This window comes from Spea bombifrons, chromosome 7 (genome assembly GCF_027358695.1).
Source record: "Spea bombifrons isolate aSpeBom1 chromosome 7, aSpeBom1.2.pri, whole genome shotgun sequence".
Taxonomy (NCBI): domain Eukaryota; kingdom Metazoa; phylum Chordata; class Amphibia; order Anura; family Pelobatidae; genus Spea; species Spea bombifrons.
In genome coordinates, this window is record NC_071093.1 from 16,451,434 (window position 1) to 16,595,612 (window position 144,179).

A 144,179-nucleotide genomic window follows, 5' to 3' on the forward strand; every position below is an offset into this window, starting at 1 on the left:
TGAGGTGTGTATTTTTTGGCCATTTAGACATCTGATCCTACTGCCCCCATGTCCCATATTTGGGACACCTTTGAACCCGGCCAATTCAATTTATCCCATCCACTCATGCATTTTTTAATACGAGACACCCTATGGGCATTTGTAATGCCAATATTTTAACTCTTTCCATGCTGGAATTTTTATAAAGATAAAGAATTTTAGGACTTGCTTATTAATTTTTTTTTTTTTTTTTGGTGACAGTGGGGATTTTTATATGTTACCATATTATTTTTATTTTTTTTAAACATTTTTTTAAAAAAAAATTTTTAAATTTTTTTAAATTTTTTTTTTTTTTTTTTTACTAATCACTCATTAGTGAGCTGGGCTCCATTGACCTTGCATGGTTGGATGCAGTACCTGCATTCAACCTGCAGGAGGAGCTCGAGAGTTCACAAGAGGGTCTGGATAGACCCTCTATGAACTCATTTCTATTGTTAATGCCATCCTGTGAATGACGGCAACGTCATTCACAGGATGGCACTTGTGGTTGCTCTTCGGAGCAATCACAAGGTGATCGGGGTAGGGGGGTAGTGTTACTGACATGCCTCGATATCGAGGCATGTCAGTAACACCATTTATGCTTAGGAAGCGATTCAGATCGCTTCCTAAGCTGTTTTAGCCGGGCGCCGCCGCGATCTTTCATGATCGGTGCGGCGGCGATGCAGCTATTTAACGGCAGCCCGTACATGTACGGGCATTGTCGTTAACCCGATGCACGGCAACCCCGTACATGTACGGGGATTGTCGTTAAGGGGTTAACAGTTGCTTCTGGGTGCCATTAAACCGTTCACAGAGCCGAATCAGAGCCTCCGCTTCTGTTTGTGCCTGGATATTTCAGCCTCTGGGTATCGGGGTACCAGGTTGCGTAGTCCATCACGTTCAGAATATATTTCATCCCAGTGGGACTGGGTTTGGCTAGGGGCCTGATGATGTCTAGGCAACCTGGCTAAATGGTTCCCCAACTACAGGTAAGGGCCTAAGCTTAGCTTTCCACCGATCCCCCTTTTTCCTACCTTCTGACAGACCTCGCAAGTCTGGCAGTAGTCTCGTGCATCCCCAGAAAGACCCAGCCAGAAGAAATTCTGGGTAAGGCGGTGCAATATCCACCGTAACCCCAGATGTCCAGCTAGGGGAATATTGTGGTCGGTTCTGAGTTACCTACAAGGAAGTTGGGCTGCCCCTTTCCATACACCCTCGGTAACCAGGTACAACCTACCCTGGTCCCTATCAGACCTTATGTTCCCCATACCCCCATATCCGTCCCCGGTTTCTGACGTATGGGGTCAAACCATATGCAAACCATATATTTGTTTGGCAGCCAGGTGCATAGAAGATTATGTTAGCATTATCTAGGTCAACCGTATAATTGTTAAAACTGATATGTCAAACTGAAAGCACTGCTACTTGTGTCTCCCGCATCCCTGTGTGAGGTGTGACCCTTTATATTGGTCCCTATCAGACCTTATGTTCCCCATACCCCCATATCCGTCCCCGGTTTCTGACGTATGGGGTCAAACCATATGCAAGCCATATATTTGTTTGGCAGCCAGGTGCATAGAAGATTATGTTAGCATTATCTAGGTCAACCGTATAATTGTTAAAACTGATATGTCAAACTGAAAGCACTGCTACTTGTGTCTCCCGCATCCCTGTGTGAGGTGTGACCCTTTATATTGGTCGAAGCCAGCATATATTCATCTGAGCAATAAACGGTTCTTGCTCATATATTCTGATTCCATAACAGCGGTATCGGGCTTACCTGGGTCCCATCTGAGTGCGGCTGAGGGGGGGCTTGTTCTGAGCCTGAGAGCGGGTAGTGACGGCCAGGGTTTCATCCTCCAGGACCCGGGTGAACGTGGGGCACCGGCTCCTCAATCCAGGTGTATCCGGACCATGGGGATTTTAAATACATGCCGGCCTGCCACTTTTATGGCCACTGATAGTCTGGTGTGTTTGGGAGGGGAAATAGTATGGCACTGGACTAAAATAAGGGTGGCCCCTGAGTCTTGCAAACCCTGGGCAGCATGCCCGTCTGTTCATATTGTCTGACAGTGATGTTGCTGCTTGAATAGGGCCCACCTTGTATAGGATGCCCCAATCTTCCTCTGTTATGTCCCAATGTGGGGGTGAGCAGGGCCGGCCTTTGGGGTGTGCGACCGCACAGGGCGCCACACTCCAGGGGGCGCCGCCGCGGGATCCGACGCCGCCAGTAGCGTACCTAGCGGGGGGGGTCAGCACTGGGTGCCGCTCATCAGGGGGGCACCCGGCACCCCTCCAGAGACGGACAGTAGTGTCCGCCGCTGGAGGAGCAGGCTCGCAAGGGAGCGGTATCGGAGGTCTTTAACAGACCTCCGGATCCCTTGAGTGATTTTAAGCCGGTTCAAGGATCTCCCTTGAACCTGGCTTAAAATCACTCAAGGGAGCCGGAGATCCGTTAAAGACCTCCGATACCGCTCCCTTGTGATCTGCGCGGCAACAGCTGCTGTGCGCCGGGGTTTGTTATCAGATCCCGGCGCACAACACTGAAACCGCCCCCACCGCTGTCCGTGCCCTCTGACCCGGAAGAAGACAGAAGAACTGAAGAAGAGGAGCGAAGAGAAGGAAAAGGAGCTGTAAGGAGAAAAGAGGAAAGGTAGGAAAGCATTCAGTGAGAGTGGATTGGTATATGTGTGGATTAGTATGTGTGGATTGGTATGTGTGTGGATTGGTATATATGTGTGGATTGGTATATATGTGTGGATTGGTATATATGTGTGGATTAGTGTATATGTGTGGATTAGTGTATATGTGTGGATTGGTATATGTGTGGATTAGTGTATGTGTGGATTAGTGTATGTGTGGATTGGTATATGTGTGGATTGGTATATGTGTGGATTGGTATATGTGTGGATTAGTGTATGTGTGGATTGGTATATGTGTGGATTAGTGTATGTGTGGATTGGTATATGTGTGGATTGGTATGTGTGTGGATTGGTATGTGTGTGGATTGGTATGTGTGTGGATTGGTATGTGTGTGTGGATTGGTATATATGTGTGGATTGGTAAATGTGGATTGGTATATACCGTGTTTCCCCGATAGTAAGACACCCCCGATAGTAAGACGTATCGGGGGTTTCAGAGGGGTCGGCTAATATAAGCCGTACCCCGAAAGTAAGACATATGTCTTACTTTCGGGGAAACACGGGGGATTTGCCGGGTCCGCCACTCTAAGGGGCCGGGAAGTCCCCACCAAGGCCGGCCTTACGTGTCTGCGGCCGCACAGGATTTAAATTAAAACATCGGGGTTTTTTTTTTAACTTTATTTAACATCCTCCATGTTAAATAAAGTTTTTTTAACTTTATTTAACATGGAGGATGTTAAATAAAGTTGAAAAAAAACCCCGATGTTTTTATTTAAACCCTGTGCGGCCGCAGACCCCTAAGGCCGGCCCCTTAGAGCAGGGCCGACCTTTGGGGTGTGCGACCGCACAGGGCGCCACACTCCAGGGGGTGCCAACCTGCGGCACCCGGCACCCCTCCAGAGACGGACAGTAATGTCCGCCGCTGGAGGAGCAGGCTCGCAAGGGAGCGGTATCGGAGGTCTTTAACAGACCTCCGGCTCCCTTGAGTGATTTTAAGCCGGGTTCAACCCGGCTTAAAATCACTCAAGGGAGCCGGAGGTCTGTTAATGACCTCCGATACCGCTCCCTTGTGATCTGCGCGGCAACAGCTGTTGTGCGCCGGGGTTTCTTGTCAGATCCCGGCGCACAACACTGAAGCCGCGCCCACCGCTGTCCGTGCCCTCTGAACCAGGAAGAAGACAGAACTGAAGAAGAGGAGCGAAGAGGAGGAAAAGAAGCTGAAAGAAGAAAGGAAAGGTAGGAAAGCATTAAGTGAGAGTGGATTGGTGTATATGTGTGTGGATTGGTGTATGTGTGTGTGGATTGGTGTATGTGTGTGTGGATTGGTGTATATGTGTGTGGATTGGTGTATATGTGTGTGGATTGGTATATGTGTGTGGATTAGTGTATATGTGTGTGGATTTGTGTATACGTGTGTGGATTTGTGTATATGTGTGTGGATTGGTATACGTGTGGATTGGTAGGTGTGTTGATTGGTAAGTGTGTGAGAGTGATGGGTGTTATGCTGTACCATTTCCAATGTCTTTTTCATGATCTAATTATGCTCTAAAAGTACATCATAACTCCCATCACTCTCAATTTTTTCCCAATATAAGACATACCCCGAAAGTAAGACATAGTGGGGCTTTTAGGGATAAAAAGAAAGTAAGACACTGTCTTACTTTCGGGGAAACACGGTATGTGTGGATTAGTGTATATGTGTGGATTGGTATGTATGCGTGTGGATTGGTATGTATGCGTGTGGATTGGTATGTATGCGTGTGGATTGGTATATGTGTGGATTGGTATATGTGTGGATTGGTATATGTGTGAGAGTGATGGGTGTTATGCTGTACCATTTCCAATGTCTTTTTCATGATCTAATTATGCTCTAAAAGTACATCATAACTCCCATCACTCTATACTGTTCCATACAGTGGCAGAGCTGGGAGGCAGAGGCCATGCACCCCCACCGCAGGACTCCTAAAAGGTAAGTGAACTTCAAAGAGGGAAACGGTAGATAGTTAGGAGGGGGTAGATAGGGAGAAGGGAGTGAGACGGGGGAAAGGGGGTAGATAGGGCAGAAGGGAGTGAGAAGGGGTAGATAGGGAAATCATACTCCTATCATGCCAAATCTGCGAGTACATCCTGGAATCTGGGTATGCCTGGGCATGATAGGAATGTGATTGCTGTTAATCATATATATATATATATATATATATATATATAATATTGTTATTTAATTGTTTTGTCCTATTTTGGTGTGTTACTTACTTTAAATAAAAGTGTTAGATTTTTTTATGGTGTGGGGGGGTCATATTCGGTTTTGGCCAGGTAAATGCTGCACTTTCGGTTTCAGTCCAGAATTCGTTTCGGTGCATCCCTACACCACATCAATGTTTGGCGTAGTATATAGTGATTGGGGTTTTGTTACAAGTTTTTATTCCTTTCTTTTTTTGGGATTGGGGGGCGCCAGAGGAGTAGTCCGCACAGGGCGCCAGAACACCTAAGGCCGGCTCTGGGGGTGAGGCTGCCCAGCAATGCTCCTCCCGGTGGAGGCAGTGTGCAATATACACTGCAAGTGTCTCTTCATTGTTTGCAAAGCATAAGTTATGGTACTGTGCCATTGGTATTTTCTTATTTGTTTTAAGAACCGATGAATAAAAGGATTGGTTTTCATGAGCTTCTGTGATCTTTACAATATGTGCATAGTGCGTAGTGCATAGAGAAACATTCCATTCACTATAATTTTTTTCACAATATTACACTATGATTATGTGTTTATGTTTTATTTTCTTGTAACTGCACCCCAATTTATGACTTGTTTCTGATTGGAGGAATACTTTAGGGAGCTGCATCTACCTGTATTAACATTTTGTGAATCAATTGGGGTTTGGTTTTACTAACATTTTTTCTCAGTAGAGAAGGGTTTACCTGGTCCTAGATCTAACCTCCTGGGCCGCCCAGCATCCATATCTGCCCAAGTACACCGACTTGTCACATCCGTTACACAGTTCCAGCATAGAGGCTGGCTGTGCAGGTTGCCTGAGTGTGCCCGTAGCCTCCACACCTTCTGCATAGCAATGGCATCCCTGGGTAATAACAATATCCTATGTTGTTACCGATGGAGAAACTCTGGGCAAGATGCATTATTCCGCCATACTCTTCCTTATGCTTTTTTAACTGCACAAGTAGCTCTCTCTTACTGTTCCAAATCCCAATTCCAAAGAAATGTGTCCACCTGCGATAGAGTGTCTACTCCAATGGATATGGTGGATATGGAAACATGGCAGCAAAATGCTTACTTAATTAAACATAAATAAGGATAATTTAAATAATTAAAGGGGTGGCTCGTGTAGATTCAAGGCAGGGTTTAACTTTGAGAAATGGTAGGGAAAGTGGTGGGGTCAGCACAGATAAAAAGGTAGTCAAATTACATTTACAAAGCAAATAACCAAAGACTAGTAGTAACCTCATATGTCTGCTAACAAATACAAGAAACGTGTCAAACAAAATGGGGGGGCTGGAGTTACTGGCCAATGATGAACAGTAGAATCTAACTGGTATTACAGAAACATGGTTGGATAGTTTTCACGACTGGACAGTGCAATTTATTGGCTATATACTGTATTTCCCCATGTATAATTTTGGGCCCCGAAATTTGGAAAAAAAAGTATTATCATAAAATTCATACTGATCCTCATCACTCCCATCCATTACCCCATCAACCATAACTGCCCCTAAATTAACCCTAAAGACCCCATCAACCATAACTGCCCCTAAATTAACCCTAAAGGCCCCATCAACATAACTGCCCCTAAATTAACCATAAAGGCCCCATCAACCATAACTGCCCCTAAATTAAAGCTAAAGGCCTCGTCAACCATAACTGCCCCTAAATTAACCCTAAACACCCCATTAACCATAACCACCACTAAATTAACCCTAAAGACCCCATCAACCATAACTGCCCCTAAATTAACCCTAAATATCCCATCAACCATAACCACCCCTAAATTAACCCTAAAGACCCCATCAACCATAACTGCCCCTAAATTAACCCTAAACACCCCATTAACCATAACTGCCCCTAAATTAACCCCCACCTCCCCTAACTTTCAGCAGCCCAAATATTAATTTTATACTTACTGTTAGAGCAGTGTGGATGCTATGAGGAAAGGGGTGGGGCCAATCGGCAGTGAGTCATAAAGGGGCGGGGCCAATCGACAGTATGACTGCAGGGAGGTACTGGGAAGTACCGTAGTAACTGCAATCTACAACCACTGTAGAAGACGCACCCAGTTTTTAGACCACAAATTTTTCAAAAAAGGTGCGTCTTATGTGAAACATGAGTTAAGCTTAGTGAAAGGGATATAGTGAATGGTGGTACTGGTGATAATGTAGAAGCCTTATGGGTAGTAATTGTAAGTGTATGTTACAAACTCCTAAATATTAGTATTGATGAGCTCCACACCAAACTTGCTTAATGAACAGGGGCACAGTCATGCTGGTACAGGAAACGGCCACAAAATTGGAAGCATACAGTGGTCTAAATGTCTCTGTATGCTATAGCATTAATATTACCCTTCGTTGGAATTTAGGAGTTTAACTCAATCCTTGAAAAACAGACCCAGACAATTATTCCTCTTCCAAAAAATTTTACAGTAGGCGCTATGTCTTCCAGTAGGTATCACTCTCCTAGCATTTGCCAAACCCAGATAAATCCATCAGACTTCCAGATAGTGAAACATGGAATCAAAGAAATTGATGACAGATACAGGGCCGTCTTTAAAGCCAGGGAAAAGGGGCAGCTACCCAGGGCACAGTCATTACTTTGAGGGCCCTCAGCAACCACAGATACAAGGGTCGCAACTGCCTCCAGGCCCGCCAGTCTAGGGGACCTGAGTGATCCCCACAATCACTTCCACACAGCTTATCTTTGTGTTGCATCTCTTGAACTTCCCAGTGGATGCAGGAACCCAGCTGAGTCACATTATGTCTGGGCGATAAAAAAAGAAGTTGCTTATTGTGTGGGCAATGTAGAGGTAAGCCGTGCAGTGTGCCGGAGCCACAGACAAATCCATCGTTGAGTTAAGGGGGTAGGGGAAGGTGCATGAATGAGTATGTGTTAAGGAATATGTGTTAGTAAGTGAATGAATGAGTATTTGTGAATGAATATGTTTGAATGAGGGAATGAATGACTATTTGTGAAATAATATGTGTGAATAAGTATTTGTGAATGAGTGAATGTGTATGATAGCAAGAATGTGTGAATAGGGGCAAAGATGGCACAGGCAGGCTGTGTCATAAATGTTAGTAGACCTGTAAAGAAAAGTCTTGTGGAACGATACATTTTAAAATTATGTGGTAAATATGTCAACAAGATGCTTCAGGTGACAAAATAAAAGCTCATACAAGGTTCTGTAGTTACTGCACAGGCACAAGAAGATGTAGGTAATATGTAGTTCACAATGAAGTTCTGCAATAATACTATTCGGTCAACAGATGGCGTGTGGGGCAGCAAACATACGGCTGCAGTGGAAGATCAGCAATCCCAAAGTGCAGGCAATAAGTAGGACCTTAAGTAATATCGTAAATAGTGTATCGAGTCAATACTGTTGGATCTATCATAGGCCGCACGATTATAGGCCGCACCCCTAAAAGTTTGGTATTATTTTAAAGAAAAATTTAATTTTAAAGAAAAAATACACGAGTGGAATAGTAAAACAGTTAGTCAGCAGATGTTATATATAAACAGAAAACCAATAGCCATTTTAAGGTCCCCCCTTAATTCATAATGCACCTTACTTATCGATATGCCAGTCTGCCCTCCTTGGCAATTACCAATTATGCCACAACAGGGGAAAAAATCCTTCCTGATTCCATATTGGCAATCACTCCCTGGATCAATTTCTAATACAACTGTCCTTTTAGCAGTTGTAGCCCTTTATGTTATGCTTAACCAGAAAAGCATCCAGATCTTCCTTAAAAATATCCACAGTTAGATAATACAACAACATCCTTAGGCAGAGAGTTACATATTCTTATTGTTCTTACTGTGAAGAACCCTTTCCTATGCTGATGGTGAAATCTCCTTTCCTCAAGTCTCAACTGATTACCGCGTGTCTTTTGTAGAGACCTCTTGGTGAATAGATCATAAGAATTGCGTATCCTTGCTCTAAACCCTGATTTTAGGCCGCACCCTCACTTTAAAGATTTATAGTGTGGGGGGGGGAGTGCAGCCTATAATCGGGCAAATACGGTAGATACAGTCTGAATAAAGGAAAAAGTAAAAATTCTTACTTCCTTCTTAGATGCAGTCCTTGTGAGGAGGAATGAAATCCTAAATAGCAGGATACCGGTTCAACAGTATTGAAGAAACAGGACCACCTGGGGTGCACTGATACTAACAAACAACCGCAATTGCTTCAGTACAGATGTGTAGGTGTCTTCATTTACCTAATAGGGGAGTGTCTAGGGAGTCAAACCTTATGTGTCAAGCAGTTTGGTGGGGCAAAGAAGGCACAGGTGGGCTGTTTGGGGACAAAGATGGGACGGGCAGCCTATTTGGGTGCAATATGGGACTGGCAGGCTGTTTGGAGGCAAGGATGGCTAAAGGAGGATGTTTAGGGGCAAAGATGGCTAAAGGAGGCTGTTCTGGGGGGAAAGATGGCTAAAGGAGGCTGTTTGGGGCAAATATACCACAATGAGGCTGGTTGAGGGCAAAGTTGGCACATGGAGGCTGTTGGGTCAGGGTGGCACAGAGATGCTGTTTGGGGACAAAGGTGGCACAGGCATGCAGTTTGGAGATAAAGATGTCAAGTACTATGCATCCACTCTGGGTGCTAGGTCTGGCCTTTGGGGTTTGTGACCTGTGATCTATGTTTGCGATTTAGGGTTTCAATGCATTTTCTTTTGATCTATACCTTCAATGCTGGGTCTGCATGTGCTTTTTCAATTAATCTATACCTTCAAGGCTGGGTTTGTGTGTTATTTAGGTGCTTTGTATACGTAATACTATGTGTTATATGTTATTTATCAATACCAGCAAATACAGGGTTTGTATGTGTTATTCAGTTGATCTGAGGTGTGGTACAGTGAAAGAGAAGACAAAGGGACTCTGGGGGTAATGACGGGGAAGGGGGCACCATGGAGGTGGCCTGCACAGGACACATAAACACCTTAGACTGGCCCTGATTGCAACCCTTTCAGATCACTTGCCAGACCTGCACGATTAATTTGCTATGGGATTGTATTGTGCTTCTCCCCTGCGCTGCACGTGTGGCATAAGGATGTGTCACGTGGACTCACATTAGGGTCAGAAGAAGGGAAGACCAAACTGACTATGACAGTCTCCTAATCTGTAAAGTTAGAGTGGTACTTATGTTTTTTGCGGGCCTTTTTTGGTGTTTGAGCGGAGGGTAAACTTGCGCATTCATTTTCGTACAAACCTTATTTTGAGCGATCTCTGGCGAAAATTAATTGCAAGAGTGCCACAAATTTGTATTTTGGATTCGTCCATTTGTCGCCACCTGTAAGCAAGCGGTTTTGGATTTAATTCAAGCAATTTTAGCAATCATTGATGAGGTAAAGTAGGAGGGACTGTGTGTAGGAGGGTACATACTAATGGGTAGAAGTAGCCAAGAAAACTGGATGGTTATGGCTGTGATTGATGGGTGCAACTACCTGTGGGAGTTATTCCTTCCTTTTTCACTCTGGTCAATCAGCATTTACAAGGGAAAGGGACAAGCATGTGCTGACGCCATTTTAAGTTGTAAGTAGAAGTCACAGGCTGATGAGAGTTGAAGTGGGAGACAGTGGCAATGGGAGTTAGGTTAGCAGAGGCTGAGATTAATGCTCCTTGCTCCTACCATACTGCAAGTTAACGAATAGTTTATCCTAGTGCAGACAATTTACTGTTGTGGGTTGGATTGGAGAAGCTGTAGTGACTACTGTCGTGTATTACAGGGGATGCAGCAGACATTTTTACCCTGTTCCCGAGTAGTTTATTTGATAAAGACAGTTACCCATTTATGCTACCAGCCAAACATGTAACGTGTGGACAGGTTATTTTTTTTATTCATATCATCTATTATTGTTCACTGATAAATATTCATGACAAAAACAGACATGTTACTGGGCTTGGGCGCAGTGTGACTTTCTTTCAGTTGTTTAAAATTTAAAACCTCTTCCTGAGTAGTTTAATACAGGTGCCCATTTACGCTAGTACCAGCCAAACCTGTAGTTTGTGGACAAGCTGATTCTTTTTTTAAATTACCTTTCTATCACATCATCTGTTAGTGTTCATTGATAAAGAAATATTGGTGAAAAAAAGAATTATACTGGGCGTGCACACAGTGACTATTTCAGTTGACAGGCGGCCGCCATCTTGCGATTGGCAAAAATCACTCGCAATGGCGGTTGTGACCGCTCTCTGGAGCGGTCACAGCGTGTTCGGTGTTGCGTAATGCCTCGTGATCAAGGCATTTAAGCAACACCATTGAAGTTTAGGAGGTGATCGTTGACCGCCTCCTAAACTTTTAAAACGGGCGTCTGCCGCCATCCAGTGTATGGAGGATGTTGACACCCACGGCGAGGGCCCAGACATGGCCCATGATGCCGGTCTCGGTGTTGCTGAATGCCTCAACATCGTACATATGACTATTCAAAATCAAGGTAGTCAGCATGTGCCATGATGTGCCAGGCACGTCAATTGTCACGAAGGGTTTAAGTTCCATGGATTTGCAGGGGTCCCCCCCACTGTTTATATGATTAGATCATGGGGCTTTACTGTTCTTTCAAGCCATTTTATATATTTATGCAGAAGGAATAAATCTTGCAAAGAACTGTTACAACAGTATATTTAGGGAGAACAAGAATTTCTTATACACAAAAAAAAAAAATATCAAACCATGATTTAAAAAATTTAAAAAAGAAAGGCTTGAAAAGAAAAGAAAAAAAGTTGTCCATTCTTTAAAGACACAAAAAAAAAATTGTATGAAGAAGTTCGCAGTTTACCTAAATAGTAAAACATGTACTAAACCCTCAGCAAAATTGTTAACCTATACTGTGGAAGGTCAAATTGCTCTTCATACATTTTGGAGTTGCCACTTCCCCAAATGTTTTTGAATCAAAGTCTTAATCCTCTGTCCACTAATAAACAAGTCCATCTGTGTCCCCTAATCCTCCTCTTCTTCCTGCTTAACTTTCTTCTTCTTCTTTTTCTTCTTTGGCGTCTGTTGAACAAGGGAAAATGACCAGATAATTTAGAGGACCATTTGTATGTAAAAATTACATTTTATTCACATGTATTTTAACGTCAAAGAAATAATGTCCTGAGTAGTATTACGGGTGACTATATCCATTTCACATGAGCCTAGGCAAAGCGTGAGATGGAATGCAGGAGCCCTCACCTCAAATTGATACCAAATATATCAAATGTAACGTAAAAAGGACTCTGCTTGTATGCTAGACACATTAATGCATATGAAAACTAAGTACCAACAATGAAGTGATATTGAATGAATACACTCCATGCATTTGTTGTTTCCCTGCCCTCCAACTGCCTTAAATCCTGATCACCAGTGCACGTTAGTATACTAGCCAACCTGTCAGACATTTCCAGCAAGACCCCCACCTGCATCTGCAGAGGGCAATGTCATTTTTTTCAATGGAAGTGCTTCCTTGCTACTTGATTAGCTGCTTAACATTGGTGCAAACATCCATGCACAGAGTAGTTATACTCAAGCATTGTCAATTGGGAAATTGAGGCTGTAGTTGGTTCCTTTAATTGTGGGCAAGGACAAAATATCACTGCCTTAAAATGACAAATGGTCTCCTGGTTGAAGGAGAAGATTTAGCAATTAACTCCTCTTTTGCAGTTCTAACCTCTGCAGCTGTGCTAGTTGACGGCTCTTCTTCTTTTAGCACCTCCTCTTCCACTCCAGCTTCACCTTCCTCAACTTTAATCTTCTTCTTTTTCTTCCTCTTGGGCGTCTCCTCTTCTACAGGTTCTTCATGGAAAAAAGTAGTCAAAATATAAGATTATGTATTTGAAAACATTGTAGTGTGGGAACTGGGTACCATGCAGTGATGTCAAAATTATTTTACATTGTTACCAATGAAAATTACTACAATAATAAAGGAAAATTGAACAAAGAAAGTCTGAGGTTGCAACAGGAGAGTTTTCCCTCTTATTCATTCAAGAACTAGTATTTGAATTACAAGTACTAAATTGGCTTTCATCAAATACTTTTTTTGAAAAAAAATTACCTCCTGCTTCTTCCATTTCTGTGATTTTTACTTTTTTAGCTTTTTTCACTTTAACCTCAGATGGCTGTTCCTCCTCTTGCTCAACCTCCTCAAACTTGCGCTTCTTTGGGACCGATGGGAGAGTTGTGTCACCAGATGGATCGTAGGTCCGGACCTCGCTGTAAAAAATTAAAGTTGTCAGGGTTTCAAACAATACCCTATTTTAAGGCCATAGTAGTGGCGCAACTACATGGGTGGCAACGCTCACAACTGCGACAGGGCCTGGCTCTCAAATTTTTTAACCAGCATGGTGAATAAGTGTGTACATGTGTGAGTTAGTATGAGTGTGTATTAAGCATGTGTAAAAATTGTGTAAGTGTGTTTACATATGTGTGCCATAGTGTATGTTTGGGGGGTGTTCAAAAGGCAACAATGGCACAGACAAGCCATTTGGGAGCACTGATAAGTTGTTTGGGAAAAAGAAGTTCCGTGGGACATGTTGCTTGGTAAAGTTGGGGGGCCCTGGGGCAACTTTTGCACCATGGCCCTGTGGTTTCTAGTGAGGCTCCTGGGCCAAAACATTTAAATGCAGAATGGCATTGTGTAAAAGGAAGAAAACTACAAACATGAAATGAAGGTAAGAGCTTACCTCTTATGTTGATATTTGTCTGCTCTGGCTAGTGCCTTCCCAGTTCCACTGATTCTTTTCAGCTAGGGAAATAAAAAATGTAAGACTTAGGGCTATTTAGTATCACTTTTGGAAGATAGATACTCAATTAGACAACATGAATAATTCCGGTCTCAGAAGAGGTAGTGACTAAAATTGCCCTCATGGATTTGTCAGGCAATTAAAATACATAATCATCACAGACCATGTGCAGTGCCCTTAAAGCTGATGGGCATACTTACTCCTTTCTCTTCAAGGTTCCGGAGCCGTATCTCTAGCTTGGCTCTTGTCTCCACGCCAAGCTGTGCATTGGTGTCTTCCCCAAGGGCATCATATCTGATGGCAAGGGCTGCCTTGGCAGCAAGCATTCGAGAGATCTGAGGGAAGCAATAATGAAATTAAAAAATGCACGCAAAAGTGCCACAACACTAGAATTACATCATATACACACAAAAATCACAAATGGGATCACGGGTCATCCTACAATAGAGAATTATCTAGTAATGTTATGATATAAACATTTTCTTCTCTCTATTCTATCACTATCTTATTTAGATCGCTAGCAGATTCGGTATCGCTTACAACAGGGACAGGGAAATTTAATGTTAACATTAAAACTTACCAATTACATTAACACGTGCAAGCTTACATTGGATGCGTGAGAGGGCATGACAGAAGGAAAGGGACTGCTTGGGCGAGTATGACTATAGTGATGGCAATTTACATAAAGGACTGTTCAGAATTCGGGCGGTTGGTATTTGGAGAAACATGCAACCTATCCTAAAAAGCTGGGGATTAATGGGCCTCTAAGTTTATTTTAAAGGGACTAAATACAGCAAGATGAAAAATCCTGTATAAGTGAGTAGGAAGAAGTGGTTACAATGAAGGACATAAGCAAGTCATAGGCAGACCTAGGAGAATGGTTATAGTGTTTGAAGAACAGAACCTAGAAAGTTCTGGCACTAACCACTTCCTGGCTTCCAGACAACTGCTATTTCTTGACCTCCCCACATTTGTTCCCTTACAGTGGTGATCCCATCAAGGAAGACCAAGTAACACTTGGTAAGATTTACATCACATGGATATGCTAATAAAAGTTTAAAATGAAATTCCTAAGGTTACATAGGATTCTACACAATTCACATAATACACACCTTGCCCTTATTTTTGGGAGTAGTCTGTCCAACCAGAGAAGCATGATAAATCAGACCATATTTAGGAGTGTCTCGCTTGGTCTTCAGAGCTCTAAACAGTGCTTTTTCTGCTCCTAAAATCTGCACAGTGGAAGCGGGGTGTTTAGCCAAATTCAGCAGGGAGCCTTGGAGGGAGAAAAAAAGATGGTTAGAACATTCTCTAGCACTGAGGGCTTTTGAGGTCAATAATTATACTGTGCACACTTTTCCTTGTTTAAGCATGCAGACCTGGTTAAGAAATGGTTAAAGCGCTACATACACAGCAACTCCAGAAATTAGTGGTGAACACACAGCTTCTTCGTACAATATCCCTGTACAGGGTGTGTTATCCAGCAATAGTTAGTTTATTTTATGAGTAAGAATAATCAGAGAATATAGTAAGATGATCTCAGATGAGGTAGTGACTGAAATTGCCCTCATGGTCTATCAGGCAATTATACATAATCATCATCATCGATCTGATTGTATAAAAGTTTGTACACATGAATCAGTGACTGTTTACACAAAAAAAAAACAATTCTGATGGGAAATACGAAGAGACTCACCAGCATGAGAAATTAATCTGGCACCAACAAGTTCTCCCACCAGCACAGTAAGATTGGGTGCGATGGCCATCATTCTGTTTTTTAGATAATCATACAGCTGGGTTCTGTACTCTGAGATTTCAATCACCTGGAAGCGTACAATACCAAGAGCAGACAGTCAAAATCCAAAACACAGACATTGTAGTATGTAAGAGAATGCTCACAAAAGCATTTTCAACAGAAATGTTATAAAAAATACTTTGGGTTTATCTCTTACCTGGTCACACAAGTGTAAGATGTTACTTATGTCTTCCTCAGACACTTCAGTACCCATAGAAATCTCTGCAGCAGCCTTAACCTCTGCCTCCACCTCTTCTGGAAGCATCTCAGACAGGTCAAAGTTGGCAAAATTGACTCTGTCACCTAATGGTAAGACATATGTTGAAGAGTTAAGGTATAGACAAATGGTAAAATGTTCCAACAGTTGTACACGTTTAAACGTCCACCCACTGTCTTTTATACACCTAGGGATTCTGTTTCATAACAAGAATTCAGATTAACCAATTTGAATATGGCAGGAATGTTTACTGCTATGGATGCATTCAGATTATCTGGTGTGTTATCCAGTAATAGTTAGTTTTTAGTAAGAATAATCAGAGAATATAGTAAGATGATCTCAGATGAGGTAGTGACTGAAATTGCCCTCATGATCTATCAGGCAATTATACATAATCATCATCATTGATCTGATTGTATAAAAGTCTGTACACATGAATCAGTGACTGTATACACACAAAAAAAATGCTGATAGGAAATATGAAGCATGGGTGTTAAAACAAAAAATCATCTAAATAAGTATGCTATAAGGTACATAGCATACAACTACCAAGTCCTTCCTCTTTGGTTTCCATGCTGATCAAGCTGACCTCAATTCTCAACATGACAAGACAAAAAAAATAAATGAAAAATGAGAGCCTTTATATTATAGTACAGTAGACAGTGAGCTGTACTTGTCAAATGCCATAAGGTTTATTACGCATTGCATTAGCAGATCTGGAATCAGATGAGGTAGTGACAAACTGCCTTCACAGAAGTATCAGTCTATTCCATTAAAATCATCACCACTGACCAGAATTAAAGCGTCATATAAACAAAAACCACATTGAGTGCCTCACCAAAATGGTAAGCAACTGTTAGGGGCATTAGATAGACCAGGGAAGAATATGTAACCTTCCTTGACAGTGCTTCTCAGTAAGAACAGGATGCTGTAGCCATTGCAACAATGAGGTTTTATTAGCCGATATAACGGATACAAGAACTTACCCACAGCTCGTACACACTTGCAGTAGGCCAAGTTATCAGTGACAATTTTTCCTAGTTCAGGAAAATGCCACCCGTACCACTCTCTGCAGCGCATGATATAATTGTTCAGTTCCTTATCCAGATCGTCCAAAAGTGCTTAGGACAGAAGATCGAGAGTCAATACAGAGTATTGCATACGCTTTGAAATACACTAAAGGATATCTAAAACATTTCCTGTCTTGCCTTAAAGATCAGTATGACAAGAAATAGATAAGACTGTGTGCCTAGATACTTGTCAGGAAAGAACAGGCAAATCATTTTCATAGCTTTGATCAATCCTATTTTACTGTGGGCAGCATATCTGGAAGTAAAGGTTGTACCTTCTAGAACACAATAAGACTATCTGAAGCAACCACCCTATTGTGATAAAGGGAGAGCTAAGAGGAGAGTTGTGTTTCAGCCAATTCACTATACATTATGAAGGCCCAACACTAAGGAGCTTTTCCTGCAATATAAGCTTGGCCTTCTCTTCCATAATCCATAATCAATTCATGTTCATTAAAACATTTCTTAGACACTGATTTATGTAATACTCATGCTGGAGAAAGTTGTTAGTGCTGGCCCTTCATAATAAATAGTGAAGCGAGAAAAAAAACCTCTCCCCCAAAATTTTTGTTTACTGGCATCAAAAACAACATTCTAAAATTATTAATTCTTTTAGAAACTTTTACTTACATATGGCTTGAACAATCATTGTATCCACCTTATCAGGGCTAAACTTCAACTTGTAGCGAGAGAGACTGAAAGAAAAAAAAAAGTGTCAAGGCTTAAACATAAGAGCCTGAACCAAATAAAACAAGATTTAATCTTGTTTTAAATAAAAACTGTTTTGGTAACTAATTTTCATCCCAAACTGGACTACTAGCAGAGATGTATACACCAAAAACAAAAAAATACAAATCAAGCCACAAGACATCACACACCTGTGTGCCAAACCTAGAGACATGGCAGCCATTTCGCGTGAAGACAGACCAGTGATCAGTCCGTCTACCTGATTACGTATGCCTCTCATCAACTCTGTGACCATGGCACTGTGAATACAGCTGAGATTGAGCTTTTCCTGTAAGAAACATAAGGAAACTGAAGTTACCCTAATCACAAACCTCAATGACATAAGTGATCTGAAAATGTTGAAACCTATGTTTACAAATAAATATATCTCTGTGCGCAATACTCCCCCCCAATAAACAGCACATTCCCTCTATGGAGAAACCAGAACCATATGCTGGTATAGAAATCCCTTTTTTCCCATTTAAGTAGCAGGTTATATTTTGTTATACCTTGATAACACCACCAAGTTTGGCATCAGCAATCGCCAGTTGCTGCTGGGCATCTTTGGCTACAAGTTTTTTGAGGACCTTCTTTAAGTTTTTGCTCAGTTTTCCCTCAACAAGGGCAGTTGATGCTGTAGGTGAAAGATGCATTTGAGATGTAAACAATCTACTTATTGGAACATATCAGTTTAGAGTAAAAAAATTGATTAATAAAGCCATTGGCTTCACTAGTTATAAAACTTCAATGCATCAACATGATTCACTAATGCCCTTAATTACACAAAACGAGATGTAGAGATAGATATATATATATATATATATATATATATCTATATACACACACACACAATAGTTTTGGGAGCCAGTAAAAAGCAGAATGTTTAAAAACGTATGAATGCAGCTAGTACTGCTTACACATTCTAGAAACTGATTCAGTAAGTTAGATAGTACATTATAATAACCATAATTGTGTAATATTGCAATAGAGATGCCGCCTCAGTGGTAGTGACGAAACTTTGAAGTTAAAATCATTTTTATTTCATCTTAACAAATATCCATCATTGGCGACAATAAATGATACTCATAGGTCTGCAATGTCACATGGTAACAGTCAGAAAAAAAGTCTGCAAACTGTATAATTTGAAGTCAAATGACACGGAAACGCAAAAATAAAAATACTGCGGAACATAAGGGTTTTTCCACAGTAAGCATGTTTTCTTATTTACCTGCTAATGCTTCCGTAGTATCATGGAACTTTTCAAAGTGTTTTAATTTCACTCTAAGAAGATAAAAGATATTTTTCAAAAATGCAAGAGGTAAAATACAGTCATAATCACTAAGAAAAGTTCTGTTTGCCTGCTAATTACTTCATACTACACAGAATCTACATTGCCAGAAGTGGGCTTTCCCCTGGAACAAGTTACCTTGCACAACTGCTTTGATCATAGAGGTAACCTTGGAGAAGTGGAAAGTACTTCAAACAGAACACTTGAGAGCAACTGATCTAATAATACTAAAATTAAGTTTGTTCAAAAATGACTAATTTTAGGGAAACTAAAGTTAATTTGAGAGGTAAAGAAATATATATATCTGGAATATTTACTTTAATTGCCTCAGTGGTAGTGACGAAATGTTGAATTCAGTCATGGATATTCAATTCAACTTCAGATCCATCATCGGCAACAAAAAATCCTAAAGCATTTGCTTACATTTGAGTTGTACAAATCAAGGAGTCGCACCCATACCTCCAGAGTCCCTCTTCAAGAGGGACGGTGCTTCTTTAGGACGTTTTCTTTTAAAGATTTGGGTAGGGAAAAGAATGTGGCCTACATTGCTGAACCCATAGTGCTGTTATACAGGTCAGTAGTGAAAGTAAAATATTATTCTTAAATAAAACTTACACTTTATTTGCTTTTTCTGGAGTTTCAAATTCTTTCCATATATTGTCTACTTCTTCTAATTTACTCTCATCCAGAACCTGAAAGAAAAAAGATTTTTATAAGGATTTATATTCAGTTACATTAAATGTAACACAGAAATACCATTTGTATCTAAGTTTTTCATAGTGCTGTAAAAATGACTGAAAAATCATAATGGATAATTGCATACACAATTACATTTTGTTTAAAAAAAAAAACCAAAGTATCTTCTGTGTTATGTCTCAGAAGAACCCACCAGTAAAGGGAGAAACACTCCATGTAAGCAGGCCCCCATTGCATGTGCTCGCACAAATACATGACTCTCCTGGCTGGACAGCCTCATCCGTTAAAAACGAACAGCGAAGCTATTAGAACTAATGTACCGACTCAAACGGAGAGCATGGCGCGTGGACCCGGCAAAGGGATTTAAGCCTTCAATAATTTGTATTTAAAAAAAAAATAAAAATAAATAAAAATTCCAAAATTAAGAACGGCAAATTGCGTTAACAGCGATCGGAGCCTTCATCGGCAGCATGCTGTAAAGGCAGACGGCGGTCTCGCCCTGTGCCCAACTTACGCATACTTTTATCAGACTGAGAAGGACGAGTTGTAAAGCCACGTGAGCCCGAGGCCGCAGTTCCTGAATCCAGGATTTACACAAATGGGCCAAATCAGCATATAAACCCCAAAGAGCCTTCCCCTTTCCAAACTATACACGGTACATTTTTAAAGCACAAGCAGCTTGACCGAAGTAACATTTCTCTTAACGTGTATAAGCGTGTAAACGGAAACATGGCGGGACCATGTGGCATCTTAACGACTTCTCCACATATACCTAACGCTCGAGGTTCTCCACACATCTAAACTAACATACACTTACCTTAAAAATGGCGTATCCCGCCGCGGTCTCAAAAAGCACCAACATGGCCGGGCCTGAAGCGGACCGGCGATGAGAACTAGAACTCGCCAACCGCTGGACGGAGACACGTGTGACTCTGGATCCTGCAAAGAATGCGCGAGCCCGACAACCGCTTCCTTTTCCGTTTCGTAATTTCCACCCCAAGGCGCGACATGTAACCCCCTCCCATTGCGTATAATGGTAGTAGCGTGCATGCGTTGACATGGTTTCAAAGCAATACGAATGCCGAGAGTCCAGTGTGTATGCGTGAAATATGCGCTCACTTCTGTTAGGGTTACTTCATGGTGCTGAGTGTAAAGCACTGGGTTTGCAGTTTATGCACTTATTGTAATAAACGCAATTTTAACCCTTCCAGCGCTGATGGTTTTAAATACCGTCTACTGTTGCCATTTTACCAATGGTGGGTGTAAGAATCCCCTTTGCCATGTTTGACGTACCCATAGAAACACAAACAATAATTCTGAGCATGTTAAATTTATTCATGTAGTATATAAAATATATATTTGCTATTTTGCTTAGGATTTCTTGTAGGCAGCTGAACATAACCCAATTTATGTTTGGCAGCATCCCCTTATTACAGGAATACCCCACATACATAGTGTTTAGAGGGCCACATCCATCTCTTACATATTATCCTATAGTGTACTGTTTTTTAACCCCTTGAGGATAATTGACGGTCCAGGCACGTCATGCACTAACATCCAGTTAGCAACAATTGACTTAGCAGCACCGTCATGGCTTTAAATGGGTGCAGTAAGTGATCTACGTTCGCTTTCTGCGCCCAAACGGTGTTGCTATAATGCCTTGATGTCAAGTTATTCAGCAACAGTGAGGTCAGCATCAGGGGCTCCCCGGGGTATCAGCGGGTGCCCGTTTTAAAAGAGTTTAGGAAATGATTAACAATCTACAGACCCTCCTGAGAACTCTACTCCTGAGGCTCTACTTGCATGTTGAATACAGGTACTGCAAGTCAGTGGAGCCTAGCTTTCTAATCAATGTATTTCTGCATAAAATTCATGCTTTCAGAAATAATAGGTGTGGCTATTATTTCTCAGTTCAGCTAGAAATTTTGTATCAAGATATATCATAGTAGTCTGCAAATTAGAAAGATTAATATATTGTCAAGATTCTATCCTGACTGCAGGATCTGTCAAGTTTAACCCTTCGTTTGTTATAATTTACCTAATTTCACTCTACCTGTCAATTGTCTGGTCTGACTTTCACCTGGGTTTACCTGATTACCAGGCCTATATCTGGAGACTCCCCTGTTTGTTAGGTGCCTTTACATTAAGACTGAGATGGCCTTACAGGCTGTGTAGTCTGGCGCCTTATATCCTGTGATTTAACCTGCATTTACCTCGCTAAAGAACCTAGTTGCATTGGCATTATGATGACCAGACTCAAGTTCCTCAACTACAGAAGCCTGTGTATCTTTATAAGAAGTCTTATTGAAACATCATCTCTGCTTCATTGATTCTGCTCGTCATAGTTATACCTGCTACAGACTCCAATACTCATTATAGCTCCAATATCTCTTGGACTTTAGCTATTAACTCTGGGGTAAGAGAACTGTAACCACCAGTGTATATCTGCCTACCTGCATTCATAAGCTGTTGTTACTACAACAGCTCCAATTGGATTTTCTCATAGACTTCATGCTATGAACTTCCATGTTCGTTATCTTATGCTTTGCTTTATGAATTGTTTGCAACAAAAGATACAATGTTATGAACAAAGACCAGCAATCTAAATTAATTTAACCCTGAGCTGAGGCTCTTTCCTGACCCGGTAAGGTTCATGGCATATATACATAGTAAATGTATATTTACCAAACAAAAAACCCATATGTCTTATTAAGGGCCCTATTAATAGCTGGTGACTTCAATCTGTATCGGACCCTGACCTAGATTAAAAAGCTTCCTAATAACAAAACACGTACACGTACGGGCTTTGTCATTAAGGGGTTAAGCAAGCTAGAACATTTAGATCTCTCTGTAGAAAAGGTGTTTGATCTTTGGAGGACCCTACATCCAGTTGATAAAGAATATTCCACTTCTCCATATTGTATCTGTTTAACCTTTACCAATCAATATAAGAAATAACTATAACAAAGGAGTTTCCAACCACTACAAACGACTTAAAAATATCACTTTATGCAGACAACGTTTTACTGACTCTTATACAGCCTTTGACCTCCCTGCCCCAATTAATGAAGGAAATGAAATAAAAGATGCAGCTTAGTTTCTCATTATAAGTTAACCCCTTTCAGTCCCAAGGGTTTTTGGTACCTCAAAGCCTGGTGAATTTTTGCGGTATGTCGGTTCAGCAATTATTCGCCTATCCTGGAAAAAGTGTACCCGTGTAAACTATATATTATTTCAAGGAGAGAGAGAGAGCTTTCTTTTGATACCATAGTTGGATAATTAGCCGAAAAGTTAGGATGAGAAATTTAGTAAAAAACTAGTGAACATTAGAAAACCAACCCTATTTTTTTTATATATTTTCCCTCTGAATCCTCACAAAATTAGGTAAACTTCAAGGGGATTTTCCATCTCTTTATCAATTCAGGTGTCCTGATTTCAGAAATACCGAATTTATTTAGAATTTCCATACTTTCCCAGCACTTATAGGGAACATACTATAAGGTATACATCAAACATAGAATTTTTACATTAGGTATGAAAGGATTGCAATGCAAATTTTTAACAAATAAACCAAAAACACCACAAAAGTATATATTTCTGTAAAGCAGACAACCCAGGCTATCGCATCAGGGGTATTTGGGCACTCTTCGTGCAGCTATTTGGCCACCAATCACTGTCAAAGTGGCTGCAGAAATGATTTAATGCGCTTTTTTTTTTCACCAACACTTCTGCGTTGCTTAGATTTCTTTGCGCCAGCTATGTGTTACGGCAGAGAAACCTGGCCAAAATTGTTTAGCTGCTTTACGGAGATACCCCACATCCTTAGTTTTTCTTTCTGGTGGGCCATATCATCCCTTACATATAGTACCCTATAGGGTAGTATTTTTTATACTTATGGCTTAACAGGTTTGAGGGTTTTACTTTTTAAATGTTGTGTTAGGGCAATGGGATGTAAGTGCTTATATATATATAATATATTTTAATGCACTGTTATCAGTGTAGTATGGCTAGATGGTCTTAGGGACCTCTTGAACATGTTATTAATGACAGTGATAACAAAAAATAGGCCTGGGCATTTAAGACTGAGCAGCCCATTTTTATGAAAAAAAACATATATGTACATACATAATACTTGGTCATTCAACATGGGAAGCCTGAAGCCACAATTTAGTGCGACTAATCCTTGAAATAAATAATATAGAGTAAATAACACATTACCTTATCTTTTCCACTAAATGATTTCAGGGCCTTGAATGTTTTGTCCCCTGAAGTCACTACAAATTCAGGAGGGCGTTTTATCTGGATAAGTAAAAATGAAATAGTTCCTACTTTAAATTAAGTGCCAGAAAACAGATAACCAAACAGGACAGGCTCTGCCACGCCAACATCCGAACACACACACACACACCAGGACAGGCTCTGCCACACCAACACCCAAACACACACACCAGGACGGGCTCTGTCACACCAACACCCATACACACACACACACACACACACACACACCAGGACAGGCTCTGTCACACCAACACCCATACACACACACACACCAGGACAGGCTCTGCCACACCATTACACACACCAGGACAGGTTCTGCTATATTGATAACCAAAAACACACAAACAGCAGGACACAATCTACGACACAGACATCTACACCAGGATGGATTTTCCACACTGCATTGTCATTGATACCTCCCTTAGTGTTTTTGTCCCTAGTGTATTGATGCCTCAGCCAGCACCTTTTTAGTATAGATTAATGTGGTGCCCCCAGGCCCTTGTATGATCGCCTCCAGCCAGCACGATTTGTATTAATGCCCCCAGCAAACCCCTCCCTTTATTATTGATTTATGTGATGGCCCGTCACATTAGACATGCATTTTTAACTACATAAAAAGTATTTATCTCTTGAAATATGATTTCAATGCTGATAATATAAACCGTATATAAAAATATTAGACCCTGCTGCTGATATGTATTAATATTAAACCCTGCTGCCCATATATATTATTATCCCCTGCCTCCTATATATATATATATATATATATATATATATAATTAGACCCTGATGCCGATAGCAGCTATAGATCAACACATTAAAACACAAACCCAGCTTTGCAGATATGGATCAACTAGATTTCACATAAGAACTCAGCATTAAAGGAACAGATAAAACCCCTAAGTTACAGGCAGAGATTCATTCACATAATTCATTCACACGATCATTTATTCTCACGCATTCACACAAATCATTTACACATATTCATTAATACATTCTGACAAATTCATTAATTCTCTACCTCATTCAGAAAATTCATCCACACATTAATTCATACTCACTCATTCACACTTATTTCAATATTCTTACTACCCTCTTTCTCACTATCTATCCCCTCTCCCTCCCTTACACATTTTCTATCCTCTGCCCCCTTTCTATCTACCCCCACTGCCTCTCTTATCACTTTCTACCCCCTCTCCCTCCCTTGTCACTTTCTACGCCCTCTTCCCTCCCCTACCCACTTTCTACCCCCTCTTCCCTCTCCTACCCACTTTCTACCCCTTCTCCCTCCTCTCCCCACTTTCTACCCCCTCTCCCTCCCCTCCCCACTATCTACCCTCTACCCTCTGCCCCTCCCCTACCCACTATCTACCCTCTCCCCCCCTCTGTAGTTCACTCATCTTTAAGCCACAGGAGCACAAGGCTCTTGCTCTTTCTATTCACATTACAGCTAGACTGGCCCGGCCCACCAGGCAAATGCCCGGTGTGTCCGATGGCCAGTCTGGGCCTGTCCAGGGTCTAGACCGATCCTGCAGGGGATATCCTGTCCTCCAAGAGAGGAGGCATTGGATATCCAATCATTAAACAATCAATATATTAACTCTAAACAAGAACCTTGGTACGTAATTGAATCTGAAGCTACAGCTAAAAAAAAGAATTTTATTTGTGGTTAAATTTTAAAACTCAAATTAAGATCCTAAATTCTAGATCAATGATACTGACCCAGATCTTGCAAGAATGGGAATAATTGCAAAAATATTTAGGGCTAAGGAACAAAATAATAAAAACTTGTTATATAAAAACTATAGAACATATCATGGAAAATATATCTTTAAAAAAATTGGTCAGATATAGAAGAAACCAAAATACCTTAAATTTGGATACAGTAGATAACAACATCCTTCCTTTCCCACAGAAGAAAAATGTAAATTACAGAGCAATGAAATATTTACTTCAGTAACATTTTTTTTTAAAGAAAATATATATAATAGTGGAACATTAGATATACATTTGAATAAGATATTTAGATATACCGTATTGGCTCGGATATAGGCCGCCCCCGTATATAGGCCGCACCCTAAAAGTTTGGTGCTTTTTTAAAGAAAAAGTTTTTTTCTTTAAAAAAGCACCAAAAAAACATGCTGCCACTCTGCACCCCCCGAGATATGCTACCACTGTCCTCCCTCCCCGTGATCCGCTGCCACTGTCCTCCCTCCCCGAGATCCGCTGCCACTGTCCTCCCTCCCCGAGATCCGCTGCCACCGTCCTCCCTCCCCGAGATCCGCTGCCACTGTCCTCCCTCCCCGAGATCCGCTGCCACCGTCCTCCCTCCCCGAGATCCGCTGCCACCGTCCTCCCTCCCCGAGATCCGCTGCCACCGTCCTCCCTCCCCGAGATCCGCTGCCACCGTCCTCCCTCCCCGAGATACGCTGCCACTGTCCTCCCTCCCCGAGATACGCTGCCACTGTCCTCCTCTGCCCCCCTCCCCAACTTACCGGAGCAGACTCCCGGGTGTCTTGCGGGGTCGGCGGGGGACATCTACGCAATACAACTTCCGGTGCCGGCTAGACCCCGAATATAGGCCGCACCCCCACTTTAAAGTCTTAAAGTGGGGGGAAAAAGTGTGGCCTATATTCGAGCCAATACGGTAATTATGTGCAGAAAATAGTAGCCAAATGTGAAAACTTCATAAAATCTTTATTAAATTCTATCCCATTCCCAGCATTGGAAACATGGGAAAAGGATCTAATAATAAGTATATCATCAGACGATTGGATTAATTATTTTAGCCAAGTTAATAAAGAAATTCATTGTTTAAATTTACTTGAAAATCAATATAAAGTTATGCATAGATGGTATCTAATTTAGCACAGATTAAACAAAAAGTATTCACAACAACTGTTGGAGATGTGGAAATATAGATGGTTTGTACTTGCATAAGCGGTGGGGACATCGAATACGGTAATTACTCCTGTATAGAAATCTGCTTGTAATTTGTTTAAAAGTATTACTAATATAGATCCTAGCTTTCTAGTTCATTTGGATAAGAGTTATATTCCCAAAATTATCAGACCACTTTCTATTCGTTGTTTAATATCAGCCAAAGTAATTATTGCTAGAAATTGGAAATCAAACCTTCCTTACAGTCAATACAATATAGAAATCAATACGTATTTCAGATTACAATAGAAAGAGGTCTGTTGACTTTCATAGTAGAAGATTTTAATTTTATAATGCCTGGTTAAACAAAATCCTGGATGTTTTGACTAAATTATCACACAAGAAATACAGAGGTTGCCTCTCATGATTCCTATCAGGTTTATCTCATCTCAGTTCTCTCATGATAAATTTTTTTATATTATGTCTTCTTTTTTTGTTTTGTTATATAAAACGGTACACAGAGAACTGTAACAAAGATAAACAACCAGATAATTATGTAACAGTTTTTTCCACTAACCTTGCCTATGGAGGCTGGGGACAGCTAAGGTACTGAGCAGAACCCTCAAACTCCCAGGCCTCTTGTAGAGGATCTGAGGTTGAGGAAGACACATACCATCCATAGGGCTGAGAAGGGATTTTTTTTATATACTATATAGACCAAAGTATTGGGACACCTGACCATTACACCAACAGGAACTTTGATGACATTGCATTCTAAATACATAGACATTAATGTAGTTGGCCCGCCCCAGCTATAACAGCTTCCACTCTTCTGGGATGGCTTTCAACAAGATTTTGGAGCGTTTCTGTGAGAATTGTTGCCCATTCATCCAGTAGAGCACTTGTGAAATTAGACACTGATGTTGGACACAAATCGCAATCTCCATTCCAGTTTATCCCAAAAGTGTTCAATGGAATTGAGGCCAGGGCTCTGTGTGGACCAGTCACGTTTTTCCACACCAAACTCATCCAACCACGTCTTTATGGACCTTTCTTTGTGCACTGGGGCAATTTTTTTGCTGGAATAGAAAATGGGCTTCCCCAAACTGTTCCCACAAAGTTATAAGCATAGTGTCACGGAGCTGGCTAGTCTGACCAACTTCCTCGGCTGACTTGTGCTCCCTTAGCCTGGGACACACACTCTTTCCCCAGTTCCCCACTCACTAGCCGAGACTCAGTGTAGGGTATAAACCAAAATGAAGACTGATTTATTTTGGACACACAGGGCTGGATTTATCCAGCAAAACACATATTAACATAAAACAAGATATTGGGACACAAACCGCCCCCTTAATCTGCCTCCTAGAGACAACAGGGGCAGTAACGGGATTAACAATACAATAGGGTCCCAACCTCCACTATCTATTACTGTCCGAAACCAGTTCCAGGCAGGCCAGGACTGGGACAAAAAATAGGCCCAGGCATTTAAGACTGAGCAGCCCATTTTTATTTTATTTATTTTTCTGTCAAATTTAATATACCATTTTTTGTTGTCTATTAGTTATATTTCAGCATGCTTTTGTCACTGTAATCAATTAGCATTACATAAATATATAATAAATGAATCATAACGTCATGCAATTTATAAAGTGCTATATCTTTAATGAAAGATTCAAAACAGTAACTAATCTTTGACCATTTAGTTGGTACTTAGAAAAAAGACTAGTGGCAGTGTGGCACTTCTTGGGCCTTGGCTGGTCAGATCACCCTCACGACGAGTAAGTCTGTCAGTCACAGACTTACAGCAGGGAAGAAACTCAGACCTCAGACCACCCCAACTGAATTGCGGCGCTCAGTCAATCCTCTAGGCGGAGCAATGTGACTAAAAAAAATCATACACGGGACCCCTGAAGCCACAATTTAGTGCCACTAATCCTTTTTAATAAGATACGCAGGTTGAAATAGAGTAAATAACACAATACCTTTACTTTTGCTCTCACTGATTTCTGGACCTAGAAAGTATTGTCCTCTGAAGTGACTACAAATTCAGGAGGGCATTTTATCTCTGGATAACTAAAAATTAAATATGTAAATGTATTCCTACAGAAAGTAAAGGGCCAGAAAACAGATGACTAAATACACACCAGGACAGGCTCTGCCACCCAGTCACACAAGGACAGACTCTGCCACACCGACACCCAAACACACACACACACACACCAGGACAGGCTCTGCCACTCAGACACACACATCAGGACAGGCTCTGCCAGACCTACACCCAAACACACACCCCAGGACAGGCTCTAGGTCAACACCGTTTATTGACAAGGCATAATACAAGAAGGCAATATCGAGGTCAGAACAATCAAGTATGACGAGCGTTACAGAGCAAGTCCCCCAGGACAGGCTCTGCCACCCAGACATACACATCAGGACAGGCTCTGCCACACCCTCACCCAAACACACACACCAGGACAGGCTCTGCCACACACACACAACAGGACAGGCTCTGCCACGCCGACACCCAAACACACACACCAGGACAGGCTTTGCCACACCGACATTTCCTTGGACCCTGCTCCACGCTCCCTAGCATGCAATCACTCCCTCCGCTACCACACCAAGACTGTGAAGACTGTGAGAGTCAGTGCAGTCTTCCCCCACCTTCTCACCCTGACCATGACTTTGAGGGGTCCTCTTCCCTGAAATCATTCCCAGTCCCTTTGTTCCCCATTCACTAAGCCATACCTCTCCTTTCCTTCCTCCCTGTGAACTATAGTGTCAGGGTCCTACCTCAATCCCCCGGCGGCAGCAGAGGTCTCCACCCGATGGGGGAGTTGCGGGCTCCGTTGTACGTGACTGCGAGCCAGGCGGACGCGGCCCACTGCGGCCTACGTTAGGCCGCATCCCCGGACTCCAGTGCGGCGAATGCCGCACAGGAGAAACGCCACACGTGGAGTGATGGCGAGGAGGCGTGGCCTGCGCCTCCAATAATGAGACAGTCCTGGCTAGGGGCGGGACAAGTAGTGATTGACAATCACTACTCCATTGGACATATTGAGGAGGGATGGGTCTCTGTTATTGGTGGGGAGGAGCTGATTTCTAGAGGGCTATTTAAACCCACAGCACCTATGCCTCATTACTTGATTGTTCAGATCCCTGCATACCTGTTTGCTGATACCTGTTTGAACCTGTTTGCTGTTACCTGTTTGCTGATTCCCCTTTTTGGATTTACTGGACTTTTGACCTTGGCTTGTTTATAGACTTTGATATACTTCTCCTACTGTTACCTCCTCCTCCGTCGGGCTGCCGGCAGGGACGCCGAGACGTAGCCTGCGCAGCCGGCTCCCTGCTCGTGCCGTCGCGGTGAGCAGCCGCCGGGTCCGTTCGCCTGCGAGACGCGCGTCCCCGGCGAGTTCGCGGGATAATTCCGGGGCGCGCGCCTCCACGTCGTGAGAGCCGTTCGCGCATGCGCGAACGGCTCATCTCATGAATATTCATGTCGCTCTTAAAGCGACATTTATTCTTTTTTCTCCTCCCCCTAATTAGGAGGGTAGGAGGATCCATATGGTTGGAGGGATATTTAAACCCTCATTTGGCACTACACCATTGCCTGTGTTAGTGCCTTTTTGCCTTCCACTAGCGTTATTCCTGATTCAGCTTTCTGGTTTTGACTCCTGCTTATTCCTGACCTCCGTTGTATCGCTGCCTGCCCTGACCTTTGCTTGTGACCCCGACTACTCTTTTGCCTGACCCCTCGGAAACCGTTGTTATTTATTATTTATTTTTTGTTCCTGAGTTCCACCTTATCATTATTTTTGGTGATATACTATCTGTCTCCTGTGCCTGGTGGCAGTACGTCCTCTCTCCTCCAGAGGGCGCTGATTCTGCAGCGCGGATCCAGAACCTGTACCCTGGTCGTGACAGTTAACACAGGCCGCTAATATGGATCCCGCAGAATTGGCAAGGATGTCCAACCATCAAGAGAGACAAGATCAAGTCTTAGCCGCTCATGCGTCGCAGCTCCAATCCTTGGACAGAAAGTTGGACGACGTGACTGACATGCTCCGATCATTGGCCACGAATCTTGCACCTTCAGTCTCCCAAAGTGCATCGTCGGATGCCCCACCTCCTGCGCCTGGAATGAGTCCTTCTGTTAAAGCACCAAAGATGCCCTTGCCTGAAAAATTCTCTGGAAACCCACATGAGTGTAGAGGGTTTCTGAATCAATGCACCCTACACTTTCGTGCACATCCTCACACCTTCGCTTCCCACAACAACAGAGTGACTTTTATTATCAATTTATTAAAAGGAGAAGCGTTAGCGTGGGCCTCGCCGTTACTGGAACAGGACTCTTCCATTTTGGACGACGCCGACGTCTTTATTTCTTCGTTCAGGGCTGTATTTGATGCTCCTGGGAGACGTGAATCAGCCGAATCCAACTTAATGGAGATACAGCAAGGAAGAAGAACAGTGGCGCAGTATGCTGTAGAATTCCGCACACTCGCTTATGAAACTGACTGGAATGTCAGCGCGTTAACTGCTGCCTTCCGTAGGGGGCTGAATGAGTCCTTGAAAGACGCTCTCACCTATCGAGATTTACCTCGTGATCTGGAGAACTTAATTACTTTATGTCTACGATTAGAAGCCAGAGGTCTGGAGAGAAGATTTGAACGAGAGAGAGAGCGAGACAGAAGGCCACGTCAATTTCGGCCTCCAGTTCGTCCTATTGTTCACCCTTCTCCTGAACCAGTTCCTGCGGCCGCGGAACCTATGGAAATAGGCCCGGTACTCCATCTTTCAGCCGATGAGAAACAGCGTCGTAGATCCTTGGGCCTATGCTTATACTGTGGGCAGAAGGGACATTTGATTTTTGCATGCCCCAAGAAGTCGGGAAACGCCAGAACTTAGTGAAGGTCGGAGGTGCTTCACTAAGTGCTACTGTAGCCACACCTCTTCAACCCCAAAGACTGTTTGTTCCCATCAAGCTGCAGTGGCAAGGCCACCAAGTGGCCACCCAAGCTTTCATTGATTCAGGAGCAGCAGAAAATTTTATAGACAAGACCTGGGCTATGGATAATAACATACCCCTAAAGCCAAAGACTCCGAAAACAGCTATTTCTGCATTAGACGGGACTCCCCTGGGAACAGGAATGGTGTCCTCTCAGACGGATGTTATCGGTGCAGTAGTCGGCGTACTACATTTCGAGGAGATACAATTCGATGTCCTGTCCAGTCCTCATATACCCATTATCCTGGGAATGTCATGGCTCCAATCTCACAACCCCAGCATCGATTGGAGAGAAGGACAGATCTTGGCCTGGAGTAAGGAGTGTTTAAAGAAATGCTGTAACCCTCCCACTAAGTTAAATTTGATACTGGACACTCCAGCTGAAGACCCCCGTCATCTAATACCATCTCAGTACTGGGACTTTCTGGATGTCTTTTCTAAACAAAAGGCGAACACCTTACCTCCTCACCGTGCGTATGACTGCACCATAAAGCTGTTACCCGGTACCAGTCCACCTAAGGGGCACACGTACCCATTATCTCAACCCGAAAACCAAGCTTTGGCTCAATACATTGAAGAGAGTTTGGAAAAAGGATTCATCAGACCCTCAGCGTCTCCAGCCGGTGCAGGGTTCTTTTTCGTTGCCAAGAAGGACGGCTCTTTACGCCCCTGCATCGATTACCGGGGGTTAAATAAGATAACAGTAAAGAATAAATACCCTCTTCCTCTCATAACCGAATTATATGACCAGTTAAAGGACGCCACCATCTTCACCAAACTTGACCTCCGTGGGGCATATAATCTGATTCGTATTCAGGAGGGTGATGAATGGATGACCGCCTTCAATACTCGATACGGGCATTATGAATATCTAGTTATGCCTTTCGGACTGTGTAACGCCCCGGCAGTTTTTCAGAATTTTGTGAATGACATCTTTCGAGACATGTTGCTATCCCATGTTATGGTGTACCTAGATGACATCTTGATTTATTCCCAAAATCTGACTGAGCATCGGCGACATGTTTCTCAAGTACTGCAGCGTTTAAGAGAACATTCACTATACGCCAAGGCCGAGAAATGCGAGTTCGAATGCGACAAAGTCAAGTTCTTGGGTTATATCCTGTCTCCTGGACAGTTAGAGATGGATCCAGACAAGCTAGCAGCTATTAAAGACTGGGAAGAACCTTCTGACGTCAAGGGCGTGCAACGATTTGTGGGATTTGCTAATTATTATCGTCGCTTCATCCGGAACTTCTCTCAAACCATTGCCCCCATCATTGCTCTCACCCGAAAAGGGGCGAATCCCAAATCCTGGACCCCTGTGGCAAAGGAGGCTTTTGCGAAACTAAAGTTGGCCTTCACGACAGCTCCTATTCTACAACGTCCTAATCCAGACTTACCTTTTATCCTGGAAGTTGACGCATCGGAAAGTGGAGCCGGGGCCATCCTGTCCCAGCGAAATCAGGAATCTAATCGTCTCCATCCATGTTCATATTTCTCTAAGACCTTTACCCCAGCTGAACGAAATTATGACATCGGAAATCGGGAACTGTTAGCTATCAAATTAGCCTTAGAAGAATGGCGTCATCTTCTTGAAGGAACTACCATCCCCGTTACAATCCTGACCGATCACAAGAATTTGGTCTATATTGAAAAAGCCAAAAGACTTAATCCCCGTCAGGCTCGATGGGCGCTGTTTTTTACCCGCTTCAATTTTTCGATTTCATTTCGCCCGGGTTCAAAGAATCGCAAAGCAGATGCTTTATCCAGGAAACACGAAACACCTAATTTTGACACCCCTGTTGAACCCATCATACCTCCTACCAAAATCATTGCCACCATTCACAACACCCTCATGTGGCACATCTCCAAATCACAGACACCTCGTCCTAAGGGACTGATGCCACCTCCTGGGAGATTATTTGTTCAGCCGCGGTTTCGTAAAGCCGTCCTATCCTGGGGTCATGCTTCTCCAGTAGCGGGCCATCGGGGAGTTCGGAATGTGAAATTTCTGCTCCAGAGACATTTTTGGTGGCCTTCCATGACTCGGGACATTGTAGACTTTGTACAAGCGTGTAACGTTTGTGGTCATAATAAAATACCTCGCATCAGACCGGCAGGATTGTTATGTCCACTACCCGTTCCGGAACAACCATGGCAACACATAGCCATGGATTTTGTTACAGACCTACCTCCCTCCAAAGGCCACACGACAATTCTGGTGGTAGTTGATCTGTTCAGCAAGCAAGCTCATTTTATCCCTCTCTCCAAACTGCCGTCTGCCAGTACCTTAGCCGAGACCTTCATGAAAGAAATCGTTCGTTTACACGGTGTACCTCAAAGAATAATTTCTGATAGAGGATCACAATTCATTTCCAGGTTTTGGAGGGCCATGTGCAAGCTCATGGGAATAGAACTGCATTTTTCATCTTCTCATCACCCGCAATCCAATGGACAGGCTGAGAGAGCTAACCAGGTACTGAAACAGTATCTTAGGATGTATGTCTCAGAAGACCAGTCAGATTGGTCTACACTATTACATCTTGCTGAATGGTCTTACAATAGTTCATTTCATGAATCTTTAAAGATGTCTCCTTTCAAAGCAGTTCATGGATACGAACCCCAGTTATGGCCTCAGGAGGCCAGTTCCACAGGGGTTCCTGCGGCAGAAGCCCAATTTCAAGTTCTGCGAGACCATTGGGCAAGACTGGCCGAACATTTAAAACATACTAAAGAACTGCAAAAGAAGACAGCTGACAAATATCGGTCCAGAGGACCTATACTTAATCCCGGTGACTCTGTGTGGCTCTCAACTAAATATCTGCATCTTCAGCAAGCCGCCAGAACTTTGGGACCCAAATACATTGGGCCTTACAAGGTTAAAGCAAGAATTAACGAAGTTACTTATTCCCTGGTTTTACCTAAGACTATGCGCATCAATAACGCATTTCATGTCTCGTTACTTAAACCTGTGGTGACTAATCAATTCTCTTCCTCGGTCCGTGTTCCTGCACCAGTAATGATACAAGATGAAGAAGAATATGAAGTTCAGACTATCTTAGATTCCAGAAAGAAACGGGGGCAATTACAGTATTTTATTAGGTGGAAGGGATACGGTCCTGAGGAGAGTTCTTGGATCCCAGCCTCTGATGTTCATGCTCCTGCCAAGATTCGTGCTTTTCATTCCAGATTTCCACAGAAACCTGCTCCTGATCGCCAGGATGGCTCTCGTAGAGGGGGGGGTACTGTTACCTCCTCCTCCGTCGGGCTGCCGGCAGGGACGCCGAGACGTAGCCTGCGCAGCCGGCTCCCTGCTCGTGCCGTCGCGGTGAGCAGCCGCCGGGTCCGTTCGCCTGCGAGACGCGCGTCCCCGGCGAGTTCGCGGGATAATTCCGGGGCGCGCGCCTCCACGTCGTGAGAGCCGTTCGCGCATGCGCGAACGGCTCATCTCATGAATATTCATGTCGCTCTTAAAGCGACATTTATTCTTTTTTCTCCTCCCCCTAATTAGGAGGGTAGGAGGATCCATATGGTTGGAGGGATATTTAAACCCTCATTTGGCACTACACCATTGCCTGTGTTAGTGCCTTTTTGCCTTCCACTAGCGTTATTCCTGATTCAGCTTTCTGGTTTTGACTCCTGCTTATTCCTGACCTCCGTTGTATCGCTGCCTGCCCTGACCTTTGCTTGTGACCCCGACTACTCTTTTGCCTGACCCCTCGGAAACCGTTGTTATTTATTATTTATTTTTTGTTCCTGAGTTCCACCTTATCATTATTTTTGGTGATATACTATCTGTCTCCTGTGCCTGGTGGCAGTACGTCCTCTCTCCTCCAGAGGGCGCTGATTCTGCAGCGCGGATCCAGAACCTGTACCCTGGTCGTGACACCTACCCTTGACCTCGGCTTGTTTATGGACTTTGATATACTTCTTCTACCCTTGCTGATATTCCTTATATTGCCTGTTTGCCTCTATTGCATATCTGGTGTCTCACTGCGCTACGCTCCAAACCCTGCATACCTCGCAAAACAATCAAGTCAATATGGAGCCTGCAGGAGTCACTGACGCCATACTAACCCTCGCACAACAGATAGCCGCCTTGGCTCATACTGTGCAAGGGATGCAAGAGAACCAACAGACGTTAAGGGCTGAAGTACGAGCCTTACAAGCAGGACCACCAGCAGGCGTACCTGCACCCCTACCCGCTGTCGCCCCTCCTGTGGTAGAAGCCATGGCCGTCCAAGCACCTGAACCCCAAGTACCTTTACCTGAACGCTTCTCAGGAGACCGCTCTAAGTATAGAACCTTCATTACGTCATGTGAGTTACTGTTTGGTCTCAAACCAAGAACATATGCTACTATAAAGTGAGGACTGTTATCTCCCTACTCACGGGAGCCCCTATGACCTCACCATCTCCTACAGGTGAATCACCCGTCTCTTCATGATTGGAATGATTTTTGCCAGGCTTTGAATATGCTATATGATGATCCCCACAGAACCTCCACAGCAGAAACCACATTAAGGTCCTTAAGACAAGGAAGGAGACCAGTTGAGGACTATATATCTGATTTTCGAGGAGTAGCTTTAGAGACCCAGTGGAATGAACCCGCTCTTGTTAATCAGTTTTGCCTGGGTCTGTCAGAACACCTGAAGGACGAATTAGCGAGAGTAGGCGTACCAGAGACCATGGAAGACTTGAGTCACCTGGTTACTCAGGTGGACCGGCAATTCCGTGAACGAGGCCTAGAACGCTCTAATACTACAGGTCCTTCACCTCGTTACACTCCATCTGTGACCTCCACCAATGCTCCGGTTTCTGATACCACTGTGGAACCAATGCAGATCGGACTTGCTCGTGGCCCCTTATCATCCGCTGAAAAAGAGAAGGAGGAGCGCTAACCTATGGCTCTATTGTGGTGGTCCAGGTCATACTGCTTACACCTGTCCAGTGCTAGCCTCCAGAGGTAAGCCAACTCTGCCTCCATCTCCTTGTCTATCTTCTGTGTTCCTAGGAAACCTGACCACTCACCTGTCTCTCCCTGTTTCATTACAGTGGGGAGGAAAAAGGATTCACCGTAATGCCTCCGGAGCAAGTGAAAGCTTCACGGACCTCTCCCTGGCTCAAGCCTTGAACATCCCTACGCAAACCAAGAAGCAACCTTTAACCATTCGCCACGTGGATGGAAGTCCCATCCAATCAGGACTGGTCACCAAAGAAACTAAACCCATCTCCATCACGGTCGGGACCGGACAACACCTTTGTTTCAATCTGGTACAATCACCCATGTTCCCTATCATATTGGGATTACCCTGGCTTTGCACCCATAACCCCCACATCGATTGGGCCACAGGTGCGGTGTCCTTTTCATCAGACTTTTGTATGAACTATTGCCGTCCTTCCTTACGCTTGAGATCTGTACACACCATTTTTTCAGCAGTTTCCAACCCAGCACCTGATAACCCAGAAATAGCCGCTCCATATCAGTCCTTCACAAAAGTCTTTGATAAAAAAGAAGCTGAACAACTGCCACCCCACAGGTCATATGACTGCCCAATAGACTTGTTACCTGGTGCTGCAATCCCTTTTGGCAGGATATTTCCATTATCCGAACCAGAACTGAAGGTGTTAAAAGACTATGTGGAGGATAATCTACGCAAGGGGTTTATTAGACACTCTACATCACTAATGGACAGACCTCGTGGGGCAAAAATTTTATAGTAAAATCGATTTATTGGGAGCCTATAACCTTGTGCGGATGAGAAAAGGCGATGAGTGGAAGACAGCTTTTCGCACAAGTTATGGTCACTTCGAGTACAGAGTCATGCCATTTGGACTCTGTAATGCCCCAGCCACGTTCCAACACTTCCTACATGACATATTCAGAGACTTATTGGATACATGTCATCATTTACCTCGACGACATACTCGTATATTCATCATCCCTTCTAGAACACAGGAAACATGTGGCTCAGGTTCTCACACGTTTACAAGAAAACCATCTCTACGCAAAACTTGAGAAATGCACGTTTGAGACGACCAAGATCGAATACCTTGGATTCATCATCACCCCTGGTCAGATTGAGATGGATCCCAAAAAGGTCGAAGCCATTCTACAATGGCCAACACCTACCTCCGTTAAAGCTGTCCAAAGGTTTGTGGGGTTTGCCAACTTTTACAGACGATTCTTCAACGGTTTTTCACGGATAATACAACCCATAACCCAACTGACCAAAAAACAAACACCGTTCCACTGGACTCAACATGCTTTCGAACTCTTAAAACAAAGATTCACTAATGCACTCGTCCTTGTCTTACCTGATCCAGAGAGAGCTTATTTTGTGGAGGTAGATGCCTCCGGGACTGCTGTAGGTGCTGTACTATCCCAAAGATACGGGGAAAAGGAAACACTACACCCCGTCTCCTTCTACTCTAAACGACTCAGTCCCGCAGAGAGCAACTATTCGGTCGGGGATCGTGAATTACTTGCCATTAAGATGGCCCTGGAGGAGTGGCGTCACTTGCTGGAAGGAGCCCGACACCCTATAACGGTCTTTACAGATCACCGTAATTTAGAGTACCTTCGTACTGCGCGAAGACTGTGTCCCAGACGGGCTCGTTGGGCACTCTTCTTCACCCGAAAGCAGATGCCTTGTCATGCCTATACGAGGATTGCGAAATGACCAAAGGAGAAGGAGACACCATTCTTTTGTCAGGCCATTTTCTTTCCCTACAGACATCTCTTTTCCAAGATCTCCCAACACATAGCAACTCTCTTCTTCCTGTGGTAAACAATATCCCTCTGCATGCCGAAAAGGGACTCCTGTATAAGGACAACCTGATCTATGTCCCTCCGCCAGTCAGAGCCCACGTCTTACATACAGCTCATGATCATCCCTTGGCCGGTCATGGAGGAGTACTAAAGACCTTTTCTTTGCTTAACAGAACCTTCTGGTGGCCCAAGATGAAGCAAGATGTCCTCACTTATGTTTGTTCCTGTGACACCTGTGCCAAGGCAAAAAATCAAATGACAAGACCCGCTGGCCTGCTACAACCTGCAAGTACCTACAAGGCCATGGGAAGACATCACAGTGGACTTTATAGTTAACCTTCCCTTGTCACACCAACACAATACCATCATGGTTGTAGTTGATCGTCTCACGAAGATGGCCCATTTTGTTCCTATACGCCACTTACCCACAGCTGCTGAGACAGCTGACCTGTTTATAGCTCACATTTTTCGTCTGCATGGAGTTCCTCGTTCCATTCTATCCGATAGAGGGGTCCAATTTACTTCCAGATTTTGGTCCGCCTTTTGCCACGGTCTCCAACTCCAACGATTGTTATCCTCAGCCTACCACCCACAAACCAATGGACAGACTGAAAGGGTTAATCAAGTTCTAGAACAATACCTCTGTTGTGATATATCCCATCACCAAGACAATTGGTATCATATGCTACCTTTGGCAGAATTTGCCTATAACAATCAAATACACAGTTTCATCAAGATGTCACCCTTCAAAGCCAACTATGGCTACGATCCGTTGTTTCATGTGAACTTACCCCGTTCCTCTACCGTTCCACCAGTTACTGATTGCCTCCAACTTCTTCAGCAGGGATTCCTTACCTTACGTCAGGGGCGTAACTAGAAACCTCAGAGCCCCAGTGCAAGAATCTGTTAAGGGCCCCCCCACCCCATCTATCCCTTTCTCACGATCTACCCTCTCCCTCCCCCCCTTTCTCACGATCTACCCACTCCCTCCCTACCCCCCCTTTCTCACGATCTACCCACTCCCTCCCTACCCCCCCTTTGTAGGTCACTTAAAGTCAACTCCTGTGTTGGGAGCGTGAGGCGTTTGTCTCGGGTGCCGGCGCTTCACTGCTGAGCCTGAAGCGCCTCACGCTCCCAACACTGCACTCTGGGCAGCACTGAGGCAGGCGGCGGCGACGACGGCTGCGGCGGCATCCTGGCTTTCTGTCAGTCAGGGGGGCCCAAGAGTGGCCGAGCGGTCGTTTTCAGCAACCGCTCGGCACCCCTTGGGCCCCCCTGACTGGCAGAACTCCAGGGCCCGGTCGCAGTCGCGACCCCGGTAGTTCCGCCACTGCCTTACGTCATCTTCGGAAGGCGCAACAGGACTACAAAACGACACGCAGATAAAAAGAGAAAACCTGCACCGACATGCCAAGTGGGTGATAAGGTGTGGCTTTCATCCTCGCACATTAAACTCCCAGGGCCCGCAAAGAAACTCAACCCTAAGTTTTTAGGTCCTTTTGCCATTACAGCAGTGTATGGTTCGACAGCAGTCCGTCTGGAACTCCCTGCTACATGGCGCATACACCCTACTTTTCATGTGTCGTATCATCATAGAAGTCCACAGACTCCTCCGCCTCCGATCACTGTGCAGGGTTCTGAGGAATGCGAGGTAGACAGCATCCTGGACTCTCGCATAAGGTACGGAAGGCTGGAATACTTAGTGAGCTGGAAAGGATACAATCCTGAAGAACGTACCTGGGAACCTGCTACACATGTGCACGCCCCCTCCAAGGTGCGTGCGTTTCATATGACACACCCTAGCAAACCATCACCGGAACGCCCCCGGAGGTCGCGTATACGGGGGGGTCCTGGCGGGGTACTACCTCAAATCACCCGGCGGCAGCAGAGGTCTCCACCCGATGGTGGAGCCGTGGGACGTCTGGGACTTCGTCCGCGTACCACATGGCTCCATTGTACGTGGTCGCGGCCCGCGGTAGGCCGCATCCCGGGACTCCAATGCGGCGAATGCCGCACAGAAGAAACGCCACACGTAGAGTGATGGCGGGGAGGCGTGGCCTGCACCTCCAATAATGAGAAAGTCCTGGCTAGGGGCGGGACGAGTAGTGATTGACAATCACTACTCCATTGGACATATTGAGAAGGGATGGGTCTCTGTTATTGGTGGAGAGGAGCTGATTTCTAGAGGGCTATTTAAACCCACAGCACCTATGCCTCATTACTTGATTGTTCAAGTCCCTGCATACCTGTTTGCTGATACCTGTTTGAACCTGTTTGCTGATACCTGTTTGAACCTGTTTGCTGATTCCTCTGGATTTACTGGACTTTTCACCTCGGCTTGTTTATGAACTTTGATATACTTCTCCTACCCTTGACCTCGGCTTGTTTATGGACTTTGATATACTTCTCCTACCCTTGACCTCAGGATTGCTACACGGTACCGTTTATGCCTTTTACTATTCAGTGGAATAAACTTGCTGATATTCCTTATATTGCCTGTTTGCCTCTATTGCATATCTGGTGTCTCACTGCTCCAAACCCTGCATACCTCACATATAGATCAAACACATATAAACAGCACTTGCATGTATAGATCACATACAAACCCTATATTTGCAGGTATGCATAAATGATGTATGGAAACATAGCATAGCAGGTATAGATCAACAGAATCTACACAAAAACAAAGCTTTGCAGGTATAGATCAATTGAAAATCACGTTAATTCAGCGTTGAAGGTATAGATCAAATAAACAGAATCAGACATACAAACCCTCTATTTGTAAGTATACAATAATAATGTATGGAAACAGCGCGTACCCGATACAGATCAACACACACCCAGCTCTGCAGGTATAAATCAATTGGAATTCACATATAAACTCAGCATTAAAGGTATAGATCACAGGTTGCACACCCCAAAGCCAGCCCTGGTGTCCACATTGCCCACATATAACCTGATCAGCACCCAGATTACACACACATATTAAAGCCCAGCCTGAGCCAACTTTGTCCCCTAACAGCCCAGTGTAAGACATCTTTGTCGGCAAACAGCCCACCCTTCATGTATCATCTTTGCATTTCCCCAAATCACTTAAACATCCATGATAGACACAAACACTTACACAGTTACTCACTCATTAACACAAATCATTTACACATATTCGTTAATGCAGTCTCACAAATCATTCAAGCAATTCATCCACACATTAATTAATTCATTCTCGTATGCATTCACACAATTCATCCACACATTTATTCATTCATTTATGTACGCATTCACACTACCCCCTCTCCCCCTCCCCTTCTTAACATGGAGGATGTTAAATAAAGTTAAAAAAAAACAAATAACCCCCTCCACCCCCGATGTTTTAATTTACGTCCCGGGCAGGCGCCCCTGCTGCAGCGGCGCCCTGTGTGGCCGCACACCCCTAAGGCCGGCCCTGGTGGAGACTGCCCGGTCCCCTAGATTGGCGGGCCCGGTCGCAGTTGCTGCGGGCTTAAGGGGTAGGTGCCCATTTTGCCCTGCGTTAATGTGGCCGCATAGGCCCAGTCAATCCGGTCCTGACTGGGCCTATTTTAAGGTAGGGGCCTGGAGCTGCAGCTCCATCAGCCACTACATCACTCCGGCCCTGAGGAACTGGGGAGAGGGGGGAGGACTGATTTATACAACACAATGTGCCACGGGGGGGGGGGGGGCGGCTGATATTAAACTGAAACAATGTTGGTCACTCTCTGCTCGCAGATTCTGGCTGTCTGCCAGAGATAATCCCCTCAGCAAGTGATGAGATGTTACTGCTGGGGGTAGCCACAGAAGTCTTTACAAAGTCAGGGCCCATAGTCAATAGGGAGGAGGCTGGCTGTCAGGCCTCTCCAGTGGCCCCAGTGATGGCGGTTTCCGTCACACATAGCATAGTCCAAAATGTCTAAAATCATTGAAATAACTAACCTAACAGCTTGGTGCATATACCCAGAAGTTAGATTAGGGCATAGCATATGGTTGTCCTGTTAGCGGATCATGCAAATGTTAGGTACAGTTAGATGGTTGTAAGGCGTGCTCACGCACACTTACACATACATGCTCATACACTTACACATATATAATCATAGACAAACATACATGCATGTATGCTCACAAACACGTACACACTTTCCCTCCTTCCCCCTTTAACCCACCCAGCTCAACAGTAGACTTTCTTCAAGCAGGCTATAGCCATTGGATCACGTGACTTCGAATTATCTGACCATGTGTCATTACAATCTTTTCCTGCCTCCCTGGGCAGGTCCAAAGTGGTTCAGAAAGGGCTAGTGCAATCTGGTGGATAAGCAAAAGATTGTGATGACGTGGTGAGTAGCACCCATTATGTAGAATATTTATTTCTACATATTCTTATGTAAAATGTCTCCGATCGGTCACAGTGTGTCCTGGGGTGAGCGTCTGGTGTGGCTGAATGCCTCGCTATCGACACCAACTTTTAAAATGGGCATCCGCCACCATACAGTGTATTGTGGATGTCGACGCCACACACGGTGCCCATCTCGGAGTTGCTGAATGCCTCGACATCAAGGCATTACAGCTTTCTAAGCTTGTTTGATGCCGTGACGTGCCGTGCCAGGCGCAAACCTTGTTTTCTGCTTCCCATGGCTCAGTATCTGGCCTGCTCAGTGCATCCACGTGAGAGCTAATGGACTCATTGTGTATTTATACACAGACGCTTATTGCAATTTAAAAAGCCACACGTGTGGGAAATCAACCTTTTAATTTTCATTTTAGCCTGTCAGACAGGCAGGAGGAAACTGGGATCTAGAGAGCTATGGCTCTCTCTTGCTGTTGCCACCCTGTACCCCTAATCAGGTACAGGGTGACTTATACATAAATCCAAGCAATGGAACCAAATATTGCACTGTAATTAGCATCCACCGTCACCTGCTGGAAGTATGTAAAGCAATCCAGGGGTCCACCGTCTATAATGGGAAATACAGCATCCAGGTGCCCCCAAGTCACTTGAGCCCTAGTCTCAACTCTATTTCTGTCACAATGCATTGTCCCAGGTTAAGGTTTCCCAGGACGTGGGACATATGTTCCCATTTAACAATGCAAAAGGAGACAGAGATGCAGAACTAATTGAAGAAGATACCCACAACTGCTAATTTGCCAGGACTGTCCTGGAAAAACGGCATAGTTGGTAACTATGCAAAACGACCAATTGTAAGTCTTATAGTTGATCTCATTAGTGTAAAATAGGAAGGATCCAGACTATGTGACCCTGAGAGCTCCCAAATATGTTTATATAACTGTCACCCCTTTATTCCTTATGTTAACCTACAGACTAAGCAGTTTCCGGTAAGTCGCCCCATTTACGTCACCCAAGCGCAAATATTTCTGAAGACGAGATACTATAAACATTGTTTCCTTCCCTTTAGGTATATAACGAGACCCTAGGATTGCATCGTTGACTTTTGAACTTATCCAAATGAGCGCCACTGAGTTGCACACAGTAACTTATTAAATATTTTTAAGAACATTCTTATAGCGTTCTCTCTACTATTTAGATCTCTATGGAAGGCGGAGCCTGCGCGACCGGATGTGAGCTCAGGACCTAGCTCCGGAACCCCCGCCTTGTGTGTTTCTTCTGTTATTGTGCTTGTTGTAAGAGAAGCTTAGAACGGCCTCTAGCACTCAGTGGATACCGGAGTACATCAGTCAGTATGTCTGATCAGGTGAGCCCTACTTGTATGAGCCATCTAGCAGGATGGTGGGCCTTAAACGGAAGGCCATGTGTTTGTGTCTAGTGATGGAGAGCTGGTGGATTCTCGCACATAATGAGTTATGTAAACATACGTTTCTTACCTATTATTTCCGTCTCACGAGACTGCGGACGATGAAAGCCAGGTTTGCGTGTGTAGGTGTAGAGGTGTGTGTTCTGTTAATGTGTGTTTATTATATCTGCGGTTTGTACTGATGGGAAACCTCTATCCTATTAAATATAATGGTGTATGCAGATAGGCACACAATACACGTGGGTGGACATATCTGTGTAATAGGGTCAGCCGTCTATTTGTGCTTCGGCTGAATATAATTACTTGTGTTATGTGTGTTTTACCTTGTTTATATGCTGTGTGTGTGTGTGTGTGTGTGTGTGTGTTTGTACACACTTGTGCACACAGGGAAAGGATGGAGTCTTTACTCAATGGTCACTTTTATTGGGCCAGCATTGAGTAGAGTCACCGAAGCTTTTCTTCAGATGCACTAGAGACCTCTAAGGCCCAGAAAACGTATGTGACTTTATATCTTTTTCTAATAAAAGGTATTTTATCAATGTATTTATCTGATTTTCTAAGGAGAGGAACTCATTTTGCAGGAGTAGTTAGCAGTACTCTGGGTGCTGTAGGTACATGTTTCGATCAATTATTAAATGCATAATAAACGTTAATTGTTCAGCCAAATTGCAATGTTTGTTAATTTAACACACAAAAAACAGACATGTTACCACCTTTGTTCAACCTCAACCCCTAATAGAAGCTTCCTTTCAATTTTTTTATATATTTTTTTCAATGAAATTTTGGAATTGCTTATTTTTATTGAAAATATAATGGGATGTCATCATGGTTCCCCAAATGTACTCTTTTATGTATGTTTGAGTTATCAAAACATTTCAATCATTAGGGGTTATGCCCTGAGCAGCTCTGGTGTGATTCACAAGAATAGGTGTATGGTTACCATGGTGAATGCACCACCTTCTATTCCCTCCCCACCTTTTGTCCAAATGGGCCATTATGTGTAACTTTAGAGGCATTCGTGTTTGTCTTGCTTTGGCTGTTAAAGGGACACTCCAGCTATCATATGGGTTTATGTAAATGAAAGATGCGTGGTCCCTTTAAGTAATCATGTGGTATACGTCCAGTCCGTACATTGATTATAGCTGTCTGTTTAGACCCCAGTGTGAATGTGTGTAAAGCCATTGATTTCAGTAGCAACGCTTACCTGCCACTAATTGGATGCTTGAAGCTGTCAATCAGTGACAAAAAGTTCTTACATTGATTTCACGTCCGATGAAAATTCTGTGTGCTTTACTTTTTGATTAGGAAGAATGCATAATCTAATTCTATGAGTACTTAAATATACGTTCTTTTATAGTAAAGGTGTTGGGGAAATGAGACTGTACTTGTAACTCTCAGACTGTGTAGTAGAAAATGGCCTGAGCAGTTATTAGTTGTGTCCAGCATGTTACAGGTGTATTTGACAATTGGTGGTTGCCTATTTCCTCCCTCTGTTGTATAGTGTGTGATAACTTGCATGCTACTGATGCAGACTGTGGAGACCTAATATTTTTTTAATTGTTTCACTGGCTTTAGATTTGTAATTATAAATTAAGAAAAAAAACTGATGCCATTAAAAATTTAGATTGCCAAACCTGAAACCAAAGTATGATGTGATTTATTGCTATTTATCGTTTAACATGTCTGAAATTCAAGTTGATGCTACAGAACAAGTTCACTTGGTAGTCAATTATGGGATACTTGATTTGGTGTAATAGCAGGGGACTGTATAAAAGCTACGACATATGACAGAGCGAAGACTTTCATTACTATCCTATCTTCTTTCTGCTCCCAGTTGCCACAAAAGAGGGAATGGTAGCTCAACAGGGATAACAAAGGGGAGGACAAATCTTAAAGATGATGACATCAACCTGCTGTCAAAACTCCATCAAATCTTCATTTGAGATATCCAAAATAAAACTGCTCAATAACATCACAGTGGCAAAAATAGACATTAGGTATTTATTAAGTAGACCAAACTGTGCTTAAAAAAAAATAAAATAAAAAAAAAAAAATCAGACACTTTATTTTTTTGATCTTCAGTTGTCATAAAATACCCTGTTAAAACATTTTGTTTAAGCAAATAGAAGCTTTATTAAAATCTAATTTACGTCTCATGCAATGGAAAATGCTTTTAACTATCCAAGTGAAAGTACCCCCCCAACAAAAAGGTTTTCTGTTATGCCATTGTTAGATGTTCACATTTAATGCAGATTTGTAATTCCTTCTATTTTTAGTAGATATTATAATAAATTAGTAATAAGGCAAGCTAAATGTACACATTGCCAATAAGATGCAGGCTGTATGGGTTAAGCACTCCCTTTTTTTTTTTTTTTCTTCTTCTTCTTCACCTTTTTGTGTGCAAGCTTATGCCCCATCCTTTCAGATCTGCTTTAGGTTCTCGTTCTTTCACAGAATATTATTCCTAGGTTTTTCTGCATGATGTTACCTGCTGATTCCACACTCTGGAAGCCATCACTCCGTGTGGGGCTGAATCAGCAATACTTTGGTTATGAAAGGATGTTAAGAAATATGAACAGACTACGTAAATACATCAGGCATTTCAGTGCTGGTAGGGAAAATATAAGGCTTTTATCTCACAACCATCCCTTCTGCATCAAATGACACATAACAAAGTGTATCGGCATGAAGGCCACCTTTGTTTTATTTGTTTTGAAGATACAAATGGAGGCAGAACCAGAGAATTTTGTTCAGAGTGCTTAATGTGTAGCAGTAACTGTAGAGAACTGTGGAACATTTTGCATTAGACTTTCTCCAGAGCTCTCTTCATAATCATGTCGTAATATATCCTGCTGAGGAACACAGGAATTCTTGGCTGAAATATTTTATTTACTGCATTTTCTTTAGTTGTTTAGCTGATGTTGATTAATGTTGGTTTATTTAAGGCCTGTAAATAACAATGCATGTGTTTGTATTAACTCTGTTGACGTGTGTTGTCGATTTTTATTGCATAAAATATCAGGTGATCTTTGTGTTAAATATTGTCTTGTTTTCTCTCTCAGGAAGCCAAACCATCCAGTGAGGATTTAGGGGACAAGAAAGATGGAGGTGATTATATTAAACTCAAAGTAATTGGACAGGTAATATTTCTCACTGTCTTTTTATTTCTGTACTATGGTTGTTTATGGCATTTAATGCAAAACAGAAATAAGTCACACTTCATCTAGTATGTCTATCTGCCATCAAAATCATGAAGACCTTGGTAAAGAAACAAATGTATAGGTACTATTTTGTCTCACTCTACTTCAGCTCATTAAAAAAGAAAAAATGGTTCAGCACGCAACTCCCAGGAAGCTGGGTGTTAGCAGGAAAAAAGGGACAGCATAAACCCTCCTGAAGTATACAAACACAGAAAAGAATCCCAGCACTCCAAACAGCTTCCAATCCTTGGGTTACTTTATTCAGAGAAAGCAAAACAAAAAAAAAAGCTACGTTTCGGCCAAACAGGGCCTTTGTCAAGCTTGTTTGGAGTGCTGGGATTCTTTTCTGTGTTTGTCTACTTCAGCTCATGTCTAACTGTAGACATATATTTAAATGTGTGGATACTTATACTTAGTAGCATGAAATATCTTTTCATTTATCAATTTGGTAGTGCTTTTTTGTACCAAATAGTACTTTATAAAGTTGTATTCCCTTTGAAAAATAAAACCATAGTTTTAACATACAATGTTGTGCTCCCCCTGCAAGTTATGCTGAAAGGCCTTTCTCTCCCTCATATCTATCTTATTGCAGTTCTGAATGCTTGTATCAATGGTTGTCATTCCATATGTGTAAAATCAGACCTTATGCGCAGTTAGGTTTCACTTAGGGACCTGCAAAACGCTTCTCAGTGGGAACCCATCATACAAATGTTAAAGGTCCACATGATCTCTATTTCCCCCAGTGGAGCAAGCAATTCCCATAACATATCTCCCAAGAAACAGTTGACCTCCATATAAGCAAACACTATTCCAGTATTGGTGCAAAATTGGACGATGGCCTTCGGTTCTTAGGCATCGAATGATTGCACAGTTATTAGTGAATAATAGTGAATTAGTTCTCCTTTATTGGAACACAGACCAAACTGTATCCTTGCTGTACTTTGCTGAGGTACTTCAGCATTTTTCTCTTGAAAGTACAAGACTGTATTATGTTGTGTTTCCTGACATCTTCAGGTGGATATTTGCACAAACCCCATACTAACACGACAAGAGTAGGTTGTTACTTAATTCTAAAATCATCAATATCTTGTATTTAAAGGTGATTGCAGGGCAGATTTGGTGCATTAATGGCATTGAGAAGATATACTTGAAATGATAAACAAGGGCAACCAGAGTTGTTTCTTTTTATGAACTACACAATAACTTTTATGACTTTGTACAACGTGATAGCAGTATATTGAAAAATCAATCGATTTCCAATAAAGTTAATGGGGTTATACATGTGCAATAGTACCTTTTTAGAACTGTCATTTGGCATTTGAGTGACTCTTGTATACATGTTTTCAGGACAGCAGTGAAATTCATTTCAAAGTAAAGATGACAACACATTTGAAAAAGCTGAAAGAGTCATATTGTCAGAGACAGGTGAGTGTGCAGCACAAAATCAAATACTAGAGACGTGGGTACTGTTCCATAGCTAAGTATGACTGTAATTGCGTAAATGGCTTAACGGGTTTTACACAAACTATAGCCTCTAATCAGAACTTTACCAAACTTATTAAAAGTGCGTTTTTATGAAATACATATACTTGGAATAGCACAATATGTTGTTTTCTTAAACTGCATTATCTTCCTGTGTCATTGTTATGAAAAGATAACCTAACTGTATGAGTAATAGTAACTTAAAGGGAAGTCCCATGGAGGGAGAAACAATGACCTGTGTGTGCATAAAACTGTATTTTTTTTTCTCACGTGTTTACATTTGCCCCTTTATGTCTTAGTCACACACTTTGCACATCTATCAGATTATTGCTGAAGCAATCCTCACAGCATGGATAGTGAGAGAAGATTGCAGTATGGGCATCTGGTCTTGTGTGACACAATCAGCCTGTGTCTGCAGCCCATTGGACAGCATTAGAAATCTGTTCTTACTATACCAGTAAAATGTGCTTGTGAATGGCCTTGTCCATACTTGCAGAATACTGAAACCATACACAGGCTTGGTCCTCTGTTTTTCTATCACTTTGTTTCATGCCTACACATGTAGGGACTTTTAATCATGTCTCTGTCTTGCTGTTCTTGACTGCTTTACCTATCGGATACCATCACCTTTAGTTACAAAATGAGACTGCCTCTGCTGAATCTTTGAAGCATTATAGTGTCTTGCACATGCTCAGTAGCATGTCCACTGAAGCAGCAGCCAAACATGTTTTCAGATAATATGCATGTGACTGGCTGCAGTTACTCACATTGTTTTTAATGTAGCTCAGTTCCCATTGATTAGATGGAAGCAGCATATTGCAGTATACTTTTAGTAAAGGCAGCTGTGAAAGGAGTTACAAAATGACTACTGTCTTATTTAATTCCAATAACCAAAGAATGTCTGCGTCAATTTGCATGCAGTAAAATGTGCTTGTGCCAAATTGACTCAGATATGTATTTAACATGAATATAGTGCTGCATGTAATTAAGATTCATTTTCATTCTAACCATCTCTTATTTTTAGGGTGTTCCTATGAATTCACTCAGGTTCCTGTTTGAAGGGCAGAGGATCTCAGACCATCAGACTCCTAAAGAGGTGTGTTACACGCGTGTGTTCATGGTGGTGTGTTTATGTATTTTGAATACTTCTGTCGGATATTGCCTTATTTTTGTTCCTGTGATTGTATTGAATCTATCACCTTCCTAAATTCTATATTTCAGTTTGTTATACTTAAAACAAATATTTGTAATGGGCTCTACCTATTAGCAAAAGCAATATGCAAACCTAGCCTTACGTGAGCAGTTGTCTTTACGTTTTGCTTCTTGGGTGCACAAAGAACAGGAAGTTGAGTTATACTTGCATTTTTGGTGGCAGTGTTTAACCACACTTTTTTACATTTTAACTTTCTTTTAAATCTTTTTCAGTTGGGAATGGAAGAAGAAGATGTTATTGAAGTTTATCAGGAACAGACTGGGGGCCAGTTATCCATTTAAATCTTCATTTGAATCTGTACTTTTTTAGTTATTTTATTTTTTTATGTTTACCTCCCAGTTTTTGTTTTTTTATAATCCATCAGCCATATATAGAATCGCCTCTTTCAAGACGCGTATCGCATAATAAGAAGAGCATTCTTGGCTGGTCTGAACCTCCTTTTTTTCCCCTCCTTCCCACTTATGATAAGTGGAGATATAGATTGCAATTTACATTGAAATATCACTATTATGACAGAAAATGATAACTTTGACATGGAAGTAAGAAGAAAACAGTTCTTTGGAGTCACTTCAGGGTTGCTAACCATAAACCTATTGTTCTTGTCTTCGTTCCAGCGCCTGCCTAGGAGAAGTAGGAATTGTGTTTTTAGATACATGTGATCATGCAAAAAAGCCCCCATGAAAAGTTGTTTGGTGTACCTTTTTATTTTTGTGGGGTGTGGGTTTTAAAAAAAGAAAAAAAAAAGTATATAAAAATGCGTTTGTCTGTATTGGCTTAATTGAAGTAATATTAAAAAATGAACAAAAACATTTGTACAACTGTAGACTGGGTTTTTTTCAGTTCATTTTAAATTACCTTTTTATATTTAACATTTTTGTAATAGCCTTCATCCTGCAAAATGGGGACTATCAAGAATGTGAATTTTTCCTATTAAATTATATGTAGTAACCTCTTAAATAAATTTTCACAATTCACATTTTATTGGGTACTTGTAAATTCTGTGCTCCTAATTGGTATAATGGAATGCTCCTTGTTGATCTCACACTGTGCCATTGGCTTAAAAAAATACAATAAGAGTTTTGATTAAAGGGCACTAATTATACTCTAAAGTTCGCCATCTGCCTGGAGTATGAAAAGATGTAACTGCCTTGACATGCTGTGACACCTAAAAAGCAAGTTATGGAACCCTTAGAGTACTGGACACCCATGGCTCCCATATACTTCAGCGGGGGCAAGGAGGCTTTTCTCTTATTCTTGGGGCTCAGCAGCTATAGATCTCCTATGAGTGGGTTTCTAAAAACAGCAAGTAACCAGGTCTTTGACATAATGCAAGGGCTATAGCTATATGAGAAAAGCAACCTCATCTAACTGTTAACTCCAAGATTGCACCCATACTTTATATATAACTGTTCTTTTTGATTCTGTCTCGAATTGCCTGGTGCATTTGTTCTTGTTAATAAAAAAACTCTTACCTTTTTAAACAATAATAAATACACCCTTACTATGAATGCTCTTGTTTCACCTTTCATGGATTGTGCTGCCCAAAGCATACAATAAAACATCAAAAAGTTGCTTGGTGTATAATATTTAATAACAATGTTGTTGGAAATTGTTTTTAATATATTAAAACAATGAGACAATTTTTGTTCTATTTAATTCTATGTTGTCTATGAAAAGGTTTAGGTGTCAGTGCTACTTTTTCACATGGTGCATAAAAGTATACTTTCTCTGGAGTAGGTTCTGTGGTTGTTTAAGATACCGGGGATTAACATATTGGTGGTAGTTTATGGTAGGGAAGGTCTTGTGTGACAGTACAAATAACAAGCACATACTCTGTTAACCTATAGCCTGTAAGGCTAGTTTCTACTTTGCCATGTGGTATTTACCCAAACCAATGCGTTTAATGCATGCTAGAGGTTGGATTTCAGTGTCTGCTTCTGTGCTGCTAAGGAGTTAACATACATTCTATTACTGCACATTAAGAGCCAACATTTTGGTTGAAACATAGAACTGTGCTGTAATAAGTAACATGAAAGATTTTTTTCTTTATTCCGCTTCCACAGGGAGTGGCAGCCCCAGGAGCTGCAGGAACTCATAGTAAGAGAATACCCAAGGTCTAGAAATTGACTGTGTTTGGTCCATGCCAACTGACTCCTGCCACAGCCCTTGGTTAAACAGCAGCTGTTGCTCCAGTTCTGCTGTCTGCCTGTGAGGAAAAAACATAAAAAGCAATGGTTGAGCACATGAGGCACACCATTTAAGGGCTCTTTGAATTAATGTTTCACAAGCGCTGCTAAAACTAATCTGAAAATAGCAGTGAATTAGAGTTTTTGATTTTTTTTTATTCTTTTACTTTAATTTATTTTAAAAGATGGATAGGTGGGATGATTTGCCATTTTTTAGAGATCTGGTTGTGCTAAAGTACCTGTAATACTAGGAAATTGTGGCATTTGGAAACTAAAAATGCTTTCTTAATGTTCCACCCAAAGAACATGAGTATACACATTTCTGAGCATCAGTATTTGGAGTGGGTTACCTCTTGCTGTGGTCAAAAATATTATGAAATAAGTTCTTTCAGACAGCCTTAGTGGATGTTGCACTTGATTTGAAACTTTTTTTGTCCGTGCTCTTAAGCGACAGGCTACATCACAGAAATTGAGCAAACCTTTGAGGGCATTGCTGTAAGTTTATCATGGCACTAGAGAACTAAGTTTGACTCTGGGTCAGTTGAAAATAATATCTGTTCCTGGCTGTTCTGGAGTGAATTAAACATACACCCCAGCCCTCATAATGCACTTTAATGCAGTGTAGCTTCATTAGGTGCCCTAATAGATATGCTGATGCAATGCCACCAGCCGAATAATAGTAGCTGCACTGTGCAGACAAATGTAAGCGAGGAAGCAGGCACTCGGTAAGCGTGTGGCAAAAGAAAAGCCACAAGGTAAAGAGTTTCTTGTGAGTTTGTGTGCATGCCTAGCTGCCCTGGAGGGTTTTAATCATGCATGGCTTTAATTCATAGGATAGGATAGGATAGTTGTGTGTTACCTTTGCATGTTTTTTTCCTATCTTGGGAGTCCCTTGCAAGAAATGTATTTTGGCCAAGCTCAGGACTATGCAAGTGCAAAGTACCCACCAATAGCCAGTATTTGGCTGTTTCAAACTGCCAAAACGGATGGGAATTAAGATGTATGTTCGAGGTTCTAGGCTGTACTTATTAATTATCTTAATGTGCCTTCATGTTTGGGATGGGGGACTGCGCCACTATGAATCAACAAGCTGTTGATTTTTTGTCCATGTTACCCATTTACATACTTGGCCAACAACTGAGCCTGTCTCCGAGCTTCTTCCATAACAGCCTTAGCTTCTTCTTCTGCCCTCTGCCTTCTCTCCTCTGCTTCTCGCTGTGCTTGCTCTTCTTTTTCCTGCTTCTTCCTCTTGTACTCCTCTCGTTCTTCTGCTGCCATTTCCAGCAATCGTAGGCGCTCCTCTGCTTCCATTTGCTCCTTTTCTCTTTGCCTTTGTCGTTCTAGTTCTAAGGGTAAAGTGTGCCAAATATGAAAATATATACACTAATATAAAAGCTTTTTAGCACCAGTCACAGAACCTGTGCTATAAAATAAGAAGGCTCTATAATTATTAATTAAACAACTTTCTTCCAACTATAGTCTCAGGTGTCCTTAAAGTGAACAAAAGCAACTGTAACTGGCAAACCACCGTGTGTACAGAATAATGCAATGTGTTAAAAAGCACCCGCAGAAAGCCTTTGTATATCTTGAGGTTGTCTGCTTTTGTGAGCTGCTCATTTATAATCTATTTTGTATATTTCAATATATGTCAGTTATAATGTGTATTTTGTACTTGTCAAAGCTTGTGTTGTTCACACCTTCTATAACCTGTGATGTTACATGTGAGATATGTTGACAAATACCTATTCTCTCAAGCTCCTCCTGCTGTTTCCGTCTTTGCATTTCCTGCAGCTTCCTGCGATGTTCTTCTTGCTGCTGACGTGCTCTCTCCAATGCCTGCTGTTCCAGCTGCTTCTTCCTAACCATCTCCTGCTCCATACGTTGTTTCTCCTGCTCTTGTTGCTGCTTTTTCAGGCTGTTGTGTGAAATGTGAATTTATGCAATTTCTTGATTTCCTGGATTTACTATTTTCTAATGCCGGAAAGACCCTTGAGTAGTATAAATGTAGTGATGCCAGCTAACAGCAGCCATACTTTAATGTAACATTAAAACAAATGTCCAGCTGTAAATGGCTCAATGGATTTTTAGAGAACACAAGTGTAGCTTTATGTATGGCTGCAATAAAAGTACAAGGGTAACCTGAGACTTATAAATTGTTTTAGTTTAGTTTTGTTAACATTCCATAAGCAACTCTGTGCCATACCAGTCAATCTTTAATGCATATAAGCTTCCAACTGGTTAAGAGTCTTGGTTAGAGTTCATCAACAGCTGGCTTGCCAATAATGGACTAGTCACTAGTAACATTGGAAATGCAATAGCTACATTTCTAAATATATGAAAATATTTTGTTGTCGTTTCCATAATATAGTAACCACCGTGGCCTACTCAAAATGTATGTATCTAGTAATAAATATAGAGAATATTTAACCCCTTCAATCCCAGGGGTTTTTGGTACCTCAAAGCCCAGAGTAATTTTGCCATTTTTGGGGTATGTCGGTTTAGCGATGATTCTCCTTTCCTGTGAATAGTGTACCCATATAAACTATATATCGTTTTTTCAAGGAGAGATAGAGCTTTCATTTGATACCATAGTTGGATGATTAGCTGGAAATTTAGGATGAGAAATTTAGTAAAAACTAGCGAAGATTAGAAAATTAAACTAATTTTTTTTACATTTTCCCTCTGAATCCTCACAAAATTAGGTAAAGTGATGGAAAATCCCCTCCAAGTTTATTAATTCAGGTGTCCTGATTTCAGAAATACCTAATTTATATAGATTTTCCAGACTTTCCCAGCACCAGGGAGCGTTCTATTAGGTGTACAATTTTGAATAATTTTTATGCCTATGGCTTAACGGGTTTGGGGGTTGTGAACGGGGGCAGGAGGGTTATACTGGGTAGATTTTATGCTAGGGCAATGGGAAGTAAGGTTTTTTAATAATTTTTTTATTATCTTTTTTATATATTTTTTTAACATTTTTTTTTAATTTTAATTTTTTTACATTTTTTTTATTTTTTATATATTATTTTTACACAGTAATGGTTAGAGGTCCTCCTAGGGACCTCCTGAACATGCCAGTGATGTCACAATGACATCACAGCCCACATTATAATTTTTTTTTGTATTATTTATATTAATATTTTAATGATTTTTTTAATATTATTTTTAAATGACTAACCGTTTTTTTTTTTTCTTCTCTTCTGTTACAGGACGGGAGGGGGAGTGAGAGAGATGGTTTCTCACTCCCCTCCCCGCGATCCCCCTGCACCGATCACACTGTGATCTCTATGCAGGTCCTCACAGACCTGCATAGAGATCGCAGCGTCTCTGTGCCTCATCGGAGGGCAGGATATCCCCGCAGGGGATATCCTGTCCTCCGATGACCTTCCGGGTTACGTCAGCAGTGACGTAACCCGGAAGGGAATGCCCGATTGCGCGTTTGCAACTGCGGAACTAAGGGGTTAAACGCTTGTTATCAACAGAAAAGTTTATAACTACATTCTAGTGTACAAACATTTTTGTAAAGTGACAGCAAGGCATTTTATGAATGTTTCTCCTGTTTCTAAAACACTCATCTTTTCCCCACAAATCCAAAGGCATGAACTCACCGAGCCTCCTCTTCCCTTCTCCTCTGCTCTTGTTCAAGCTCTTCTCTCATTTTCTCCATTCTGTCTTGTTGCTCCTTTTCTAGCTTTAACTGCTCCTCCCTCTCCTTCCTCTTCTTTTCAACCTCTATCCTCCGTCTCTCTGCTTTTTCAGACAGCTCTCGGGCTCTTGATGACTTCTGCTTTTGTAAGGGCCCACTGGTAGCCTATAACCCAAACAAATATCGAATTCCTAAATGTTCTGGCTTTAGCATGTAATAAATTTGTGGTTAACTTTCAAGTGTCCAGAATGGTTTGTTGAGTGTTTGTTGTCTTTCCAATTTGCTAAACAATTCAAATTTGGAAATTAACCACAAATTCAATCTTCGATTCTTTACTGAGAGGTTGGTGGATAAGTGGATTAACCGCCCATCACAGGTGGTAGAGGCTAAAACAGAGAGATAATTGAAACATGGATGGGATAGGCATAAAGCTGTCCTGAATTTTAGATGAGACCAATTTAAGATCAGAGTTTTTACATAAGGAAAATTGGGCAGACGAGTTGGTCCAAATGGTTAGATAGTTAATTAGGTTGGAAAAAAGGCATATAGTCCATCACCTTCAACCATTCTACAAACCCATATTAGTTGATCCAGAAGAACGTAAATCTGTTTCGATCTTTCTGAATAGCCTTAAATTTGAAGTAATTCCCAAGCCAACCTGACACTTCACACACTCCACAGCGGTATCAGATTATTGCCAATAACATTTTGTAGGGCAGCAGTTTATGGAGTTTTGAGCTACTACTTGATATACTTATCCTGACTGCAAAAGTGTTATTAGCCTTATGATGGACTATTTCATGTTGGCCACATGAGCTATACATGAAAGTAACAAAAAATATTATCCAACATAACATGTGGAGCCCCATCACAAAGAATTCACTCCAGTTATTTACATAATGACCTCTAGAATCCAAACTATAAGTAATATAACCAATATGCCAGCAAACTAAAACTAGTAATATAAAAAAAGAAAAATGCACTTTGACTGCGCCCCTACCTCTTCCTTCCACCCATCCCAAAGACTCACAACACAGTGAACCCGCTCTTCACCACAGATGACTGCAAAAAAGTATATTGAGAAAAAAAACTACCTCCCTATAATAAAAATAGAGTAATTAGTTTTTATATTGTTGGGAAGTATAATTCTGGGACATATATTAACAAAACTCTTACGTCTGAGATCTCACTGTTGGCGGTGTCATCGTCACTGGTTTGGGACACCGCCAATGGTACTTCAAGGGTTCTTGCCATGGGTTTATCAACTGGTACATCGGCTTCACGGCTGGAAAGTGTAGGTACCACCTCATCTTCTGAGACAGAATGGATTGTATCGCTGGATTGTGCAAGTGTGGTGTTTCTCTCTTCGTTTTCCATTGAACTAGAACCTATACTCATACACTCCTCCTCTTCTTCCTTATCTCCACGCTCTATGTCTTGAAATACATTACTGGTGTCCTGTCTGTGTACCTGTCTTAAGGTTTTCTTTGGAGGGGATATTGTTCCTTCTGCTTTCTTATCTTTTGGTTGTCCTGTATGAACATAGTGAGCAAAGAATGGAATACTTTCAGACAAGAGTGTTTTGTACCAATATGTCTTACGGACAGCAACCTGTCATGTCTAGCATCAAATTCCTTTTAAATGAATGCTAAACCTATAAAGATTTGAATTCCAGAAATGAACAGCAACACCTTTCTGCAATCTTGGTGCATTCCAGGACAAGTAATGAGCATAATTACATCTTTTGAAATCTGACATATTTTAGGTATTTTTTAAATAATTTGATATCTCTTTTGCAGTGATTAAATGTTAACTCAATAATAAACAAAATATTAAAATGTGATTGTTTTATTTTCTCCACTTGCTAATAGAATAAGATTTTCAGCTTACCTAAAATTACATAAATTTGCAAATTACTTGTTGAAGGGTCTCTCCTTACCTGTTTAACATATGTTACAGTCAGGGGCGTAGCTAGAAACAACAGGGCCTTGGTGCAAAAATTGTCCCAGGGACCCCAACTTCACCAGCATGTCCCACAGTGCCACCTTTGCCCTAAACAGCTTGTCAGTGCCATCCTAAACTCCAAAAAGCCTGCATATGCCATCTTTGCCCCCAGCTTGCAAGTGCCCCCAAACATCTTATCTGTGCCATCATTGCTCTCAAACAGTTGCTCTGTGCCATCATTGCCTCTTGCCCGCCCCCATCCATCACACACTCTGGCACACATATGTAAACACACACAAATTACACATGCTAACATTCACATTCATTAGAACACACACACTCCCTCTCACAACTGATGTTAACACACACTCCATCATACACCACTTATACATCCATGCTCGCAAACACTTATACAAAGACATCGATGATCACATACACTTATACACGTAGACATTCATACTCACGTGCATACATATCCTATCCTTCCTGCACTAGCTTACGTCTCACCTCTCCTGCAGCTTTAGTTCTGCTCCTCGCACGTTATGGGAGCAGCCTCGGTTTCATTGCTGGGTCACGCTGGGTCACAATACACTCCTGTCTCCCCGTGCCGGTTCAAAATAGTTTAGAAAGGGCATTTCTGAACAATTTTGAACCGGTATGAGGACATAGGAACAGGTGGTTGCAGGGGTCATCCTGGGCATCCTAGAGGCACGGCCCCCGTTGCAGTTGTAACCAGTGTGACCCCTGTAGTTACACCACTGGTTGCAGCTTCATTTCATTATCTTCTTCTTTCACTGTCTTATCTCGTATTAGTCATTGATACTGTTATAATTTAGCTTGGTCTTGGTATAATACTGGACCTGACAAGTTGTTGAATAGAAAGGGGACAAGTGTACTAGGAGTCTGTAGACGTACATCACCTACCTATCTTTTTCAACAATACTAAAAACTAAAAAAAATTATCCAGTGATAGTGACAGTTAACAGTAATTGCAATTTACTTATTATTCTAATTATCTCAATAAATGTTGGGTATCGCATATGTCATTAAACACACAGAAGACACATAAAAACAACAAATTCTCACCTACAACAAATGCAGCCTTTCCCTGTTGGGTTACACCTGCCGGCTTTGCTGTCTTTGATACAGCGGTTGGATTTTTATTTGCCTTTTGGGTCTTTTCACTTTTGGTTCTCTTCTTCCCCTTTGCCCATGATGTCTCTTTCTTCTAAAAGTGACAGGATTATGAAAACTACAAAGCCACATTTTGTAGACACATATTTAATATGCAACTTAGACATAAACAGGCAGCCTACTATAGTTGACCTATGTTTAGAGTGTCAGGATAGAATGGGCAGAAGAACCTATGCAACTTTACCAGGTCGACTGATTGGGCTCTCTGGTGGGATGCAGCTCAAATTGACTGGTTGGTGAGATTGCAGACTTTACTTCCTGAATCATTTACACTACAGAAGTCTGTACATAGCCATCACAGCCTCTGTAGCATCTTGACTATACACCTTCTGAGGCAGAATGCTAGGATATGATGTCATGTTAGCTGAACTTGCAGGTCAATTTAAACTCAGCAAAAATCTGTGGATGTCTCAAGTTTTACTTTACATGATCATGTGGGTTTTTGGTACTCCCACAGCCGTGTTAAAGTACACCCTCTTTGAATTCTATGGTTTCACATATCAGCGCATAATAATAAGCATCTGTTCCTTAGCAGGTCTAAAAATGAGGTAAATACAACCTCAGATGAACAACACATGACATATTATACCATGTCATGATTTATTCAACAAAGCCAAAATGGAGAAGCCATGTGTGAAAACTAAGTACACCCTTACTGCTTCCATAGGAATTAAGATGTTAAGCAGATAGGTGCTGCTAATCAAATGCCCTTGGTTAACTGATCATCAGCAAGTGTGACCACCTCTATAAATGACTAAGTTTTAGCAGTTTGTTGGTCTGGGACATTCAGGTGTGTGTTAACACAATGCCAAAGAGGAAAGACAACAGTAATTATCTTAGAGAAGCAATTGTTGCTGCCCACCAATCTGGCTAAAGCTTGGCCAAAATTGGGTCATGCAACAGAATAATAATCCCAAGCACACCAGCAAATTTACAACGGAATATCTGAAAAAGAAAAGAGTCAAGTTGTCCAGACCTCAACTAGTTTGAAATGCCTTGACGGGACCTTATGATAGCTTTGCATAAACAATTGCCCGCAAACTTCAAAGAACTGAAGCAATGTTGTAAAGAAGAGTGGACCAAAATTCCTCCACAATGATGTAAGAGACTGATAACGTCATACAGAGAGCAATTACTTCAAGTTCAAGTTCTACAGGCTATTGAATCATGACAAGTGTAATATGCAATTTTTAGACCTGCTAAGGAACAGATGATTATTATGTCCTGGTACGTAAAAATTTTTTTTCACACAACTGTATTTTATACAGGGGATCAATCTTTAACACAAGTAGTAAAAAGAAGACCATATAAGATTTGAAGAAAAATATATTACAGGGGCATAACTTTATGAGGCATCTGCTAATATCCCATTCTTTTTCTTGTGCGATTTGAAAGAAAACATGTAATTTCATATTTTTTCTGCTTTACAAATGGATATGTTGAAACAAAAAATATTTTAGGAAAAATGGCACATAACACAGAATGTAATTTCATAAAATACCACATTCTTATGAGCCTAGCCTGTATGACACTGACCATACTGCTGGCTATGTCTTGTAATAGGACCATATCCTCTTCCTCGATCACTGGCTGGTTCTCATTGTGGATGTTCCTTTTGACTTCTTGTGCTGTAATGACAGATGTCTTCTCCTCCTTGTCAATGGAAACTTTATCCATTCTAATAATATTAATTAATTTTCTTTAGTAGAAGGTAAATAAACATATTTTTAAAAGGTTTCCAATATTCTTTTCTCATCTTTCTTTCCAGACATTATTGTCCATACCGTACTAAACATTGTAACAAGCTTTAATGTAAATTTTACATTATGTAAATAGACAAACTAACCTTTTACCATTCTCCATTATTTGCTTAGTTATTAAATGTCAACATATTACCTATCCCATTTTTTTGGATGGTTTTTATAAAATGTGTGTATTGATATGTTGAATATTATGTACAATGTATTTGGAACATGAAATTCCATGGCATAGTTATCCAAGAAATTTGTACACTATATCACCAAAGGTATGCGGACACCACTCCAAATTATTGAGTTTAGGGTTTTCAGCAACACTCATTGGTAACAGGTGTATAAAAAGCACAGACAGCCATCTCCATAGATAAACAATGGCAGTAGAATGGTCTTACTGAAAATCTTGGTGACATTAAATGTGAAATTGCCATTGGATACAACCTTTGCTGCAAGTCAGTTTGTGAAATTTCTGTCCTGCTTGAATTGCCCGGTCCACTGAAAGTGCTATTATTGTGAAGTGGAAGCATCTTGCAGTAACAACACCTTGGCCAGCAAGAAGTAGACCATGCACATTCATAGAGTGGGGCTGCCGAGTGCTGAAGCACATAAAAATCACCTGTAATTTGCAGTATCGCTCACTACAGAGTTCCAAACTGCCCCTGGAAGAAACATTGGCACAAGCACCATGGGTCAAGCGCTTCAAAATTTGGGTATCCATGGCAGAGCAGCTGCACACAAGCTGAGGATTAATATGTGCTTTGCCAAGTGTCAGCTGGAGTAGCTCACTGCCCCTGGATTCTGGAGCAGTGGAAATGTGTTGGAGCGATGACTCACACTTCTCTACATGGAAGTCTGATAGACGAATCTGGGTTTGCCAGATGCCAGGAGAATGCTATCTACTATGATGCATAGTGCCTACTGTAAAGTTTGTTGTTGGAGGGATAATAGTCTGCTTTTCAGGTTTTGGGCTAGGCCTCTTAGTTCCAGTGTTAATGCTATAGCACACAAACACATTTAGACAATTGTATGCTTCCAACTTTGTGGCACAGTTTGGGGATGGCTCTTTCCTGTTCCAGCATGACTCAGCACATGAATAGTTTGGTTTGGATGAACTTGTGTGGCTCGCACAGAGCCTTGGCCTTATCCCCATTGAACACCTTTGCGATGAATTGGAATGCAAATGTGTGGAAAGCTTTCCCAGAAGAGTGGACAAAGGGTGGGAGCCAGTTTCATAGTAATGCCCTTCTTTATGGAATGGGATGTCCAACAAGCTCATACAGGTGTGATGGCCATGAGACCATATACATTAGGTGTATGTAATAAGCATTAACTATTTTGTATTTGGTGTAAATAAATAATGATTCTCTGGATAAACCTGGTATTACAGGCTCAGCTTGCTACACATACACTGTAGTTGCTTAGTTCCTTCTTGTTGAAAGATATTCCCTTTGCACCTAGTTCCTTCTTGTCGAAAGATATTCTCTTAGAAATTAGTTTAAAATGCCCTTGACCTTGGCAATCTGAGAATTTACATCAAAAGGGCTAACATCATTAGAATGCTCCAATTAATTGACAGCCTGGTTTAACAAACCCCATAAGACAATCTAAGGAAAGGGGTCAGGGGATACATTGCATTAAAAACTACAGAAAATCAAGCAATTAGACAAATGATGTCTAGTAACTCACATTTCTGAGCTTTTGCTGATCGGTTGCAGAGGCAGCTTCCTTGGGCTCCCTGAAGTCTTCTCTTTGGAGATGTTTTGCTTATTTGGACCTAGAGAATTAATACAAATATATAATTTACACACATACACATAATACTTACTTGTAATGGCCTCCCCTGTAGTGGACTGTAGGGTCCAACATCCTGGGGACCCTGGGGTTTATTCACTAAACATTGAGTTGTGGGTAATTTAAGATTACTTCTGATTTTATAGTATTGATTTTGGATTACAAATGGCCAGCCGGTGTAATTTCTCCTAAAGGAAGTCAGTGCTGGTAAAATCTGAGTTTACATCTCCCCAAAACCCAACCACATCCTGTAAAGAAATTAAACTTCCATTAACCTCACTTCTAGATTAAGCACCAGGCTATGTACTGTTATTACCCTATTACGATTATTGAGAATGATAGGAGTTGCAGCCTACAAAATCTGGTGCCAGTGGTTCCTCCCATATTACAGACTTACTGACATTATTCAAGTATACCTTTAATGTTCAACTCAACTTGATTGCTGTGTTGTTCAGCCTGGACAGAAGAGGGAGCTTTTGTTTCATTATCTTGGATTTCTTCTGCTCCTATCCCATTTTTCTCTAACTTTTGCTCCTTAAATTCACTTTTGTTCTGTGATGTCACTTTAGAAGTGTCTGTTCTGGTGCTCAGTTTATCTAAGAAAGTACACATAATTTTAGACGGTTATGTTACATAAGACACTTAGTCAGTTGTACAAAAAAGTTGGTAGCCAGGTTTACTTGGTAATCAAGTGGGTTTTTTCTGCACACAAATTTAACAGCACTTTAGAATTCAGGAGGTTGCTGGGCAGATAACAAAGAAGCAGCATTTCCCACTGAAAAACTTCTCAGTTCTTATTACTGAATTTCAATATGTAATATTACCCAGTTTGGTCTCATGCTTCTGCTCAATTCTCTCTTTTCGTCTGCTTGGCAATGTCGCAATCTATGCAAAATATTAAAAAACATTATTATTAATTATAAAAAAAAATAGAACTCACAATAAACCTAGCCAAGACAGGAAGTCTCAGAATAAGAGGTTGCGATTACATAACAGTCTCGTTTTAGTGAAAGTATAGAACAAATATTGTATGATTCACATGGTGTAAATATCCAATCAGCATTCAAACATTTATTATCAGGGAGAGTTAGAAGGTTAAGGATTGGCAGAGAGACAGAGGTGAGGGTAAAGAAAAACAAGATGCACAACTTTTCTTACTATACAAGGGAGGGACATGTCCCATACAGTTCACTCAGGCTGAGAGAGAAGAAAGAGAGAGAGAAGAAAGAAAAAGAGAGAGAGAGAGAGAGAGAGAGAGAGAAGAAAGAGAGAGGAGAAAGAGAGAAAGAGAAAGAGAAGAGAGAACGAATATGTAGGTCTCATCTTACCCATGCTGCTACCTATCTTTAGACCAACCATGATACAGGTTGGGTTAACGCAAGTAAACAAGCTTTCACTGTCCCCCTCCTATGATTATTCCCATGCCCCTAAATGTTGCTACTAAATTTAACCAATCTAACTTACTTTGATAATGGCATAGGAAATGCCGGAACTGGTTGCGATTATTGAAGTGCCATGACCATTCCTGTTTGTGGACGTTTTTCATGGACTTTTAAATAGATACAATAAATCTTTATAACTTTACCCATCTTGTGGAGACCTGCTGTTGTATATAAAACTTTTTTGAAGGTTACATATTGTTTTGGAAAAGGATTTCCAGAAATTTTCTGATATTACCTACAAATGGATCCGGGGACACAGGTGAATATGCTCCGTTTGTGAATCTTCATAACACGAAGCTAAGTAACACTTGTTACAAGCTTGCTGTTTATAAAGTTGATACACTGTTTCTCCCATTGTTTCAAATAAATATTTAAATACTCCCAACAATTTACACTTGGATAGGTGGTGTTATTCTGTATACAGTTTACTGTATCTGTTGGTATTTTTGTGATTTTTGTATTAAAATAGAATGGACAGGTACTAGACCACAAGCTTTTGGGGCATTATTTGATGGGAAACTGGGTGGGGTTAAAGTTTATGTATTGATCAATACTGTATTGTTATGCAAGTCAAATTGAGTAAAACAGGACTGATTGTAGTTTAGCGCAGAAAATTGGTTGGGAAATATGGAAAAAAATTAACTATGTATTGTAACTGGGAACATACCCAGAACGTTCCCACAGTTGCAGCAAGAAAGGTGGGCCCTGAGGCAATCATACAGGGTTTCCTCAATCTCAGTTCTTATTCATTAATGTTAAGTCTCCCCTGTGACCCTGTCTGGAATGGTTACTTGTTTTGTACTTTGGGAGACTGTTCTTCCACCCAGTGACTCTTTGGTGTCTTTTTGTACATACCAATGCAGGCTCTGTTGGCTGATTCTCACTTGCTGAGACTGTCCCAAAAGAATCTTTAGGTATGTGCTGAAATAATAGTCGACATGTCAAGAGGAACTTAAGACATTTACACATTTACATTTCAAGTGCACACATTTCAGGAAAGTAAATACCATGCAGTGGTAAAAGTCACTAAAATATATTAATTACTATATTACAACGTATGGCTGCCAAATGAATCCTCTATCCCATGGCAACAAAAGGACATATGTATTTTTGAGAAAGTGGACAAATTCTGAACTACCCTGAAAAGGTTAATCATGTACCTTTGTGTTAAAGATTATAAATATACCCTAAGCTAAATCTATTTATTACACATTTCACAGAACTTGTTTTTAAAAAGTAGATTTTCACCGTCCTGTACAATGGCTCAATATTTGGGCTTTTTGAACCATTTCTGCATTTCATACACGATCATGTATTGTTACTTACGGGCCCTTTAACTACGGGAGCCTGATCCTGTGCTTTGCTTTCAAAGTTCATGTCTGGGGAAGGTGTAGATCTCTGTAAATGCAATTCAAGATCAATGAAACAATGCAGATTCTCACCATGTTTTCATGATTTATTTGCCAGTACTGGTACCTTATTCCCTCTGCATCTTTCATAGGCATTGGACACTATTCAGCTTGTGAAGGAGTTAAAAATGAAATTCTTTTCTTAACTTCAAAGACTTCACAGAGCTTTCAAATCCTCAACACTTACTTGTACATCAGACAACCTTTGTCTGTACTGACATCTCAGTATCTCAGTTTTTTGTTCTGTCCAATTGTCAAGTGCCACAAAAAAATATTAAAATTAACCAAATAGATACATCCAAAAAAGAGAAAGGAAAAAGCTAAAAATCTAATTAAGTTAGTTAAATTACATATATTACAATATTTTACCTTTTTTTAAACTCACCTTTGGATGCACCTAGATAATTCCTTTTAATAGAAATTAAATACATTTTTTATTATTTTTAACAATTAGTTTTCATTTCCCCCATTAGGTATCTCAAGCTTATCTTTTGGTTTGTTGTACGTCTAACTCTGTTAATTTAGTTTAGGAGCTGAAGAATGATTAAAGAAAATAAACGTTACTGATGTCAACCCAGAAATATTCTTGTGAAAATATACAACAACATCAGGGTGGTTGGTTTAAATACTATCCTCCAGAATAGCCATCAAAGGTTACAGTGGCAAGAACAAGTTATTGAATCTATCATCTACCCCCAGGTCTGCTGAGGAGGTAGGCCTCCAACCAGTGCATTGAGGTCTGTGGTCCCAATCTGCCATTAGGAACGTCCACCATCTGATGTCCCTCGAGGGATCCTCCCCTAGCTGCTTCCACCGACAGGCCCAATTCTCTCTTGGTACTCCTCCTTGGTACTTCCTGCTACAGTAGCTGGCTGCGGCCTTGTATGCAGCCATTCCACACACAAGATGGCCACTCAAAACAACTACACATTGCCCTGCATTAATTGTCCGTATGACAGAACACTGTTGCTCTTTGGTGCAAGTTTCACAGCCATCTTCACCCCAGGGTGAAAACTCTTACACTAAACTGCAAGGGCAGCCGGCTTGCCAGACAGAACTAGTCACATGACACACTTAGACACAACCAATTACCACTCTTCCCGCATTCACCGTTTACAACGAAAATATAAAATGCCGGATACGTTTTCAATGTCCCTCATAATGTCAATAGCTTTATGGTCCCTCGTATTCACAACCCAATTCTCTATTTTTTTTTTACTATTTTTGACTCACTTTTGTTGCCAAGGTTTAGAAATTAATGGCTGTGTGTTGAGTTATTTTGAGGGGACAGTACATTTACACTATTATACAGACTGTACACACTACATTGTAGCAGAGTGTAAAGGGCTTGGGGTGGCGAAGTGCCGCCCCTTCAAAAGTGCCGCCTGGAGCGGTTGCCCCACTCAGCTCAATTGTCGGGCCGGCCCTGGCCGCACCCTAAAAGTTAGGTGCTTTTTTAAAGAAAAGTTTATATTTTTGGAAAAAATACACATCAGTGGAATAGCAAAACAGTATTCTACCAAGCATACTGTATTTTAACATTTTTGGTATCTATTATGCAGTTAGCCAACATATATTACATACAAACAGAAAACCAATAGCCATTTTAATGCACCTTACTTATAGATATGCCACTCTGCCCCCCCCAGATATGCTGCCATATCTCTCTCTCTTTTTTTTTTTTTTTTTTTTTTTTTAACTCGAGCAGGGAATGTTCTCCAAAAATTGTCACACTGCAAATTCTATGAAATATAACATATATGGTGGATTTTCAATAAATTCTCCAAGTGTTACAAAGGTCTCAAAAAGTATGCACTTTTTTAATTAAATGTTTATAAGTTGCTTTACTGTCCTTTAATGCTCATTCAGCAATCCGATGACAAATATTCACCCTCTTTTTTTTTTTTTTTGCAACATACCAGCATGGTTTTTGGAGGGGTACTTTCTTCTTCCTCCTCGTCGTCCTCTTCTTCTTCATCTATGCTTTGGAAAGCCTCTATGTCTTGAAAGTCATTCTCTGAGAGTCTTTGTCCAGACGGAATTATGACAACATCCTTCATGGGTTCCTGGTGTAGTCAATAAAACAGTATAAATTAAAGTAATATTAACAATTTTTTGCTTTTGATGATTTAATATTGATACTTATGTGCAACATGCAAATTAAAAAGAAAAATACAAACCATGAACAGTTTTTAATTGAACAAGTGTTTTTCATAACAAATAAGTGTTTTTATTTATAAATAAAAATTATCATGAATATTTCAGGTGAGAAGTATTTGAAGGAGCAGTTGTAGGAGTTTTTTTTTAGTTTCAAGGGAACAGCGCTGCTGTGTTGTGCTACTTAGCAGTTCTGAAGAGTAGAGTACTCCCGTGGTAGCTAGGGGACTAATTAAATTCTTTTTACATTAAGTAAATTAGTGTACAAATGACATGGCTTTCCAACTTTTACATTTTGCGGCGATGTTTTGAAATGGTTTTCCAAGCAAAATGTTTTATAACAGACATGGCTATCTGTAATTTTTCAATGATATAATATTGGTAATAAATATTTCTAAGATAATACGATTATCATATTTTCCCTTAAAGAGATACTTGTGGAAAAGTAAATTATAGTGTTTGGGTTCTATGTTTAAATGCTTTTTATTATGTCTTATGATCAGCTAATTCACACAGCTAATTCACACATTTTTGTGCAGGTTATATGCGAGTGCAAAAAAAATTTATATATTAACCCCTTAAGGACAATAGGGGTTTTTACTCTTAGTATATTGCGGGACAATGGCTCTTTTAACGTTTTTCAGTGTTACTGTTTAGCTGTGATTTTCTTCTTTCTCATTTCGTGCTTCCACACATATTATATATTGTTTTTTCCAGGACAAACAGGGCTTTCTTTAGATACCATTCATTTTATCATATCATCTAATTTACTATAAAAAAAATGATAAAATATGGGGATTTTTTGTTAAAAAATTACTTTTTCTCACTTTTTAAACAGAAAACTTTTACTTATCTGCAAAAACGAATGAAAAAACCTGCTAAATAGATTCTACTATTTGTCCTGAGTTTACAAATACCCAATGTTTTTATGTTTTTTTTGCTTTTTTCTGCACGTTATGGGGCAATAAGTACAGGTAGCGTTTTGCCATTTCAAAACCATTTTTTCCAAATCTGGTAATTCTTCCCCCATGTGCCATTTCGGGTATCTTTGAAGCCGGATAATGCAATTTACCCCATCAAGTCTTATTTTTAAAAACTAGACACCCCAAGGCATCTGAAATGCTGGTATTTTAACCCTTTCTATGCACTAATTTTACCACCACCCTTAGTGAAACTTTATGGTAGTAAATTTTTTTTGTATTTTTTTCACACGTGTTGTACTTCAGGTATAAATCTATCGCTCCTGGTATATGTCCGTGTCAAACAACACCCCAATATGTGTTCAGTAACATCTCCTGAGTGCAGCGATACCCCCCATGCATGGGTTTGTAGGGTTATTTGGGAAGTAAAATGCCGCCTTTGTGAGGTGTGTATTTTTTGCCATTTAGACATCTGCCCCATGTCCCATATTTGGGACATCTTTGAACCCGGCCAATTCAATTTACCCCATCAAATCATATATTTTTTAATACTAGACACCGTATGGGCATTTGTAATGCCAATATTTTAACTCTTTCCATGCTGGAATTTTTGTAAAGATAAAGAATTTTAGGACTTGCTTATTAAAAACTTTTTTTTTTTTTTTTTTGGTGACAGTGGGGATTTTTACATGTTACCATATTTTTTTATTTTTTTTAAACATTTTTGACCAAATTTTTTTTTTATTTATTTTTTTATTACTAGTCACTTTTATTAGTGAGCTGGGCTCCATTGACCTTGCATGGTTGGATGCAGTACCTGCATTCAACCTGCAGGAGGAGCTCGAGAGTTCTCAAGAGGGTCTGGATAGACCCTCTGTGAACTCAGATCTATTGTTAATGCCATCCAGTGAATGACGGCAACGTCATTCACAGGATGGCACTTGTGGTTGCTCCTCGGAGCAATCACAAGGCGATCGGGGGTTGGGGGGTTGTGTTGCTACATGCCTCGATACTGAGGCATGTCAGCAACACAGTTTATGCTTAGGAAGCGATTCCGATCGCTTCCTAAGCAGTTTTAGCCAGGCGCCGCGATCTTTGATGATCGGTGCGGCGGCGGCCATTTTTCTTCCGGGGAGGGCTGCCAAGGGCTGCCCTCCCCGGATCCACGGTCAGCCTCACTTGTGAGGCTTCCGTGGATGCTGCAAAGCCGCCGATCTCGGCGATGCAGCTATTTAACGGCAGCCCGTACATGTACGGGCATTGTCGTTAACACGTTGCACGGCAACCCCGTACATGTACGGGGATTGTCGTTAAGGGGTTAAGCTGCATCTCCAGGTAATGAAAATACCTACACATATAGGTTATTGTATAGTTTTTGGAAGCTAAAGTTTACGTTTTCTGTGTATCCGTGTGTGCACAATCCTGCGCCTGTCTCTGTAGATTCCACTGCTTCTTGCCTGTGTCTTTGACTTTCTTGCACACTTAGTTCCTTGATAAAAGTTTTAGTCAGAAAATACATAATGGCTATTCTATACATAGTGGGAACGTAGCAATTCAAGGAAATGAACAGGCGTCCTAAGACAAAATGCATGTAAGCTCTATGTGGCATTATGTAGTAATAAATATTTATCCTTTTATTTATTTTTCATTTTACAAAAATCAGTAGTAGCACCCAGACATCTCAATGTGGTTCATATTGATCAGCTAATTGTCACTCATATTTGCCCAGCAAGTTGTGCAGGTTTGTGAACCATACCCCTCGTGTACCTAAATAGTGTGATCATTTTTACATACCTGGCCAAGGTCTCTGTTTCCAGTCTCACATTCTCCACCCTTATAAACAATCTTCTCCTCACTCTTGACATTGTTCCTTCCCGCACTCGTTCTTTCTTTCTTTACATCCTCTCCATTCTTCTGATTAATCTCCATGCTTATTCCATTGTTTTTCTCCCCAGCCCTTCTTCTAATCTTCCCAATAGGTGGCTGATGTCTAGATATCTTCAAAGACAAATTATAGATTACGTTGATAGCAATAAATATTAGACATGCTACAGCTAGAGCCTAACCATGGAAGTGACTTGAGTGGCCACCAAGGCAAGTGTGCCCATATACATTTTCTCAAGGGCTTGCTATATAAGTGATATGCTCTTTCCATTCTCTACTTTCCCTCCCTACTACCATTATACTATCAAGCCCTCTAAACAGTTGTCGCAATGGCCGGGGACGTAATAGTACATCCTACAGAAAATGCAGTAGTAAGCTCCTGTGTGTGCTGCTACCCGCAGGTTCACCATTGCAGTCCCTGATGAGGCAATCTGTGCCTTCCAGAGACATGTGATCATTGTCTGCAAAGCCAATTTATTAAACATTGGTCTTGTCTCAGTGTTTGCCTCACTCTCCATTTTCTGCTGAAGCGAGAGACAGAATATTGTGTTATATTGTATTTGCAACCATTTCACACATTTAAACCCTGCATTTACCCTTTGGTTTCCCTTCAATTCACCCCTTGAACGCTCTAGATCCTCTATCCTTTTGTCTATTCCTATTTTAGTTTTACTCTTTTTTAGTGAAATAAAATCTTTAAAAAAAAAAATCTAAAAAAATAGCTCTTAAGTTTTAGGTAGAGTGAATATGAGGATAGTGTAGCAGGTTTAGTGTAAGTCTTAGTTTGGTGTGTAGCGAGAATTTGGGGATAGTGTAGCAGGTAATAGTGTGGTGTGTAATAGGTATTTGGGTACAGTGTACTGGGGTTTTAGCGTTAGGGAGAAGATCTTTAAAAATTGTAGTTTTAAAATCATTTGTAGTGTGTAGTTTTACCATACTCACCAACATTTCCTTCCTGGATCTTGATTCCCTGCTCTGTAAAGCCCTCCATTGGCTCTCTATTACCTTAAGAATTACATTTCAAATCTTTGTACTGACATATAAGGGGTTCATAGTACTGCTCCTGTAAATATTTCTGCCCTAATAACAAAACACTCCCCTGCTTGATCTTTACATTCTTCCCATGGGCCAAGGCTTTCCTCCTCCTTTTTCCGTCAAAAAACTGCACTTGGGCTACCCCATACCTCTCGAACTTCACCACACCTCCAGCTTTCATTATTATTATTATTTATTGTTTTATATAGCGCCATCAAATTCCATAGCGCTGTACAATGGGTAGACAGGACTTAACAAGTAGTATGTAACATAACAAATTGACTAACAGAGACAACAGGTGAGGAGGGCCCCGCTCAAGAGCTTTCCTCTTTCTCCACACCTTGAGGTTTCCTCACCCCATTCCCTCTAGATTGTAATTTCTGAGCAGGTCCCTCTCTACCTAATGTATCATTTTTTCTTAGTCTGTCAATTCTAGTCTTGTCATATGCTTTGAATATATGTATTTTAAGAAGTGCTGGGTAAATTGTTGGTGCTAAATAAATAATCAGTAGGGTGATACCATCCAAAGGGGAAGACTGAACATTTATGGTGAACGTGTTTGCAGTTGCACTTAACCTGCATAAGAAATCCTAAGTAATGCGAAAGTGTTTATGAAAAAAGTGCAGAAAATCAATATTATGGTGCATATATTTGTGGCAAAATGGCTGCATGGTAAGTGTCCAACTGCTTCTAATGGAACACCCTGTGTTGTTTGGTTTCAAGAAATATATACTTTTGTGGGGTTAATTTGAACTAAAAAGCAGCTTAACCTTTCCAATTGCGACAGGCACAACAAATAAAACCTGTGAAAATGTCACATTTGGAACCTGTAATGAGTGTGCTGTGATTTGAAGCCTGTATAGTCCAAATAACACATTATAAGAAATGTAGAATTACTGCAAATTGTGGGAGGAATTTGTAACAAAATGGTTGCAAGCCAAGTGTCCAAATGCCCACTATTAATGTTACAAACCAAGCATAATAAAGGTAAACAACTTAGAAACAAAAATATTCTCTTTAATGCAACTTTTTTCTCCTGTACTTCCTTCCCTCTAGATTGTAAACTTATGAACAAAAACTAGATAACTAATGTGTAAGTTATACCTCATGCATTGTGCAGTGCTGCAGATATTGTTTGCTCTATGTAAGTAAATAATAATAATTGAACTTATAATAGGAATACTAATGGTATTACTAATAACAATGTACAGCACACTTTTAGAAGACATTTAGAAAAAAGCGTTGTGTTTGGAAGATAACATAATATAATATAACATGATATAAAACATAATATATTATTAGTATAGCTATATAAGTGTGTGGTGCACCTTTAATGTATATTAATCTGATTAATTACAAGATGTGGAAACAATGCAAAAAAATATTCCCTCTCTTAGCAGTCTTCTGGAGCGTGAAGACCCTTACTATTTCTCTGCTAAACCAAACAACATGAAACCTGAGGACTTCAAGGCTGAAATACTCTGCAAGGTAGTAAATATTCAGAAAGTGCTTTCATAAATAGTGCATGGTCTCGCAGCAGGGTGCCGGATCATACAGGAGATAAGAGAGCATTGCACAGCTCAGAGGTGCCTGCCTGGCTTTTTCCATATGCTCTTTCATCCGCAGCTTTTTCATACTTATTCCACTGCCATGGCCAATAGTACCAGGATGCTATGAAAACCAGTGGTAGTGAGATTTTAATTAAAAGAAAATCAAGGATATTTTAAATAACTTTTTTGTGTTTAAATAAATGGCATATAAGGCAAGGAATCGCAAATTCACAATTTGTAGAATTAAATTTCTTATCTGTGCTCCCTATTTAACTGGTCTTGTTTTCAAATTTGTGGTGAATGACAAAGCATATCAGTTTATTGGATGTATTTCATTATGCATCTTGTAATGCTCCCCTAGGTCATAAGGTAATACATGTAAATAAAAAGAGGAACCATTCTCTACTGAGGTGGAAGTGGGTTGTTAAAAATTCAACTGAAAACCTGAGTTCTGTTGGAAATGAATGGGTATGGTACATGAGTTTCCATGTGTCCTGAAATTATGTATATTTATAGAGTGTCAGAAGATTCTGTAACATTATTACAATAAGGGGTGAGTGGAAATTATATGATAACACCCTTGATAGAAGGACCCTACTCTCCCTGAGGTTTAGCTACCTTACCTTGTAGCTACATTGTGCAGCATATGAACAATCCTCTTAATGGCATTGTGTTCTGAGGAATCACGTGCATTAGTGGTATAACTTTATAGTGCTGGGAAATAATGTATTACTTTAACATTTAGCTAAGTCCTGTGATACTTTCAGACAAATCCAACTGGGTGATAATGCAGGTTGTGCAGCCAAGGTAGGTCTTTGTGAGTGACGCAGACTAAGAGGGCAAATGATTACTACACATATAGGAAACTTGCAAATAGGTAACACTATCAATTCACATGTTTTATAATGTTAGTTACTAAACTATATTTATAACAAATTAATATAGCATTTTTACAGTACAACATTCTAATTTCTCAGTTACTGATATTGTTGCAAAACGTGCTGCTTAAAACACATTAACAGATAAAGTAACTATTATACATAAAGCTATGAACAGAAACAATTCTCAAAGTTTACTCCTTATTCTGAACTCATAGCTTGGCAATGTATCATTTGTGTTACACACTTATGAAAAATCCCCAACTCACTGCATTGTCTTCTTGTAGATTTAGCCTGTTGACATGTGGATGATGTTTCTGTAACAAAATAATATTAGAAGAGGTTCCACTTTAACACAACGTTGAGTTGTCCAGCATGTTAAACAAATACACATTAGTAGATCTGTTATTGAATTATTTCATATGAAGGGTTAATCACATAAAAACGAGCATTGAAACTTTTTATTGTTCTTTTGAACTTTCATGGCCATGTCTCTCTTCTCCACTTATGGGTCTTTCCATGTATCAAGTCCCAGGTTTATTAACCCTTTAATGACAAGACTGTGTTTACTTGTAGTAGACTTTGGGCTGTTTTATTTTTTTTTGCTGTGTTGCTGTAATTTCTTCTTTCTCATTTAGTGCCCACACACACTATATTTAGTTTTTTTTCCAGGACAAGAAAAGCTTTGTCCTGTACTATAAATGATAAAATATGATAAAATATGGTGAAAATTGAAAAAAATTCGGACTTTAATTTGAAAAATCTTTCACTCATCTACAAAAACTAATAAACAAATCTGCTTAAATAGATTTAGAATGTTTGAGTTTAGAAGACCCAATGTTTTTTTTTTTTTTAAAGCTATGGCTATGTAAAATTTGCATATTAATATTTCAATATTTCAAAAACATTTTTTTTTCAAATCTGGTCATCCTGGGCCCATGTCATCTTTTGGACATCTTTGAGGGGGGGCGGCATTTTAAACTTCGCCGACGCCATAATCTACCCCCCGCCCCCGGTACTTACCTTTAAACAGTCCTGCGGTGAGTCTCCCTGCTCTGCCACGGTGCCGGCTTGTAATGCTGAGCGCCGGAAATTGACGTCACTTCCGGCGCTCTGCATTACAAGCCGGCACCGAGACCGAACAGGGAGACTCACCGCAGAGGAGAGAGAGGGGCGCCGAGCGGGTAAGCAAAAACCACTCGGTGCCCCTCTCTCTCTCCTCCGCTTCAAAAAAAAAAAAAAAAAAAAAAAGCGCTTGGGGCGGCAAAGTGCCGCCCCTTCTAAAGTGCCGCCTGGGGCAATTGTAGGGCCGGCCCTGGTGTGGGGGCTCACACATTGCACTTTAGGTGTGACTCTACAGCTTCTTGTATATGTCACCTCCCGATATTTGTTCAGCAACATCTCCTGAGTACAGAGATACTACCAATGCATAGAAATGCACATTTAAGTCTGGTCCTATTTAGGACATCTTTGAAGCTGGCCCATTCAAATCACATATTTTTGAAAACTAGACACTCCATCATATTTCAAATGCTAGTATTTAAAGTCTTTTCATGCACTTAGCTTCAGTGTTCCCAAAGATGATGGTGGTAATTGTTTCGTGTTTTTATATGCACATTTTAATTTAGGAGTGAATTTACTCTACATGTAGACATGAAGGGTGGTTTCAGAAACAGGGCAAATTAACAAATATATGTTTGCTGTTTCCCCATTTGCACTAGCTGTGTATAATTTATATACATGTAAAACTATGAACAAATGTGTTTTTTACATTTTTTTCCCCATTTTAACATTTTTCCCAAACAAAAAGCCTTACATATACAGATATGGTTTCACTAGCCTTACTTGTCCTGAAAAACTGTATAATTGTATAATTTCTGTATTGAAATGTATAATTTCTGTGTACACCAACTGAGACAGGAAAATTATAGTTGAAGATGGTAAAAACACAAAAAATGCTCTGGTCCTGTGGTGTGAAATAGTACTGGTCCTGAAGGTGTTACTACAAACAGGCAAATACATTTACTGCTACTATTATAACAAAAACTATTTTCTACAAAACTGCACAAAATAATGTGTGTTCGTAGCTGGTACCTTTGCTCTGTAGACCTGAGTTGTGCTTTCTTCCTCCAAAGGTTGGTCGAAAGATGTGTTTGAACCGACATTAGCTGAAACATAAGGTAAAAAGTATAGATTACCCATAGCTTGGCATGAACTAGTATAAACATGACCAGTAAGTGTACATTGATACCTCATACCGTACTGTGTCCAGTTCTATGAGTTTGATACCTTACTAAGGAAATACATGTGCCTGCTCCATGCCAACATCTTGGTTTCTGTTTTTAGCCATACACAGCACATTATAATATTCCTGCTGTGCTTTCCTATAAATACCACTAGAGGGAACTGTGACACAGAAGTGCAACAAGTGATCAAAGGCAGATTTTGTGAAAGCCATAAAGCCAATTACTGCATGATGAAAAGAAAAGCATGTGCCTAATCAAACTCCTAACTCAAGAGAGGAAGCTGCCATGTTTCTTATAATTCTGAAATCAGAACAATTATCATAATTTAGAATTATTAGTCCTCAGTCACACTATATGAACAGAGAACTTAGACGACTATTAGCTTGGGTAGTTGAGGTGGTATGGTAGATGCTTTGCACACATTTAAGTAATTAGGGCAAGTGGGAACAGGGGAGACAATCAATTAATCTACAGAAATTGCCAATATCTATTGATTTAGAGTTCCATTGATAGAGGCAAGAAACATTAGCACACTGTTCTTATTACTTTAGCTTAAAGAGTACACTGATCTCTAAAAGGAGCTGAATTAATGATGGGGGAAATGGTTGACTGCCACAGGAATTTAAAGCGTTGGAGCCTCTAAACAGGCACCCAGCAGATATAACAAGGAGCTGGTAGTGATTCTCTTTTCTTGTCAGGAAGTCAGTTCATACAGACCGCCTGAGGTCTCAGCATTATAAGTAAGAATGAAACTGTGACATATAGTTAACAACCTCTGCTTGCTGTTTGTGTACATTGAAAAGTCAATAAATGTATTGGAGGGGCCACATGTAATGCTGTTGCCCAGCTTTTCCCCTTCCCTCTTTGTTAATAATAATAATAATTATAATTATTATTATGTAAAGAACTACATTTTTTTAGCGGTGCTGTATATGTATGGACACATTACTATATAATAAATGTATTTCAAAATAACACTTTTGGGATTAAAAACAGCTTGCATTTTAAATTGCAATTTCACATATATATTTTTGATTTAACGTGTAAAATATTCAAGAAGAGTTTGTACTGATGGCTGAATATTCCAGTCCAACACAACCCATTAATTTACAGTATATAGAGTGACTTCTCAGAGTTGTTATGTGATAAGAGACAGCTGTCCGACCTCTCTCTCTCTCTCTCACTGAGAAGCAGCACAGACAGAGAGGCACCAAAACCAGAAAAGCATGTAACACTGACACCAGGGTCGCATAGCAAAGCCAGACAATACCATTTCGTTGGGAGTGCCTCTACCAAAAATCAGTGCTAACATACCAATGTAGTTCACTTTCTGGGTTAAAAACAGAGAACATAGGGGAGTTCAGCTACATTTCTGCCACTTTCGCATGTGCATTGTGCTGTATGGAATCCTGGCTTGCTATGTGGGGTTGAATGAACAGGAACTTGTCTGTAGTTGGTCACAAAAGCAGAATCATTTAAACTATTGGATTACGCTCCCACACATTGGATCCTATCTCAAACTTGTTCCCAAGTGGTGATTTTATGCAGGGTATTGCCAGATTAACAACCCATTTCCTTTTAGGGACAGAGTAGAAGTAGTTTAAAGACATTTTTATTTATTGATTTATACAGCACCATCATATTCCACAGTCCTGTACAATGAATAAACAGGACATAACAATTTTGACGGAAACAAAAGGTAAGGATGGCCCAGCTCATTGGATACCCAGACACGGATTACAGTACGTGGATGACAAGAGTAGCAGCCTAAATTAATGTAACCTGGTTATCCTTTACCTGAACCCCTAACTTCTAGGTCTGGGTCTAGAAGTCATCAAATGACTTGAGTGTCATGTCACATGAGGAAATACTTCGCAACCAGTACTTTTGTGCCACTGTTAGTTCAACAGTTGTTAGGTTTCTATTAAATTAATAAAAACCTTATGGTTCATAGAGTAGTACAAAGAGATAATTTGAACAGCCAGAAGAGTGGGCACATTTCATGGAACTGGGTTTTCCCAACAATAATCTGGGATGGAAAAAAGTCAAACTAAATGAAGAGGTTTACCATCGAGGAATGTGACCTATATTAGCTCTGTTTCTTGTTCCCTTAAAAACTAATGGTTTTGGACAAGGTGTGTGGGAAACATCAAAATTACATAGTTGTGTGGCTTTATAAAACTCATGGAAATAAGAATGGAGAACAAGCTGAACAAAAAAGAGAGAGGGTGAACAAGGAATAAACGAAAATAGAGACTGATAAGAAAATAACAATATCCCTTTTATCCAAAACACCAACCTAGATCACAAGAAATAATAAGATGCAACACTAGAAACAGAGTAACGTTGACATGGGTGAAGGGTAGAAAACATCTAAAACATCTAAAATCAGAGGAAAAGAGTTGCAAAACATTACCGTTCTAACTATAACAATTTGAGAATCTGAAGCAGGTGAGTGGCTAAGGCTTTTTGAAAATATAACAGGATATTGTTAAAAAAGATGAAAAAAGGTTTAAGTAAGAAATAAGATGAGAGAAATATAGAATATAACTACATAATGTATCATCCTCTATCAGAGGGTCTTGCATTCACCTTCTTTTAAATAAGTGTGATTACACTAGTGGGATTGCTAGGAGTGCATCATAGTCGTGTTAGAACCAAATGAACGCTTTAAACTGATGCCAGCTTGCCCTTAACTCACAGAATGCCTGCGCAATGGCTACAAACAATACTGGCGCTCAATGGGTTACGCAAAAGAAGCCTTGTTTAAACAAATGCTGGAGGGTCAATTACTTGTTGCTAGAAAGCCAGACATAATCACTTCAACATGGCGGGAAAAACTGTCCTAAAATCACAGGGATGAAAACATTAATCCGTGATGTCAGGGTGACCATCTGCCTTATTGTTTCCAGACATAGAGTGGAATTTAAAGTTTTGTCGTTTTTTTAATGTAGTTCCACCCTGTTACAACCACATAACACCATAACAAACCTCTTGATTTAGGCCTGACAAGGCACGCACTCAGTTTGCCAGCAGCCCTTCCCTAAAGAGCTCACATTTTCCTGCTCTTGCTAGGGTTCTTATTATTATCTTTTATTTATTTAGCGCCAACAATTAACACATAGTCTTCAATAATGGTTGAATTTACTGAGAATGAAAAATGGTTTCTGTATTCTCTCTCCTGCTCATTTGTGGGTTATTTACCATAATCATACATTTTCATAATGGTAATAGCGGGTCACAGTTTACAGTCTGGTGTTCAATGGGCACAGCGCTAAGTGACAACGAGATGTGATAACACCCTCATACATCCTAGGTAAATATAGTGTGTAACCATGTTGCAGACATGGGTACTTAGGCCATAGCTAGTTGCATTTATCTCTTAGTTGCCAAGGGAGGGTGGTTTAAAGAAATAACAAACCTGTGAAGGCATCCTATGCCTCTCCTCCCTCCCACCCTCCTGTCCTGTGGGATAGAGGGAGTAAAAGTGGCATAAAAAACATACTGTTAAAACAGAAAAGGCCCTAACAACCCCCTACCTCCAAGTCGTTCGGGTGGTGGTGGGGTGAGGTCCATCAAAGCACCATGCGAGTGCCAGGAAGGTGGGCAATGAAAATCACTGTCCACCCCCCTTGGCACTCAAAGGGTGCAACCTGTGGGAAAGACTAATTTGACCTATTAACACATGATTTTAATTTTGTGGCAATAGCACACATTTACCACATATATCTTTTGGCATGGTTGTTGAATTCCAGAATATTTTGTTTAAAACCCTTTTATACATTGACATATTATTTGCCTTTGTTTACATGCCTGTGAGATATATATAAATTCCTCTCAATGTGTTTCCTTGCCCTAGTCCTAGCTGTTATCACTGACTGAAACCCATTCCTGATAACCAGTTATCAGCCCCCAGTGGAGCTTCTTACCTTCCTCAGATGTCTTCTGATTACCGGGACATTGTTCATCCTGACCTGTGGATTCCAGCGCAAGGCAATCTAAAAGTAACACAGATAAGGTGTTAATGGCTAAGAATGGTCTTATTTATCCCTATATGGCAGTGACATCACCCACAGAATACGGATTATATGGTTTCAGCTTTCATACTTATCCCTTCCACAAAAGTATACAGTTTGGGTCTGGATTATACACAGGATGTATATTCCACACGCCTATATGTATCTTTGTTTTTATGGAAATAAACATTTAGATTGCTGTACTAACAACAGAGTTCCTAAACTGGATCATATTGTTCTGTAGAAAAGATTTCTCCATTGATCTAAAGATTACATGGTAATTAGCAGAATATTACCACATACATCGATTTTATTATTTTAATGAGATCTGCATGTGAATCAAGCTGTGGAATGCACTGGGATTATACACATATTGGACACACATGCAATTATTGCTCTGTGATACAGTTGGAGTTTTTCATCAAATTAAAAAGAGAAGAAATGGGTTGTTTTAAGAGCGTTAAATATGCATTTAAAAATACATCATGCCTAAAATATAACAAAAGTATATTTTTATGCTTTTAAAGACAGTAAATTCTAGAACATCATGGGTCGTATTTATTTTTTATTACTCCTTATTAGGCTGTCAAGATAGCGAGGAATTTAGTGAAATTATATTTTATCTGGTTCCAGAATAAAGGAGATTTTTCTACTTTTGTGTTATCACTGGATAGGTTTTGAAACCCAAGGTTTTACTTGGTAAATACCTGCTTTGATCTTTATGGTAGACTAGGGGCTCCTTCCCCGACTATGCACAAGGATTGAGGACTACCATGCAACTACAATCCAACCTTCATTCAATCAAAACTAATACAGAGGCTTAGGAACCCATCAATACTTGGCACAGTAGTCTGTAATTGTGTGATTCTGTATGATGCCATTGATACTTTCAACTCAAATCGCCTTCAACCATTTTATAGTTCACAAAAGAAACATAGGCAATCATAACAACACCCACTTCTACCAAATTACATAGACTGTCTGGCTCTCCCAACAATGACAGCCACTGAAAGCTTACTGTAGTCATTTAGAGCTAAGGGCAAATGTGATCATTTTCTCACATTTCAGACTGCTTGAGATACAAGGTTAATACAATGTACCCACTGTATGTTTTCATTTTTTTTTTAAATCTTAAATGGGTTCCTTGGCTGTTTCTGGCAATCATTCATCTGTTGGGGTATCTTAATGAATATTCTTATACAAAATCTATTTTACAGTTTAGTATATTTATTGAATCTTTACAGTGGTGTTTACAAATAAGCAGTATACATGTGTTCAAAACAAAGACTGTGTATATTACACTGGTAACAGCAATCGTGACATCATCTTCAAAGGATGTTACAAAATCTTAGTACTGAACATTTTAAACGATGTAAAAAATAAAAGTTGAGTGCAAAAACGGTTCTAATTATTTTCAGACTTTCTCTCCCAAAATAAATTTCCAGCTGGTTTTCCAATACAACCGGCCAATATAACTAACTGGGTTGGCCATCTGTCTTCCTTCCCACCTTGTGCTGTGCTCTTTGTTCTCCATTGGGAACTGTGTTAGTAAAGTTTGTTTTTCCTCCTGACAATCACAGTATGTTAGAGCCTGGCCTGTGAGCATGAACTATTGATTTAGTCTGGAGCCAGCAAGTAGAGGGGGTGAAAATTGTGTGGTAGACAAACAGAGTCTGTTTAATATTTACCCATCACAGATATTTAGATATTTCGAGTATTGCCCCCAATAGTTGCAAAGCGGTTAAGCCAATCTACTAGTTATTTTCATTTTAAAGGAATGCACACATTTCTTTTTTAGTTTGTTTGCTGGAAAAAAAATCTATGTATTTGGTGATGTGTGTGTGTGTGTGTGGGGGGGGGGATAGTGATATTCACTGCCTTCTCAGTACCCAAAGGTAGCTTGATGGAACGTATCACCTAGAGTTTAAGCTACCCCACTTAGTAAGGATGGAAGGAGGGATAGAAGCACATGATGGGGTCTGTGTGTCCTTAAAAGGTTTTTGGCAACTTTAACCCCCTTTACCCCAATGGATAGAGACATAGATGTTCAGGAAGAGTTTTCATTTTACTTAAGGGGGATGTATGGGGTAAGATCTGTGTCCTTATGACCTCCATATTTTTTTTAAAAAAATGCTCTTTTGGCTAATAGTTGTGAGTTTGCAACTGCATTTTTAACCGACTAGTATAAACTCACAGTTTAGTGAATAGAACCAAGTCAAAACAACAACCCCCTGTAAACTCTCCTGTCAACTCTCTCTTTAGTGAATAGACCTATACAGTCTCTGAAACTGCAGAAATACAACTTTTGTATTCTGTTTTAAAAGAATTGTAATCTGATTGGCTACACCTCAGAGCAGAATGCAGAATATAATAATTTGGCTAGACCTGAGAGCTGAAAGTAGACAGAGACTACAGAACTACAGCCTCATACCAGATCTCCAGAATATGTAATAATTCATTTGATTGGCTTGTAGCCAGATGCTGACACAACAATAATAATTTTATTAAAAGACAAAATGATTAATACATTTAGATGAGCATTGAATGCAGAGAGGAAGGGTTAAGCTTGCTGAAATTTCATCATTGTAGGAAACACTGCTAATGGCCACCCAATGAGCGGTAGTTCTATAAATGGAACACATATGCTTTTAGATCTGTAGTTGTCAGCAGCCAAAGCAGCCTTCCCTTCTAACTCTTACCCCCATTCCCGTTAAAGGGGCCAGCATGTTCTGCTGCAGGTTCCATCCTAGAGAAATTCACTTTTTTCTAAATGATAATGTAGCGGGGAAAATTACAATGTTTTACATTTCTAAGAGGACATTTTTATTAAGTTGTAATCACAAATTGTTATTACAAATATCTTTTCAACAGACATCTACAGTAAAATTAATAATAAGCATTCCTCCCATATGCCCTCTGCCATATAGGCATACTCCAGTAAGCAGAAAACATCTAAGGTGACTGAAGGCTGTGTGCAGGAGGAACAGCGGATTCATGTGTGCAGTGAACACGTGTGCATACAGTTTAAATGCTGGATAAAAAAGATTTGATTGGTGTTTACCTGGGGATTAAGTGTCAGAAAGTAACATGGTGACATCAGATGATGATGGTGATATTGAGCTAAACTTAAGTGGCTCTGACTCTTTTTTTTCACTGTAGTTCTATACACAACATACACCTTTGCAATGATGTTTGTAGGTTAAAAACCCATTTTAAATGCATACCACAGGGAAAACATCTTAATGTTCGTTTCTCACGCTCCACGTGACTATTCCTCTCATTATTATTTCTCTGCCCAGTTTTTAATTGCTGGTTGTTTTTGTTTCTTCCATGGGCTGTCATCAAAGCCTAGCTTCCATATGTTAAACTTTTTAAACTAAGTATCTCCAAAACAATTAAACTGATTTACAAACATAGGACAACATATAGGTAGTTATATTAAATAAGCTAAAATCAACAATAGTGTGAGTTTATTTTTACATCTCATTATACATATACATGGCAAGCACTGGTGTGGAAAAGGCCATTACATTGAAGAGTAGAATCCCGTAATTACATTATTGGGACAGTTATTTTCATTTCATTAATTGCTGTATAAAATGTTGCCACTGTGAATGTAAAATTGAATATTTTGTATGCGTAGTAAGCCAGTGGGGGAATATACTGTGACAAGATACCATGCAGGTTTTTACCTTCTTCCTCTTGCTCTGGAATGAAGTCGAAGCGAACAGGAATATCAGTATCACGTGCTGCACCCACAAGTGACAGGCATACAATCTCTCCATTAGGACTCATTATCAGACTGCCCACAGAACTGCCCTTACAGCACTCTGAAGAGAGAACACAGACATAAAACTCAAGTAGGTCATGTAGGAAACAGCAGAAGTTGGTACTTTGCAGGTACTTCCTTTCTAAAATAGTAATCGATGAAAATTGGGTTATAAGGGTAATTAAAATGTTCCACATCATATCACACTATACCTGTTCTACTGTATATTTTTATTGAAGCTTTAGGTACTGGTGGGTTTAAAAAGTGCCTGATGAGTGCTTCAGTGGACCCTGAGCCAGCACTCTCTGAAAGGATATGCCACTGTTATGAGGGGGACCACTGAAGTCTTCGAAGAGAAGAGGGGACCAAAAAGTACAAACACCTCTCCCACCAAAAAAAGCTGAATCTTCTGGGATCCAGCCCCATTGTGGCATTCTCAGTGACCATTCCAAAATACAAAAAAAAAGTGTCTATGTGTCTATGCGGTATTTAAAAAAAACAAACAAAAAAAACATAAAAACCACACAAAACCTCAAACTATATACAAAATTTAATTGGTACATTTGCACAAAAACAAGCAGTGCATTTTGTGAGGGAAGAGCGCAAAGAATTCAAATAAATGTGTCCATAGTAGGCCCCATCCTTTAGTCAGCCATTCTAAAAGTCCTCTTTCATCACCAAACAGTCAAGAAAAGCTGGGGAAGGTGAGAAATAAATAAATATATATATATATATATATATATATATATATATATATATATATATATATATATATATATATATATATATATATATATATATATATATATATATATATATATATATATATATATATATAAGTAGTGCTCATTTCAGTGCCCTCATGCACTGAACCACAGCTGTCCCAGGGACTTGTTGGAATGTTCCCCCCTACCCAGTAAATAACTGTAGGGCATTACCAGGGGCTTGAGAAGCACGTTGACCTGCTTAATATTTTATACTCAAAGCCAGAGGACTAAGCTTTCCCTGCCTCACAGCTACTTGCTTGATAATAGCCAAAGATCTGTTCTTCTGTAACCTTTTATCATTGTGCTGCTTCCATTGGACTACCAGGAGGAACAGATGTTATCAACCACTGGGTAGCTGAAGCCTAGCGTTAAGGAGATCAGGAATATGGGAGCATACATTAGGTCCATATGCAAGCATACAATGTGTGCTCATGGGATTTTTGTGTATAGTTAACATACTGGGGTTTGTAGGGTTGTATATTAGGTTTGTGTGATATGAATAATCACTGTTGAAGATCACTGTGGGACTTACGCTTCTGACCCTGTGTGACTCTTGTAACGCACTGACAGTTGGAGAGGGAGCAATGCCACAAGGGGCACGATCGTTCTTATTGGTAATGTGCAGGTACATCATAAACTGTAGGATTGCCTTCTTCATACTCTACATGTGTTTTAAGAAATGTAGTTTTACATACATGGGAATATCTTATTGCTAGTAGGATATATGTCCATGCAAAGAATACTTGTGTCCTCATCTCAAGGTATTTATTATTTATTATTCAACCTTTAGATCTTTTCTTCATATAATACACAAAAATCCTCTGCTCTCATGGATATCAAACAATTGCAAACACAACACAGGTTTAGGGAAAAAAAAGTTAAATAAATAAATGTGTGGTACAATTACTGGCACCCCTTTGAATCCATACATGAAAAATACATTTGAGATATATTCCCATTGATATTTTAAATTTTTTTGTACACCTGGGTGACTATGAACACAACATTGTTCAACATGACTTCAACAGAAGTTAGTTGTGCCTTGGGGTCAGAAAGTCTCCAAAACTACAATCTGACCTCACCTACATCAACACAAGTTGTTTGGAAGGGTTTCAAGAAAAAAGCCTTTACTTTCATAAAAAACAAAACTTAATTGTCTTCAGTTTGCCAGACACTACTGGAACTTTAAATGGGATCAGGTTCTTTGGTCAGATACAACCAAAATAGAGCTTTCTGGCAATAAACACCAGAGGTGGGTTTGGCACACACACAGAGAGGTAGCCATATGAAAAAGTACCTCTTGCCCATAGTTAAATATGGTGGTGACTCTTTAATGTTTTGGGGCTGGTTTTCTACCAGAGGGCCTGGACATTTTGTTAGGATGAATGGCATTATGGACTCTATCACATACCAACAGATATTCAATGAACACCTGACTGCCTCTGCCAGAAAGCTTAAACTGGGCTGTGGTTGGATCTTCCAGCAGGACGATTATCCAAAACATACATCAAAATCAACACACAAATGGTTTACGGGCCATAAAATTAAGGCCCTTCTATGACAGGGGCGTCCAACATGCGGCCAGGGCAACCGATCTTACGCGGGCCGCACCTCGAGCCCTGCTACAACAAGAGCCCTGCTACTTACCTGTGGGAAGGTCTTTTGTACTGCACAGAGGAAGCGGAACCCAGCAGAGTTCACGTGACATCACATGACTCTGCTCCAGTCCTGCTTCCTCTGTGCAGTACAAGAGAACACAGAGGGAGGGCGCGCCCCCTGCTGAAGTCTGTGATCGGCATCGAGGAGCTGCAGTGCAGTTAAGGGGGTGGGGAGGTTGTTTGAATCAGTATGCGTGATTGAGGGAATGAATCTGTGAATGAACAGCAATCACAGTCCCATCATGCCTAGGTTCCAGCATTTACTGTTTGGATGTGTAAGTGCTGGATCCTAGGCATGATGGGACTGTGATTGCTGTTAGCAATCACACTCCTATCATGCCAACTCATATTTTTTGTCCAACTGTGGTGTGTTACTTTTATAAAAAATTTGAGTTTTTATTATTATTTTTAAAGGTGGGGGTCATTTTCGGTTTTGGCTAAGTGAACCGTGAATGTTTTGGTCCAGAATTTTCATTTTGGTGCATCCCTAGAATAAATAGAACTATTTTGTTTTTAATTATCCTGAATTTGTGGTCACAAAACTTTCTAGGCCCAGAAATCAGTGAGAGGAAAAGTAAAGGTTTTGTGTTATTTACTTTATTTTAATCTGCATATTTTATTAAAGGCCATATTTTCTCACAGTGAAAAATGAGTGCAGCCCGCGCACGTATACAATTCTGATGAAGTGGCCCACTGCAGAAAAATCTTGGACGCCCCTGTTCTATGATCATCCCAGTCCCCTGACTTGAACTACATAGAAGACCTGTGGGGTGAACTGAGGAGGAGAGTCCACCAGCAACAACCTCTAAAGTTGAAGGCTCTGGAGAGATTCTGCATGGAGGAATGGTGTCAGATCCCTAGCCATGTATCACCCAACCTCATCAAGCATTATAGGAGAACACTCAGAGCTGTTATCTTGGTAGAAAGAATTTTATTGACTAAAAGAGTGCCAATAATTGTGCCACACATATTTTTTTTATAAACCTGTGTTGCGTTTGCAATTGTTTGATATCCATGAGAGCATAGAATTTTTGTGTATTTTTCTTTTTAAACAAAATAATGAAAAGTTGACTTTTTTTTCACAGGTTTCTTTGCTGATATTTTCCAAGGGTGACAATTTTAGTGGCGTGTACTGTATATGTTGTCATTCAGTACGATGGCTATCCCCCCCCATCTGTTTTCTTCAGTTGATCAATACATAAATAATGGAGAGAACATAGAAGAAAATATTTCATGCTGCAAGGCAATGCATGTGACACACGAGGGCAAGGTCTAAATGAGCAGTGGCTGTTCCATGGTCATCCAGACAAATATGTGGCATTTACTTTTTATATTAAGCGAATAATATATTTGGGAATGAATTACACATCATCCTTTGAGGTTCAATCAAATATCAGGTTCCAGGACCGTCAATCATTTTAATATATGAAATGTTATATATTTTTGTATGTGTTACAACAACTCTGCATGATTCATATGCTCTCTGGGCACTTGGAAGACGACAAATGCTTAATGCTGCTGGCAGGAAACTGATAAAGTAACCATTGACTTTACATTAACTGTACTGATAATCCCACAAAGCTTAATATTTTCCTTTTCACCTCTGTTCCTTGTCAGAAACTGCCCTAGTATCCGCAACAGGTCTAAGGCAGATAATCATTCATCCTGTAAATAACTCTCTGATCATCCTATATATATCAGTCATGCAAAGGTCAGAGGAATCTCCTCTTTTATCTACCAGGAAAGATAAACATGACCCATCCTTTAGTGGAAGTTTAGAAGTGCATTGTGTTGGCTGAACTCCCTAATCAAGTGTCTCGCTGGAGATTTTTTTTGGCTGCATTTGATATGTTCCCAGCTGTAACAGCAGAACAATTTTTACCTTTCATTTAAAAGCACATTATTAGCACATAATGCATTTCTGTGCACACGGGTGCATCAAGACAATCCTGGGCTCCTGGACACAATTATTAAATTGGAGGGTAGTTAAGTGAAACAGATTCACAGCAGAGTTGGTAGAGGTTTACACAGCAAGACAATTTAAGCATACACAAGCTACTTTCAGGATAGTTTTATGTTTAAGACAAGACTTGGGACTGATAACAGTTTGAGTCTTTATGTATCTATATCTATGTTTCTATGTATACAACCCAACTAGACCTCGACCCAAATGTTCATTGCACACTGTGTCTCTAAGGAAACTGTGATTTGACATTGTGAAGCTAGATGCACGTTGAAAAGATGTTGCACTGTAGTGTAGGTGTCTGTTGAGGGCCTGGCTCCCCTCCAGAGCCAGTATGCGAACTGAGCGATCGAATGTCCATATGTATATGTCTCTACCTAGCAACCTAAAGGTTCATTCAAATGTACTCTTTTATACTTGCTATAAAATATTCAGTAAAACATGGGTTTAAATCTAAATTGTGGTTCTCACCTTTGAGTTCTTCTGGAATAGAACCCCGGATTATACCAGTGGGCAAAATCTTGGAACCTTGGGTTGAGCTTCCATTACCGACAGTAGGCATCTTTAAATTTGCCATGCTGCTCTGGTTTCCAGGTCCCTTTTTTCCATTTATTGGGGGCAGAGATCCCACCAGTTGGGCTTCAGGAATGGGATTTATATCACCATCTTAAAGAATAATTAACAAAACAGCTTATTATCAGATTGGTATTGAAACTGGTGCAACAGATAACATTGTGAGTTAAATTTATGATATTGCATGGTATTTGCTGTGGTACATGATAAAAAAAACCCAACAAAATCTACTTCCACAGCCGAGTGCAAAGTTATTCAATCATAGCAAAAGACTAAACACACTGTAAATAGATTAATAATTAAGCCAGTGTTAATGAGACTATTTATTTTACTTTTCTGAATGGGTTTTAACACCAAAGAATGGGATGTTAATTAGATTACAATACAGAAGCATGCACTAAATATAGTCTAGAATTTTATGGAAGAGAAATATATATTATATATATATATATATATAAAAATAAAACTAAATTATGTACCGTTAAAAAAAATAATAATAATAATAAAAAATGGCCCCATACTAATAGATAAAATCTATTTAAAAAAAAACAAAGCAAGTTAACCTTTGAACAAATGTTTGCCTCTAAGTTCACAAAAGATGTGGCAGGGTCACTGCTTGCACATGACATCAACTGTACTTAAGGACCACTTTCAGTGAATAAAAGGGCAGACTTTGTGGTGGGGCAGAGAGGTTTCTATTGATAACAGATCAATATAATGCATTGGAAAGAACACATGTGAAGGTGTTATCTCTTACATGAATTACATACACCTAGTCTAGAACATAATACACGCATGCAAAACTAACGGCTATAAACTGGTTAGTAATCATAGAAGGAGGCACCAATTCCTCCCATGATTAATCTGCAATTCCAAACATTAAGTGCATTAGTCCATTTTCTCTGAACTATTATGTCCTGATCCTAATAAATCTATTATGTCCTGATTCTAATAAATCTAAATATTATGTATTTATTATGATTTTTTTTTCAAAATACAAATAGGTTTTTCATTCTTTTGTCTTTGTTTTATCATTCATTTTAACTTTACCAAAGGAAATAAAATTGTCATAAAATATATTATTTCTGCTTTTCTGCTATTTGAATATCATTATCATTTCCTCAACCTGTGTTAATTTTGTTAATTGACACATCCTTTCCTAAATACTAATTCATTTTGTGAAAGGTTGAGGAACCGATGCAGCATTGTTCTATTCATTCTTGAATCACCACCTCTTTTAAATCTAGAAAATCTGTACATTTCTCCTTGTATCCTCAAGCACTATATACTTTACATGTAAATAAGTCTATACTGTGTTAGGTATCAACTCAGTATGTTTGCAAAAAAAAGCAACTATTTGGGCATTAGTAGCTTTTACCACCCTTTGTCCTGCACTCCTCCAATCTACAGCAGGTATGTTTTTGTCTACGGGATGTAGAAAAGAGCTACCTTGTTGTTTGTCTACATTCCAGTCAATATCCATCTGCAGAGTTTTCATTTTTCTCTCTAAAGAGGGAACCTGGACCTCGTCAGTCAGTTGTGGCTGCACATACTGATCCATGGCCACTCCTTGACCGTGTTGCTCTTTCATAGCAGCTTCTGAAATAGAAAAAAACAAACCAAGAAAAACACATGGCACACTTAATATAAAAGCAGTAAATGTGCCCTTGGGTTAAATACCTATAGAAAAAAAAAGATTATACTGAAATAGGTCAGAAATTAGTGACTACAAATGTGTATATTATTATCCAAAATGACACTGGAAGGGGGAACCCCTGGAAAGTGTTGTCTGCCCAAAATTATGCCCAACTCATGCAGAAGATACAGCCCCGGTCCAGGTATCAGTTTTTGGCAGTGTCTCAGAAAGGGTTATAGACTTTGGGTCTCTCTTCTGTAGAATATGGCACCCATTTCTTTGGGATTGGGGAGGTAATGAAGGCAGCCCATTTGGGACTTAGAGAAGAGGTTATCCAGGAGATTGGGGATTGGGAGTTGTCAATGTTTGCTGGGAATAGGGTATTGTGTATTGAGTGGCATTTCAGTACGCATAGGAAGCAGAGACTTTGATCTGTTTTATCACAGCAGTTAGACACACTTGGGGGTGAATGTAATGCCAGTTATATACTGAAGGCCACATGATATTGAAATAATATTTTTGAACCACGCTTTTCTGTTTATATCTGAATGATGTTGGTCTAAAATGAGACACTAAAGCATAGCATATTACCTCTTGGTTTGGAGTTTTCATCAGCATTTGATTTTTGATTCTCAAAACGAACAAGCAATGGGATAACTAGCAGCTCTTTTGGTGGCTCTGAGGCTCGGAGCCTCCTATTAGGTTGTGCCACTCTAGGAGTTTCTTCGAGAATTGGAGGTAACCTTAAAGGTTCCTGTGTCTGGATATAAAGAAAATAAAATATTTTATTAGTGTTAAACGTTCCACCACAATTCACACCAATTTTGATTGGAAAAGGTTCTTGTTATTTACAGTCTTTTTGTAGATTACATCATTGAATTAATAACATTGTAACTAAAATACTAGTGGATAGCCTGAAGTAGCTTTCCAACTATTGTCGAGGCATAATTTACCAAATCATGAAACCAACTGTGAATAGCATAGCAAATAAGCCTTGCTAGTGGAGGTCTTCAATAAAAGCAATGTAAATAGTAGGGCTTTTTTCTAATTTCACTTCAGTTCATTTAACATAAGTCTCAGTGATTCACCTTGACATTCTGGTTCCTTACGGCATTTGATTCTGATCCATGCGCCTGAAGGATAGGAGGTAAAAATCCACCCTCTTGAATGGAAACATCTTTGTCATTTTTATGCTTCATTATATCTTGTTTGCCTGAATTAATGTACACAATTGCATTAAGGATATGTTGACATTTTATGAATAAAAGTTGACAAAATAAACAAAAAGATACAAAGAGCCACAAAACAGACACAAAAAGTGTCATCAGATCAGATAACTGTATCCCTGCCTGACCACAGGTGCACAGCTTGTTTACTTATACTGGATATACCTCTAACACTGTTGTCATATTTAAGGGCTCTGTTATTTTATTATTATTTTTTTTAGTCCACTTATTCAAATTTACGGAAGATTCACACAGCTAGCCAGTTGAATACCATTTACTCCTAAAAATTAGTCTAAAAACTTCAAATAAACTTCAAATAAAAACCTGATCTACACTGCCTACTATTATTTGTATTAAACATGTAAATGCAGTAGGGAGAGCAGGGAATAAACAAATGGGCTGCAAATAATATATAAACATGGAAGGTGGTCACTTACCAGGCTGGTACAGCCTTCTCCCAGAAAAAGAGCCACCATAGAAGGTTGCATGAGGCTTTGATTGAGTTGGTGGAATGCTGTCCTTCCAAAAAGGGTCCGTGATGTGAGAAAATTCACTTCTGTCACTTGTGATAATCTCTTCACATTGTTGACTCTCTAGAAGTTCTCCCTGCATATACAAAGAATTGTATTAAACTCTCATCATCATTTTTCGTTTGATTTTTGGCACGTTAATTTCAGACAACAAGTTTGGTTTCCTATCCTTTTAATTCGGATGAAATTTTATGTTTTTTTGTTTTAAAATGAAATTTGGTTTAAGATTTACAATGGCGGGGTTCCCTGCCACCCTTTGGACTCACAACAAGACTTACTTCAAGCAGCTGCATCTTAGGGCTTAGGAAGACCCAGAATAGATCTTGCATTTATGGACCACATCCAGCAGTATGCTATGAAACTAAATTTCAACCATAATTACACAAATTATTGAAATTGATCAATCAGAATAAGGACAGTGATAGAGCAGCACCAACAGCAGCATTAGGGCAATAGGCAGGCACTGTCCGAAAGCCACATTCAGGCACATGTTATGGGACTAAATTTCTCCCAAAATTGGACCATATTTTGAATTGATCCCTTCAGAATAAGGGATATGATAGAGCGGCAGCGTTAGAGCACAATGTAGAAAGTGATGTGCGATTCTTGTACCTAGTTTGAATATTATGTGCTGGGTAACCTAATTTGGGCAAACTTACTTTCAGGAAAGCCATCTGCTCCATCAGGTATAGGGAGAGCTGTGTCTGCTGAAGGGGTTGTAGATGTTGCCTGTCAGAGAAAACCCTCTCACTTTGGATGCTGTTTGGAGAGCATGAAAGCAATTGCCTGGCAACTAAGTAGAGGCCTTAGCAGAACAGTTTTCTGGTCCCAATAACATAGGAGGTGAGCAATAGAAGGCAGTGCCAGATTTTCAAGTTAGGCTTTGAGTATTTCAGAAATGCTAGTATGACTTTGGGGAGCTCGGTTGATACCCACCAAAGAATCAATGACCTCTGCCAAAAGGATTAATTGCCAATCAGTGACCAATAAATGGCTAAACTTGTGCTTCAACCCGCATGGGAAAACTTATGAAAGATAGAGAATTGTCTGGAATAGCCTGGGCAGGCATTTTAGGTAAAGTTGTCTCAATACAGATTTATTTTGTAAACTAGGGTTTCCTTTCACACAGCCTATCACCGTTATAATTGGTTAATTAATTTCTCTTATTGTAAGCAGAATATCAATAAAAATGGTTTTTTTTTTATAGGCTATTCTGAACCTTTGTCCAAATGGCTGCAGCTCCGTGGATCTAGCGTTTGGCATTGATGCGAGGGATTGAGAATTGGACATCTTGGTGGTGCTTCTCTTGCTGCTGAAGGTTTTCAATTCCAACTTCTGCATCTCTCCTTCACCGAACATGACCCTTTTGTGCTGCATCTCACCCACCTTTGTCCATGATGGAGTGCATGTGACCTGTGAGCTCCTCTAGCAGCCTCCTGTTCAGTGTTTCAACCTCCTGGTGTAACCTGTTTCCCGGTAAAACCTCATTGTGTTCCAGGAAGTGATTCATTTTCTGTATTAGGTAGGTAATTAAGAGGATGATCTGCCCCAAATTGGTAGTGGTTTGGCTTGAATTATAGGTCATCTCCCTGAACAGCTTCAGGACTGTCTCTACCTCCACCGTTAATGCCCATTCCTTCCCTTCTTCATACATCATCCTACCATTCTGCTATAAACTGATTTTAGTTTAATCTATCCAAAGATTATTATTCCAAACTGGGCAGGTATTTTATATGTTTTCTGACTAATCTGGCCTTCCTATTCTTGATGCTTACCACTGTTTTGCCCTTTGTGGTAAACCCTGTATTTACTTTCATGTAGTCTTCTCTTGATTGTAGACAATGGTAAACCTGCCTCCTGGCTAGATTTTGTGAATGGGTTTTTCTTCTGCAAGGAAATAATTCTATGTTACGTGGACTTTTAGGCCTTTTGGTGTGAATGAGCTCATCACGTGTTCCTTCTGTTTCAGAATTTACCAAATGTTTTGATTTAGCCGCTCCTTTCTGCTATCATTATGATGAGTTAGTTTTTTCAGCTTAGCGATGGCCTGCTTTGCTTCCGTTGACAGCTCTTTGGAACTCATATTGAGAGTTCACAGCAACAGCTTCCAAATGCAAATTCCACATTTGGGATCAGCTCCAGACCTTTAAACTGCTTAATTGTTAATGCAATAATGAGGAAAAGGCCACACCTAGCCATGAAACAGCTGCTGTCAATTGTACAATAACATTTGGTCTCTTGAAAAAGAGGTGAATACATATAACCAGTGCTGTAATTCTTAAACTATTATATAAATACCCTCAAATTAAAGTTATGATTTGCAGTTACCGAAAGAAAGGCATTCTGCACACTAGTGGCGTTTCATATGTCGCAGGTGACGTGGACAGTTTGTCCAACAGCTTTGGACAGTGCATCCTTCATAGCCATAACCAAGGATATTGTCCCTCCGCTTAATGCTAGGATTGTATTGCTTATTTCTATCAATCACTTCCTCTATACCCTCCTACATGCAGTCCCTTCCCACTTTCTCTTCTGAAAGAGCGCCAAAATGCATTGTAGTGATGCCGAAATTAACAAATGAATGAACAAATGGATAACAAGTATTCAAAGGTTTCTCATTTGCTTTTGTTTGTTATGCTGAGGGTCCCTTTTTTCCCCAGAGATTTGTAGATTAGGCAAAATGTGTTAAAAATGAACTTTGTATGGCTCTAAACATAGAAGTCTAGAATTTATTACCTGTCTTTTCCAAGATCTCACACTTTCTTTTGGTTCTGCGCTGACTTTTCTTACGGTCCCATTGCATGGTACTGATAGGTCCAAGTTCTTGCTAGGTCCTCCAGTTTTCTCCTCGTCTCCCAGTTCTTCCTCGTTTCCACTCTCTTCTTGAACAGGTGTACAACGCCCTGCAGAAAACAATCATTAGTATGTGCACCATTAGCCTATTTGCTGAGATACATGCATAATGATGCAAAGAATATGGAATATGATTAAATTACAGCAATAACTTCCAAGCTGCCCCAAGATGAGTAAACTAATTTTTCATTGGTTCTCATATTTTTAGCAGAACTAAGATGGTAGTCCATACAGTAAAAAAGTTTTTTTTTTAATATATCTACATGTGAAAACACTAATTAGCAGAGCTCCAAATAAAATATGTAGTACTTTAGCAGACAGTTGTGTATAGTTCAAAAGGACTGTGTCTGTCTTTTGTTGTTCTAAATGAAACAGTCATTAGATGGAGCTTCATCTCTCAATTGCAGCCCGTGAAGACAGCCACCCTACTGAAGCATCAACTTCTACTACTTCTCTAAGATCCTTCCTTAGTTTGTAATAACAGTTTCTGTGATTCTGTTTTATGGCGTAAGTAGGTATTCAAATCCCTAAATTATTTAACTACATATTGATACACTTAAGGGGAATTGTTGAAATTACTTAAAAAAGATGATGTCCACCAGCTTGTCAAAGCTGCCAGGTGTTCTAAATAAAAATAAATGAAGAAGGCTCCCAAACTTAAAAATGAGGCATACTGTTTAAGAGAAAAACAAGAATGCCCTGGATACCTGGATTGGTGAAAGCATCGCTGAGAGTCCACTGGGGAAGAGGAAGAGAGGAAAAGACAGGCAGGCAATGATATTTTAAGGGAACAGACGACAGGTCTTGATGTCTCCTGCTGGTTTCTGTCATGTTGGTAGTAAGCTGTTGAAATTGCACTGAATCCCTGAGGCTTCCTAAAAATACAAGAAGAAATACCATCATGAAGATCCCAATGAAATTACATAAATAAAAGTCAAACAATAACTTTCTCTTTGCTCTGTCTTGGGGGTCACATCCTAAAACCATCCAAGGGATTTCTCAAATGTTGCTCTAATTTTGAAAGGGACCACCAGTCTTGTGGCATAAATATGTTCATTGTCTTGAATAAGAAAGTATATAAACTCATGCACAATAACGCATACACTTTCAACTGGATATGTCATATGTTACTAATTTAAGCTTTCGAGATGTGTTCACAGATGTTTCCTAGTCATGATGCAATAAAAGCTTTTGAAATGTTTGATACATTATTGCTGACAATTTTTACTGACGGGGGAGCTCTTTGCTTATGAAGGGACTTGATTTGGACTTCAGTGATGGTAGAAAAGTACCGTATGTACATACAGTATATGCAATATATAGCATTACATACATATTTCTATAGTTTTAGCAAGAAAAAGTAAGAATGAAGACAATAGAAACACACTGGTTTATTTTGTCAAAAAAGTACAGAAAAGAGGAGTTGGCCCACACCAAGAAGATACATACTGCAAATCTCAAGTATACATATAGGAATACAATCACCTATCATATCATCATATGGATATAAATGTCCTAGCCTAACACTTCATTAAACTACCCCAATTTTGTTAAGTCCTAGTTAATACAAACATTACAGCATTGCTTACCAATTGGGTGAATTGGTGGTACCGCATACCATGCTATATTCTAATTAGGTCTGTGAAATACCTCAATTACAAGATTATAAACCATAGGAGAGTCGGTGGCTTAAAAAGCAATTCAGTACCACTTCGCAGTAAGCAATGCAGCTGCATTAGGTTTAGTTAAAAACTTGGGCACTCTGGCATAGTTGAGGGCTAAATACTTAATGGCTATATAATATAACTCAATCCCCAATATTTGTACCTGAGAAAAGTGTTCATAGTATTTACAACATTTGCAGTACGTGTACTTTTTGTATAGATTAGTTATAAAGATTATTTATATTTAACACATTTATTTTCATGGGAGGCATAATTCCTCATATTTCGGGTCAGCTTGCCTTTAGACACATATTTGATTAAAAAACAAAAAACAGATTTAATAAACTGCTCTCAACCTGTGCATGTCTTAAAACTACAGCAACAATAATATGCTGGTCTTTAAAATAATTTTTTGTTTTATCATAATGTCATGCTTGTCGCATTGCTTGTTCATCTTATGATAAAAAAAAACGATCACTGCTTTTTTAGAGCTTGCCATTTCATGGATTTACCTAGAAAAGTAAATTGACATTAAACCATGTATTGTAGATAAAAGCTATACATAGTCCAGAAATCATTGCATAAACTGACAGTGGATTGGTTGACAAATAATGAAATCATCACGTTTAGGTCTTACCAACAAAATTAGACCTTCCAATCAAACCCCTTATGTTAATCCTTAGTAATACGACACATCTAGTGAAGTGTTTGGCTTCTGCTGACATTAGTATGTTTCTGATTTTAATCTTAGAAAGATGACATTACAACTGCATCCTTCAGTAGGACCAACAGTAGTAGACATGAGGTAGTTATGTCTAGTCTATATTTGTAACCATGAGAAAGTTAAAGTTAAACCCCAGTTTAACTTTTTTAAGCAAATTGAAAAGTAATATTAGCTTCCAAAGTGTGTGGTAATGCCCCGTGAAATACACCGTATTTGCTCGATTATAAGACGACCCCCCAAAATTTGAGTATTAATTTAGGAATTAAAGAAAAAGCCTGAATATAAGACTACCCTATAAGAAAAAGGTTTTACTAGTAAATATTACTGCACATGTAAACTAATTTTTCATATTTAATAAAACCTATGATTGAGAAAAATGCATTTTTTGTTTTTATTTCCTTTTGTTTGCCAACCTGCCCCCAGTTATGCACATCTGCCCCCCAGATATGCCTTATACCCCCTATATGCCACTCTGCCTCCCTTATATTCCTTTTAACCCCCTATATGCCAATCCAGAAAGCTCTTATACCCCCCATATGGCACTCTTTCCCTCCCTCGACTTACCAGTGCTTCCCTAGTGCTTCAGATTCCTTGATGTGTAGCGGTGACAGCCGGTGAAGGTCTGCGTGATCGCACAGACCTTCACCGGCTGCCTGAGAGGAGGATCCAGGTCCCCTGCAGCGCTGCGGGGGATCTGGGTCTTAGTCTTGTAGTCAGACTTCTATTTGAGGTCTGATTAGAAGACGACCTCGAATATAAGACGATGGTTATTTTTCAGAGCATTTGCTTATAATCGAGCAAATACGGTATTTTCAAATTCATATTTGCACTTTTATGTACAGTATATATACACTATATGGACAAAAGTATTGGGGCACCTGACCATTACACCAACAGAGACTTTTATGACATCGCATTCCTAATACATAGAAATGAATATGTAGTTGACAGCATTGATTATAAGTCTTTTTTCATATGATTTAAGTTAATAACAATAAATATATGGAATTCACTACTTACAAGGCAAATGCTATCAAATTCAATTGATGCATTTAAATACGGTTGGATGATTTTTTAGAAAAGAACAATATGCAGAGATATCATTGGTTGTAAGGACAGGATTAGTTAAAGCTTATTGATCCAGTAAGAAATCAGCTTGTCAAGAAGGATTTTTCCCTTTTTTTGAGCAAGGTTGCACTTGATGGATAATTTACATCCATACAACAGAAACACACAGATTTTGCCCTGTTGGTTGATGACCACATAACAAGGGTATTACCCAGTGGCGACTCTAGAAACAATATATAGGGGGGGCACACAAGATACCACAGTCAAACTGGGGGGGGGGGCATTCATAATTTCCAAAAGTAATGTGCTATGGAATTATACTTTTGTTATCGGGCTAAAATAATACTTGATAATTCAACATGGGAAGCCTGAAGCCACAATTGAGTGCGACTAACCCTTGAAATAAATATTATAACACAATAAATAACTTTTCCACTAAATGATTTCAGGGCCTTGAACGTTTTGTCCCCTGAAGTCACTACAACTTCAGGAGGGCATTTTATCTCTGGATAAATATAAATTAAATAATTCCTACTGTAAGTTAAGTGCCGGGAAACAGATGACCAAACACACACACCAACACAGGCTCTGTCACACCAACACCCAGACACACACATCAGGACAGGCTCTGCCACACCGACAACCAAACACACACACACACACACACCAGGACAGGCTCTGCCACACAGACACCCACACACATCAGGACAGGCTCTGCCACACCCACATCCAAACACACACACACCAGGACAGGCTCTGACACACCGACAACCAAACACACACACACACCAGGACAGGCTCTGCCACACAGACACCCACACACATCAGGACAGGCTCTGCCACACCCACATCCAAACACACACACACCAGGACAGGCTCTGACACACTGACACCCAAACACACACTCTAGGACAGGCTCTGCCACACTGACAACTGAACACACACACCAGGACAGGCTCTGCCACACCAACACCCAAACACACACCAGGACAGGCTCTGCCACACCAACACCTATACACACACCCGAGGACAGGCTCTGCTACACTGATAACCAAAAACACACAAACAGAAGGACACAATCTACGTCACAGACGTCTACATCAGGATGGATTTTTCACACTGCATTGTTGTTTATACCCCCCTTAGTGTTTTTGCCCCTTGTGTATTGATGCCCCTGCTGCCCATATATATTAATATTAGCCCCAGTTGCCGATAGCAGGTATAGATCAACACATTAACACACAAACCAAGCTTTACATGTATAGATCAACTAATACCGTATTTGCTCGATTATAAGACGAGGTTTTTTTCCAGAGCAAATGCTCTGAAAAATACCCCTCGTCTTATAATCGGGGTCGTCTTCTAATCAGACCCCAAAAAAATGCTGGCGCCATGCTGCTTACCGGTCGCGAGCAGCGTCTCTTCTGTTAGAAGCAGGGCAGGAAGCTTGCAGCGTCCTCACAGAACTCTATCTCCCCCCTCCCTCCTCTGAGGGCGGGGCCAGAGAAGTTGCTACAGCCGGTCCCCTGCAGAAGTCTGCGAGTGGGAGATCTGCAGTTCAGGTGAGGGGGTGGGGGAGGGTTTTTGAGTATGTGTGAAGTGTGTGTGATTAAGGGAATGAATGAGTATTTAAATGTTTGTGAATGAGTGTGAGTGTGTGTGTGATAGCATGGATGTGTAAGGGGGGTGGGGGTTGTAGCATGGCATATGGAGGCTGTAATCCCACTGCTATCATCCCCAGGTTCCAGCATGTACTGGCTGCCTTGGCTTGATAGGAGTGTGATTGCTGTTAGCAGTTTGATATATATATATCAAACTGCTAACAGCAATCACACTCCTATCAAGCCAAGGCAGCCAGTACATGCTGGGTTAAAAGGCATATCATGGGGCTGAGTGGCATATAGGGGGTTAAAATGCATTTCTGGACCTCCAGAAATGCATTTTAACCCCCTATATGCCACTCAGCCCCATGATATGCCTATATACCTCCAGAAATGCTTTATACCCCCCTATATGCCACTCAGCCCCATGATATGCCTTTTAACCCCCTATATGCCAGAGTGGCATACAGGGGTATAAGGCATATCATGGGGCAGAGTGGCAAATAGGGGGGTATAAAGCATTTCTGGGGGCAGAGTGGCATAACTGGGGGGGCAGGTTGGCAAATAAAAGGAAATTTAAAAAATATATTTTTCTCAATCATAGCTTTTATTAAACATGAAAATAATTTACATTAATTAATATTTACTGGTAAAACTTTTTCCCTATAGGGTAGTCTTATATTCAGGCTTTTTGTTTTTTTCCTAAATTAATATTTTGATTTTGGGGGGTCGTCTTATAATCGGGGTCGTCTTATAATCGAGCAAATACGGTATTCACTTGTGATCTCAGCACTGAAGGTATATATCAAATAAACAGAATCAGACATACAAATCCTGTATTTGTAGTTATACAATAGTATATGAAACGTAGCATTGCGGGTATAGATCAAATAAATACATGGAAACAGCATTGCAGGTATTAATCAACTGAATAAGACATACAAACACTGTATTTGCAGGTATACATAAATAATGTATGGAAATATATAGATATGGCTCTACAGAATAACGCAAAAACCCAGCTTTGCAGGTATAGATCAATTGGAATTCACATAAAAACACGTCATTAAAATGTATATTTAAAACCCCCTAAATTACAGGCATAGATCACAGGTTCAATCACACTCCTACCAGACAACCAGTAAATGCTGGTACCTAGGCATGATGGGACTGTGCTTGCTGTGATTGCTGTTAGCAATCACACTCCTATCATGCCAGGTCAGCCAGTACATGATGGTAGAGGGTGGCTGTAAGTGATGTGTAGACCCCATACTGCTGGCAGCATCAATACACAAGGGGCAGCTAGCTAGGTTTCAGCATGTACTGGCTGACTTGGCATGATAGGAGTGTGATTGCTAACAGCAATCAAAGTCCCATCATGCCTAGGTTCCAGCACTTACACATCCAACCAATAAATGCTGGAACCTAGGCATGATGGGACTGTGATTGCTGTTAGCAATCACACTCCTATCATGCCAAGTCAGACAGTACATGCTGGTAGAGGGTGGCTGTAAGTGATGTGCAGACCCCATACTGCTGGCAGCATCAATACACAAGGGGGGCAGCTAGCTAGGTTTCAGCATGTACTGGCTGACTTGGAATGATAGGAGTGTGATTGCTAGCAGCAATCACAGTCCCATCATGCCTAGGTTCCAGCACTTACACATCCATGCTATCACACACACACTCATTCATTCATATACTCATTCATTCACAGATTAATTCCCTCAATCACGCATACTCATTCAAACACCCTCCCCACCCCTTACCTGCACTGCAGCTCCTCGATGCCGCTCACAGACTTCAGCAGGGGGCGCGGCCTCCCTCTGCGTTCTCTGCTGGGTTCCGCTTCCTCTATACAGTACAGAAGACCCTCCCACAGGTAAGTAGCAGGGCTCGAGGTGCGGCCCGCGTAAGATCGGTTGCCCTGGCTGCCGATCTTACGCGGGCCGCACCCTCTCTCTCCTCCGCATTAAAAAAATAAATAAATAAAAAAAAGACAGGATTTAAAGTCGCATCGCGACTTTATTCCAAATTCGGCAGGGGAGCAACAGGGGGGGCAGGGATTGACCTGGGGGGGGCAATTGCCCCCCCTTTCCCCCCTGTAGCGACGCCACTGGTATTACCAATGCCATTAAAGTATCTATATTCATGGGGTAATTTACATTGTTGTGCTACACAGAATTATTTCTCCTTACCGAAAATTCTCATTTTACAAATAACTTATATATTTTTATGGTTAATCCGAGATATTTGTGTCTAGGGCATTATGATTAGAAATCCAACCCAGCTGATATTTAGAACATGAATATTGACCTGCTTGTTGTAATTTGTATAAAGTGTTTGGGTCCCATGTTTTGAAGAGATGAGCAAGATATCTCTTTGGTGAATATCCAGGTCTGATCTGTTTGTCTGCCGGTGCTGTCTCTTCATTTATGAAATGTAAGTATGGCTTCCAATGGGTATCAGAATTATCTGTCTTGAGAGAAACAAAAAGGAAAGAAATTAGAATTATCCTACAAAAAAAGTAACTTTTTTGTTCTGGAAGGTCTGCTGTAATTGGCTCAGTTAGCACACTTTTATGGGGAAAGGTTTGGTTAAATATTTTATTTTTAAGAATTTATATTAATTATACAGTTGTAATTGGATTATGTCCCTGCAAAATTGTTATTTTTTAAATTAAACTACCATGTGCATGATTTTTCTTCAAACTACACTGAGGTCACCTAGTATATTCATTACTATACTAATATTCCCTTGCCCCCCTCTTCCATCACCTCGTGTTTGTGGGTGGGTATAAAATACATTTTATGGGGTATGCCCCCCGTGATTTAATGGAAAAGGATACAGTGAGATGTATACTTAGTTTTTTCTTCACAATGTGTAGTTTTGGAATAGATGTACAGCGAAAAATAATACCAAAGTTACTAGAGGGCGGACACAATTGTTAAAACTTTGATTGTTTGATTTTGATTTCTACAATTTCTCACAATTCTGCCAGGAATGTATAGATTTACTCCAGTCTCAGATTATTTTAACCACTGAAAAGGTGGCGGGTTCCCTTTAATGGGCTGCAACAGGAACATAAAGTGTTGTTTTCATTGATTAGTGTCGCTTTCTTAGAGTGAAATTAAAAATGAATATGTATGTTTCCCACAAATTTCCAGGAGATTGGTCAGGTCGAAATGTGTAGCAGGAATATATCGCATCAAAAATCAGCGCAGAGAGAAGTACACAACTACCGGTAATTTGTCCGCAAACTCTGCTGGCTGTGCCCTGGTAGACATAGCAAACAATATGTGTGTGCAAACAATGTGAGACATACTGTTTACATTCGTTAGTAGACTTTGCTTAGCGATAGTAATTGGAGAACCGTGGCAACAAAGGTGTACATGGGAAATGTATGTGAGCATTTTTTTTAAAAACTGCTCGTGTTGACGAAGAGTTAACATAAGCAGTCCTTTTTGCGTCCAGATAGGCTCTTGGGAAACGCACCGCTAGGGTAAGTTTTAGCAATCTACAAATAAGAAAAACCTACAATATGTCTTTTCATTGGTACACATATGGCTGGATGGTGTTTGTGAGGGCTCAGGTGGCATGTGCCAGCGTAAAAATGCAGAAACTGTCAACACAAGATAAAGCCACTAAACGTTAAGAATTTTGTCTAAAGTATAACTGATCTGGGCATCAAGAACACAGCTGTGCAGTAAAAAAAGGGAGTGTAAAAAAATTTCTAACATCAAATTGTAGCTAAAACTAGAACGCTAGAAGAGTTCTGGAGTTTGGGTCCCTCATATGAAAAGGCTTTGGAAAGTTTCTGTCAAACAGAATCTTCATTGATTTCACAAAAAAACCTACACAAGACCTCGCCGTGCTGAAACCCTATTTTCCCCTTATCGGCAGGTTGTGCCTTTACAGAAATACCCAAGGTATCTCAGGACAAATTGCCAAACAGTAATAGTGTAGTATGAAAGATGCGTAAGAGCTGAGCAGCAGAGAGGGAGCACTTTACAGAGAGGATGGTAAGATAAATGGAACAGCCCTCCATTACAGGTGGTAGAGGCTGGCGATTTAGTAACCAGCTTTAACGTGCCACAAGCATCTACCTGTGTAACTTACATGAATACCTCAATTCTTGTGAGCCTATCATAAAGAATAATTCAGGCTTTACACAGTTGTGGAGACTTCATTGAGAAAAGAGAATTGCTATATGAAAAATCCACTGGCCAAAGTTAATACCGTATTTGCTCGATTATAAGACGAGGTTTTTTTCAGAGCAAATGCTCTGAAAAATACCCCTCGTCTTCTAATCGGGGTCGTCTTCTAATCAGACCTCAAATAGAGGTCTGATTAGGAGACTAAGATCCAGATCCCCCGCACTGCTGCAGGGGACCTGGATCCTCCTGTCTCACCCCCCCCCATCATACACACACTTACCGGTGCTTCCTTGCTTCCTACTGCGTTGCCGGGGCAGCGGGTTGACGTCTACGCGATCCGCGTAGACAACGTCCGCTGCAGCCGGAAGGAGGTGTGGCTAGCAGCGGGGGTTGTCTGCGTCCGTCGCATAGACCTTCCCCGACTGTCAGAGATTAGAGTTCCCCGCACCGGTGCGGCACCGGTGCGGGGAACTTTGATCTCTGACAGCCGGGGAAAGTATACGCGACGGACGCATACAAACCCCCGCTGCTAGCCACACATCCTTCCGGCTGCAGCAGAAGGCGACGTCAACCCGCTGCCCCGGCTGGAAGCACCGGTAAGAGAGGGGGGAGAGCGGGGGAAGGGGGGTGAGAGAGGGGGGGAGAGAGAGAGAGAGAGAGAGAGAGTGTGTGTGTGTGTGTGTGTGTGTGTGTGTGTTAGTTAGTTAAATGGGGGTATAGGGTGTGTGTGTGTGTGTTAAATGGGGGCATAGGGCATTTCTGGAGTGGCGTTAAGGGGGGATTTAATAGCGCACTCTGCCTCCTGAAATGCCTTATACCTCCCTATATGCCACTCTGCCCCATAATATGCCTTTTAACCCCCTAAATGGCAGAGTGGCATATAGGGGTATAAGGCATTTCTGGAGGCAGAGTGCTCTATACAATGCCTTTTAACTCCCATAATGTCACTCTGCCTCCTGAAATGCCTTATACCTCCCTATATGCCACTCTGCCCCATAATATGCATTTTAACCCCCTAAATGCCAGAATGGGATATAGGGGTATAAGGCATTTCTGGAGGCAGAGTGGCACATAGGGGGTCAAAAGGCATACCATGGGGCACAGTGGCATATAGAGGGTTAAAAGGCATATCATGGGCCACAGTGCCATATTGGAGTGGCAAGCCTGGGGGCAGATGTGCGTAACTGGGGGACAGGTTGGAAAATACAAGAAATAAAAACAAAAAAAATATATTTTTCTCAATCATAGCTTTTATTAAAAAAAATAGTTTACATGAATTAACATTTACTGGTAAAACTTTTTTCCTTTGGGGTCGTCTTATATTCAGGCTTTTTCTTTTTTTCCTAAGTTAATATTCAGATTTTGGGGGGTCGTCTTATAATCAGGGTCGTCTTATAATCGAGCAAATACGGTACTTTCTGTTGGACCAATACAGAAGAAGAAGTAAAGTAACAGGAGCTTTCTTGACCTCAGAGATGTCTGCTTCAGATGGGCTTATCTCTAGACATATTTACATTAAAATTGTGTATCATATTATATATATATATATATATATATATATATATATATATATATATATATATATATACACCCCTCCCCGTTAAATGACCTTTCCTGGAAGGTGGAAGATGATTCTGGCAGGCCTGCAAAGCTCCGTAAGGAGAAAGAAGATTAACTCAAGGTAAATAATTTATGACAGCTAGTAGATTTTCTAGTTAAAAAATACCCCCACCCATTCACTAAGATTCTTAGTAATTTGCAAAGCTGTCTGGGAACTGATGAAATAAGCGATTTGTGTTGATAGAGCAACAGTTTTTCAGACTGAAGACATGTTAGAGCAGGCCCAAAATGTCTCCTGGTGTTTGCTATTATTTGCTGCTCAGTTTCTGATCACAAACACCTTGTGCTGAGCAATGCAGGGAACATTCCATGCCGGACAAACCCTACGTCATGCATCACTGCAGTCAACTATTACAGAAGGCATAGAAGTGGAGAGAATTTGTGCGGACATATAATGAAAAGAAGGTATTCAAAGAACAAGGGCATCAAAATAACTTGGTCACACATAAAAAATGGCAATGTTTTACTGTGCCACACATACAGTGGCAGGCATGCCTACTTTCTTTGCAGGTATTGGTGAGCCAAATGTTATTACTTCATAGGCACCATTGTGGCAGCTAAACAATGAGATGGCAATTAATTATTCCAAATCAAAATGGAACCTGTGTGAATTTTCATTTAACCAACAAATATCCTTCAAATCAAATTTTTTACAATGTAAATTGGTCTTAGGGTACCAGAGAAAATATCCCTGGATCTTTACATTCATAAAAACATTTTTATCCAGGTCTTTTTTCCACTCAAACACTGACCCTATTCTCTAAATGTCAGCCACTGGTAGCCACATGTACTCAGTTACTTGGTCTATACCCTGCTCTATCATTTTGACAGATCACAGAACGTTTTGTTTAAAATCAAGGCTGAAACATTAAGCAGGTATAGTAAGAGTAAACCAAACAGTCCACACCACCTTTCTCACAAGTTGACCTTTTAAATTCTTAGTTTTGACTAAATGTGTACTCCTTTGCATGCAAATTATGTGTATACCGATATACTTTTAACTCATTTTGGGTTTATGGAACTTTTTACTTCATACGTTTCTAGGCTTTCAAATTAATTGTGCAGGTTTCAGATCATTATTCAGATTATTGCTTCCATTATTTGATATGAACAAAAATACAAAAAAGCAGATTTTTTCAGAAAGTAGCAAAATCCATTATATATACTTGCTAACTTGTCCTGATTTAAAAAATGGGGATCTGCTGCAGGCTGGCTGCTCTAGTGAGCTACTGCGGTGACTCTGCGGTCACAACGAAATGGGACAGTACGTCATTGGTTCTCTAGGGGCCTAGTACATCATTGGTTGCAATGGGGTTATTCTGAAACGTGCTAAATTTTGTTAGACCTCAATGAATTGCCTAAGTGCAGATGTTTCTAGCTTTAAAGGTATATTTTAATAGTCATTGTCTAGTTACTACCCTTGAATCGCAAACCGTGCTTTATTGATCTCCGTTAAAACCAGTTATGATCTAGACAGGTCATTGAACTAGGTCCAAGTTAATCCATTTAAAATTACTAATGTTATATTTTATTTGCATGGCATCTGCTGCTTTTGTGGCACTGTTACAGAGAGGGAAGAATACAAAATTAACAATAACATGGGTGGACATGTTCTACCTGCTTTCTTCCGTAAGTCAAAATGGCTCCAGTGAAATCCTGGAGGGTGCTGAGTTGAAGTTTGAGCTTTTTCCTTTGATACTTATGGCCCCTCTTGAACCGCTTTCCTTGTGCCCCATACCATGGCAGTGCCAGATCCTCAGAATAAAGAACCAGGGCCCCCTTCTTGGTGCTGTAGGTTTTGGGTGTAGGAACTTCCCAATGCTTGTGTGAACCATAACCGGGACTTAGAATCCTTTGGGTATGGAAAGCCTGATAAGATCTCCAGTTGAAATAATCCTGGAACAAATTGAAAAATATGCTTAAAACACAAGAACATGAAAACTATAGATAACATTAAGATTGTATCTAGCAAAAGAAAAGAGACTATTTTTATCATAATCTATTTTTTTTGCCCACAATAACTACCAGTCTAGGGATGAAACGTAGAGTAGAAAATATCCATACTTTCTCAAAATCTTCCTCTAGTTAAGGTGCCAGTATAGGTTCATTCACTTAGAAAAGAGGGCTATGTTCTTGTTGAATACAGTTTTTTGATGCTCGGTTTAATGACTGCTACCTAAATAATTAGTAATATGTTATAACTATGGTTGCCATATTTGCTGCTGCTGCTGCTAATAATATATGCTGGCCTTGCTAAAACTCTTTACTTGCCTTTAGGTAAAATATCGGATAGCTAGAAACCCTAGCCGATTTGCAAATGTGTGTAACAGCACAGATTTAATGATTATATGTACCGGATTTATCGGCGTATAACACGCACTGGTGTATAACACGCACCCCCATTTTAACAAGGAAATTTGAGTAAGAAAAAATAATTTTAACTTGGAAGCTATGAACTTAATGTTGGAATAATATTTATTACATTATAACATTTATTATAACATTTATACTACTTATAAGGCAAATATGAAAGAAAAAGCACCTCTTTGAACAAAAAAACTGAACAAAAAAAACTTCATCAGAATCACTGCTATCTGGGAAACCACACACACACACACACAGTAAGACACACACAGTAAGACACACACACACTCAGACACACACACAGTAAGACACACACACAGTAAGACACACTCACACTCAGACACACACGCTAAGACACACACAGTAAGACACACACACAAACTCAGACACACACAAACTCAGACACACACAGTAAGACACACTCACACACACACACTCAGACACACACAGTAAGACACACACACAGTGAGACACACACACTCAGACACACACTAAGACACACACACACACTAAGACATACACACACACTAAGACACACACACTAAGACACACACTAAGACACACACTAAGACACACACTTAGACACAGACACAAACAGACTCAGACACACACACTCAGACACACACACTCCCTAACCCCCCTTCTCAGGATCTCCCCTCTCCCTCCCTAACCCCCCTTCTCAGGATCTCTCCTCTTCCTCCCTAACCCCCCTTCTCAGGATCTCCTCTCTCATTCCCTAACCCCCCTTCTCAGGATCTCCCCTCTCCCTCCCTAACCCCCCTTCTCAGGATCTCCTCTCTCATTCCCTAACCCCCCTTCTCAGGATCTCCCCTCTCCCTCCCTAACCCCCCTTCTCAGGATCTCCCCTCTCCCTCACCCCCCTTCTCAGGATCTCCCCTCTCTCTCCCTAACCCCCCCCCCGGTCACTTACCTTCAACTCCTGTGTTGGAAGCGTGAGGCGTTTGTCTCGGGTGCCGGCGCTTCACTGCTGATATGCCGGCGCCCAGCGTGAAGCGCCGGCACCCGAGACAAACGCCTCACGCTTCCAACACAGGAGTTGAAGCGCTGAGGCAGGCGGCGGCGGCGGCAGAGGAGTCCTGGATTTCTGTCAGTCAGGGGGGCCCGAGAGTTGCCGAGCGGTCGTCTTCAGCAACCGCTAGGCACCCCTTGGGCCCCCCTGACTGGCAGAACTCCAGGGCCCGGTCGCAGTTGCGACCCCTGCGACCCCGGTATTTCCGCCACTGGCTCTAGGATTTATCGGCGTATAACACGCAGGTAGGGCTTCAGCTTCATATTTTAGTTAAAAAAGTGCGTGTTATACGCCGATAAATACGGTAATTATACACAGGGTTGAATTAGATAATAGGAAGTGGCTGATGCAGTACACTTATATCCTGCAAACATTCTGATGTTTGATTACATTGTATTTTTAGAGGAAAAGCAGGGGACGAAAAAGAGACAGAAGGGTATGGGTCCCAAAAGGACTATCCCTATTAGAAAGGGACACTCAGAAGGTATGTTTTACATTACAACAGAGCAGTCTACCAACATAATGTGTATAAAAAAATTTTTTTCCCCATTATTCTTTCCCATTCATAGTTTTTAACATAGATAAAGAGCCTTTTTGCGGCTACAGCAACAAGTCCTTCTAAACTATCAGTGTCCCCATCTCACATGGCTGCAGGTTAGAATTAATCTGACCTGATATATGAATGGGATATAAAATGGCATAGTTTATAATAATATTTTTAATAGAAATAAACAATACAAATTATTTGTGAACACGGGTTGGACATTAAAAGTAAAGGTACAGTTACTATTACTGTCAAGTTTATCAAGACATTTAAAAAGATGTGAATACTATTCAATGTCTTAACTAACACAACTTGTGCCTAGTAACATAGATACCTTTTTTATTGACCATTTTTTTAAAATAGAATTCAATAACACGTTACTGACTGAGAAATATACAAGTAATTGGTAGCTGCAGCCTTATATAGAAGAAAGAAAGGTCTCCCATTATAGTCTCTGAGCTCTGTAATGAATTAAAGTGGAAGGACTTTTAATGTTTCCTAAACATACCTTGCAGCCCTGCAGTCTGTAGTCCAAAGTGCACTAAGATGGATTTATCAAGTGTTGGGTGAAGACTTCTAAGCTTTAAGACACAAATCCCATGACAACAAAAGGGACAGATCTATCATCCCATTAATCACACTTTGTACATGCTGATAAGGAAGAAGAGCCAACAAGTTCCATCTGTCTCTACAAGGACTCTGGATTTAATAGATCGATCCAGTAACAGGAGTTTGATCTCTGGAGCTTACTGGAATGGTACAAACCCTTCCCTACCATATATCAGGGACAATTAATCAAAATCTTTAGACTTCAAAAGTCTAAGAAATACACATGTTGCATGAAACAGTAAATTGACTATTAACCCCTTTTGGTCCAACACTTAATATAAATGTTTTTCAAAACAACGGCATATTTTTGTTAGTAAGAAAGTTAATTTAAGTTAAGTATGTTTATGATACGTGTTGTTTCTATGATAGAAGGAGGTTGATTTAATCATCGCTCCTAAATCCAGACTAGTGAAAAAAGAAGAACAAACACTAAAACTATTCTCAAAAGTAATCAATTCAACTCCCAAGGCACATAGTCAAATAACAAGTGACTACCGCTCAGCCACATGTAGACATTCAGGGCATGTTACACTGAAAACCCTCACATCGAACTCTTTTTTTAAAAATATATATATATATAATTACTGCATCTCCAAGCAGATCAAAGCAAACATCTAGGTAGTCAATTGAAATCAAAGAAATTGAGCAATTGGGTTCAATTAAGTTAGACTAGATGTAAAAATGCCCAGGTCTCCTTGATACAAAACAAATTTGGCCCTTACATATACATTGAAAACCCTTTACAACCCTTTGATCTGCTGTTCTCTCTGTAAGTACATTTAAAACCTGGTAAATAATACAATTGTTAAAACATAAAACCCTACACATTATCAATATATTGCTCTTTTTCATACATGTGCAAGTCATTCTGAAATATACATAAACAATATATGCAATTTCATAATATCAATGTTATTTAATAATAATATTAATAATAATTGAAAAATAAAATTCTGGTTAGGCAAAACCCAGGACATTAAGGCAACCCCCCCCCCATTAAATAGCTTAATTTATCATCCACAATTGACATATTGGTGCCTAGTCCTGGAAATGCAGATTGGAAACACTGTATTCAGAAACATATTGGGCACATATTTAATAGTTTAGTTACTAATAAAAAAAATTTATTCTAAAGCTTTTTTTTTTTTAAACTATGCCGCCATTCAAAAATGTTTAATGGGGGAGGGTATATTAACCAGTATGTGTGAGTATGAGTGAGTGAATGAGTATTTGTGAATGGATATGTGTAAATTAGTGAGAATTTGTGAATGAGTATGTGTTTGATAGCATGGCTGTGTAAGAGCAAAGATGGCACAGGGAGGCTGTTTGGGGACAAAGATGGCAAGTCCTTTCCATCCATTCTGGATGCTGGGCAGATCCTGGGAATGTAATCTGATCCCTGTGCTCTATGTCCGTAATTTAAGGTTTCTATACATTATTCATTTGATCTATACCTTCAAAGCTGAGTTGGCTTGTGATTCTGGCATGATCTATACCTGGAAAAGAAAAAAAATGTCGGTGCGCTAAGCTAGTCACAGGCTCAAATAATACAAATGTGTAATACGAGGCCTACCAAACAGGTGTAAGCATGCTGCAAGAAACAGTGTATTGGCTGTACAATGTATACAAGAAACAAAAACTGTCTGCGCTTCTTACCCTAATAAAGTTGGCAACAAATATATAAACATAATATAAATGAGAGGTTTTGGTTATATGAATTGGCCAAAGCATAATTAAGCTCACCCGCCACGTCAAGGCACACTCTCAATAGGGTGAGAACCTACTCTCACCTCCTACATAGTGGGCACACAAAGCAGTTTATACTGCTACCAAAACCTTATTAATGTGTTGGGGGAGGTGCAATTAAACCTCCTCCCTATTAACCCCTGGACAGCAAGCTGCAACCAGACTGATGAGGAGCCAACAACCTCAAATATGTGCAAACAGGGAAAAGAAAAAATGTCGGTGCGCTAAGCTAGTCACAGGCTCAAATAATACAAATGTGTAATACGAGGCCTACCAAACAGGTGTAAGCATGCTGCAAGAAACAGTGTATTGGCTGTACAATGTATACAAGAAACAAAAACTGTCTGCGCTTCTTACCCTAATAAAGTTGGCAACAAATATATAAACATAATATAAATGAGAGGTTTTGGTTATATGAATTGGCCAAAGCATAATTAAGCTCACCCGCCACGTCAAGGCACACTCTCAATAGGGTGAGAACCTACTCTCACCTCCTACATAGTGGGCACACAAAGCAGTTTATACTGCTACCAAAACCTTATTAATGTGTTGGGGGAGGTGCAATTAAACCTCCTCCCTATTAACCCCTGGACAGCAAGCTGCAACCAGACTGATGAGGAGCCAACAACCTCAAATATGTGCAAACAGGGAAAAGAAAAAATGTCGGTGCGCTAAGCTAGTCACAGGCTCAAATAATACAAATGTGTAATACGAGGCCTACCAAACAGGTGTAAGCATGCTGCAAGAAACAGTGTATTGGCTGTACAATGTATACAAGAAACAAAAACTGTCTGCGCTTCTTACCCTAATAAAGTTGGCAACAAATATATAAACATAATATAAATGAGAGGTTTTGGTTATATGAATTGGCCAAAGCATAATTAAGCTCACCCGCCACGTCAAGGCACACTCTCAATAGGGTGAGAACCTACTCTCACCTCCTACATAGTGGGCACACAAAGCAGTTTATACTGCTACCAAAACCTTATTAATGTGTTGGGGGAGGTGCAATTAAACCTCCTCCCTATTAACCCCTGGACAGCAAGCTGCAACCAGACTGATGAGGAGCCAACAACCTCAAATATGTGCAAACAGGGAAAAGAAAAAATGTCGGTGCGCTAAGCTAGTCACAGGCTCAAATAATACAAATGTGTAATACGAGGCCTACCAAACAGGTGTAAGCATGCTGCAAGAAACAGTGTATTGGCTGTACAATGTATACAAGAAACAAAAACTGTCTGCGCTTCTTACCCTAATAAAGTTGGCAACAAATATATAAACATAATATAAATGAGAGGTTTTGGTTATATGAATTGGCCAAAGCATAATTAAGCTCACCCGCCACGTCAAGGCACACTCTCAATAGGGTGAGAACCTACTCTCACCTCCTACATAGTGGGCACACAAAGCAGTTTATACTGCTACCAAAACCTTATTAATGTGTTGGGGGAGGTGCAATTAAACCTCCTCCCTATTAACCCCTGGACAGCAAGCTGCAACCAGACTGATGAGGAGCCAACAACCTCAAATATGTGCAAACAGGGAAAAGAAAAAATGTCGGTGCGCTAAGCTAGTCACAGGCTCAAATAATACAAATGTGTAATACGAGGCCTACCAAACAGGTGTAAGCATGCTGCAAGAAACAGTGTATTGGCTGTACAATGTATACAAGAAACAAAAACTGTCTGCGCTTCTTACCCTAATAAAGTTGGCAACAAATATATAAACATAATATAAATGAGAGGTTTTGGTTATATGAATTGGCCAAAGCATAATTAAGCTCACCCGCCACGTCAAGGCACACTCTCAATAGGGTGAGAACCTACTCTCACCTCCTACATAGTGGGCACACAAAGCAGTTTATACTGCTACCAAAACCTTATTAATGTGTTGGGGGAGGTGCAATTAAACCTCCTCCCTATTAACCCCTGGACAGCAAGCTGCAACCAGACTGATGAGGAGCCAACAACCTCAAATATGTGCAAACAGGGAAAAGAAAAAATGTCGGTGCGCTAAGCTAGTCACAGGCTCAAATAATACAAATGTGTAATACGAGGCCTACCAAACAGGTGTAAGCATGCTGCAAGAAACAGTGTATTGGCTGTACAATGTATACAAGAAACAAAAACTGTCTGCGCTTCTTACCCTAATAAAGTTGGCAACAAATATATAAACATAATATAAATGAGAGGTTTTGGTTATATGAATTGGCCAAAGCATAATTAAGCTCACCCGCCACGTCAAGGCACACTCTCAATAGGGTGAGAACCTACTCTCACCTCCTGCATAGTGGGCACACAAAGCAGTTTATACTGCTACCAAAACCTTATTAATGTGTTGGGGGAGGTGCAATTAAACCTCCTCCCTATTAACCCCTGGACAGCAAGCTGCAACCAGACTGATGAGGAGCCAACAACCTCAAATATGTGCAAACAGGGAAAAGAAAAAATGTCGGTGCGCTAAGCTAGTCACAGGCTCAAATAATACAAATGTGTAATACGAGGCCTACCAAACAGGTGTAAGCATGCTGCAAGAAACAGTGTATTGGCTGTACAATGTATACAAGAAACAAAAACTGTCTGCGCTTCTTACCCTAATAAAGTTGGCAACAAATATATAAACATAATATAAATGAGAGGTTTTGGTTATATGAATTGGCCAAAGCATAATTAAGCTCACCCGCCACGTCAAGGCACACTCTCAATAGGGTGAGAACCTACTCTCACCTCCTACATAGTGGGCACACAAAGCAGTTTATACTGCTACCAAAACCTTATTAATGTGTTGGGGGAGGTGCAATTAAACCTCCTCCCTATTAACCCCTGGACAGCAAGCTGCAACCAGACTGATGAGGAGCCAACAACCTCAAATATGTGCAAACAGGGAAAAGAAAAAATGTCGGTGCGCTAAGCTAGTCACAGGCTCAAATAATACAAATGTGTAATACGAGGCCTACCAAACAGGTGTAAGCATGCTGCAAGAAACAGTGTATTGGCTGTACAATGTATACAAGAAACAAAAACTGTCTGCGCTTCTTACCCTAATAAAGTTGGCAACAAATATATAAACATAATATAAATGAGAGGTTTTGGTTATATGAATTGGCCAAAGCATAATTAAGCTCACCCGCCACGTCAAGGCACACTCTCAATAGGGTGAGAACCTACTCTCACCTCCTACATAGTGGGCACACAAAGCAGTTTATACTGCTACCAAAACCTTATTAATGTGTTGGGGGAGGTGCAATTAAACCTCCTCCCTATTAACCCCTGGACAGCAAGCTGCAACCAGACTGATGAGGAGCCAACAACCTCAAATATGTGCAAACAGGGAAAAGAAAAAATGTCGGTGCGCTAAGCTAGTCACAGGCTCAAATAATACAAATGTGTAATACGAGGCCTACCAAACAGGTGTAAGCATGCTGCAAGAAACAGTGTATTGGCTGTACAATGTATACAAGAAACAAAAACTGTCTGCGCTTCTTACCCTAATAAAGTTGGCAACAAATATATAAACATAATATAAATGAGAGGTTTTGGTTATATGAATTGGCCAAAGCATAATTAAGCTCACCCGCCACGTCAAGGCACACTCTCAATAGGGTGAGAACCTACTCTCACCTCCTACATAGTGGGCACACAAAGCAGTTTATACTGCTACCAAAACCTTATTAATGTGTTGGGGGAGGTGCAATTAAACCTCCTCCCTATTAACCCCTGGACAGCAAGCTGCAACCAGACTGATGAGGAGCCAACAACCTCAAATATGTGCAAACAGGGAAAAGAAAAAATGTCGGTGCGCTAAGCTAGTCACAGGCTCGTTGGCTCCTATATAAACTGCTTTGTGTGCCCACTATGTAGGAGGTGAGAGTAGGTTCTCACCCTATTGAGAGTGTGCCTTGACGTGGCGGGTGAGCTTAATTATGCTTTGGCCAATTCATATAACCAAAACCTCTCATTTATATTATGTTTATATATTTGTTGCCAACTTTATTAGGGTAAGAAGCGCAGACAGTTTTTGTTTCTTGTATACATTGTACAGCCAATACACTGTTTCTTGCAGCATGCTTACACCTGTTTGGTAGGCCTCGTATTACACATTTGTATTATTTGAGCCTGTGACTAGCTTAGCGCACCGACATTTTTTCTTTTCCCTGTTTGCACATATTTGAGGTTGTTGGCTCCTCATCAGTCTGGTTGCAGCTTGCTGTCCAGGGGTTAATAGGGAGGAGGTTTAATTGCACCTCCCCCAACACATTAATAAGGTTTTGGTAGCAGTATAAACTGCTTTGTGTGCCCACTATGTAGGAGGTGAGAGTAGGTTCTCACCCTATTGAGAGTGTGCCTTGACGTGGCGGGTGAGCTTAATTATGCTTTGGCCAATTCATATAACCAAAACCTCTCATTTATATTATGTTTATATATTTGTTGCCAACTTTATTAGGGTAAGAAGCGCAGACAGTTTTTGTTTCTTGTATACATTGTACAGCCAATACACTGTTTCTTGCAGCATGCTTACACCTGTTTGGTAGGCCTCGTATTACACATTTGTATTATTTGAGCCTGTGACTAGCTTAGCGCACCGACATTTTTTCTTTTCCCTGTTTGCACATATTTGAGGTTGTTGGCTCCTCATCAGTCTGGTTGCAGCTTGCTGTCCAGGGGTTAATAGGGAGGAGGTTTAATTGCACCTCCCCCAACACATTAATAAGGTTTTGGTAGCAGTATAAACTGCTTTGTGTGCCCACTATGTAGGAGGTGAGAGTAGGTTCTCACCCTATTGAGAGTGTGCCTTGACATGGCGGGTGAGCTTAATTATGCTTTGGCCAATTCATATAACCAAAACCTCTCATTTATATTATGTTTATATATTTGTTGCCAACTTTATTAGGGTAAGAAGCGCAGACAGTTTTTGTTTCTTGTATACATTGTACAGCCAATACACTGTTTCTTGCAGCATGCTTACACCTGTTTGGTAGGCCTCGTATTACACATTTGTATTATTTGAGCCTGTGACTAGCTTAGCGCACCGACATTTTTTCTTTTCCCTGTTTGCACATATTTGAGGTTGTTGGCTCCTCATCAGTCTGGTTGCAGCTTGCTGTCCAGGGGTTAATAGGGAGGAGGTTTAATTGCACCTCCCCCAACACATTAATAAGGTTTTGGTAGCAGTATAAACTGCTTTGTGTGCCCACTATGTAGGAGGTGAGAGTAGGTTCTCACCCTATTGAGAGTGTGCCTTGACGTGGCGGGTGAGCTTAATTATGCTTTGGCCAATTCATATAACCAAAACCTCTCATTTATATTATGTTTATATATTTGTTGCCAACTTTATTAGGGTAAGAAGCGCAGACAGTTTTTGTTTCTTGTATACATGATCTATACCTGCAAGGCAGGGTTTGTGTTTTATGTAGCTGCTCTGTACCTGCAATGCTATGTTTCATGTGTTATTTACATTATACCTGCAAATACAGGGGTTATGTGTCCTATTCAGTGGGTCTATACCAGCAATGCTGTGTTTCCATGTCTTGTTTAAATGACATATACCTGAACTACATGGGGAGGATAGTACAGTGAAAGAGGGGACAAAGGAACTCTCGAGGTGATGGCAGGGGAGGGGGCACCACAGGGTGGCCTGCAGAGGGTGCTTGAACCCCTAAAGCCGGCCCTTGTTACGACACGCATATCTGTTTTAGGTCATTGCTGGACCAGCACTGTTCATTTGCTATTCATTCTTTATAGTACACGCTCTCCTCCTCTATCCTGCGCGTGTGGAGTGAGGACATCTCACGCAGAGTCATGATAGGGTCAGAAGGAGGGAAGACCGCATTGACTCTGATAGTCTCCTCCTAATCTGTAGAGTCGGGAAAGCACTGGCGTTATAGTGGAGAATGTGATTGCATGCCAGGGAGTGGAGAGGCGCAAGCAAATGCTTGCCCAGGGTCCAATCAATATTAAAGACAGCCCTGATCCAACCACAGTTTGTTCCTCCTGTGAGATGGGCTGAGCTGGCTCTGACTAATACACAGCTAAATCAGCAAGGAGGGTTTTAAGAAAGCCGACCCTTTGCCTTTGAATAATGCAGAGCCAACTCAACTCTTCATGCAGGAGATACTCAGTGTAAATACAAAAGGAGTTTCTTACTTTCTGACATTGTGAGATGGCAGACACATGTCTGTCTATGCCAATACTCTGCTGCAGGACAGGAAGCCCACGGACCAGTTGGTCTCCCATCTGTGCCCTCACATTGCCAAACACAACAAGCAATCTATTTCTATTGTGCTATGCAGGTAAGTGGCACACCAGCCGCAACTAATTTCCCACTTACTAGCCCCCAGTATCACACCAACTACCCAATTTGCCTGAAAATTTAAATATACAAAATTATCCATTTGGTGCCAGGTAAATAAAAAAAAAAAAAAAAAAAAACATGGGTCTTAGGACCCACGGAATCACTTTTCCTTACTGTTCTCTGTTTTTCTCCCTCTCATGATTACAATGAGGCGGAGGGAGGCAAAGAACAGACACAAATGGCGAACTAACAAACACTGCATTTAAGTACATCCGTGCATGTGATGCTGTAGCAGCACTTTTTCTTGTTCTTGTCTATTTCTCTCCACCTCACAATCACACTGGGAAGAAGAGAGGCAGAGAACAGAGCCATTGATGTAGCAGTAATCACATGCATGGAAGGGGATCTGCTGCAGGCTGGCTGCTCCAGTCAGCTACAGCGGTGAGTCCGTGATCGCAGTGGCATGGGCCAGTATGTCATTGGTTCTTTGGGACCTGGTATATCATTGTTTGCAAAGGGATTAATGTAAAACGCACAAAATTTCTTTGCACCTCAATGAATTGCTTACATGCAGATGTTTCCATTAGCTTTTAAAAGTATCACTTTAGTAGTCCTTGTCTAGGTACTACGTGTCTTGTTACTACCCTTGAGGTTTTGATTTTTGACAAGTCATTGAATCGAAAACTGTGCTTGATTTACCTCCCTTAAAACCAATTAAGATCTAGGTCCAAGTTATTCCATTTATTGTTATTGTTGCTGTTATTATATTTTATATATATATGTCACACATGAAGATTCTGTAGAAATGTTACAACGGGGGGGGGGGGGGTGGGGTCAGATACAAATTGAACAACTGGAGTTTTTTGCCTTCTTTTGGCTCAAGAGCAACAAATTAACCGATATAGGAAAGGCTGAACTTGATGGACGCATGTCTTTTTTCAGCCTATATAACTATGTAACTATGTAACAACATACAAAATTAACAAAAACATAAGATATATTGGTACAGAGGGCCCTGCAAGTTAACAATCCACTTATACTAGTTAACAAACTGAAGCTAAGGTTACATATCATTAAAAAAGACTGTACTTGTAAATCATGTTTGGGAGTGGCAGGTAGTCAAGTGTTATTGCAAACATTAGTGACAGTGTACTTTATGTAAATGATTTAGAATAGGTGCTTTGCATGGGAAGATTAGAATATGAAATGCAAAAACATTGAGTGTGTAATTTCATACTTTAACAGTGCCAGTTTGGCAGGGATTGTGTATACCAATCCTGGTAACTATGCACCCACAGTGCCCATGTCAGACCATTGCCTGCTCCAACTGAGTGAAGTTGCGGCATAAAGTGAGCACAGCACATCACACCGCTAAGTAATTTAACCAAAGACAGATGTCCAACAAAACTGGAATATGTTGACAAAGGAACCTTTAAAGCCTTACACCCTCCTTTACTTAAATTCACATTGCAGTTCATTTTATATGGGTTTTTTACCCAAGCATAGACTGTTCTTGAACAGAAAAGCTACCGGCTGGTTTTCTGGTGAGGGACAAAAAAATGCCACTCCTTAACATAGTGAAAAAAAATATTTCTACTGTCTCTGTTCCAAAGGTTGTACTATATCAAGTTCCAGAAAGCAGCACTGGCTCAAAAATATTTAGACCCAATTTCTTACCATTTAAATAGCAAAAAATGTGGGTACTTATAAATAAATACTGAAATCTGCTTTTAAGTAAGTTACAATAAGTGCCTAGTGTATAGTTACTGTTAGCCACATCCATATTGATTTGGGCAACACAACTCAAATTTTCATATGCATTGTCCGCAATTTTGTTTAAAAAAATGATTATGTGTTATTCTACAATGAGAAAATTATTTGTGTCATTATTTGTGGCCTCAGGGATAACGTGAAATTTAACACAGAAACTAGCTTGACTATGAAGGAGATCTAGCCCACCAAATAAAAGGTCCTTCCCGTATAACACTCCCATGCTGCGGTTATACAGTACCCTGTGTATAGTTACCTGACCCTGACTTATTTAAAGGGACAGTCCAATATCTCAGCCCCACCAACTTTAAAATGCACATTGTTCCTGCTTCAAAAGAAGGACTTAACTGGTGAAAAAGCTGCTTGAAATTACTGGCGATAAACCTCTCTCATTGAACTCAATGGGGGTGCCTGCTGTATATGGATGTAGGGGTTCCATTCGACCCCATGGAACTCTCAATATTGGAAGTCAGACCCCCTTCGTTTTGGCTGAACACATCTCCTGCAATGTAATTAGCTTCGGGCAGGTAAAGACATCAAATGCATATAGAGGATTCTGATAAAAAAAATTAAGCTGAAAATTTTACTTTAAGGGTAACAATCAGCTATCATATGCACTAAAGGACCTTTGATGGCTGGGGTGTCTCTTACATGTTTAGTGGAGTTGATTTCATGTAAAGGAGGTTTATCAGCTGGGATGGATATCTCAACCACAACTCTTACCTCTGGTTCATAGTAAACTTCTATCTTTTCCTGAGAGGTCTTGACCACTTGTGCATTTCCACGGCTCAGCAAGGAGAGATTTGACATTTTTCATGATAGGCCCACCAGTGGGTCACTTCCTGTAACCTTTCCACTGTCACAGCACCCAACGCAGGTCCAATTCACCAACACTCAGAGACAGAAGCCATTTGATGAGAAGTTTCGTGTAAAATGTTGTAGCTCTTCCAAGGGGGTTCTAAAAGCCAATGATTTATTAGCTTTTTAAAGAAAAGACACGGAACACTTTCTAAAAATCATCCATAAATGTTTTGAAATCCTCCTAAACAGGCCTGCTGCTCGTAACCTGCTTTTGTTGTCCTTCCTGCACTGGTTGCTATCCTGCACCATGTAAAGATTTTTGAAACTCCTCAGAACCCATTGTTAAAGAAGACTGTTTCTACTGTTGCCATGGTAGCAAACGGAGAAATCCAGCTCCCAGTGGCAGGCAGTGCAAATGCCACCAGTTTAAACACATGCCTAGGGAGTAAAGTATATCAACGAGGGATATTTTGTCATATGTTGGAACACATACATACATTTGTGAAGTATTTCTCCTTATACAAACACAAGCTCCCTTTTAACAAATTGTGCATACATATGTATTGTGTGCCCACAATTATTTAAGAAAAGCTAGTACATTTTTTTCCCAATAAGAAAAAAGAATGAGTCTAATCAGAATTGTACTGTAAGGATTCAGCCCCAGCCCTGCAAACTGCCAGGCGTGGCCGCCCCTTTAAGAGGTCTGACTGGAGTTGAACTCCTCTCCACAGCATGATGTTTTGTTTACTTGTGTGCCTGTATTTTATGTACCGTTGCACTCTTTCCCTTATTCATCTGAAGATCTCAGTTCCTCTTCCCTCTCCCCATTTCCCTTTTGAGATATCCTATCCTTGCTTAAAGGAGAAGCGTCTGAGGAGCTCGGCTCCTCACTCCATCCCGTCTTGCCTTGTTCCGTGCGTCTTGCCTTGTTCCCTGTCCGTTGTGGCATCCTCTACATGTGCATCTTGTCTGGTTATGTTTAGAATCCATGTTCTGTGTATTTATGTTCAGCTGTGTTGGTTATGCTATATCCAGGCCTCCCTCACCTGAAGCCTATGCCATTACCACACCTGACCTAACCAACAGGCTTTATTACCCTGCCTCCCTCTTCTGAAGCCTATGTTATTAACACACCGTACCTTATCAACAGGCTTTATATCCCTGCCTCTCGGTAACAAAGGGGTGAGTTCATTTAGTTACTTTGGAGCTATAGTTCATGCCAGACTCTGGATCTGTCTCTTGGATTTACCATTTTGCCAGCCTGTTACCTTTTTGATCCGGACTGCCTATTGGATTTACCCTTTTGCTTGCTACCCGTCCCAGACCCTTTTAGATTCTTACCTGGACTATTCTAACTTTGTATTCCCCAGCAGTCTGTATACTTGATATGCCTCCTACTCTGCTACTTATGATGAAATGTATCTGCTTTGTTTAATATACCTATATTCAAACATTCAGCTTTTGTCTCATTTGTGAAGTGTGTGCTTTCCTACACTCCTGTGCTGCGGACTCGAACATCCAGTAAGGGCTGAGATATGATGAGGCTGATGTGTACATAAACACTGTTAAAATATGGTTTTCCAGCATTCTAGAAAATTTATATTATTAAAAAAGTGAGAATATTTTTTTCTGAAGGCATACATGTAATAAAAAAAGGGTTAAAACTCTGAATTAAAGATTTCTGTTAAAAAAAATCATACCTAAAAAAATACTCCACATTTTTAGACACATTAGAGCTAAAATTAAAATTTATTTTTTCCAAATACTGTATTAGTTTGAATGATCTTCATTCAGGTCGCATTGTTAAATATACCGTAATCTGATTTTTTGTAACGGTGGTTAAATTAACATTACAGGGTATAGTTTTTATGATCAATAAATATGGGGGAAAGTAATAAATCGAGAATACTGGATAAATCAAGGTTTCACGTAAGTTTGATTTCTTTTTTTTTTCTTTTTATCTGGCTGTTCTATGCTGTTTTTATACCACTGTGCCTTGACAAATGGATTAAACAGGTTAAAATTCCAATTTATCTTATAAAGGTGGCAGTCTAGAGTAAACTAAACATTAGCTTGACAAACAGCCTTGACACACAGGACACTGGAATGTGTATTTAATATACAAAGAGACAGACCTTCCAGATATGTACCCTTATATTAGCTCAAGAAAACTATTTACATTACTTAGCACAGCTGGTTGAATAGAGGAAGTGAAGATGTCAATAATGGAACAGTAAAGATTTTAAAATGATTAATAAATGAAGGAAAACAATGACACAAAAGTTGTGCTAATATTTTTAACATGTTTACAGATTGTTTACTTTATACACATTGCAAAAATAAGGATAGTATAAAGTTGTATTTACAACTTTATCTAAAGTTGAATTTAAAAAACAAAGTAGTGATGGCAAAGGATTTTTAAATATTAGGCAAACGAGATTAAATATGAAGGAATTAATTGTACATCTTTTGTGTACCTGATATTCAGCAAACATAATACAATTTTGAAAAGGACACAATATTAAGTTATGGTTCTCACAGATCATTAGGTTTAAAGTCAATGTTTACACAGCATTTGTTTTATATCATATGGTTAGATGTTTGTGTGAACAATTGTAGGAGAGATTTCTGTGAAATGTGCACATTGTTACAATACATGAAAACAGTAAGATGATAACTAGGATATGTCATAGGGTAAAACTAGGGCATATTTAGGGGGTGTTTTGTGTACCAGAACCAGGGCCAGTCTTAATGCCAGGCACGTCAGACAGCTGCCTGGGAGGCCTGGACCTGAGGCACTGGCAGTTATCTTAGAAAATGCCCCTCATCTGTGGAAGTCAGTCTGGTGCCTGACAGGGGAAATGGAACCCCTGCCCTTGGTGTGTATTGTGGTGAGTGTGATAGATATGTGTGCCTACATATCGTATATACATATTTTAACTGATCTTTTTGTGTTTTCTCTCACATTCCAAGATATGGTATCAGTACATGGTGCCTTCACACACAATATGAGTTTGGCCAGCATTTAACAAACTTTAAAAGCAAAGTTGGCTCCTACATAGTTCCAGGAACCACCCTTGGGTCCCAGAAAACAATTTAAGACTATTGATTGTTAAGGGAGCTACACTCAGCTTTGAAATGTAAAATAATTTTAGTAAGGTGTAGCAGAACAAGCTGGTGAAAGGTCTGGGAAGATGCACAGTTATCACATGCTGTTTGCTTCCCTCAGAAAGAGAAGAAAATGGCCGGCATGTATCTTAGTGCAAGTCACCATTTCCTTCACAGTACTGTTACCATTTGATTTTTCAGATATTCTATGCCTGTAATTAAAAATACTGTGTAGGTTTTTTTTTATTGTAGTACAAATTCTGTATAGAATAATAGCTCCTCAAACATATTGGTACACATATCAGCTATAGAAACTATAGAATTATTGCTGCCAGGGTACATAGGTATAGAGCTGTCTTCCTTGTAACAAAAGAGTTCTGCATATAGGTTTACACACAATTCCTGGGGGCATCGAGGCATTGTTTGTACCCAGTAAACCAAACATCTATCCATTGATTGGAAACATCTGGTAATCTAGCTGCTTGGAATACAAACCCTCATTTTCATAACTGCAGGATTACAATAAGTATATATGATACTCCATGGCTCTTTATTCTAACCCTTCTGGTAGAATGGTAGGATCTGGAATTAAATCCGAATGGTTTAAGATTAAGAATGGGGTCAGACAGGGCTGCAGATGAAATTAGAAAGAATTCCAAGATTTCAGGATTTAACCATCGAAAGGAAGAGAGTAAACTTAACCTATATGCAGATGACATCCTAGTTAGGATGACAAATCCGGTTGTCTCCACAATAAAACTCATGGGGGTAATCACAAGATTATAAACTTAATGTGGATAAGACCGAAGCTCTGCTGATGTACGTCAACCATGGAAATAGCACACACAACTAGACTCCAGATTTGGTTTTATATGGACAAATAAAGTCTACAGCTACTTAGGAATCAATGTCCCTGCAAACCATGCCAAACTAGTGGAAGTCAACATACTCCCCTTGATAAGGAACATAAATAAACAATTAGGTCAATGGAAAAAATTGAGATATCATGGTAGGGAAGAATCAACACAGTGAAGGCTTATGTTATGCCCAGATTTGTTTATTTACTAAGTATGATTCCTCTTAAAATGCAGAGTAGTTGGATTAAGATGATCCAATCCTCTTTATAAATTTATATGGGCAGACAGCCGCTCTAAAATTTCTATGAAAATACTTGTTAGAAAGAAAAAACAGGGAGAAGCCCTTTGCTACAAGACTATGCTCATGTAGCATTATTAATCATGCAAGTCATGCTGGGCAGAGAAAGAAAGATGGTTTAACTTCGAATTAGCTATTGGGGAGGAAGAAAGAGATATACCTGTATGACCCTAGGATATATTCTTGAGGAATGGAGACTAATAAAGAGGCAACTTGGGCTTACAAACAAACTTCTTCCAATCCTCCCTATAAAGGTGATATTAAAAAATGTTAATAATATAGACTTAAGAATCTGGACACAAGAAGGCATTAATAATATCTCCGATTTAATTAAGGGAAACAATACGAAAACTTTCCATGTGTATATATCGTATTTGCTCGATCATAAGTCGAGGTTTTTTCAGAGCAAATCGGGGTCATCTTATAATCAGACCTCAAATAGGTCTGACTATGAGACGACTAAGATCCAGATCCCCCGCAGCTGCAGGGGACCTGGATTCTCCAGTGCGGGGAACTCTGATCTCTGACAGTCGGGGAAGGTCTGCGGGATGGACGCAGACAACCCCCGCTGCTAGCCACGCCTCCTTCCGGCTGCAGCGTAAGATCTACACGCTGCCCCGGCTACTTGACAGGGAAGTCAGAAGCACCAGTAAGTGTGTGTGTGTGGGGGGGTGTTAAATGGGGGGCATAAGGCATTTCTGGAGGCAGAGTGCTCTGTGAAATGCCTTTTAACCCCCTTAATGCCACTCTGCCTCCAGAAATGCCTTTTAACCCTCTATACGCCACTCTGCCTCCTGAATGCCTTAAACCTCCCTATATGCCACTCTTCCCCATAATATGCCTTTTAACCCTCTAAATGCCAGAGTGGCATATAGGGGTATAAGGCATTCCTGGAGGCAGAGTGGCACAAAGGGGGTCAAAAGGCATATCATGGGGCACAGTGGCATATAGGGTTAAAAGGCATATCATGGGACACAGTGGCATATAGGGGGTATAAGGCATTTCTGGGAAGATGTGCATAACTGGGGGGCAGGTTGGAAAATAGAAGGAAATAAAACCAAAATATTTTTCTCAATCATAACTTTTATTTAAAAAAAATAGTTTAGATGAATTAACATTTACTGGTAAAACTTTTTTCCTATAGGGTCGTCTTATATTCAGGCTTTTTCTTTTTTTCCTAAATTAATATTCAGATTTGGGGAGGTCGTCTTATAATCAGGATCGTCTTATAATCGAGCAAATCCGGTATATTGCATTTGCACCATTCACTTAACTTGTCAAAACATCAAACATTTAACCATAGTAATACTGACAGTATACGTGTCAATTGAACATCTGTACATCAATATTTCACCTCAGTACTTCACTTGAATATCAGTTCATAGGTAAAAATACTTGAATGGAACATCAATATTGGTTTATCATTTCTAAACAATGTTTAAACACATTTTATCTTACTTGTGTCTTCACTTCGGTGAACATCAGCGCGATGTGCTCAGACAACCTCCGCTGCTGCTGGCTGGTACTTCCGCTGGGGCTTATATGGTGGAGCACCGGAAGGTCATGTAACGCTGGCGCTCCTTCATAGAAGCCCCGACGGAAGTGCTGGCAGCAGCAGGGGGGGGGGGTTGTCTGCATTCGCAGACATCCACTGGCTGCCAGAGAGGAGGATCCAGGTCCCCAGCAGCACTGAAATGAAAAGAGAAAAAAAATCCTTCCCGACACCCAGAACTGCATGTCCCAGGTGTCAGTTGATTCGAATTGCGCATCGCTGCGCTAAATCCCGATTATAGGAAATCGAGGCCTATAATTGGGCCAATCCGGTAATTAAGAAACGCTTTGCGGGAACTGAATTTAACCCTTTATTTTCTGTCTGCTTATCTTGCCCTATTCTGAGTGCTGTTGCCATGATTTGCAGCTACCATTACAGCAACCATTTTGTCTTGCTTATCTTGTTTTTATCTTGTATGAATGGGTAAAATGTGTATGTGCGGTATGTTTCTTTTTGCTCTAAGTGCCTGATTGCGTAGGAATCGAAAGTTCTCCACACGAAAGGAGAAGTTGTCGCTTTCCTGACCTTTTTAAAAGACTGCCTGTCAGAAAAAAAGCAGAACATAACACCAGTTGTTTAGTCTTTATGCTGTTATTTGCAGTTTTTGCCTATATATTGTTAAAGAATTAAGGAGGGGGTAGAGAAGTCTGCGAACTGGACTCCACCCTGTGTACACTTGAATAAAGAAGCTCTTGCTTATTTAACTCACTGAACCGGTGTCGTCAAACTTCTTGCCGACATTCACAATGCTAACTGTAACCTAACCCTAACATATAACCATACCTAGCAGTGTCGACTAACAGCACCCCAACACTATGCCTTACACTATTCCCTAACCACTAGATATAATCTCTAGATTGTAAGCTTGCGAGCAGGGCTCTCTCCACCAAATGTATCAGTTTGTCTTAGTCTGTCAATTCTTGTCTTGTCATATCCCTTGAATTTATGTATTGATCAAGCGCTGCGTAAACTGTCGGCGCTATATAAATAAAGGATAATAATAATAATAATAATCACTATGATGTTTTGTAAATTGCTTGAGGGCTAGTTGGCTTTGAGACACCAAAACAAGGCCAAACTCAAAAAATTGCCCCAAACCTGGGAAGGAACAATGCCATGTGTGCAAGAAAATGTAAATATTCCAACATGTAGCATTCAAAATGCAAAAGGTAGAAAACAAAAAATGAGTATCCTGAGTAACATTGCAGTGATTTATGCAGTGGTGTATTTAGGTTTTGAACTGACCTAGACCTGACAAAACCATGCACCTCCTAATCTTATTGTGCCCCACCCCTTCTGGCTCGGATCACACCTCTTCCACCCCCTTCCTCTGTAAACTCCATCCTTCCTCTTTTGGTTCCACCTTCTCTTCTTTAAACCCTGCCTTTTCCTCATTGAGCTCCACCTCTTACTCCCTTTATATTAAGCGTGGATAACAAGTACCCACTTGTATAATTTTTTGTTTTGTGCCGCATTTCAAATGTTTTATTTATTATTTTACAACATAATATTTAATGAAAATAACGAAGAGTGCAAGTTCAACCATTTCCACCAAGCTCAGTCATCCATGTCAACTGTACCAAAAAAATCACAGAGGCTCAAATTGGTTGAATTAGCAGGTGGTCAGTCCATGATGTGAGTATGATGTGTGTAACAGCAACCACTGTTACTGTACATTCACACGCCATTTACTCCATACACCTTTGTGCCCAAACAGCTAAACAATGTGATTTTTTTTTGCTCCATGTGCTTAACAGTGCCAACTTTGTTCCCAAAGAGCTTAACAGTGTTAACTTTGTCCCCAAACAGCTTGTCTCTGACATGTTTGTCCCCAAACAGCTTAACAATTAATGCTTAACAATTAGTGCTGGCATACAAACATGCTCACATGCAAACACTTATACACGCTAACATACATACAGTCATACATGGATACTCCCTCCTTCCTTCAATCACCCTCTTACCTCAACCACAGCTTTCCCTCTGGCTGTGAGCAGCCTTGCATTTAACTGTGGGGTCACATAGATTCATGTTATGTGACCGTGCTATATTACGGGGGTCTGCCCCAGGTACCACCCATCAGGGGGTGCCACATTAGTGATTGGGCATTTCAATAATAACAGTGTACTGGTGAAACCAGTGATCTTGAATTGTTAAACCCAAAGACGTAAAAATACATGGATTGCTCCATCAGCCAGTTTTTTTTATATATGAATAAAGAATGGCAATGCTCATGTAACCACACTTTATTGGATTTCTGAACTTTGTGTCTGTTGCACAATGTAACAGTACTTTAAGCTTCCCCATAATTGCAGTGTTTTTCATGAGCCATAGTTTTAGACCTGCTCACGTGTTTTATCCAACGTTAGTAGTTCTGTACCTTTCTTAGACATTAATTTTAATTTTCAGAATTGTGTAAATACAGTGAGGCAAGTGGTGCTTTGATGTAGCTGAATAGGAAGAGTTTACAAGCCAAACTGGTTTATCCTTATTTACTCAATGAACCTGTAGCTACAGCTGTATAACCACCCTATTAACCTACGTCTGCTAACTTCCCTGCTACTAATGCCTTGTGCTGTTCTAGTTTCTTCATCGGTGAACCAATGTCATTTTTTCATGGCTGGTGCACTTTAACATATAAATCAAGTAAAAAATATATTCCACTTTTATCTAAACTAGCAAAGAATTGTGAATCTAAACAGATTTAATAAAGGTATTTGTGTTTCTACTATACAAATGGGGAAATGACTCATGGGAGGGAATGGAAAAAAGGATTTAATGATGTAAGACAGAGCAAGGCAAAAGACTCAAGGTAGGTGAAAAACTAAATAATAACACATTGGGTTGTTTTTGCAAAAGAAAAGAAAACAGGCCAGCATGTGGCCATTCTGCTCAAGAATGAAAATAAATAAGGAAAACATTTATATTTCCTTATGTGGGATTTTCAAATGTTTTCATATTTGTGTCCAACATTTTAGGAGTATTTTTTATCACAAACAGGTCCCATCTAAACCAGCTTGTAAGCTCCTTTGAGCAGGGCCGTCCTCACCTGTTGTTTCTGTACGTCATGTTGTTATGCTACATACTACTTGTTATGTCCTGTCTACCCATTGTACAACACTATGGAATTTGATGGAGCTATATAAAACAATAAATAATAATAATAATGATGGTTCAAATAACAGATACTCTTAAACTTAACTGAATTCTATTATATGGCATGCTAAAAATTGTCTTTAATGAAATATGCTGTATGATGAGTGCAGAAAATAAACATGAACTTAAACCTGCCTGCAAAATTGGGTCTGATTTTTTTTCATGTATATTATACAAGTGTATTATAGTTGTGGTGTTTCCCCGAAATTAAAATTTTCTTCCCCAGGAGAGTACAGGTATGTTAAACTTTTTTTCTGAACCTGTTTTATGTAAACGTTGAATGTTTCTCTCTATATAATGAATTAGATGCACTTCTGTGTACTATGTTGATACTATAATAAACGGCCATGCACATTTTGGCTAGATCAAGATTGATCTTTCCATTCAGACATCAAACTTCTATTTCATTTGCTGCCCTCTGAACCTCTGATTCCTTTGAAGAAATCACAAAAGTCCATCAGTTTAGAGCTGGGCATTTAATTAGGCTCCTTTTTTGCCAAAGGGGGTAGGGCTGAATACAATTACTATGTCATTTGTACCAGCAAAAAAATAGTTAACAAAAGACTTTGGTCTCTTCAGTGTTCACATGGTTTGTATTCTTCTGTCATTGGAGAGGTCTGTTCAAGGCATCTGCTTCCCTGGAAACAGCTTACGCTAGATCAATCAAAGCCTTTTCTTCTAAAGAAAGGTTCCCACTGTGCAGACCTCCACCTCCACTAATCATGCCATTTTAACCAGGACAAGTGGGTGCAGCTGGTATTAACCCTGCAAATGCTACAGTTCTGATGGTGGGTGCTTCTTTTTATTAACACACCCTAAACTGTTAAAATGCATTACATGATAGACTATGTCTTTGTGTCTTTCACAAAAGATTAATTGCTAGTTCTAGTGGGAATAAGCAGGTTAAAAGTCTATATCTGGTAGTTAATTGCAATATATTAATAGCGTATATCCAAACAAAACACTTATATGTTATTGTTAAATGTGTAACATTATTAAATAAAAAACAAAATTGCCATTTCATCTTTAGTACGTTTCATCTTTAGTAAAAGTAAATGAAACTATATATATTTAATAGTTTGAAAACAATTTAAAAACTTTCATCATCCAAAAATAACACAAGACATTTTTAAGGTGATAGTGTTCAGTAAGGAGCTATTGCTTTTTAATGCTACACAGCATACAAGTTAGCAAAATACACTATGGGTGTTTAATCTGTCCTGTTTAAAACCCCTTCACAGGACGTCATGTAAATTCAAACAAACAGATCTCCTCACCACTAAAATGTCTGTGATCTGCAGCACCGGGCACTATGCAATCCCATTGACCCATTATTGGGAATTTGGATTTGGAAATACACATAAGTGACAAAATGCTTTGAAGGTGAAAGTTTAATTGGCAACTGGAAGCAAAGATAACTACTGTCCAGAGACTTTTCTACTTTGGGCTTTACTTAGACCAAACAGAACCACACAGCCGGCCCTATAATGGGGCAGACTGGGGCAATTGCCCCAGGCGGCACTTTAGAAGGGGCGGCACTTTGCCGCCCCAAGCGCTTTTTTTTTTTTTTTTTTGAAGCGGAGGAGAGAGAGAGGGGCACCGAGTGGTTTTCGCTTACCCGCTCGGCGCCCCTCTCTCTCTCTCCTCTGCGACGAGTATCCCTGTTCGGTCCCGGTGCCGGCTTGTAATGCAGAGCGCCGGAAGTGACGTCAATTTCCGGCGCTCAGCATTACAAGCCGGCACCGTGGCAGAGCAGGGAGACTCGCCGCAGGACTGTTTAAAGGTAAGTACCGGGGGGGGGAATCGTAGATTATGGCGTCGGCGAAGTTTAAAATACCGCCCCCCCCCGGCGTCAGCGGGGGAGCGGCGTTTTAAACTTCGTCCCAGGCGGCGTTTTAAACTTCGCCCCCAGGCGGCGTTAAGTCTTCGGCCGGCCCTGCACACAGCACCATTCTCACCTCTGGGTACTAATGCTACATGCTGGGACTAACTATTGTATAGAGTTTCTCATCTGTAATTTTATTTATTTATAGGCAGTAAATGTAATTTACATTAGGAATTTCTCTATTTGTCCTTATGAGGTCTATGTAGATAGAGACACACTATTAGTTTATATAAAAATACACCGCTCTTCAGAGTGCATTTTTGCACTCTATATTATGTTTTAAATGTTTCCACATGTTTGTTGTGTCCCTCTTTTGAATTTGAAAATTGTATTTTAGATACGGTGAATTGGAAGTAAAAGCAAAAACATGAAGGTTGCCCATATATTTAAATGAAGGCAGGTATATGGTCAATGGCTCCCTACACACCTTGACTGCATACTCCTATGTGTTCCTTAAAGTGCACAATATCTTTGGCTCTGAATATCCATGAACATATCCGTCAATGAAGGGGGGTGCTACAGTCATGGTCTTTGTGTCTAATGCTAACTATAGCGCAAATCCACCTCTACAGAGACCATATTTAACCCTCTGCCACCTGTTTCGCAACCTGTCCTCTCTTTAGTCTGATTTTTCACAGCTTTGTTCTGGTTGTTATCTGTTTCATATCAATTCACACCAGTCCATGAATGATAAATAATGTTTCATTGTGTATAAGTTGGATCAAATCTATATTACTTTAGTTAAAACATAGCTCTGTCTTTTTTACCTTTTTTTCAACATGGCACAATTGTTGAGTGTAATTATCTTTGATAAATGGTTTTCAGGTAACTAAATCCAGGCTTATGTCAGTTTCAATATACTAACAACAACTCCAATCTCTGGGTATGGTGACAATCTGGCTAAGACCCAGAGATAAGAGGAAAAACCTGTAGATATTAGGGTCAAACCCCACATTTCCCCACTTGAAGTTGGAGAGGCATTTGGGAAAATATGACAAAATACGACATTGTTAAAATGGTGTTGTGTTCATATTACAGCCTCTTCGAGAGATTGTAGGGGGTAGCAATTTTAACATGATAACAGAATGTAGGGAATAAACATAAGTTTATGAAAAATATAAAATAAATGTCAGATCTTGCAGAATAGCAACAAAGTGCATTTGACTTCTGATATTTTTCCAGTGAGTTCATCTTTAGGCTTCTCTCAGCACAATGATACAAAGTGAAAGGTAATGAACTGGTTGTTTTATAATTATCATATGAAGAAGCTAGTAAACAACCATGCCTTTTAAATACAGGTTGACAAAGAGGTTTCAAGCCTAATAAAAACAATTCCACCTTGAATTTGGCTTGCAGACAAAGATGAGGGAATTAAACTGAGCTTTTTACTATGGAGGCTGGTAATCTATACACATGTAAAATCATACATTGGAATAAATAGCAAGGACAGATTGGCAAAAGTGTATATGGATTGTATTTCTTAGTGCATACCAGTTTTGTCACATTTTCCAAATAAAGCCTGAAGGTTGCAATTGTGCTAAGGTGACCACACTAGTATTTTTTTCCAGGAAACACATATTTTTCATGCAGGGCCGGCCTTTGGGGTGTGCCGTACAGGGCACCATGGCAGCAGGGGCGCCACTAGGTGACCACATGTCCTGGATTGCCTGGGTCCCGTGCAGCCTAATTGAAATGCTGTTTTTTTTGTGTTTGTTTTTAATTGACGTGGAGGAGAGAGAAGGGCGCCGAGCGGTTGGTCATGAAGTTTTCAGCAACCGCTCGGCGCCCCTCCGTCTCCTCCGCGAGGCATCTAGCTCGGTTGCGGTTAATATATATCGGCAGTAGGGTCTGACATGAATATATATTGGCAGCAGGGTCTAATAGTAATATATATCCCCAGCAGGGTCTATCATATTTCAATCACAGTCTTTACTTCAAAGGGATAAGTACATATTATGTAGTTATAAATGCATGTCTAAAACACACACATATATATATATATATATATATATATATATATACACACACACCTGTGTGTGTGAGCTCATACGCTGCATAGTATGTCCCTGAATGGCAGAAATAAAATGTGGCGACCACATGTCCCAGATTGCCCGGGACAGTCCCGCAATGGGACTTTAAAGTCCCGGAATGCATTGTCCCGGAATCAGTGGCTTCAAACTCCGTCTTTTTTTTTTGTGACGCGGGGGAGAGAGAAGGGTGCTGATCGGTCACTCATAAAGTTTTCAGCAACCCCTCTGCGCCCCTCAGTCTCTTTCTCGAGGCCTCTAGCTCGGTCGCGATGCCGGCATTTCATGCAGTTAAAGCAGCACGCACCGCGGCAGAGCAGGGAGACAGAGGCCTCGCTCTCCCACCGCAGGACTCCTAGAAGGTAACTTCAAAGGGGGGAGAGGGTAGATAGTGGGAAGGGGAGGAGAGGGGGTAGATAGTGAGTAAGGGGGAAGATACTGAGAAGGGGGTAGATACTGAGAAGGGGGAGAGGGGGTAGATAGTGAGAAAAGGGGAGAAAGGGGGTAGATAGTGAGAAGGGGTAGTAAGAGAATGAATGAATTAATGAGAGTATGAATTAATGTGTGGATGAATTGTGTGTATGAAAGTGTGAATTAGTGAGTGACTGTATTTGTGTGTATCATAGATGTATAATTGATTTGTAGAAAGGCAAAGATGGCACGAGCAGGGTGTTTGAGCCTTGGGGACCAAGATGGCACAGGCCGGACTGTTTGGGGACAAAGTTGAATCATATTTATATAAATATGGGCATCGGCAGCAGGGGCTAATATTTATATATATCGGCAGCAGCGTCTAACAGCCAGTTCAGCTGTTATTTTGAAATCATATTTCACAGTCTTTACTTCAAAGAGATAAGTACATATTGTAGTTAAAAATGCATGTCTAACGCATATATATATATATATTTATATATATACCTGTGTCTGTAATCTCATGCGCTTTATAGTGTGTCACTGAATGGCAGAAATAAAATGGTCACCCTATCGTGCGGATGTGCACCCAGGCAGCAGGGAGTGTAGGCGAGAGAACAACTCGGCGCCCCTCTATCTCCTCCGCTCTCCACCACCACCACCACCAGCCTCGTTGCTGCCCTGACTGCAGTGGTGGGAGCGCGAGGCCTCTCGTTGCCTGCGCTTCATGCTGAGCACCAGAATATGACATCAAATCCCAGTGCTCAGTAGTGAAGCCGCGGCAGAGCAGAAAGACAGAGGCCTTGCGCTCCCACCACAAGACTTCATCAAGGTAAGTGAACTACAAAGGGGGAGGTAGATAGTGAAAAGTGGGGAGATGAGATAGATAGTGAGAGGGGGAATAGATAGTGAGAGAATGAATTAACATGTGGATGAATTGCTTGAATGATTTGTGAGAATGCACTAATGAATATGTGTAAATGATTGGTGTGAATGAGTGAGAGACTGAATGATTGTGTGAATGAAAGAGTGAATGAGTGAGTGACTGTATACGTGTTAGTGTGTATTATGGATGTTTAAGTGATTTGGGGAAAGGTAAAGATGGCAGATGCAGGGTGTTTATGGGACAAAGATGGCAAGGGGTGGGCTTTTTGCAGACAAAGATGTTTGACGCTGGGCTGTTTGGGGACAAAGTTGGCTCAGGCTGGGCTGTAATTTGTGTGTGCAATCTGGGTGCTGGTCAAGTTCTATGTGGACGCCAGTGTTGGCCTTTGGAGTGTGCAACCTGTGATCTATGCCTGTAATTTGTTTTTTTTTATCTATACCTTTTATGCCAAGTTTTTATGTGAATTCCAATTGTGTGTTATTCTATTGATCTGCTATGCTGTGTTTCCCTACATTATTATTGTATACCTGCACATTCAGGATTTGTATGTCTGATTCTGTTTATTTGATCTATACCTTCAACGCTGAGTTAACTTGTGATTTTCAAATGATCTATACTTGCAAAACTGGGTTTGTGTTATTCTTTTGATCTATACCTGATATGATATGTTTCTATACATAATTTATGTATACCTGCAAATATAGGGTTTGTATGTCTTATTTAGACAGTTCACAGGGAGGAAGGAAAAGAGAGATATGGCTTAGCGAATGAGGGGACAAAGGGATATATTATTGTACTTGTTTGCACTTGCACAGAAATAATCTTTAATTAAAACTAGTTGTTTGTTACAAGATTTTCTCCTTTCTTTTTTGTGGGATGGGGACGCCAGAGCAGTAGTCCGCACAGGGCGCCTGAACACCTAAGGCCGGCCTTGTTCACATGTTATGTATGTGAGTTTATACATACTACATACTGCAGGGTAACACTTTACATGAATTGTGTAAAAGGTGAAATGTCTCCTGGAGGTGCATGGTCAGTATGGTCACCCTAGTTTTTGCTAGTTTGGTTTATCTATATCCTGATAATTCTATATCCTAAAAATAGGAATAGAATCATACTGAGTTTGCTCAGGAAAGAAATTGAGCAAAGGCATAGGATATATTTTGAAGTGGAATTTTTTCTTATAATACATTTTATAGTAATATGCATGGAACAATGAGTTCAGATATTGTGATTCAAGACTACATAACACTGTGCTAATGTAATGTGCAATCTTTGTATCTTTCTGTAACTGCCTCCATATTACTATGTCAAGGCATGAACTCCACTAGACCTCTGAAGGTGTGCTGTGGTATTTGCACCAAGATGTTAGCAGCAGATCCTTCAAATCCTGTAAATTGCAAGGTGGGGTCTCCACGGATGCATCTTGGTACCATGTGTTCTCCAGGTAAGTGACACACATGGCTATCCACATGATGTAAAAAAAGCGTGATTCATAACACCAGGTCACCTTCTTCCATTGTTACGTAGACCAGTTCTTAGGCTCACGTGCACATTATAGGCGCTTTCGACAGTGGACAGGGGTCAGCATGGGCACCCTGACTGGTCTGGGCCTACACATCCCCGTATGCAACAAACTTAATGCATTGTGTGTTCTGACACCGTTCTATCAGGACCAGCATTAACTTTTTCAGCAATTTGAGCTACAGTAGCTCGCCTGTTGGATTTTACCACATGGGCCAGCCTTCGCCCCCATCAATGAGCCTTGGCCAACCATGACCCTGTCTCTGGTCCACTGCTTTTCCTGCTTTTGACTGGTACTGACCACTGAAGACCAGGAACACCACACAAGAGCTACAGTTTTGATAGATGCTCTGACCCAGTCGTCTAACCATCACAACTTGGCCCTTGTCAAAGTTGCTAAGATACTTACGCTTGCCCAGTTTTCCTGCTTCTAACACATCGACTTTGAGGACGAAATGTTCACTTGCTGCCTAATATATCCCACCCATTGACATGATAGCAAGATTATTAGTGTCATTGGTCGTATTGTTATGGCTGATCGGTGTATATAAGTGCTTTAACTAAGTTTACTGAGAAATTAATGTAACAATTGAGCCCATCCAGCCCATACAATTACCATGGCAAAGTTAATCCCTATAGTTTAAAGTGATATTGTTTGGTGAATGATGTCAATAAGGACATTCTAAAAGACATCATAGGGGCGTAGCTGGGGCGGATCCTGTATGTGGCACCCCCCCCCACACACTTTAAAACTGCATAGCTTCTATCGTTATATACTGGCACAGACATTGAAGGTGGTACAGCATAACACCTATCACTATATAGTAAGGCAGACATTGACGGGGGTACAGCATTACACCTATCATTATATACTGAGGCAGACATTGACGAGGGTACAGCATTACACCTATCACTATATACTGAGGCAGACATTGACGGGTACAGCATTACACCTATCACTATATACTGAGGCAGACATTCACGGGGTAGAGCATAACACCTATCACTATATACTGAGGCAGACGATGGCAGTGGTACAGGATAACACCTATCACTATATACTGAGGCAGACATTGACAGTGGTACAGCATAATCCCTATCACTATACACTGAGCCAGACATTGACAACAGTGCACCATAACCCCTATCACTATATACTAAGCCAAACATTGATGTGGTATAGGCCAATCACTTCAGTGTCTGGCTTAGTAGGGATGCACCAAAATGAAAATTCTGGACTGAAACCAAAAATTCAGCATTTACTTGGTCAAAACCAAAAATGACCCCCCACACCATAAAAAAAAATCTCACACTTTTATTAAAAGTAAGCAACAAAAAAATTAAATAGCAATATAAATATATATATATATATATATATATATATAATCGTTAACTGCTATCACGCCCAGGCATACCCAGGTTCTAGCATGTACTGGTTGTCTGGGCATGATAGGAGTGTGACTGCTGTTAGCAATCATATATATATATATATATATATATATACCGTATTGGCTCGAATAAAGGCCGCACTTTTTTCCCCCACTTTAAGTCTTTAAAGTGGGGGTGCGGCCTATATTCGGGGTCTAGCGCCCGACGCCCGGGACATGCAGTCCCGGGCGCCGGGCAGGCAACGGGGTTAGGATACAAATCCCCCGCAGCGGTGCAGGGGACCTGTATCCTACTCTCGGATGTGCTCAGACAGCCTCCCCTGCCAGCACTTTCCACGGAGGGAGTGCCGGCACGGGAGATTGTCTAAGCGCATTGCGTAGATGTTCACCGGCAGCGGCGATGTGCATAAACAGCCCCCGCTGCCGGCACATCTGCACGATGTGCTTTAACAATCTCCCTTGCCGAGAATTCCCACCAAATTCCTCATTTGCTGCTTGTAAATAAACCATTTTATTGCTATACACACCTAGAAACCACGTGCCACTGTTTCACATATAGGGCCTGGCAGGCCAAGATCAGCCGTCTGACACACCAGGAAAATGCCTGGTGGGCCACTGACCATTTGTTCTCCCTTACTCATCTGACTTACTCACCTTACTCACCTGATCTGCCACTCCAGTTACATAAAAAAACATAATGTGCACCCATCCATATCCAGCCATCAGCAGCACTTGTCCATGAGTGCCTGGAGCCTTTTTCTATTTTGATTTACTGGGGAGCTGGCCCTTCCTGGCACAGCTAAGCACCTGAGTTCCTGTGGGAGTGTGTGCAGATTCCTGATTCTGGTGATCAGCAGCACTTAAGTCACCAGGTGACCCACAGCCTTAAAGTGCCAGGACTGCCTTGTCATCGCCAGTTCGGCCCTTGGGCTTCGTGTTGAGTGTCCCTGTCAGGTAGACAAAGTGATTTAAATCAGCACTAAAAAAATGATGTTTATTAACCGGCGTCATATTTCACAAACAAAAAATACATGTTAACTTTTTATGATTTTTTCAATGTTAATAATTAGCAACAGTTTCCTGGAGCATTTTTCTAGTAATAAAATATTTAATTGGAAGATTTTTGCCCAGATATCAATTTTGTGATACTTTGACAGGTTATCTTACTATTATGCAATGGGTAGACCTAGATGTGTCATCCTGTTCTTGCAATAACAAATATACAGTGGTAGCAGACCCAGATATGTCAAGGCTTTAACTTGCCTATTCACAGTGTTAGAAGGCCTAGAAATAAAGTAACAAGTAAAAGAAAGTGCACCCTTTGGAATAACCAGCATTTATAAAATGTGTCGGCAGATAAGAACTATTCAGCCCATCCAGTCTGCCCAATTTTTTGTATACATTTATGTTAAAATATAATGTGATCTTTATCTAAGTGACAATAATAAACAAACACTGTTTTACTAATAACACATCCATTATTGTATTGTTTGTATTCATATTGAATACATCATTCAAACATTCACAGTGTGGGTTGGAAAAAGTACAAAAGCTAATTTGATTCAATTGGAGGTGTGGTTTAGAGCTACTTTGACTTAAAAACACACTCAAACTTTTTTGAGTTTGCAATTTTCAAGAAGACGTGAATGGCGTAAAAAGGGCACCACGTAACAGCATGAAAACATCATCACAACGGTGAAGTATGGTGAAGGGAGCATCATGATTTAGCGATCTTTTGCTGTTTGGGGTGCAGGACAGCTTGCTATCATCAAGGGGACAATGAGTTTATCAAGTTATCATACAGGATTCTTTCAGGATGACTGCCCGCCAACTGGAGCTCTGTAGAAAAAAAAAGAAAAAAGAGCCCAGACCTTAACCCATTAGAGGTGCTGTGGAACGACCTCAAGAGAGCCGATCACACCAGACATCCTAGAAATACCGTATTTGCTCGATTATAATACCCCTCGTCTTATAATCAAAGGTCGTCTTCTATTCAGACCTCAAAAAAATGTCCGCTGGGGCCAGGCTGCTTACCGGTGCTTTGGTCGCGAGCAGCCTCTCTTCTGCTAGCAGCAGAACAGGAAGCTAGCAGAGTGTCACATAATTCTGCCTCCCCCCTCCTTCCTCTGGGGGCGGGGCCAGAGAAGTTGCTCGCACGGCCGGGCCCCTGCAGAAGTCTTCGAGCGAGAGATCTGCAGTTCAGGTAAGGGGGTGGGGGAGAGTTTTTGAGCAAGTATGTGTGATTAATGGAATGAACGAGTATTTAAATGTTTGTGAATGAGAGTGTGTGTGATAGCATGGATGTGCAAGGAGGGTGGTGGTAGCATGGCATAGGGAGGCTGTACTCACACTCCTATCATCCCCAGGTTCCAGCATGTACTGGCTGCCTTGGCTTGATAGGAGTGTGATTGCTGCTAGCAGTTATATATATATATATATACCTCCAGAAATGACTTTTAACCCCCTATATGCCACTCTGCCCCATGATATTCCTTTTAACCCCCTATATGCCACTCTGGCATATAGAGGGTTAAAAGGCACATCTTGGGGCAGAGTGGCAAATAGGGGGTATAAAGCATTTCTGGGGGCAGAGTGGCAACACTGGTGGCAGATGTGCATAACTGGGGGGGGCAGGTTGGCAAATAAAAGGAAATAAAAAAACATATTTTTCTCAATCATAGCTTTTATTAAATAGGAATTTTTTTTTACATGAATTAATATTTACTAGTAAAACTTTTTTTCCTATAGGGTAGTCTTATATTCAGGCTTTTTGTTTTTTTCCCTAAATTAATATTTAGATTTTGGGGGGTCGTCTTATAATCGAGCAAATACGGTATGACTGAGTTTAAGCAGTTCTGTAATGAAGAATGGTCTACAACTCCTGCTGAAGGTTGTGCAAGTCTGATCTGCAGCTGCTGGAAATGCTTGTTTTAGGTTATTACTGACAAAAGAGGTTCAACTAGTTATTAAATTATTGTTACAGCGTAACTCCCATCACTGAGCCAGACATTGACAGTGGTACACTATAACTGTCATCACTTTATACTGAGCCAATCACTGATTGTGGTACAGCATAACTCACACACTTACTCGTGCTTTCTCACACTCCCAGAATGTATCCTTTCCTGCAGCTCCTTTTCCTCTTCTTAATCCTCCTCCTGCCCTCCTTTTCTTGTTCTGCCTTCCGGTCAGTGGGCACATCCTCAGTGCTGAGCACCGGCATATCACATATCCTGTTTTACTTGATTATCAAAACATGGCAATTTTTGGTTTTCTTTTCATGTGATATCACTGCTGGCAAAAAAACAAGAGTTTGGCTTATGTTTACAACAAATTCTGCCCTGTTTATAAGTTCTAAGTTTTGCTCCATTCCATGTGAATCTGTAACATAATTACAAACATATGTCAAGCATGTAACCATGTGTGTATTATATGTTTTGTTTGTGACATGGTTATTGCTTTTTGAGCATACACTTAAAAGAACTGACCTATTTTTTGTGGGGAGTGCTGATTCCTTTTTTTGTCTGGCATATGTTTAGACTGGCCACCCATGTCCTCAACATGCCTTTCCTCCCCTGGGAATTACTTGCATGTCATGATATTTACTATTATAATAAATGGAAAACAGACATTTAAAGTTTCCGTGATTTTTCAAGCTTGGTGTTTTCATCCTTTCTGGATATATCTAAACAGTGTTTCTAGTATAAATAGCAGCAGTTCTGAGATACCCAATATATGCTTTGCGTTACATATGTACTTTGTTCGTAGCCTTGGTTAAATCCATTCCATGTGTCACTTGCAAAAGCCACATGTGATATCTCCAAAATGTTGTTGTTAATAGTTGTGACTGTCAGCAGATTTTTGCAAACTAGCCTACAACATTAGTATTTGAAGAGTATACAAGGTGGGGGTGCGGAGGATAGGGTTGCTGCCATATCCACTGATGTTTGAGGGACAGTCTTTAAGGAGTTTGCCCTGTGCGACCTTGGGAAATTATCCTGCAGAGAGCTGTCCATCATAGTGTACTGAGAAGAAACCGGGTGATTTCTGTGTGTATGTATACAGTGTGCATTTATGTGGACTTTCATACACATACACCACTCACAGATCCACACACCACTCTCAGACATACACAGACTAGGATTTTTTCGGGATTTAGTCACTGCCCAGTTTTAACCAATTTCAGTATATCTCTCAAGTAGTAACTGAGACATCTTAAAGTTATGTATTTGGAATACCAAATTCAATGAACAACTAAAATATCTACAGGGATGTTCAGATAAAATTGTTTTGGAAGCTCTAGGTTCTTTCAGCCCAAAAATGACAACAGAATATTCCTTCCAATCTTCCTTCGTCGGGTTATAGGAGTTCTGCCACGGCCTTCCTGCAACTCAACTAACCCCAAACTGATTTGGCAACTTCTAAGGCACAGCCTGTCGGCCAATGTTTCAAGGTCTTTAGTTCTGTAGGAATTGACTGTCAACTAACCTTGTTGTATTTATTACTGAGAAAGGTGGTTTTGTGTGTGATTTCCTGGCAAAATAATTCGTAAAGGTTATATACCCTAAACTATATACCCTAAACTATTATTTGGAACTAAACATAAGAACTAAACATAAGAACTAACATAAGAAGAGCTAAATAGTGCTCTTCTCTTTGATTTACTTCCGTTGACACTATAAAGATGATTTTTCTATGCAGACAAAAAAGCTGCTCCCAACCTACAGCATTAATTGCTGTTTGGTACCCAAGACGTTCTTCATTAACCATAAACTTTACAGCACAGAAGCGTTTGTGATGGACTAGTAATCCAAATATTTACAGTCTCACCTCTCTGTGAATTTCCTATGAACCATGTACATAGGGCAGCTTGCATTTAAAGGGTGCTTGACTTCCAGAAGCCTTTTTGCACTACTTAAAACTATATAAGAAACACAAAAGCATAGAATACAATGGCAGATGAGAACCATCTAGTTTGTTGATTTTTTCCTTTATTAGGAAAAAGGCATTATTTGTTTATAGTTACATGAGCTAGATTGAAAGCTTACGAGCATGGCCCTCTTTACCTAACGTAGCGGTTTGTTTTAGTCTATCTATCTTTACAAAGATCAATGGAATGTTGGCAACATCCTGACATAGACTTTGTGAATTGACCGTCACGTTTTTGAAAGCACCAAAAAATGTATGATGTTTATTGTTTAATAGTTTGCATAAATAGTGAACCTTCTGTTTTTTTTTCAAAGGTGTCATTCAATCAGTTAAGTCACTCTTCTTGTACTAGGGTCGCTGTCCAACTGGCGGATGTGGGCAGAAATCTTTCTTTTTCCTCCCTTTCTCTCCTGGTGTCTTTGTCCCTTTTTTGTCTCTCCTCATTTCACCTCTTCTACCTTCTGTTCAACTTGCCTTCCTTCTCGTCTTGTACACTCTGCTCACCTACCATGTCTTCAGTTCTCGTTTCCTTACTTTACCTCCCCTTCCCTTGCCATACACACACGCTCTCCCATTATCAGTGCAGCTCCCCCTCCCAATGTCAGGGTTCCACCCTGTCAGTCCAGACTCTTTATTCATTTAATGGGTGTATTGTCCATTGCAGTCTCTAGAGGTCATCTGTGAGATCACAGTACCCTGTATGCTAATGATCTGACCAGCTGCCTCTGCTTACCTGGGTGCAGCCCTCCCCCTTATATACCTGCTTACTCCACCATTCAGGGCCTTTGCATTGCGGTGCCTGGCTCTGTTTCCCTGCTAGCAGTATTCTGATTGTGGATTAACCAGTTGTTTTCTGCCGTGTTTCAGAGAGCGAGCCCCGGTAGTCCAGCTACAGTGTACTATCTTGTGCCGACTAGAGGCTATCGTGCTCTGCTTCTGCCTTTGTGCCTGTTCCATATTTGGTCTTTTCTACAGCCTGTCCCTGCTTGTCTCACCTGCTTCTCAATACATACATCTCATATTAAGATTCAGCCCGCTTTGTGTTTCTTTTTGCCTGCCTGTACCTTCCTTCTGTTAATAATGCATCGTGGGGTACAAACTGAGCAACTGGTATCCCCTGCAACTGGGCTCCTATC

At 40.5% G+C, this 144,179-nt stretch overlaps 3 protein-coding genes and 4 non-coding genes across 8 annotated transcripts; 1 reads left to right on the forward strand and 6 right to left on the reverse strand.

Annotated features, from left to right (window-relative positions):
• Window positions 1-11,425: 11,425 nt before the first annotated feature.
• NOP58 (NOP58 ribonucleoprotein) lies at window positions 11,426-20,357 on the reverse strand. The gene is made up of 15 exons (XM_053471143.1): window positions 20,209-20,357; window positions 19,311-19,387; window positions 18,636-18,688; window positions 17,917-18,041; window positions 17,560-17,696; window positions 17,312-17,376; window positions 16,598-16,732; window positions 15,552-15,697; window positions 15,296-15,422; window positions 14,712-14,875; window positions 13,800-13,934; window positions 13,540-13,601; window positions 12,912-13,069; window positions 12,528-12,652; window positions 11,426-11,875 (listed from the first exon to the last, which is right to left on the reverse strand). The coding sequence occupies exons 1-15, from the start codon at window positions 20,251-20,253 to the stop codon at window positions 11,819-11,821; spliced, it is 1,611 nt and encodes a 536-aa protein (XP_053327118.1). The 5' UTR covers window positions 20,254-20,357; the 3' UTR covers window positions 11,426-11,818.
• On the reverse strand, window positions 13,687-13,764 carry LOC128502511 (small nucleolar RNA SNORD11). Its single transcript, XR_008355141.1, has one exon. It is a non-coding gene; the product is annotated as a small nucleolar RNA SNORD11 (small nucleolar RNA).
• Window positions 15,131-15,210, reverse strand: LOC128502512 (small nucleolar RNA SNORD11B). Its single transcript, XR_008355142.1, has one exon. It is a non-coding gene; the product is annotated as a small nucleolar RNA SNORD11B (small nucleolar RNA).
• LOC128502504 (small nucleolar RNA SNORD70) lies at window positions 18,394-18,484 on the reverse strand. Its single transcript, XR_008355135.1, has one exon. It is a non-coding gene; the product is annotated as a small nucleolar RNA SNORD70 (small nucleolar RNA).
• Window positions 19,011-19,099, reverse strand: LOC128502503 (small nucleolar RNA SNORD70). The gene has a single exon (XR_008355134.1). It is a non-coding gene; the product is annotated as a small nucleolar RNA SNORD70 (small nucleolar RNA).
• A 23,555-nt stretch (window positions 20,358-43,912) lies between the features above and the next one.
• On the forward strand, window positions 43,913-50,985 carry SUMO1 (small ubiquitin like modifier 1). Its single transcript, XM_053470620.1, has 5 exons — window positions 43,913-44,051; window positions 47,174-47,251; window positions 48,659-48,736; window positions 49,818-49,889; window positions 50,219-50,985. The coding sequence occupies exons 1-5, from the start codon at window positions 44,040-44,042 to the stop codon at window positions 50,285-50,287; spliced, it is 309 nt and encodes a 102-aa protein (XP_053326595.1). The 5' UTR covers window positions 43,913-44,039; the 3' UTR covers window positions 50,288-50,985.
• A 627-nt stretch (window positions 50,986-51,612) lies between these two features.
• KIAA2012 (KIAA2012 ortholog) lies at window positions 51,613-121,306 on the reverse strand. Of its 2 annotated transcripts, XM_053470618.1 has the most exons (29): window positions 120,945-121,306; window positions 107,485-107,763; window positions 102,407-102,569; window positions 95,741-95,908; window positions 94,917-95,083; window positions 92,088-92,256; window positions 91,513-91,637; window positions 91,016-91,184; window positions 90,238-90,387; window positions 88,687-88,881; window positions 83,751-83,888; window positions 79,972-80,040; window positions 75,891-75,964; window positions 74,066-74,113; window positions 70,244-70,447; window positions 69,843-69,938; window positions 67,292-67,438; window positions 65,290-65,361; window positions 64,819-64,884; window positions 63,346-63,406; window positions 62,938-63,117; window positions 62,417-62,504; window positions 60,513-60,654; window positions 58,869-59,010; window positions 57,015-57,370; window positions 55,801-56,003; window positions 53,935-54,107; window positions 53,319-53,538; window positions 51,613-52,212 (listed from the first exon to the last, which is right to left on the reverse strand). In XM_053470618.1, the coding sequence occupies exons 1-29, from the start codon at window positions 121,029-121,031 to the stop codon at window positions 52,053-52,055; spliced, it is 4,311 nt and encodes a 1,436-aa protein (XP_053326593.1). In that variant the 5' UTR covers window positions 121,032-121,306; the 3' UTR covers window positions 51,613-52,052. The 2 variants fall into 2 exon arrangements, with proteins under 2 accessions (XP_053326593.1, XP_053326594.1); XM_053470619.1 differs by lacking the exon at window positions 69,843-69,938.
• Between the last annotated feature and the right edge of the window lie 22,873 nt (window positions 121,307-144,179).

Bases quoted from the DNA above. Each gene is read 5' to 3' on its own strand.
- NOP58 (XM_053471143.1), bottom strand. From the start codon at position 20,253: ATGTTGGTGCTTTTTGAGACCGCGGCGGGATACGCCATTTTTAAG. The intron at 17,377-17,559 runs GTGTGTGATGTC...TTTTTCTTTCAG, and splicing joins TCTCTAGGTTTGGCACACAG to TCTCTCTCGCTACAAGTTGA. The intron at 14,876-15,295 runs GTGAGTCTCTTC...TCTCCCTCCAAG, and splicing joins CAGATTAATTTCTCATGCTG to GCTCCCTGCTGAATTTGGCT.
- SUMO1 (XM_053470620.1), top strand. The intron at 47,252-48,658 runs GTAATATTTCTC...ACATGTTTTCAG, and splicing joins AACTCAAAGTAATTGGACAG to GACAGCAGTGAAATTCATTT. The intron at 48,737-49,817 runs GTGAGTGTGCAG...TCTTATTTTTAG, and splicing joins AGTCATATTGTCAGAGACAG to GGTGTTCCTATGAATTCACT.
- KIAA2012 (XM_053470618.1), bottom strand. From the start codon at position 121,031: ATGTCAAATCTCTCCTTGCTGAGCCGTGGAAATGCACAAGTGGTCAAG. The intron at 80,041-83,750 runs GTAAAAACCTGC...TGTTACTTTTAG, and splicing joins TCCAGAGCAAGAGGAAGAAG to ATTGCCTTGCGCTGGAATCC. The intron at 63,407-64,818 runs GTATGTACAAAA...TATTTTGCATAG, and splicing joins AGCCAACAGAGCCTGCATTG to ATTGCGACATTGCCAAGCAG.